Raw genomic sequence first — 124918 nt, 5'->3', positions numbered from 1 at the left:
CTCCATAGACACTGTCAGCCCCAATACCAATTCAGAAGTAGAGCCAATGTCTACTGCATTATTTGATTCACAAAGCAATGAACAGATCAGTTCCCAAAATAACTCCAGACCAGAAACAGAAGCTCATGACAACACCCATACACACTTACCTAGAAAATCAACCAGAATAAGAAGAGCTCCTACTCATTTGCAGGATTTCATATGTCAGCAGTCAACCTTCCTTCTTTCATCTCAGGACTTGGACAAGCAGAAAGACCAGATCTTATCAGGTAAGCCTTCTCCTTTAAGTGCCACCATATCTTATGATAATTTGTCTACACCTCACAAGACTTTCATGACCTCCATAACCTCACACACTGAACCTACAACTTACCTAGAAGCAAGTACATCACCCAAGTGGGTTGAGGCCATGAAGGCTGAAATTGCTACCCTTGAACTCAATGACACTTGGGTTATTATGGATTTACCTCCTGACAAAGAACTAATAGGTTGTAAATGGGTTTACAAAATCAAATTTCTTGCTGATGGTAGCATAGAAAGATACAAGGCCAGGCTTGTTGCTAAAGGGTACACACAGCAGAAGGGATTGGACTATCATAAAACCCTTTCTCCCATGGCAAAAATGGTTACTGTGAGAACCTTGTTAGCCATTGCAGTAGTAAAAGGGTGGTTCTTACAGCAATTTGATGTCAATAATGCCTTCTTGCATGGGGATTTAGAGGAGGAGGTGTACATGGAGTTGCCCCCGGGGTATCCTAATGAAAGTGGGAGAAAAGTATGCAAATTAAACAAAAGTTTGTATGGTCTCAAACAAGCCTCACGTCAATGGTACTCAAAACTCTCACATTTCGTCATTCTCCAAGGATATATCTAGTCCAAGGTAGATTACAGCTTGTTCACAAAGGTAACTGAGGGCTCTTTCACAGCTATTCTAGTATATGTGGATGATGTAATAGTTGCTGGAAATAATATGGATGAAATTGATCAATTGAAAAGATCTCTTGATGACCAATTTAAAATCAAAGACCTTGGTAAGCTTAAGTATTTTCTGGGTATTGAAGTGGCAAGGACAGCAAGGGGGATTCATTTATGTCAACGCAAATATGCTTTGGATATTTTAAGGGACTTGGGTACCATTGGCTCCACTCCAACAAAGATTCCCTTGAATCAAAATGTGAGAATGTCCAAAGAAGAAGGAGAATTGCTTCCTGAGTCTGCTCTTTATAGAAGATTGATCGGTAGATTATTGTATCTAACCATAACCAGACCTGAATTAACTTACTCATTCCAAATGCTAAGCCAATTCATGAAGAATCCAAGAGTGCCACACCTGCAAGCAGCCCACAAGGTACTGTGATTCATCAAAAGGTCATTAGGGCAGGGTTTGTTCTATCCAGTGGACTCAGAAATCCATCTTAGAGGCTTTAGTGATTCAGATTAGGGGGCTTGTCCAGACACTAGAAGATCTATGATAGGCTACTGCGTGTTCCTTGGGAAATCCTTGGTGTCTTGGAAATCAAAGAAACAAAGTGTGGTCTCTAGGTCTTCTGCAGAGACAGAGTACCAGGCAATGGCAAATGTGAGCTGGGAATTGACTTAGCTGAGGTATTTACTTAACGATCTACAAATTGCTCATTCACAGGCTGCTTCCTTGTACTGTGACAACAAATCAGTTATACACATTGCCAGCAATCCCATATTCCATGAAAGGACAAAACATATAGAAATAGATTGTCATTTAATTATAGACAAGATTCAAGAGGGTTGCATTTCAACAAAGCATGTGGAAAGCAGGTTGCAAGTGGCAGATATTCTCACAAAGAGCTTAGGCTCACAAGCTTTTTATTCATGTTTATCCAAGATGGGAGTAGAAGACATCTACTCTCCATCTTGTGGGGGGCTGTTGAAGAATGAAGAAAGTTAAACAGGCTGCAGGCAGCCGTTCATAACCATAACTGCTTAGATTTTTTTTTTTGTTTTATTTCCTCCTCCATTCTGTTACAGGGAGATTGTTAGGAATAACCGTATATTATTCCTGTTGTTAGCATCCATTTTTTATTCCATTTTGTACTCTATATATACTGATCCAATACAGAAGAAATACAAGAGAATTCTTTCCATTTTTATTCTTTCCTCTGTTCTACATTCTCTTCTTCTCTCCCCTGTGTTCAATCCATTACAGTCCAGCAGCTCTCACTCACAGCAGCAGAGCCAAAGTCTTATAGGAGGATAGGATAAAGTATATAAGTGAATCAATCTACACAAGAGGCCCGAGAAATTGTTAGGTAGATTGAGTACTTGTATACACCTAAAAGACATAAATTTTGGTCATGTATATTTTTTAAGGACTAAATAGGTAATTTTTTTACACATAATGAAATCACGTTAATTAGATTTGGTATATACATTCCGGGTACTTAATATTTTGTCACATAAGAGAGCATGCAGCATTGACGTTATCGTCGTTGAAGAGATTGCTGACATGGTCGTCACCGCGGTGGGAGGGAGGAAGGGTGCCGTGGCGGTCGGGGAGGTTGTAGCCATGGCGCCAATAGTTGTAGCTTTGTTTGTAGTCTTGGGTGAAGTCCTTAAAGTAATTGGTTGGGGTGGTGAAGTATAGAGGTGGGTCGGGGTAGGGCCAGAACTCCGCCCTCTTCCCGCTTCTCCTCACCGCCTTCAACACCTTATTCCGATCCACGTACCCCACCACTGTCACCTTCTCCATCTCCAGCTCCACCTCCACCGAGTCAACCCCTGTGCAACATGCATCAATTATTAATTACCACTTTAGTATATACATACATACATATATATATATATATATATGTGTGTGTGTGTGTGTAATCAATTAATTAATACCTCTAAGCTTGAAAATGGCGTCTCTCACAACTCTTTCGCAGCCTGTGCAGCACATCCTCACTTTGAGTTCCACCGTCTGCAAATTAATTAAACAAACACGTACGTAAAAACATGACCGAATTAGGTTAGCTTTGCTTTCGCATGTAAATCAAGAGTACTCTAAAAACTAAAATCTGTGATGTAAACTAATTAATTAAACTGAACTCTTTTATTCTTTTTTTTTTTTTTTTTAAAAGGTGGATCATGACTAGCTAGCTAGTACTTAATTTCTGCATATATATATATATATATATATACTTTCACTAACAATTAATAAATAAATAAATTACTTAATTAACTAAAACCATCTTAATTTGTCATGTATAAACGTTACTTTGTGTTTGCTTAACTTGCATGCATCTATGAAAGGCGCGAATATATAAACAAATAAAAACCACATTCAATTAATAAATTTTTCAAAGAAAAAACATATTTAATTAATTAGCAAACGAGGAAAATAACCGGTTTTAATTTCTCTATAATAATTAATTAATTAATTAATTTTTAAGAGGTAAACTGGAATTCAATTATTAATTAATAAAGCAATGACAGATGCATGATAGATTGATCCACGCATCGAGATTACCAAAACTGCAGAGCATAGGATGAATTTAATTAACTAGTTAACTGGTAATTAATTAACATATAGAACAGAAGCAAACCTGCAAGGAGAGCGGTCGAGCTTTAGGCATGTTGATGATCAGGTTAACTTATAATATATGTTGTTGCTTTCGCTATTCTTTTCGATATCGAATTATCGATCTATAAAACAGGCAGCAAGCAGTGGTATGCAATACAATATATTGTCCATTAATTATCCTTCTATTTATATACACATTAGACAAGAAAATTGACAACACAAAAACTTAAAAATTGTTAAATCACGCACGCCCAGCTCCAGAAAATATTCCTAGCTAGCTAGCTAGTTGCCACCAGCTGAAGGAAGCATCCATCGCTTCAATTCCTTCACTTCTAATCCCTCCAATATATATAAACATATATTCCAAAGTTAAGTTTCTGTGCACTCATATATTCTCTATGTGATACTGTTATTATTATTATTCCACTTAATTCATAATTAAACGCTTTCCCGTCCACGAATCTAAATTCATTGGCCAAAGAAAAAAAAAAATTGATTTACCTTTAGGCCGCATAGAAACCAAGGAATATTGGAATATATTTATACGTAGACGACGACTGTAATGCTTGAAACGTGGGTCAAGCTAGCTAGATGGAGAATATCGAGTAAGTCTCGTTCGTGGGATGTGGATAGGCTTAAGGAAGGAAAGATGAGCTTGATGCCAAAGGTAACATATATTCTGAAAATCTCCTTTCCCTTCCCACTGTTTCTGAAAATCACTACACAACGTGCACCATTTGTCTACCATGCCCAACAACTAAAGTAAATGAGTGAATCAATCTACACAAGAGGCCCGCGAAATTGTTCGGCGTCTACGAACGTCGAAATCCGCCAAACAGAGACGAACAGAGCAAAAATTCAATTTTCTCCCAGATTTGAAGTTGCTCAAAATCCGAAATTAAGCCTACCATTGTGAAATTGGAGTTAATACGATTCCAATGATTAAAACCGCGTCTCAAATGGACTCCGGGAGACGCTGCACGCGCTCCTAGCGTAATCAGCGCCTTCCCCACGCGCTGCATGCGCTGACAAAGACTCTGGCAGCCGGCGACAGGCGCCCCACGTGCCCTGCACGCGTCTTCCTCACCCGGTTGGTGAGATCCGACCCTACCATTGATCCGACCCGGCCACCTGATTCGAGACCCGGCTCAGCGACCCGCGCCCAGAAACCCGACTCCGTCCCCGCGAACACGACCCGACCCGCCTTCCGACCCTTCTCCAGCCGCCGACACGCAGCACGCGCAGAAGCCGCCACGTGGCCCTATGGAAAAAGCTAACGCCGTTAAACGGCCATTAAGTTAAACCAGCCAGTTTAAACCACTAAAACTTCTTGTAGCCGGTTCAGTTATTTTTGGACCGGTTCTTTGCAACCCAAAATCGGTTTCTAAGGTTTTCCAACCTTCTGAACACATTGGTAGCATCATATTTTCCAAAATCAACCTCCATCTCTCTGTTTTTATATATTAAATTTAATGGCGAAGAGTGCTACCCAAGCGATCAATCCAAAATTGACCAACAACTAAAGGTAATATTATTCCTTCATCTAGTCCAACGATATAAATTTGATAAGCATTTATCAAATACCTTCGTTGTGGCAGAGTAATTTTTGTTAAAAATTCTTTTGTTCCTCTTCTTCCAAATTTCCCAACAAATGACGTCGGAATAGCTGCTTTCATCCTTGTAAGAAGCTTTTTGAGCTTTGAAAAAATCCCTATTAAAAACATTGATTTCGGCGTATTCAACATGACCATATGGTTACATGTTCTTTGACACACATTAGCCCAAATCTACTTGCTAGAATGACAGTGCAAGAAAATGTGGTCCACACCTTCACTTTCCTTCTTACACAAGACACACTTAGGAGCCATCCTCCAACCTCTTTTCTTCAAATTGTCCAAAGTAAGAATTTTGTTGTTTATTACAAGCCAACAGAAAACACTCACCTTTGATGGAATGAAAGAATTTCGCAACTAATTGTAAGAGATTTTTACATAATTGCAATTGCTCCTGCTAGCAAGGTGATTATAGAGGCTTGAAATCGTGAAGTTCTGAGATGTATTGAGGGTCCAAGAACACAAATCTTTGTTGTCTCATCTAGATTGGGAAGAGTTTTCTTTTACATTTCAAAATTTAGGGGGGTGATTAAGTTCATCCTTTCCTCTCTCTTCTGTATCTCTCTTTTGCTTGGGAGGATAGAAGCTTCTTGCTTGTCGCTCCTTTAATAAATTTACCTCCTTTCAAAAAAAAATATTATTCCTTCATTTTTATTTTTATTTTTACAATTAAGTTGTGACTCCTATAGATGTCTCTTCTAAAAGAGACTTAATGTGACCCACTTGGTGGAAAAATAATAGAAATAAAAAAATATTAATAAAATTGATAATAAATAAAACACAAACACTTATAGGAAGTTGAGGAGTCGAAGGATCATTGTGCTTAAAGCCGATTTTGAGAATATTTGGAAAACCACCACACTTGTAAAGTGGTGAGTATTGTGTATTTATATTAATTTACATATTACATGGAGTAATTACATATCAATTACCTATTAATTAGAGGATAGATAAAAGGAAAGTAAATTTATAATATTCTCCTATAATTAAGGCAAAGAATCCTCAACACCCCCCCCCCCCGGTGGCAAGTTGAGCATCGGATTAGAATGAACATGAAGCTTGGATCGAAAGAATTCAAAGAGAGGTCTAGACACACTTTTGGTGAAGATGTTGGCAACTTGCAAATGAGAAGACACGTATTGGGTGCAAAGCTTGCCAGCGAGAATAAGTTCATGAAGAAAGTGGTAGTCTAGCTCAACATGCTTGGCTGGCTTATGTGAGGAACGGGATTGGAACTCAAGAAGATTGCACTCTTGTCTTCAAAAAGTATAAAAGGTTGCTTCGGAAGAGGGACTTTGAGATCACGAAGGAGGTGCTTGAGCCAAAGGATTTCAACAGCAGTAAAAGCCAAGGCACAATACTTAGATTCACAATTAGAGCAAGAAATAGTAGGTTGTTTCTTTGCACTCCAGGACACCAAATTTTCACCAAGATAAATACAATAATAAGAAGTAGAGCAACGAGTGTTAGGGCATCCTGCCCAGTCTACATCCGAGTAAGCAACTAGAGCACCAGGAGCAGTAAAGGGATGAAAAGTGAGGCCAAAATGCAGTGTGTCCTTAATGTAGCGAAGAATACGTTTGACAGGAAGGAAATGGTCTTCAGTCAGAGAATGTAGAAATTAAATGACATAGTTGACAGCATGAGCAATATCAGGACATGTGATGGTCAGGTATTGGAGACCACCAACAAGAGATCTGTAAAGCTTGGGATCAGAAAACAAAGGACCATCAGCAAATAGGTGCTTGGAAACAACCATTGGGGTGTGGACTGGTTTGTTGTCAAGTAACTAAGCTCACGTGAGAATGTCCCGTGCATATTTCAGCTGACTAATAAGAAGATCATCAATGGTGGATGTAGCTTCATGACCAAGGAAGTAATTGAGAGAACCCAAATCCTTAGTAACGAACTCATAATGGAGCTTGCAATTAAAACTGTCAAGAAGAGACGAATTGTTGCCTGTAATGATGATGTCGTCAACATAGAGAAGCAAATAGATAATGTTAGATATAGAAAAAATAATAGAATTGTACTGTCATGTTGAACACTTTTTAAAATAAGGAGTTTTTAATAGAGAAAAATGCTCATCAATACAGATGTAGAAAAAATAATAGAATTTGGAAAATCCCATTTTAGTGTTTTTCATTTCAAAAACAATTTTAACCTTTTTGAAATAACTTCTAACCTTATAAAAATATTTTCCAAGTACTTTAAAATGTATCTAGGTCCAAGTAATTAACCTAAGAGGTTCATGTATCCATATTGAAATCGAATGAAGTACTTACATAAAGACTTTAACATTCTAAGCACTTGAGTCTTCATGCTTGCTTTGGCTCCATCTTGTCTTCAAGATTGAATATACTTTGAGTTTTCTCTTTAATATTCATGCTCTCATAATCTTTAAGCTTTATTATATCCTTTTGGAATGCATGCATTCAGTTTCATACAATCACTTCTTTGAAATATAAGCTTTCATGAATCCTTCTGAACACTTGACCTTACTTTCTCAAGGTTGTCCTGAAATGTCATCACTTAACCAAACATGTTAAGTTTCACTTGTTTGTTAGCATCAAAACAGGATGTTAAGCCTTGTAAGGCCAACAGGATATATCCTTCTAAGCTGATAACTAATAAACTCCTACCATCCCTGATATTTGAACATCTCAAGCACATTATTGAAATGATTCTGCATGAATTCGATGTCAAGAACCTTACCTAGGATAGGCTCCTTAAGCTTGAATACTTTCTTGTACTTAATCCTCCTTTTAGTTGAAATGAACCATTACTCGAGAGCAATCCCTAATTCAACTTGCCTCTGATCCCTAGATATGACTGGAAGAAGTTTTTGAGGAAAATTAGGCTTGGAGTGAGAGTAGGGGGCGGCAAGTAGAGAGAGAATATGAGGTGCTCTCAAGGAATATGAAACAAATGAGACTGTTCATGTGGCCAAAAATATATATAGATTGCGGTTTGGTCGCTTGAACCAGTGTTCGGTCGCCTGAACCATAATAAATGCCCTAGAAGCTGAGTTCGTTTGGTTGGCTAAATACAGGGTCGGTTGGCTAAATCTTTAGAAACCTTTCACATTTCTAACTTCAGTAGCCCGAATTCAATAAGGTCATTTGGTTTTGGTTGGCTGAATCTCTCTAATGAATCAAAAACCCTAAGATTCAGTCGCCCAAAGATCAGCTCAGTTTGCCGAACCATGTTTGATGACCCGAACCTTTTTTTTAACAGAAATGCTCAGGCGCCCGAATATGGTCAACGATCTAGTCAACTTTCTTGTTCGGTCAACCAAATAGTCTAGGTTGAAAAGGGTTCAGCCTTCCGAACCTAGTCAAACTCTTTTCTTTTGACTTTTTCTCAGTTGACATGACCCCCTATGATTTAGATGCTTGACCTAAGGATTATTGAGTGCACCAATTCTAATCTTTTGACACTTAGATCATTTTAGGGTCAAGGAGAGATGGATTTGTGGTTTTCTTTGACTCTCCACACTTGCTTCATTTTCACCCCTTTCCGTTTGAATGAGCAATCAAACTTTGTGTTCCCCTTATTTTAATATAATGCACAGAAGGTTTGAGTATAAGGACTGGAGGAGATACTAGCATAATGTTTAGACTTTCTCACAAAGTACCCCATGTAAAGATTCTTCCTCTTTCTATTTCTAACTCCATTGAATCCTATACCTTCCTTATCTAAGGTCATCTTTTGTGAACCTAGCAACTTATTAAAGTTGTCCTTACCTCTAGTGAAAATGTAGATGATCTTAGCTTGATCTTCTATTTTCCTTTCCAGATCTTGAATTTTTAAGTTCTTTAGACCTTTGCAAACTTCTTGTAATTTCACAAATTCTTTAGTCATGTTGTTTTCTTTACATTCAAGTTCTAAAATGATATCTTTCTTATTATCACTTGAAGTTTGAGATCTTAATATGTTCAACTCTTTTTCCAAAAATCATTTCCCATTTTAACAAGAACTTTTGACTCACATTCTTTCAAAGATGTCTTATACTTGTTTTTCAATGCAATATATCTTTTGTTAGTTCTGACAAGAGACTTATGAATTCTAACATATTCAATTTGCAATTCCTCATAAGTAGGCATGCTTTCACTACCAGAACTATCACATGATTCAGTATCAGATGCATCATTAGAATTATCACATGAATCATTACCAGGATTATAACATAATATATATCACAATATATTCACGATTTTCCAACAAAACCAGAGATGCAACCCAACGCCCCCTTTTTTCCAAAACTGTAACATGAAAAACTCATAATTTTACCCATAGATTTCCCCAAATGAGTAACCAAAACACACACAGGATCGTGAACCACAGTTCTACGAGTCCAATTTCGAAAATAACCGACATAAACAGAGTCCCCTTACCTTTCTGCCAAACGACCAATCCCAAACTCTACGGCCCCTAAACTACGAACCGAGTTCCAAAACCTATAAACTACAATACAGAACATACTCACAATTCTATTCCCTACACAACTACCGAAACAGAATTGAAAACCGAGCCTTACCTCGATTTCGAGCCAAAACCCGAAAATGCTCGGAACGAAGATCCGTTCCACAAATCTTGAAGAGAATCCTTCCTTGATCCTCGTGGTAACGTCAGATCGACGATTCTAGTAACGTACGACAAAGAAATCTAGAGAGAAAGAGTGATTTTCGAGTTCTTAGAGAGAGAGAGAGAGAGAGAGAGGATATTTTGATTTCTTAGTTGAGAAGTAATAGAAATGATATTTATAGCCCTTTGACTCGACCAACCTCATCGACGAGATGGCATCTTCGTCGATGAGTCACTAAAGATAGTTCGTTGACGAAGTGGTGACCTCGCTGACGAGCCTGATATTTTCAGATTCTCGAAACCTCTTGGCTTCTCCTCGTTGACGAGCTCCTGCATTTAGTCATCGAACAACATAAAGCCTTCGTTGATGAACTCTGGCTTCATCTACGAAACCTACTCAATTTACAATTCTACCCTCTCTTAATTAATTTATTCCATATATCACGATTCGAGTTCTTACAACCTCCCCTCCTTACAAAAATTTCGTCCTCGAAATTTGTAATCTCTCATTCATGAACTCATTCGTACAATCCAACACACACTCGACTCTAGAAAGAAAACCAGTGACCACTATAACGCAACCCTGTCACAATATATGCATACCCTCACTTAAAGCGTAGGAATACCATGGTTACATACATAAACTGTCTCAGGAGTTTACAATAATACACACTTCCAACGACTAACCACTTATTCCAATACAAAGTAGGGTAACACACATACTCAGAAAAACTGTGGATACTTCTAAAGTATCTTTGCTTCCAATTCCCAAGAAGCTTCGTCAACCTTGTGATTCTGCCACAATACGTTCACCAATGGTATGTCCTTGGTACGTAACTTCTAAACTTTACGGTCCAGAATCTGAATAGGTACCTCCTCGTACGCTAAAGTATCCCCAATCTCCAAGTCCTTGTAACATATAACATGCGATGGATCCGACACGTACCTCATCAACATGGATATGTGAAACATATCGTGGATTCTCGCCAGTGCTGGGGGTAGTGTAATCATGTAGGCTACCGGACCCACTCGCTCCAGAATCTCGAATGGTCCGATATATCTTGGGCTCAGCTTGCCCTTCTTCCTAAATCGTATCACCCCTTTCATCGGAGCGATCCTCAGAAATACCTTACCCCCCACTTCGAACTGTAACTCACAGCGGCAAACATCTACGTAACTCTTCTTCCGACTCTTAGCTGCTTTAATCCTATCCCGAATCAAACCCGCCTTCTCAGACACCTGTTACACAAGTTCAAGTCCTAACACCTGATGTTCACCAATCTCATCCCAATATAGAGGAGATCGACACCTCCGACCATACACAGCCTCGAACGGTGCCATCCCGATACTCGCCTAGAAGCTGTTGTTATAGGCAAACTCTACCAGTGGCATAAATTGTATCCAGCTACCACCGAAATCTAACACACAAGCCCGCAACATATCTTCCAAGATCTGTATTGTTCTCTTCGACTGTCCATCAGTCTAGGGTTGAAGCATTGTGCTAAAAGTAAGTTTCGTTCCCAGTGTTTCCTGCAAGCTCGTCCAAAATCAAGAGGTAAACCTCGGGTCTCGATCTGACACAATGTACCCCGGTACTTCGTGCATTCTAACTATCTCATGTACATACAAGTCTATTAGCTTACTCAAAGGGTAGCTAACCTTCATCGGTAAAAAGTGAACAGATTTTGTTAACCTGTCCACGATCACCCAGATAGCATTCTGCTCGTGAAGTGCTGGCAGCAATCCGAAATATGCTCTCATTTCCACTCTAGAATAGCCAAGGGCTATAACGGCCCTGCCGGCCTCTAATGTTCAGCCTTCACTTGCTGACACATCAGACACTGCTCCACGAACTAAGCAATCTGCCTTTTCATACACTCCACCAGAAGGTCTCGCGCAAATCCTAATACATCTTCGTGCAACCCGAATGTATCATATACAAAGAGCGATGCACTTCCTCTAGAATCGTCCTTCTGATCTTGTCATCATTTAGAACACATAACTTGGTTCCAAACCTCCCTCATAGATGTTGAATTCCATAGCCAACCCCTATTGTACCTTCTCCATAACCTCCACCAACTCCGCATGACTAGCTTGCGCTGCTTTAATACGCTCAAACAAAGTCGGCTGGATCACCAAGCTAGCAAGGAAAGCCTAATGATCATCAAACACCAACTCTATACCCAAGCCTTCTAGATCCCGTTTGATGTGTTGCTGAGCTACAACTGCAGATATAACTGTATGTTCCAACTTTGGACTCAACGCATCGGCTATCACGTTAGCTTTTCCCGAGTGATAACTGATGGTGCAATCGTAGTTCTTAATCAACTCAAGCCATCGTCTCTGCCTCATGTTCAACTCCTTCTGCATGAAAAAGTACCTAAGGCATTTGTGATCCGTGAAAATCTCACACTGCACACCATACAGGTAGTGTCGTCAAATCTTTAGTGCATATACAACAGAAGCTAACTCCAAATTATTCGTAGGGTAATTCTTCTTGTATTCCTTGAGTTGCTGAGAAGCATACGCTATTACCTTATCCTGCTGCATAAGCACACACCCCAAACCTTTCGGAGACACGTCACTATAAATCACAAAACTGTCATCCCCAGAAGGAATGGTCAAGACTGGAGCAGTAACCAGTAGGTGCTTCAACTCCTAATAACACTGCTCGCAATCACTAGTCCATTCAAACTTCACCCCCTTCTTAGTCAATCTAGTCATAAGACCATACAACTTAGAGAATCCCTCCACGAACCGACGATAATAACCCACCAATCCTAGAAAACTCCGAACCTCCTGCATATTCTTTGGCCTCACCCAGTCGACCACAGCTTTGATCTTGCCAGGATCAACTGAAATACCATCCCTAGACACCATATGGCCGAATAATGCAACCTGATTCAACCAGAACTCACACTTCTTCAGTTTAGCATACAGCTTCTTCTCTCACAAAATCTATAACACTAACCTTAGATGGTTTTCATGCTCTTCCGAACTCCTCGAGTATACCAGAATATCATCGATAAACACCACTACAAACTGGTCCAAGTACTCATGGAAAACCCCGTTTATAAGATCCATGAACACTACCGGAGCATTCGCCAACCCAAAAGGCATGACCAAGAACTCATAGTGGTCGTATCTGGTTCGGAAAGCAGTCTTCACCACATTCTCAAACCTAACCCTCACCTGATGATACCCTGATAGATCAATCTTCAAAAATACCTACGTCCCTTGTAACTGGTCAAAGAGATCATTAATAAGAGGCAACAGGTAACGGTTCTTCACAGTCACCTTATTAATCTCACGGTAATCAATGCATATACGCATCGACCCGTTCTTCCTCTTCACAAACAAAATTAGAGCTCCCCAGGGTGAAACACTAGATCGAATGAAGCCCTTGTCCAGTAATTCTTGCAACTGTATTTCAACTCCTGAAGTTCTACTGGAGCCATCCAGTACGGAGCTTTAAAGATCGGTACCTTGCCAGGCAGCAACCTTATTACAAACTTCACCTCACATTCAGAAGTAAACCGGGTAAATCATCTGGTAACACATCTGGGAGCTCACTAACCACTCGAATATCCTTGAGCCTCAACTCATCCCGCGGTGGTTCCCCCATGCAAGCTAGGTACCCCTAACATCCGTCTAAGAGTAATCTCCTCGCCTGTAATGCTGATAGAACCTGTGGCGTCGAACGCACACACGATCCTACAAACTCATACTCCTGCTCCCCAGGAGGTCTAAATACTACCACCTTCCTACAAAAATTGATCATAGCATAACTGGTCAATAGCTAGTCCATCCCTAGTATGACATCAAACCCCGACATATCATATACCATGAAATTCGCCGGTAGCAACTTTCCCTGAATTACCACTGGGCAGTCTTCTAACATCTTCCTACAGAATGATACACTCCCAGATAGTGTAGCTACAGACAATCCTTCTTTCATGACTTGGGTCTCCAACCCACACATTTTCAATAAATTAACAGATATAAAGGAGTGGATCGCACCCGAATCAAATAAAACCACAGCTCTATTTAAAAGCAACATCATAGTACATGTCACCACATTCCCAATATGCTCAGCATCCGCTGGAGTAAGCGAGTACACCCTTGCCGAAGCTGTATTCGCCTGATAAGTTCCCTGTGATACATGATTTGTGATGCCTCGATTTTCGTACAATTTTTTTTATAAACAAATGAATTTTCACTCGTCATAAACAACATCCACAAATCGGTCACGTCAACAACCCTATTACCATTCGTACAACCCGACCCGCATTGAGTACTGGGTAAAAAAAATCATTTTATTTATACAACCTAACAGCGGAAGACAGTATATTTATATCAACCAGAATACAATATCCAGAGTATTAACTTGCATATTTACACAATACTATCTCATACCCAAAAACAATACAACCCTAGAGAATCACACCTCCCTAGTCCAAACTCACCCTATATATCAAGGTTCCAGCTCCCTACGATCACGGAGCTCTATCACCTGGTCTATCCCTGTTCCCTGAAAAATTTAGATAATTTGGGTGAGACACATCTCAGTAAGAAGGAATAAATTATTTACAGTGTGTGGTCATATGAGTTCAGTTATAATGCACTTTACTTTTCAAACCATCGTTTCATTTGAGAAAATACACTGATATACACATTCTCATAACCATATAGATATACAACACAAGCTTTTATAAGCTTTAAAATTATTTCTCAAATTTAATGTTTTCCAACACATAATTACCTGTGAAGTTCCTGAGAATATGGAAGATTACCCGCCCATACAGGTAGCTTCCCTCTGCCTTAATACGTTATGCCGTCAGGTATGGCCACATCTAATACCTATCAGGGCACTTACCTTACTCAGTAAGCCCTCAGGCGAAGAGTTTCACTTTGCCTCAATTATTTATTTTATAAAACACACTCTTTCATTTTTCATAATCATTTCCCATTTTAACTCATTACATATCTATGTATACATAAATTCACATTATGTACTTTACATAATACATTAGATCACATAATTCCAATTCTCAACACATTCACAATTTCCATACTGAGCATACCTCCCCAACGGCATCAGTAGGAATTTCACAACACAATTTCCATACTGAGCATACCTCCCTAACGGCATCAATAAGAACTTCACACACACACACACACACACACAGTCTCCATACTGAGCATACCTCCCCAACAGCATCGGTAGGAAATTCACACACACACACACACAGTCTCCATACTGAGCATACCTCCCCAACGGCATCAGTAGGAACTTCACACAAACACACAATCTCCATACTGAGCATACCTCCCCAATGACATTAGTAGGAACTTCACATACACACACAGTCTCCATAATGAACATACCTCCCCAACGACATCAGTAAGGACTTCACACACACACACACATAATCTCCATACTGAGCATACCTCCCCAACAGCATCAGTAGGAACTTCACACACAATTTCCATACTGAGCATATCTCCCCAATGGCATCAGTAAGAACTTCACAACACAATTTTCATACTGAGCATACCTCCCCAACGGCATCAGTAAGAACTTCACAACACAATTTTCATACTGAGCATACCTTCCCAACGACATCAGTAGGAATTTCATACACACAATCTCCCTACTGAGCATACCTCCCCAACGGCATCAGTAGGAAAGGAATACCACCCACTTGCAATTATTGTGCGGTATTGCCATATCATCAATCATATTTCAGTATATTTCAACTCAATTCGTTATAAATATTCTCATCATTTTGTGTGCACTTTCATCATCTCATAATAATATATATCATATTTCACGTATTTCCACATTTCCTAAAATACTCATATCAATAATTTGTACAAACTCATTTTTCATGTAAATAATTTCTACTCACGTATAAATATCACATCAATCATTCTCATTTCAATATTTTCTTAGAAAATACACATCATTATATTTCACATTTTTCAACACATGTCATGTGCCACACAATTTTCATCTAATACTCATAATATGTTAATTTCACACTGCAAAGCATCACAATTTAATATTACTCAAATGCCACACAATTTATCTAATATTTATATCATAATAATTTTCAGGCAAAATACCATATATTCATTTTCGCATATTAATTCACACTGAAATTCTAAAAATACTGTTATAATTTATTCCCCTTACCTGACTTACTGAGAGTCTCGTTAACACCCAGATTCTACGCCCTTGGCACCCGAAACTCAACTCCTGTAATTTGCATTTTCCCTAGATTAAGTAACCTATTCCCCAAAATGATACCCATATAACCTTCCCTAGGCCCCACAAATTAACATTTAAACTAATATTTGACACCTCCATTTAATTTTCTGAATTTTACCTGCGGGTCCCAAAATCACACCCACGATGCTCATCCGGGCCCTAAATTTCAAAAATTCTACTTCAACTCTAGATGCTCAACATTTTAGCATTTTTAAATTAGTCCTAATTAATTAAAAATGAGCCCCTTAATAACCCCCATACCTCAAATTTAAGGTTTTTCCCACGACGACCCCATGAGAATTCTGTCCTACTAGACTTGTAGAGAATCACGCCTAGATTCTCGTGGTGGTGTCTGTTCATCAATCAGGCTTATAATTTGCAAGAAATTAAAGAAAAAGGGAAAATTGGCTTACCCTAGGAGATACGTCTACGCCGCTCCTACCACCAATTCGTTCTGGTAGAAACGATGGCAGCGGAGAATGGAGTCCAGCAGTATCTTACGATTTTCGATCAGATGAAAATTCGTCACGAAATCGAGGAGAGAGGGAGAGAGAATGAGGAGAGAGAACAAGAGAGACTGAGGGGGGAGGCTGGATGTCTACAACTCGCCTGAAGCTTCTTTGAAGCTTCAGATGGGTTATGTTATATAATAATAATAATAATAATAATAATAATAATAATAATAATAATAATAATTATTATTATTATTATTATTATTATTATTATTATTATTATTAATAAAAAAAATTTAATTATTATTTTTTTATATATTTAATTTATTTTTTATTTTTTATTTTTTATTACTTTTTATTTTATTTATTTTTATTATTATTATTATTATTATTATTATTATTATTATTATTATTATTATTATTATTATTATAACTTTTACTTTTATATATATACACACACATATATATACATCCAATGTATATTATATTATTATTATTATTATTTATTTAATAATAATCATTATTTAATTAATAATTTAATTAACTTAATTAATTAGTTAATTATTTATTTATTTATTTATTTAATAATTAATTTAAAAAAATTATTACATTTTTTTTATTTTAAATTATTTTATTTCCAAGTCTATCACTTTCTGGGGCGTTACATGATTACTTCTCCGATTCTGACTCGAAGAAGGCATACCCTTTTTTGGTGCATGACAATCCTGACCAATGGGACCTGATTGGCCACAGTTGTAGCGGTTGCGCCCAAACGGCTGGCATTCACCGCTATGCCATCTATGGCACCTGATACAACAATCACTTGATTAACTCGCTTGAGAACTCTGATGCTCGGTATTCTGATGGTAACCCGAGCCCCTATTCCTCTTCTTCCATGATCCCTGGCGAGATCCAAACTGAGAACCCAAAGGTACTGGCCTCTTCTTCGGCTCCTAATCCACCTCATCCTCTCGGATACCAGTCTCGATCACAGTGGCCTTATCCACCAAAACTAAAAATTTTCAGATCTGAAGCATTCCCTCTAACCTGTGGATGTCTTTCCTCAAACCCTTCTCGAACCTCCGAGTCTTCTCATACTTGTTCTAAATCAAACACAGCACAAAACGGCATAGCTCTATATACCAAGCAGCATACACCTGCACTGTCATACTTCCCTGAGTTAGAGCAGAAAACTCATCCGCCTTAGTGTCGCATGTGGAAGCCAGGAAGTATCTTTCAAAGAACACCTCCTTGAAACGGCTCCATGTCATCTCCATAGGACCGGTTCTCTGCTTCTCCAGCAGACTCACTACAGTCCACCATCGCCCTGCCTCCCCAAACAGCTAGAAAGTAACATAAAGGACTCTCTACCTATTTGTGCAGAGTAGGACCTCCAGGATCCTCTCAATCTTCTCAACCCAATCCTCAGCTATCATCGGGTCATGTCCTCCAGAGAGCGTCAGAGGGTGCATGCGTGTGAACCTCTCAATGGTGTACCCCGCAGCCATAGCAGAATGTTCGCGTCTCCTAACACTCTGCCTGATCTCCCGCATGACCTGCCTCATTAATCCTCGAGGCACGTAAGGAGACTCATCACTCGCAGTCTCCTCGGAGCCACTTCCCAGGTTGTTATCCTTGGGCTCCATTTTGAAAACACAATAGGAATCTATTAATACTCCTACAACACGTACAGTTAACACAATTATCTACCACTAATCATGTTAACTACCACCTGACAGGTCCAGGTCTATCCTATCACACCGAAACGAAAATCATCAATAGTTTGTCATGATTTTACTGAAATTGTCATTCTAGGAAAAACACAGAAAACCTCCGAAGAGTCTCGGTCTAGCAATAAAACAACCCTTGACCTACTCTACCCATTTCCAACATCCTATACTCTGGTATGTACACATAACTATGCCTAACCAAGTCTACAAGACTTAACAACCTAGTTAGCTCTGATACCAAGTTGTCATGCACCGAACCCGATAATGGGACCCAAGGGTGAATAAGTAGTCTAACCTATCCCTATATCATACAAATATCCAATGATACATCACAATGAATGAGGGTCCAACCCGGTGGGGTTCCCGTACACCCTATACACATTCATAAAAAATACAAATATACAATGGAAAATGGTCTTTCTATACATATCTTGTACAATACCAGAGTCTATACAAAAGGAGTCTAGGCTCCATAATAAAAAATACAACCCGAGTGCCAGCCAAACATCCCAAAATGACAACCCGATAAAGTCCTAGTACTTACCCAAGTACTTCCCACAGTACACCGACCACTACGCTCCCAACACAAGGACGCAAGTTCCGGTTACTAGAAGGAACTGAAAAACATGTACGTACGATAGGGATGAGACACCTCTCAGTAAGGTAGATCCAGGTTATATCACTGTGTGGCATATGAGTGTTATCATGACATAAAACATACACAGTTCAATGCAATTCTAGTATTTTCACAAAACAGTTCTGATATAGTGCATTCACACACACACACACACACACAAGATCAAGTAACTCGGTGTCATCACACCCTTTGGCCTGAAGCCGGCCCGCATTACATGGCATCCCCAGCACATGGCGTAGCCCCATGCTCCCATGGCATCGCATCGGTACAACTGGTGGATTCACACCCTTCGATGATCACCCAGTAAGACTCACGCCCTCGGATATAGAGCCAGACACTCTTTCCAAACATGGCAGGTGATATTTCACACCCTCGGATATAGAGCCGGACACTCTTTCACAACCTGGAACAATTCGAAACCCCATTCCTATTGCATTTCAGCAAAACACAACCATGCATGTTCATATAATCAAACAAATCACACCCATTTGGTAATCTAAAATCATGATTTTCCAAAAATATATAGTTTAAACAAGTCAAGACACGGCCATCCCTATAACATAATATATATCACAATATATTCACGGTTTTCCAACAAAACCAGAGATGCAACCCAATGCCCCCTTTTTCCCAAAACTATAACATGAAAAACCAATAATTTTACTCGGAGATTTTCCCAAATGAGTAACCAAAACACACACAGGACCGTGAACCACAATTCTACCGAGTCCGATTTTGAAAATAACAGACATAAACAGAATCCCTTACCTTTCCCCCAAATGACCAATCCCGAACTCTACAGCCCCTAAACCACAAACCGAGTTCCAAAACCTATAGACCACAGTACAGAACATACTCACAATTCTATTTCCCACACAACTACCAAAACAGAATTAAAAACCGAGCCTTACCTTGATTTCGATCCAAAACCCAAAAATGCTTGGAACGAAGATCCGTTCCACAAATCTTAAAGAGAAACCTTCCTTGATCCTCGTGGTAACATCGAATCGATGATTCCAGCAACGTATGGTAAAGAAATCTAGAGAGAGAGAGTGATTTTCGAGTTCTTATAGAGAGAGAGAGAGAGAGAGAGAGAGAGAGAGAGAGAGGATATTTTGATTTCTTAGTTGAGAAGTAATAGAAATGATATTTATAGCCCTTTGACTCGGCCAACCTTGTCGACGAGATGGCGTCTTCGTCGATGAGTCACTGAAGACAGTTCTTCGATGAAGTCGTGACCTCGTTGACGAGCCTAAGATTTCTGGATTCCCGAAACCTCTCGGCTTCTCCTCTTCGACGACCTCCTACATTTCATCACCAAACAACATAAGGCCTTTGTCGATGAACTCTAGCTTCATCGACAAAGCTTGCTCAATTTACAATTCTACCCTTCTCTTAATTAATTTATTACATTTATCACGGTTCAGGTTCTTCAACAGAACGCACACACGACCCTATAAACTTGAATTTCTCCTCCTCAGGAGGTCTAAACATCACTTCTTTCCTGTGGCAGTCGATACTGACATAACTGGAAGATAACCAGTCCATCCCTAGGATGATATCGAAGCCATACATGTCAAATATTATAAGGCCAACTGGTAATACCCTTCCCTGGATCACTACTAGAAAATCATGGACTACTTTGCTACATATAATTGCCGACCCCGATGGCGTAGCCACTACCAATTCATAACCCACCTGTTGCATCTTTAATCCACACAGTTTAAAAAATCCCTGGGAGATAAAGGAATGCATTGCTCCTAAGTCAAACAATATAACATCTTTATTAGAAAGCATGGAAATATTACTTGTGACTACATCACTAGCATTCTTTGTGTCGCCTGGAGTCAAAGAATACACCCTAGCTTGGGTTGTACCCCCTATTGATCACCACGCTGTGCCTATGTATCTCCTATGTATAGCTATTGTGGGGCTCCGCTGTTTCCCTACATGCGATAATCTTTCGTCTGATGTCCCTGCTTACCACACCATATACAAACCCCTATAGTCCTCCAACACTGCCCAGAGTGCCTTTTACCACACGTAGGGAAACTGCAATAGGATGTGGTGCTCTGAGATGTACCACTACTGCTCTTTTTCTAGTTACCCTGCCTTGCCCTAGAAGAAGAACTGGGAGGCGCTGGCCTCTTCTTTGGACCCTGGACCTCTGCGTCCTCCAACAGACTCTCCTCTACTGCAGTGGCTTTGTCTACCAGTGTAGCAAAGTCTTGCAACTACAAGATCATTATCCGCCTCTGGATCTCCTTTTTTAGACCCCTCTAAAACTTCCAGGCCTTCATCGCCTCATTCGGTATCATGAATGGAGCAAATCGGGATAGCTCTTGGAATCTAGCAACGTACTGCTGCACTATCAGCGACTCCTATGTCAGGCTCATAAATTCCTCCATCTTCGTGTTTCTGACTGTGATCGAAAAGTACCGTTCAAAGAATAACTCTTTGAAATAAGCCCATGTCATCGCTACTGGTATAGGTCAGTGCTCCGCCATCTTCTTTACTGACACCCACCATCTCTCTACTCCTTTGACAACTTGAATGTTGCAAAGGTTACCTTCTGCTTCTCTGTGCAGTTTAGAACATCCAGGATCTTCTCGATCTCCTAGATCCAATTCTCAGCTCGAATCGGATCTACACTTCCTATGAAAATCGAAGGCTTCAATCTAGTGAACTGATCAAAAAAGCATCCCATCTCAGTTGTGGGACGGTTTTGCCCCCTATTTGTTCGCACCACCTCAGCCATAAGTTGTTGTGCGAAATCCTGCAATACATTCATGGAATCACTGCCAGCCTCAGAGCCAGCTCCTTCACTCCTACTATAATAACTCGGATAATTATTGGAATTAAACAATAAAAAAAGAAAGAGGAAAAGAATGCTAAAAGGGATATAGTAAGGCCTCATCGACGAATGCGAAGTCTGCTTGGGCTCATCGACGTGGACGCGTGTCTTGCTAACAAGAATATACCGAGAGGCTATTTTTAGCTCTAAATTTCGTCAATGAGGAATAAGTGTTCGTCGATGAACTTCCTTCGTGACCTCGTCGACGAAGTGACGTGGCTCGTCGAGCGTAGGTGTATAAATAGCCTAAACTCAAATTTTCTACAGAATCACGGGAAGAACCCTCTCTCTCTCTCTCTATCTCTCTGTCCTATTCATCCTTTCCCCCTTGTCTCTAAGATTCTGGACCGGATTCTTGCCAATTCGACGATTCGAGGCCACTATGAAACTCTTCGGAAAGTTCTCTTCAAGTTTGCTGGAGTGGATCGTTGGTGGTGCTGACTTGAACTCCATCCCAAATTCAAGGTAAAGCTTTTTAATTAGTATTTGGCTTTTCCACAGTTATAGGAAATGTAGTACTTAAAGAAATACTGAAATTTTGTTCAAGGAGATGTTGTTTTCAAGATGTTGAATGGGGAACCCTGCGGGTGTAGGACTAGAAACTGTAGGGGCTGTTCAGTAGTCAAGTAAGCGAAATATGCTATGCTAGAGATTTTAGAAAGTATATCAGAAGATTATGTATGTATATATATACATATATCATCTTATTATTCAGTTTTTTCATAATAATAATAATAATAATAATAATTGTGTGGCATGAGTTCATTACAATTTAGTATGATATTTATACAATTTTATAGATATCATGTTATACAGTATTTAGCAGAAAATATCAATGTGTTGTATTCAGAAAATATGATTTATAGAATTTTTCAGAATGACATGATTTCCAAAACCATAACACTTAAACATCACAGAAATTTCAGTTAGATATTACAGAAATTTCAGTCAAATATTATAGATATTTCAATCATATATTATGGATATTTCAGTTAGATATTACAGTATTTTAGATCAGATTTATAGTGTTATGGTTATTTTGAAATCATGATAAAACAGCGAGATAAATATATATATTAGTATTACATAGTATCAGATCCCTGAGGAAATTTTCAGTCAGATTCAAATAGTAGAGCACGGTACCATTGCTATTTTAGATCAGAGTGCAACCACATATCTTAGATAGTGTGTGGATTCCGTCTAACCGTGCTAGGAGAGATCGCAGTCTCCCCAGAAAGTTGGGTTGAGGTGGCTGGTTTGACAAGGTAGAGTAGTAGCGTGCCCGGAGAGACTATAGTGGGCCAAATTGTTGATTGATAGAGATTCAGACTGACTTACCTAGTAGGCCAACCAGAGTTAAGTCCCGCCTACGGGCCGCACAACCCTGTTATGAGGGGTTAAATCATGACATTCAGATTCCATGGTATTATCACAAAAGTTTCTATATATATATATATATATATATATATATATATATATATATATATATATACAGATTTACAGTGCAGCAGCTATTTTATTATATTATTAGAATTATGTGAAATTAGAAAACTCAGATATACAGTTGTATTTTAAACTATAATAGATGTAATATGTACAGCATACTAGACTAGCAATTTTATAGTTTCAATATTATACAGTATATTAAATGTGTAACTCAGTTGCCACACACTAGTGATAGCATATTTTCTCTTACTGAGCGTCATCTCATCCCAGTGACTTAATATTTTTCAGGTGATCTAGCTAGGTGAGCAAGTTAGGCTCGCAGGTAGAGAGATTCTTGCACCGCCGTTTTTTGAAGGGTGAGTGTTTCCTAGGTAGTGGTTGTTTGGGAAGATCCCAGGGCTTTAATGATGTCAGCGGGTACTTTGTGATATATATTTTGGGACTTTTTAGATTTCTGGTATTGTATATATTGTTGACGATTTTATGTTTCCACTGCTTAAGAATATGATGTGGATAGAGTTTCCTCAGTGCTCCCTTGGGGCCTGAGATGTTTTCAGCAGTATTACAAAAATATTTGCTATATATTTTATATATATTACGGAAAAAAAATGGCATGAAAAAGCAGGTCGTTACAACTACTACCTCCAACATTGGAAGTATTATCCCTGGATTTCATCCTAAAAAGCAATTATGAACATCCATTAGAAGGGTAATAGCCTAAGTATCAGCTAATACTACAATACTATAAACTCAATTCCCTAAATCCATATTCTTAATATTGACGTACTCCCTTAATTTAACATTCTCATTCTAACTCAAGTTTCGCCCTTCCACTTGGAAACAAAATCGCCAATGGATTGCCATGATTTTCTGAACCTTTCAATTGATCTAGAAAAACATAGAAGTCTTGTAACGATCCGAAAAATAATGATATTTAAATATTAAAGAGAGAGGCAAATGGAAATAGAAACGGAAGGAGGCAGCAGGCTTCATCAACGAATGTGAGGCATTCATCGACGACATTGCATTTTGGATGGAATAACCCAAAAATTTTACACAGGACCTCGTCAACGAACACAGGGAGTTCGTCGAAGAGCTCATAAGTAGGCCTTGTCAGCGAAGCCACGCCTCATCGACGAGAAGATGCTGAGAGGGGTTTTTGTATAGTCTAAAATTCGTCTACGAAGGAGGAAGTTCGTCGACAAAATTATTGAAGGACTCGTCGATGAGGTGATGTGTCTCGTTGATGAATCCGACCCTATAAATAGTGAAAAACTCAAATTTTTATTAGATTTTAGCGCAAAATTAACCCTCTCTCTCTCTCTAAAAACGCTCCCCTCTCCTTCTCTCTTTAATTTCGGTCCTGATTCACGTCGGATTGACGATCTGAAGCCACCACAACGCTCCTGGCGAAGTTCTCTACAAGTCTGCTGGAGCTGATCGTTGGTGGAGTTGGCTTGGATTTCGTCCCAATCTCAAGGTAAGGCATTTTATTCAGCATTTGTCTTTCCCTTAGTTATAAGAAATACAATACATGAAGAAATACTGATTTTTTGTTCTGGGGGAATTAATTTTCAGGGCATTGAGTGGAGAACTTTGCAAGTATAGGGCTAAAATTTAGTAGGGGCTTTTCAGAGTTAAGCTAAGGGAAATATGCTATGCTAGGGTTTTAAGAATATTAACAGAGTTTTCATAGATACATATATACCAGTTATTATGCAGTTTTTATAGAACGAATGTTTTAATGTTGTGTGGCCTGAGTAGATATTTACCTAATGTAAAATTTATACAGTACTTCAGCATATCATGTTATATAGCATGTATATACAGTTATTCACAAATGATTAAAAGACAAATTTATATAGATTTTATTCAGTTCAGTATATCATAGTTTTTACAGAATGCTATGTTTTCTTAAATACCATAACACACAGTTTATAAAGATAGATTATACAGTTATAGCATCAAGATGCTACAGTTACTCAGATTTTATAGTATTTACAGTAAAGAATTATAGTGTTATGGTTATTTTGGAAACATAATGAAAACAGCAAAGGTATATATATATATAGATGTACTTATATAGTATCAGATCCCTGTGGAGATATTACAAACAGATACAGTTTACAGAGCACAGTACCGTTGCTAGATATAGATAGAGTACAATCACATATCTCAGATAGTGTGTGGGTACCGTCAGCCATGCTCGAAAAGTATGCAGCTCCCCAGTTCACTGGGTTGAGGGAGGCCAATTTGACGAGGTAGCAGCTAGTCCCACGCCTAGGAGAGTATGCAGTTTGGTTGGCCTGAGGTAGTGTAGAGTATAGTGACTTACTTGGAGGGTTGACCAGGTTAAGTCTCGCCTACGGGCCTCACAACCCTATCATGAGGGGTCAAATCATGACATACAGAGTCCCAGGGAAAGAACACAGTTATGTATATGTATACATTTTTACAACTTTTATTGTATATAATATGATGTAGCACTACGAATGATAGAAAGTTCAGAAGATACAAATGTTTAAGTTATTATACATATGTTGTACAGAATTGCCAGATTATGCAGTTTTTAAATACTATTATTATAATTTTATGACTCGGTCGCCACACACTAGTAATAGCATATTTCCACTTACTAAGCATTGACTCACCCCATTACTTTAACATTTTTCAGGTGAGCCAGCTAAGCGAGCAGATCAGGCTCGCCGATAGAGATCACTTGGTCACCCTAGTTATAGAGTAAGTTATAGAGATCACTTTAATCCCTTTTACATATATAGCTCGGTATATAATCGGTACCTGTTTTCCACATTTTTCAAATAACAAAATGGAACTCCAATTCCCATAGTTCATATACGTATTTAAATAGATTTCCATATTCCCTTTCATATCATATGTCACACTCATTTGATCAAAAATCCATTATGTAGTATATAACTCTATAAATAGCATTTAAATGAAAAACAAAGGGGTTCAAGCATCTACTCGTTAAGATTAATCCAAATAAAAAAGTTTTGAAAAGTTTGGAGATCATACCCCAAAACCCTTATTTTTACCAAAATCGTAAAATTATAAAACCAGCTTTTTACCTGATGAAACTTTGCAAATAAACAATCAATACGTACATATAAACATAAGCTAACTTTTTAGCTGTTTAGTTTTCTAAAAATGAATGATGTTAACAAATCACCTTACCTATTTCCGAATTTCAAAACACAAACTATATGGCTCCTAAAACAGCGAACCGGGTTCTCAAAACCTATAAACCGAAGAACAATACTTCAATATTATTCAATCTACTACAGATCTACTGAAACAAAAACGAATTCAGATCCTTACCTCGATTTTATCGACAATCCTGAAAATCATTATAACGACGATCTAATCTGCTAACTGTAGAGTTTCCTCCCCTGACCTACACAAAAACTTCCGATCATAGAAACAGACGACAAACGGCGAAGGATCGTAAAGAGAGAGAGAGAGAGAGAGAGAGAGAGAGAGAGAGAGAGAGAGAGAAATTGCTGGTTCTAGATAGAGAGAGAGAGAGAGAGAGAGAGAGAGAAAGAGAGAGAGAGAGCTTTTGGGTTTTCTTACTCCTTAAGCAACCAAAAATGATATTTATAGAGCCTTTGACCAAGCCAAATTCATCGACGAAGCAGCGCCTTTGTCAATGAACTCCATCCGGATATTTTCTTTGGTTCACTCAGTATTTCTTTGTCGACGACGCTCTAAATTTTGGCAACAAAGAACTAAAGGGACTTTGTCGACGAACATACTGGCTTCGTTGATGAACCCTACTAAAATTCCCTTTTTACTCTTTCCTTATTTATTTTCCTTACTTATGGGTTCAGGTCTCTACAAGAATTTACAAAACAACTGGCTTAATCTATTTCCCTAACCTTGTTTCCTGAAGTTACGCCTACAAGGTTCCCAAAATTATGCCTGTGGTGCTCACATGAATCCTGAATTCATAAATCCTAGTTTAATCAACTCAACCCCAAGTAAAATATTATTTAACATTTTATAAGCCCACAAACTCCAAATAAATGATTAAACTCCCAAAAACATCAAATTTGCTTAATCCCCTAAGTCTTACCCTAGCCTTGGAGTGGTGCCTAAAAAGCCTAGTTCAAAAATCTACTCTGCTAGACTTGTAGAGAAATGCTCCTAAATCATCGTGGTGATTTTTGATCGTCAATTTGGCTTACGGATGAAGGAGAAATTTGGAGATAGAGTGGGAGAGTGTAAGGAGAGAGAGAGAGAGAGAGAGAGAGAGAGAGAGAGAGAGAGAGAGAGAGAGAGAGAGAGAGAGAGAGATGAGAGAGGCGTCAGAGACAAAAAGGTGTGCGTTGGAAATGGAGAACCAATTTCCAATTGCAAAGCAATTGGATTTCAAATTTAAATCCAATCCACGTAATGGCCTTTAATGCAATCACATGCATTGTAACGCCCCCAATTTTCTGCTACATTTTTTTTCCCATATACTAATAATACTCTGATACCATAAAACATAGACAAAGTCAACTTGAACCCATAGGTACCGGGGATTTACCTGTTTATACATGCATGCCATCTAAGCAACAGAACTATAACATACTTAACTTATATACAATACCAGAGTTTCACTGATCCTACATATACACATATACACCCCAAAAATCTATCCTGCTTCTAACTCGACTACTTACCCTGCAATTGAGGTAATACCAATGAACTCCTCTATCACAGAGCTCACTCCACTCATCTGTCGGGGTTTCCTGAAATATTTATAATGCTGGGATGAGACACTTCTCAGTAAGGGAAATAGGCTAATATCAGTGTGTGGCAACATGAGTTTTATCGTGTTATAAACATATACTGCAAATAATACAATTGTAATATATATTTTAAGTTGCAACTGATAACATATGAAAATCTATACTTTTAAACATAATTTTACTATATCATAATGAATTTTCATATCATTTAAATCATATGTTAAATCTGTATATAACTGAAATCATACCCTGGATGTATAACTGAATATCATGAATTAACCCCGCATGATCTGGGTTATACAGCCCATAGGCTGGACTTAACATTGGCTGGCCTACCAAGTTAAGTCAAATATGACATAACTACGCACGATTGCCCACCCAACCTAGCCTACCCAACCTACTCTCCATCACCCTTCTCAGGTTAGTACGCAGTGGGTATCCTACCCTCCGCCTACACTTCGCGGCTAATCGGCCTTCGACCCACACTTCTTGAATAGTGTGGTTGCACTATCGGCTATACACCAACCTGGTCCGCGCATCCTACTCTCTGTCAACCTCTGGCGAGTTAGCGCACAGTGGATATCCTACTCTCTGATTTGGCTAGCTAGCTATAGTATTGTGCTCTTAACATACATAACCATCCGGTTTCTGTTACTATACAATACATTTCACATAATATATTTCTGTAAATAAATATCATTTTCTGATTTCTGAATAAAATCTAATATAAATGTATTTCTGTATAGAAACTTGTCATTTCATAATTTCTGAATATATATCACCATATTAAAACTGATCACGCAATCTGCGTCGACTGAACTATCACAACATCTGCGTTGGCTGTATTATCATGGCATCTACGCCAACTGAACTACCACGACATCTGCGCCAGTTGTATTATCATAATATACTGAAAAATATTTTAATTTTTATACTGATTATCATCTTTCTAAAACTATTGCCATATCATGCTTGTTATGTGAAAATATAAAATATCCTAACATGTTACAAGTTTGCAGTAAAATCATTTATACTCACGCCACACAAGTGAGTACAACTATATAATATTATCTGACCTAGAAAACATATTTTACTGACAAAATAATATTAAATCTGAATCAAAGTTTCCTCAGTTCAACATCAGCATTCCCAAAACTAATTTTTTCATACATATAATTTCTGAAACAAATATTGTATAATATACGTAAAATTTTTCTGAAAATACCTTACTTAATCTATTCCCTTACCTGATTTCTAAGAAGCCTGTTAAAGTCCTAAACCATGCTTACAACGTCTAGGACTCCAAACCCTAAAATTGCATTAACGTCAGTTCAATCAACTCAAACCCCAGTATATTACCATCTAACACCTTTCCTGGATTCACATATTCCAAATAACCGCATAAACCCTAAAATAACTTACTTACCCTGATTTTAGAATGGTGACCAAGAACCCCAAATCAGCAATCCGCTCTAACTAAGTTGCAGAGAATCTCCCCGGGATCATCGTGACAACTTCGGATCGTCAAAATGGAGAAAAACAAAGCCAGATTTGTAGAGAGAAGGAGGAGAAACCGAAGCTTAAAGAGATAAAAATGAAAATAAATTGAAACCCTCGCTGAAAATCTGATTTTTGTGTATATGTAGACTACTAGCCACGTGGCTTCGTCAACGAGACACGTGTACTTGTTGACAAGATCTAGAAGGATGTTCGTCAACGAGGACCGTAAGTTCATTGATGAATTCCTGCTAATGCCCCTTTATATAATTCCTTTTTTTCTTTTCCTTTATTCTCCCTTTTTCCTTTATTATTTTATTGCTACTATTTTTTCAGATCTCAACATCCTCCCCTCCTTATAAAAATTTCATCCTCGAAATTTGCTACTTATCTCTTGCACCAATCCTTAAAGATAAACGTTAAAATTTTATTAATAACCCTCACTTATGGCGGAGGAATACCATGGTTACATTTACGGTTCTGATGATTACATTGACAAAAAAAAACTCTCCCAAAACCAACCCAAAATGGAAAATTTATTACATACTACTAATTAACTTGCAACTAAAACAAAATCTCTTTACTTACATAATTTCTTACCTGAACTATTACCTTTCCTTTTTGACTATTGCTGAACCCCACTAAACAGATGTGGGTACTTTTGTCGTATCTTTTCCTCTAACTCCCACAAAACTTCCTCCACTGCATGATTCCTCCATAATAACTTCACTAGTGGAATTTTCTTGGTGCGCAACTCATGTTCCTTCTTATCCAGAATCTACACTGGTATTTCTTCATATGTAGTATCCCTAAGCTCCAACTCATCATAGCTGATCATGTGGGAGGGATCTGAGATGTATTTCCTTAGCATAGATACATGGAATACGTCATGAATCCTGGATAGTGCTGGAAGTAAAGCTAATTTGTAGGCAACTAGATCCACTCTCTAAAGTATTTCAAATGGGTCGATGTACCTTGGGTTCAACTTACCCTTCCTCCCAAACCTCATAACTCCTCTCATCGGTACTACTTTCAAAAGCACATGGTCTCCTACATCAAACTCCAATTTTTAGCATCGAGTATCTTTGTAGCTTTTCTGTTGACTCTAAACTACACTAATTTTGTCTCTAATAAATCGGACTTTATCATATGTCTGCTGCACTAACTCTAGCCCAAAAACTCGCCTTTCACCCACTTCATCTCAGTATAACGGAGAACGGCATCTCCTACCATATAATGTCCCGTAAGGTGTCATTCCAATGCTGGCCTGGTAACTGTTATTATACACGAACTCAACCAGCGACATAAACTAGGTCCAACTACCCCTAAAGTCTAGCACACATGCTTAGAGCATATCTTCTAGTATTTAGATCGTCCTCTCCGTTTGCCCATCAGTTTGAGGATGAAATGATGTATTGAATGATAGCTGAGACCGCAAAGCCTCCTGCAAACTTCCCCAAAATCGTGACATGAATTGTGGGTCTCGATCTAAGACTATAGATACCAGCACACCATGGGATCAAACTATCTGCTGAATATATAATTTCGCCAGCCTGCTCATGGAGTAGTTGACTTTAATAGAAAGAAAATGAGCGGTCTTCGTCAGTCGGTCCACAATCACCCATATGGCGTTCTACCCATGTAACACCGGTGGTAACCCTGTAACAAAATCAATAGAAATATGATCCCACTTCCACTCAGGGATATGGAGTGGCTGCAACTTTCTTGCTAGTCTCTGATACTAAGCTTTTACCTGCTTGCACGTCAAACACTGCTCCACAAACTTGACTATTTCCCTCTTTATACTGCTCTACCAGAATGATTCGCGAAGGTCCCGATACATCTTAGTGCTTCCAGGATGTACTGTGTAAAGGGATCTATGCACCTCCTCTATAATAGTCCTTTTAATTTCAGCATCTGCAGGTACACACAGCCTAGTACGGAATCTCAAAGTTCCATCTTTTGAAATATTAAACTTCTCCCCCTGTCCGTCCTATATTTTATCCATCAGTTCTTCTAATTCTATATCATTCCTCTAAACTACTTTAATCCTCTCCTACAGGATAGGCTGTAGTACTAGGTTGGCAATAAATGTCTGGTGCTCACCCTCTACCAACTCCACACCAAGTCTCTTTAAATTCATCTGAATCGGATGTTGAATCATCCTTACTGATAGTGTTGCTCCCACTGATTTCCGGCTCAAAGCATCAACCACCACATTTGCTATCCCCGGGTGGTAACTGATAGTGCAATCATAATCCTTAATAAGCTCCAACCATCTCCTCTATCTCATGTTTAATTCTTTCTGCGTGAAGAAATACTTCAGGCTTTTATGGTTTGTAAAAATTTCACACCTACCCTCGCCCATAGAGATAATGTCTCCAAATTTTCAACATGTAGACCATCGCTGCTAACTCTAGATCATGAGTAGGGTAATTCTTTTCATACTCCTTAAGTTGCCGAGAAGCATAAGCAATAACCCTCTCATGCTGCATCAACACACACCTGAGTCTCTTCTGGGACGCGTCACTGTATATAACAAATACATCCTCTCCTAATGGAATAGATAACACTGGTGCAGTAACAAGCTGCTACTTCAACTCCTAGAAGCTCTGTTCACACTCGTCGGTTCATTCAAACTTCACATTTTTCCTGGTGAGTTGTATCAATAGACCCGATAATCTGGAAAAACCATCCACAAAACACCGGTAGTACCCCGCCAGAGTTCTCTATGTACAGACCCAATTATTATTATTATTAAGGCCTGGTTGGCTCTACTATAGATAGGGCTGCAAGCAACCGAATCATTCATGACCTTGACCCCATAAGGCTCATTCATACTCAATTATTACCTAAATGAGCGAATCTCAAGCTTCATTTTCAAGCACATTGTGTAGACAAGCACACATAAGCACAGTCGGGCTAAGCTCATTTTTGACTCACGAACGGTTCAATAATTGACTTGAGTGAACTCATTTATTAGATTGATCAATAAGCTCCATAATGGATTCATTAATAGGGTCATTAAATTGACCCAATCTCAATAGTCCAATACTAATCTAATCACCTAAGGAGAAAGACAAATTCTAACCTAAATGAAATAGGTTGATAAAACTATTATTATTAAGTCATTTACAAAATTCCATTTTGAGTCCAAGCCCGAACCTGAACTTGCAAATGAGTCAAGCTCAAGTCCAAGCCAATGTTTTTAATCTCAAGCCGGCCTCAAGCCCCACTTTCTAAGCTCGAACCTAGCCAAGCCCAAGCCCAAGTGCAAGCGCAAGCACAAGCCCACTTTGCCTAGTCAAGCCCAAGCATGCTAAAACTCAACTTGTTTGCAGCCCTAATTATTGATTGGATTATATTTTATTTATATATATGCCAACTTCCCTTGAGTTGACGCTTGTGTGTACATTTTTTTCCCTTGGACAAGTTTGATGGTTAATAATAATAATAATAATACTATACATACTTACCTGAAAGTTACTAATTCGAAATTATCTTCATCGTCATCAAATATCGAGGAGATATTGGTTTTCTTCTCCAACCTCCCCACCCCAAACCTCTCTGCAATAAGCAGGCGCGCATTTATACGTTTCCATGAACCTAACCTGATTGATCATTGATGCTCTTCATAATATTCGTTCAGAATATTTTTCAAGGTATTGACATTGTATTGCTGGCGGCTCTTTCCCAACAAGTCTAAGCCAAAAAAAACAAAAAACACAACAAAACAAAACGAAAAGAAAAAACCAAAAAACAAAAAACAAAAATACAAAAACAATGCCTCCACACTACACATCCCGTTGTCTTTAGGATTACAAATAACCACCGCCACACTAAGCTATTTAAAAAAATACACACATTCACTAGAATAGTAGTACTGGCCTTGAACAAATAAACAAAATATGAACCCACCCTGCGCGCACACATGCATACTAATACACAGAATTACAACATATAGACCTCTATCAAGTAGCTTTACTGTGATGCAACATCAGAATCAAAGGCATCTCCATGCCCCAATAGCAATTGCGAGCATGGTTACAACCAAAGAAACACCAACTACACAAACTGATGAGAGAGCAAAACCGCGATCAGTAGGAAGCGCCTTTGTAGGAACTGACAAGTCCACCGAGCCACCATCTGATTCACTATCAAAGTGATGCATCCTCAACCTCGGTTTTCTAGTGTGCTCCCTGGCAATTTTCCCTTCCTTGTCAATGTCAAGGAGGTGCCTCTCCTTTTCTGCCTCATTGGTGGTTAGAATATCCTGCTCAAGCCAATATTCGAGTCATAATTTCGTACCTCAATAGAAATCTCAAATTTTCCACATTAGCTTCACCTGATAAACCTTACCTCAGTAACAGTTGACTCTGATTCCTGCTCCTCTTCACAGTGATTTCCATCTCCCACCCTGCCAACTGAGCTAGGCAATTTTTTCTCTGAAAAATGGATTATTCTAGAGGCAACACAATCTTGAGCAGTTGTACCTCCCTGATCAAAATCAAGGAGATACGTCTCTTTTTCTGCATCTTCAGCAACCAGAATTTGTTCCACACCTTCTCCAGCCTGTTTAAGACAATACTTCAGTCAATGTTCATAAATAGAAATTTCAACATAAGCTTCACCAAATAAGTAATTAACATTACCTCAGTAACACTCGACTGTGATTCATGATCCTCTTCCGGGCTATTTGTGTCTCCCAATTTACCAACTGAGCTAGGCAAAAGATCCATCTGCAAACGGATTCTTCTTGGAGCAATGCCCTGTGTAATTAAGTTGTCAGAACTTAGTTGGTGTTGTGGTTGTCGCGTCCTAATCTTGATTCTAGTTTCCCCAACATTATCGCAACTGATGTTTGTCTGAGTTGGAGATCTATCCATATTATTGAACAAACCATGGAGCGCATGAGAATCAGAAAGTGAAGCATCTATTCCAACAAAATCATCACAACAGGCATCCATCTTCCCCCTTTCGATATCTTCTTCAGGCTGCATATGAGCTTGGTAAGATCTAGAAAATATTTGCTCCTGCAACGCATCCTTGTTGTCCACACACTCTCCAAACCAGCTGGAAGCTCCCATCTCAGGATTGTACTGGAAAATAAAGAAAAAAAAAACAAAATAGGAAAACAAAACAAAATAGGTTAATCTTCTAATGAACATATTTTATGTTGGAATACAACTAAGAATGGTCAAATATATCAAAAGCCCTTGGAAGCAGAACAGAAAAACCAAAAGCCCCCATTTTAGAATACATGAGACCCCCAAGGTAATTGTCAGACAGCTCAAATTGGAATTTGGTAAGGTACCAACACAGAGGTTCACAGGCCATGGAAACATTATCCTCTTACCTGGTCTTGGGCCATTTCAGTGTCCATTTCATTGTGTGACCCACTATCCCTAACAGAAGAATTTTCCAATAGTTTGTCAGGCGACCGGCAAACATCACCAAACACTTGGGCCTCACTTCCAACAGCTGAGTTTTTCTGGCTGGACCCTTCTTCACCTGAGCATTCATCATGGTTATTGAAAACCTCATCTAACAATTCTGTAAGCAAAACATCCTGTTCACTGCTGCCATCTTGAAAAAGGAATCCATTATGATTGTTACCAAAGTCACTGGCAAAAGGTGAATCCAAGTATGGTCCTATTTCTGTCTCAATCTGAAACTGCAATGGAGAAAAAACCTTGCAATCTGTTCGACCATAAGTACGCTCATATATGTTGAACTCTTGTCCCAGAAGGGGAGATGCCTATTGTAAAGGACAAAACAAAAGGGCCTAGTCAATGGAAAGGATAGTGAGCAAAACAGAACTGAAATATAAAATCCTATGTGCACCTCTAAAGTTGTTTCTTCTAGTACATAATCTTCCTCATCAGAAGCCATAGAATTATTGCAGCATCCTTCAGCATGTGCTGGAGTAATAGAGGTCATGTTATCAGACTCATCAGCCAGCCACCTTTCAATAAATTCTGATTGCTTTCCAACTGGCATATCAGACGATACAGTTTCCTGAACAAAATCAGATGGTGTGTCATCAGGTGATGACTTGGTTGTGGTTGGAGACAAGCCAGTTGGTTCCACTTCATCATACTTTAAAACATTAGCCTTCACAACATTCTCGTCAGGCTTTCGAAACAAGCGACAGAGAACAAAATCACCCTGTACCTCCATGCAAAGGAACCATCCAAAAGAATTATCATATGGGGATAACATACAGAACTTTAGTACTGAAAATTTTTATTGAATAAAGATGCAAATCTCATGTTAATAGTGAATATAAGGATCCACCCTGCCAATATGGGTGTTTGTGTGATATATACACAGCAAAACCTATGTGTCATGAAAGAGGCAAGCATGGCTTGGGAAGGGGTTTTGCAAATAGTGATTATAAGAATCCACCCTGCCATCATGTGAGTTTGTGTGATATATAACAACAACAACAACAAAACCAAGCCTTAGTCACACTAAGGCTATGTCCAATGAAAGAGGCAAGCATGGCTTGGGGAGGGGTTTTGTTAATAGTGAGTATAAGAATCCACCCTGTCATCATGTGTGCTTGTGTGATATATATACAGAGGAAAAGCTATGTGCAATGAAAGGTTCCACCCTGCCATCATGTGTGTGAGAGAGAGACTGGCATGATGTTTGGTTGGCAGATCTTCATTCCAGACACATACGGACACAAACAATCCTTCACCAGGCATCCATGATGTTTGAATTAAAAATGAAAAATTCTTGGCTCTGAGAAGGGTCAAACACAATGTGGACACACAACCGACACATTTTGACACGGATTGGAATGACTTTGCAAATTTTTCAAATGACCAGATCCTTTTTGCAAAAAAAAAAAAAAAATGTTACAAATAAATGAATAATAAGAGGGGTTAAAGTATTTAAATATTAGAGGGAATTCTCCAGTAAAATGCAACATAGAACTTCCCCACTCTCCAACAACGCATGAAGCTGACACCTCCCATTTGGAAAGGCTGGCACTTGCACTTCTATACTCTTAAGCTTTGAATGTTGATTTTAATGTTATCATTACACTAACTTATTTGCACACTTGCTTGATGCGTTATTGATGAACATCAAGAGGTCATGTATAAGCAAGATCAAAGCATTTGGCATCAACTTATTTTGTAATTCTTCTTCCTACTTTTGCTTTATTTTTCCAAGTAGTATTTCAGCTTTATCAGTTTCCTTTTTTTTCATTTGCTTGACAAGCATATTAGGCTTATAAATATATGATCATGATGCTGCAGAATTTAGAGTAGACAAATAAGAACAAAAGAGATTTACCTCCTTTGTCTCTTCAGACCTGCAAAACTACCAAGCGGAAAGCAACTTCAGCAATGGCCCTCAAATGCCTAAATTACTTATGACACTAATAAATTTTTGTGGAGAGGAGCTTAAAATAGATTGCATATCCCTTTCTTTCGATTCTCCCTTATCTATTTGAAACTTCCTAGCTTTTTTCGGCAACACTCTTGCATTGTGGGAATGCTACGAGTTAATATTCCCATAACTGGGACAATTATCTTTTGATATTTATGTCGATTGTTACTTGGACACACGGTTATTCCAAAATAGCATTTCCCTAATTATCGAGGAGACAGTCCAGGCTTACTTTGTTGACGTATATGTCAAGCCAGGCATCTCTTTGCTGATGGTGGGCTAACCTGGCAGGTTAGATGGCTTTCTGCTGATTCCAGGCTAACCTAGCTAATGTGTTTTGTCGGACAGCTCTTTGTTGATGCCGGACTAACCTAGCCAACGTGTGCTAGACTGAATGGCTCTCTCTCAAAGTCAAGTTGACCTAGATGACGTGCCATTGATCGTTTCATGAAATGGGTATATTCCAAAGGTTATTTAGGTCCTGCCTTGGAAGACTCTCCCCTTTTCAATTGCCAACAACAAAACCAAGAATTAAGTCCTACTGGGTGGGGTCAATTATATGAATCCTTTTTTCCAACTTACACAATTGTGGGCAATTTCCTCCGAAAATTTAATGGCTATCAAATCCTATCTCATTCCAAGTTATTTTAAGTCCACCCCTACCATTCTACTAGGAACAATAACTCAGTTACTCCTTCTGTCACCTATGCCGCAGATGTCCCAACCATCTGAGCTGCCCCTTGCCGTATCTTATCTTCTATAGGTGCTATTCCTAACTTACCACAAACACATTCATTCCTAATTTATCTTTTAACGTCCACCACCCACCTTAGCATTCTCATTTCAACAATTTTTACTTTTCAAAATTTTTCATGTTTCTAAATTTTTTTCATGTTTTATACCAAGTTCTTTTTGTATTTACAGCTTTTTAGGCATCTTGATCCCACCTTCAACCTTCTTTGCTAACCAAAAATTTGTTTCTAGATCCATCTTAAATCTCTTTTGCTATCTTTTTAATAGAGCCAGTTATCCTGCTCCAAAAAGCGTGCGCATCTACACTATCCCCTATTGTCCAATCACCCTCACTAATAATTTTATCTTCGAACTTATTATATTTTTCAACCTTTAGGCTCCACCACCTAGTTCTCTGCCATAGATTTATGTTGTCCTCTCGCTTTCATTTTTTAACACATATCTAACACTAGAACTCTATGTTTTTTGTTCTTTCTCAGTAAAATAACTTTATTTATAGGGCATCATGGGGATGCCAACCTAGAATACAGTCAAACACCCTGCAAGATGTCATACATCATGATCACTCACAACTTGCACACTGTGCCAATTGGAAACAGTTCCAATCAACTGTTTTTTTTTTACTAATCTAAAGCAGCATAATTGAACCTTTGAAGGCTCTCTTGTTCCTTTCGTACTAAGCACAGAAAAAGATGGCAAAGGAGGTGAGAGTCAAAGCATTCCTCTTCTCCTTGCTGGCTCAAGCCTCAAATAACTTTCCAAGCCCAAAAATCCCCTCCCATTAACTTGGTGGTCGGGCTGTGCAATCTGTTGGTACGGTAAATTCAGTGAATTAACCAAATTCACCAAAAAATTTCAATTAACCATATCCCTTAACTGAACCGAACCAAAAGGATACACCCAAACCCTTACCCAACCAAATTTGACACTAATTAATTCAGTTAACCGAAATTATGATGCCCTTCAAATTTCCATATATATTTATATATATAATATGAATAAATATATTATAGTTAAATATAATATAAATAAATATATTATATTTATATATAATATAAATATATAAATATATATTTATAATATATATTTACTTATATACATATATGTTTATAATTTATGTATTAATATATATATATATATTATATATATAATGGGTCAATTAAGAAAAAAATTCTCTTAGACCGAACCAATCACCAAACACTGAAATTTTTCAAAAAACGAACCGAACCGACGAAAATTCAAATCTTAACCAAACCGATTTGACCGAACAACTTCGGCTCAGTCAGTGAATTTGGTTTTCACCGAATACTGCTCAGCCCATGCTGGCAGTGGCCCTCTGCTGTCCAATCAAGGACAGGGCTATGCTCCAAAGGTTTCTAGTCCAGGGGCAATGGAGAAGGATGTAGTCAACTCATTCCGCATCATCCATGCAAAGAAAACACCTATTGGCAAGGGCCAGTCCCCTTTTCTGCAAGCTGTCCAAGAAAACACCTATTGGCAAGGGCCAGTCCCCTTTCTAGTATGCTGCTGTCGCTGTTCCTCTGTTCCATGGGCTGTTATCAGTTGTACTCAGGTTGTGGTTTGCTGATAATGCTATTTTGATGTCGTGTGCTTGTGATTGATTGATTGCTTGCAATCTTGTATCAATTGCTGTTTGGTTTCAATTGGTGCTCAAAGACTCATTTTCTATTCTTGCTTGCATTCATTTCCAATTGCTGCCAACCATAATGCCTGTAGCTGCTGCCAGGTTGGTTGTTTATCAAATGCCTGGAATATTTTGCTGGGGTCTGCCCTGTTCTTTGTGGTTAAGCAATTCCTCCTAGTGTATTGGAAGCTCAGTTCTATAGTCATAGCTGCCTCTTGAAGTTCTGGATTTTGGAAGGTCTAAAGTGCTGTACATTCTGGTCTTTTTTTAGGTCCTGAAAGGGCTGTTTTGTGCTAGGGTGTGCTGTCTGATTTCCTCTCAAGCTCCTTACTGCGATAATCCAGCCATGGGTATTGCTTTTAACTGTAGTAGGGGAAGTTTTGGAGGAAAAGGGCGAGGTTTGGACTGGTCATGGCAGTGATTGTGTTTTAGGACAAGGAACTCGTCATGGCAATTCTCACATTTGCACACATTTGGCAAAGAAAATCATACCGTTGATTGCTATTGGGGTCTCCTTGGGAAACCAACTTGGGCCTTCTACTCAAGCTCCTTCCAACAATAATCCAGCCATCGATATTGCCTTCAGCTGTAGTAGGGGAAGTTTTGGAGGACAAGGGTGAGGTTTGGACTGTGATTGTGGCAATGATATTGTGTTAGAACAAGGAACTCTGTCATGGCAATTCTCGCATTTGCACAAATCGTGGCAAGGAAAATCATATTATTGATTGCTATCAGGATCTCCTTGGAAGACCAACTTGGGCCTACAAGTGTCTTGCGAAAGGAAAATATACTGCTAACGCTTCAAATGCACCTAGCCACTCTACTATGGAGTTGAATACATCATTTACTATGTCCCACGTGGAATTTAATAATCTTTTTAACATGATTCAAAAGCTCAAAACTCGGTCTTAGGGATTTAACAATATTTTTTAACATGATTCAAAAGCTCAAAACTAGGTATTACATCTAGTGCTACTGTCGCCCATTCAGGTACAACCGAGCTTTTTGCCCCTTCATCCTCCTCACTTTCAATTATGTTATAGATTCTAGCGCCACCTCCCCATATGACGAGCAGTCCTAATTTGTTTGAATCTTTGAACCCCACTAATTTACACTCTAAGGTTACTCTTGCTAATGGTTCGATTACACTGGTTTCTAGTACTGGCAATATTCTTTCAACTTCTTCTATTCCTCTTTTGTTTGTGTTATATGTACCTAAATCTCCCTTAAATCTGCTTTCAATTAGCCACTTAATTATCATAATTGTTTTGTGATCTTCTTTCCTTCTCATTGTATTATTAAAAATCTCCAGACGAGAAGAAGATTGGTGGAGAGCTTGAAAAGGATGGTCTGTACTATTTTGATGGTGGTCATAACAAACAACAACAGCAACAACAAGTCTTAACTCTTTAAGTCTACTAGGCGGGGTCAGCTATATAAATCCTCTTTTCACCAATTCACACGATCGAAGTCATTTTTCTTAGCTAGCTTAAGAGCTATTACATCCTTTCTCACTACCTCATTACAAGTTATTTTAGGTTTACCTCTAGCCCTTCTACTACCATTAACAATAACTAAATCACTCCTCTTCATTGAAGCATTACTTGGCCTATGTTTCAGATGTCCAAACCATCTAAATTGCCCCTCTTATCTTACCTTCTACTAGTGCTATGCCTACCTTATTGTGAATATGTTTGTTCACTAATTTATCCTTTAAAGTTGTATCACTTTCCAACCTTAGCATTCGCATTTTGACAACTTTTACTTTTTTGACATGTTTATTAGATGTCCAACATTTTGATCTATATAGCGCGACTAGTCTTATAGTCATCCTATAGAATTTTATTTTTAATTTTAAGTGTATTCTACGATCACAAAGCATGCCTAAAACACTCCTCCATTTTTTATCCAACCTGCTTTAACTCTATGTATTACATCCTCATTGATCACTCTTTCCGCTTGCATGAAAGCTCCAAGGTATCAAAATCTACTAATGCTATTAATTTCTTGATTATCAATTTTATTTCTTCTTTAACCAGGACACTATCGTTCATCCTTTAATCTTTGCCCTTTCTCTACCTCTATCCTCTAGCAAGTTTATATACGTCCCTTTCTCCTTCTTTTGTGTCTAGCCTAATATATAAATTATCATGAGCTCTATGTTCAGCTTCACTGATAGTCTTTTTTGTATCTTTTCTTGCCTCTTTATACTTTTCAAGATTTTCTATGTTCCTACGATTTTATCATGTTTTGTACCAAATTATTTGTCTCTATGACATTTTGGACATATTGATCCTACCACCAACTTTCTCTACTGCTTGAGAATCTTCCTCTAAATTCATTTAAAATCTCTTTTGCTATTTTTTGTATGAGTTAGCCATCCTATTCCACAAACTATTCGAATCTTTCTTATCCCTTATTATCCAATTCCCCTCTTTGATCATTTTATCTTTAAATTTTATTATATTCTCTCCCGTCAAGCTCCGCTGCACAGTCCTCTTATGAAGATTCATTTTGTTCTTTCTCTTCCATTTCCTAGTACATATATCTAACACTAGAACTCTATGTCGTATAGTCAAACTTTCACCTAGTTAATTCTTGTCACACGGCTTCCTCAATTTCTACTCATGGAGTTTCTCTGGATTAGTGACATGCTCGTTTTGGTCATCCATCCCTAAAACTACAAGTTTTTCCCATGTTCAAGTTGTTTATCATTTTGAGTGTTCCACGTGCCAATCGGGAAAGCATATAAGACATACTTTATGTCTAGAGTCAAACCTCGTAGTAAATCATTGTTTTCTCTTATTCATTCAGATATTTGGGGTCTGTGTAGAGTCAAGAATTTGACTGGTTATCAATATTTTACGTTCTTTGTTGATGATTTTTCTCATATAACCAGGATCAATTTCTTAAAAGATAGGTCTGAATTTTTTAATGTATTTACTTAATTCCACCAAGGAATAAAAACTCAATTTGGCATCGGTATTCAAATTGTTCGATCTGATAATACACCTGAATTCACTCAAAATGAGCTCGTCTTTTTGCTTGGCCAAAAGGATTATTAATCAAACATCTTGTATGCATACCCCTCAACAAAATGAAGTAGCTAAATGAAAAAATACACTCTTAATAGATATACCATGGTTTCTACTCCTTTATATGCATGTTTCAAAAACCTTTTGGACAAATGCTCTTCTTACAACCTATTTTCTACTCAACAAAGATTCCCTCAAATGTTCTAGATGAACAAATTCCCTTCTCCATTGTGTAACAGAAGCATCCATGTTCTCTATTGTGTCTTATGTCTCTAAATATACATGTTTTGTTCATGTTCCACATACTAGTCAAGACAAGTTCTCTCCTCATGCAACTAAATGTGTCTATGTTAGGTACTCAAGAACTCGGAAAGGATATAAATGTTATGATCCCCACACTTGTAGGAAACATGTTAGTGTCGATGTCACCTTTCTTAAGGGGGCAACTTATTTCTCTAGTGTTGGGTCCTCTTTGAATGAATCTATATTGATTCTGTCAACGACTTATGGGCTCCCTTCTTGTGTTGACACTTTGTCCCACTTGAGAAATCTTCTACCCCTCTTCCAAATCAATCAATTACTAATCCAAAGAAATAATTGAGAATTTATGAACGACAAAAAGCAAGCTCAAATATCACTGCCACAATGCAAGCACCTCTCTGCATGTCATTGTTTTGACTTTTGGTTCATGGGATCCATCCCAGCGTGACTTGCCCATTGCTTACCAGTAAGGCAGTCACCACAAAGGTACTAGAACATGTGATCAACAATCCTTAGTTGCTTATATACTATGGCTCATTATGTCCCAATCCTCACCTTCCTAGTCCTACACATTCTTTTTCCTTGTCTGTTTTCTCAATTTCTATCCCTTCCTCACATGTTGAAGCACTTGCTCTAGGTGGAAGCATGCAACAAATGTAGAAATGGATGGCTTGACCACTTGAGGGACATGGAACTTGTTAGATCTCGCTCCTAGTAAGGAGTTGGTTAGGTATTGTTGGGTCTACACCATAAAATATCTTCTTCATGGCTCTACGGAAAAACTTAAGGCTCAGTCGACTGCCAAGGGGTACACCCAAACATACAACATTGATTATTTTGAGACATTCTCTCCTATTGCTTGACTAAATTACGCTCATGTATGGATCTCACTTGCTATTAATTTTGATCAGCCCTCATACCAATTGGATGTAATGAATGCCTTTTTGTATGGGGATTTGCAGGAAGAGGTATACATGGAGCACCCTCATAGGAATGTTGCCCAGGGGAGGATGGTAAAGTATGTAGTTTGCATAAGACCGTTTATGGTCTTAAGCAATCTCCTCAAGCTTGGTTTGATAAATTTAGTGCTACTTTGATCATTCAATTTTTTTTTCCCCAAAAAGGAGATAGGTGTGGTACTTCTAGTAGTTTATGTTGATGATACCATCATTATTGGCAGTGACTAAAGTGGGATTGCAGATGCTAAGCAATGGCTTCAAGCAAAATTTCAAATCAAAGACTTGGGTATGTTGTGTTTCTTTCTTGGTATTGAGATTGTACGGTGTAAGAAAGGGTTGAATCTATCTTAGTAAAAATATACGTTGTACTTGCTAAGTGAGATTGGCTTGTTGGGCACTAAACCAATCGATACTCCTAAAGATCCCAAGGCAAAGTTGTCCAAGGATGTTGGACCGGACTTTGATGACAAACGCCAATATAAGCAATTGGTTGCTAAGTCAATCTACTTGCATCATCACTAGCAAAGACTAAAGCGGAATTGCAGATGCTAAGCAATGGCTTCAAGCAAAATTTCAAATCAACAACTTGGGTATGTTGTGTTACTTTCCTGGTATTGAGATTGTACGGTGTAAAAAAAGGGTTGAATCTATCTTAGAAAAAATATATGTTGTACTTGCTAACTGAGACTAGTTTGTTGGGCACTAAAACAATTGATACTCCCAAAGATCCCAAGGCAAAGTTGTCAAGAGATGTTGGACCGGACTTTGATGACAAACGCCAATATAAGCAATTGGTTGCTAAGCCAATCTACTTGATTGTCACTAGGCCTCACATATCATTTATAGTGGGGCTGGTGATTCAATTCATAGAAAATCCCAAGTCACTACATTGGGATGTTGTTTGTAGGATTTCGCATTATCTCAAAGGACCTCTTGGCAAAAGTTTGATATGTAAATCTAATAAAAAATATGAGATCATGGGGTGTTCTAATGCAGATTAAGTTGAATCTATTGATGATCGAAGGTCTACTACTATATGTTGTACATTTATGGGAAGTAATCTTGCTACGCATAGTAAGAAACAAACTACCATAGCAAAATTTAGTGCTGAAGCAAAATACCGAGCTATGGCTCATACTTTGAGTGAGCTTATGTGGTTCAATTCTCTAAAGTCAAAGATGGGATTCTTGATAACGAAGCCAATAGATATGTTTCGTGATAATCAAGTTGTCATTTATATAGCAAGCAAATCCAATGTTCCACAAGAGGACAAAACATATAAAAGTTGAATGTCATTTTGTCAGGGATGTTGTGTCAAAAAAGATTGTGAGGACTCCCTTTGTGAAATTTACAGATCAATTAGGTGATGTTTTTAAGAAGGCTTTGTTTAAGCCCGCCTTGTCTAATGGTTGTTACAAGTTGGGGTAGGTGACATTTATACACCTCTAGGCTCCAACCTAAAGGGGAGTGTTGGAAGAAAACATGTTATTTTAGTAATTAGGGTGTGTTAATGGGGTATTTTTGTACTTAAGACTTTATTATTAATTATATATAAGAGGGCAGACCTAGAGATGTACATAGACTCCAAGAAACCGCAGCCCATTTTTTTCTCTTTTTTCTCTTCTTCTCCTCTTCTCTTCTTTTCTTCTCCATCTCTAACTTTGCAACATGCTTTATTGGAAGTGTGGTGGAAGATTTCAACCGCAATTCTCCAAAACAAATAGATTGTTTAACCAAACAGGGCAGTATTTAAATTCCTCCCCACAAGCTCTCCAAAATGAATCTCCTTTGATTTCCTTCAAGAATCTTGGCAACTAAACAAGTGAAGGAAAGAGGGAATAAATAGATAGGAAGATTTGTCAAGGTGCTCCTAAGAGTGAGTCTGACACCTTTTGACAAAGAAGTTCCTTTTCCAACCTACGAATCTTTTCAAAGTTCTCAAAAATGGGATCCCAAACTCCTTTATCTATGAACTTGGCACCAAGGGAGAGACCGAGGTAACTAATGGGTAAGGTCCCCATCTAACACCCATAAGACCTATAAGGAAAGCCTAACGCCCACCCCCCAAAATGGGTGCTATCTCCAGTAAGAATGCATCAAAGGTTTGAGGATATGGAAGGGATCACCTTCACAAAAATTGGTGGCATCACCTAGGAATAGAAGATGTGAATCTTCAATAAACCTCCCATTTTTGCCCACTCTAAGACCTTTAAAAAACCCTTCTTTGATAGCTTTCTTTATCATAAGGCTTAACACTTCCATCACCAAGATAAACAAAGGGGAACAGGTAATCCCCTTGTCTCAATCCTATAGAGGAGTGAAAGAAGTCAGATGGTCAGCCATTTATGAAAACAAAGAAGCTTGGAGTGTTGATGCATTGTGCAAACCAACTGCGCCAAAGCTCCCCAAAGCCCATTCTCCTTAAGTACAGAAGGAAGCTCCAGTTGATGTGATCAAAAGTTTTCTCCATGTCAAGCTTGCACACTCCCCCCCCCCCCCTCTTCTTTTTTCCCTTTCTTTCGATAGGCATCCATAAATTTGTTTGCAATAAGGGCAGCAAATATAAGACTATCTGCCAGCCATAAAAGCATGCCAGTACTGCCCAATGACTTCTGAAATGGCACTTTTGATCCTTGCCGCTGGGATTTTGGCAAGGATCTTGTAGATGATTTCCACCAAGCTAACTTGGGAAAAAATACTTTACATTGACAGCCCCTACTTTCTTTGTAATTGATGGCTTGAAGGACTTCAAAGGGTCTCTCTAGCCACTTTAGCTAATAGAAAATAGATCTGAAGTTGACTCCATCCACAACTAGTCTCCAGACTTCAAATTCAGAATAGAGGTCTTCGTAAAAATACGAATGTCCTTTATAATTTCCTCTTCCTCAGTCAAGGTCCCCCCCACCCAAAAAAATAGGTCAATGTTGGACAAAGTTTTTAATCTATTGTGTATGTTCACTGTCCAATGAAAGAATCTTTTACTCCAACTGCCCTCCTTAAGCCATAAAGCTCTAGATTTCTGCCTCCATATAATCTCCTCCACATTGATAACCATGATCAATTCCATCTTTAGTAACACTCTTCTGGCCCTCCTTTTGGCAATTAAGATCTTAACATAGCTCTTGCTCATTAAGTTCTTTCACATGAACATTTCCAAAGGTGCTTCTATTAAACATTTTCAGTTTTTTTTTCTTTTTTTTAATAAACAAAGAAATTTTATTAGACTGCAAAATGTACAAGAAGAAAAAAACAAAAAGTAAAAGAGGGAGAATAAAATCCTCCCTTTACATCAAAAGAAAATAATAACAAATTTCCGAATCTAGGACAAAAAAAACAAAGATCAATGCAAGAGAGCCAACTAGTCCCACTGCATGTCTTCCAAAGATGTGGCCAAAAAAAAAACATTTTCAGCTTTTCATTCGACCTGTTCAATTTTGAGGCAAGCACAAAGCTAGCTTTCTCCTTGATATGAATTGAAGACCACTAAAGTTTTAGCTAGGTCCCCGAAACCATCATGCTTGAGCCACATGTTTTCAAAATGAAAAGGAGTTGGCCCCCATTTAATTCCTCTCATGCCAGTGAGAATGGGAAAGTAGATTGAGATGGGCCTAGGAAGGAGGCTTTGAGAAACTTTGTGGCAGTGAATTTCTCAATCCACAGAAATTAAGAACCAGTCAATCCTTGAGAAAGAAGGCGACTCCCTAGATTTGGACCATGTTAAAGTGCCACCCACGAGAGGAAGATTAATGAGGCCATTCACATTGATGAAGTCCAAAAATTCTCTCATGCAATTATTCTTTGAGCTAACCCCACTTCTTTCATAAGGATAAACCACCATATTGAAATCCACTCCAATGATCCAAGCAACATCCCACCGGCTTCTAAACTCTAGGGGATTGTTCCAAACAAAGGATTTCTATAGGGTCCTTCACCTAGGTTTGGCCAAGATGAGGTCTCCTCCACCACCCTTCCTTTTTCTCTCCCTCCACCCCCTCTTCCAATCAAGCACACTGCCAACCCTGGGGAGGGGAGGGTGGAGGTAGGTCTTTCCCTTTTAACTATGTCTGCTCTCTCGAGCAAGAAGATCGTATAAGATCCCTAAGGGATTCAAGCGCTATCTCCACTCCCCTTCAAAGCATACTCATGATATTAAAAGCCAAACATCATTTGCTTGTGTAACAAGGCTTTGGTGGATGGTATCCACTTAACCTTCACTCCTTTCCCAACTCACACCCATTAGCTAGCATATCCTTCGAGGCTTTTATTGCTTTTGTATAGAGGCCTATAATTTTTCAAAAGTACTATTGCACAAGTTTTTGAATTTTAGTCTAGGTTGGATTCATATGCCAAAATTGCATGCTTTAAATTTTTAAGTGCATTGTAATGTTTGTGTGATTTCTACTAGTTTTAAGGTGTGCTTTAGAAATTTGTGAATTGGACATAGGGTAGGTTTTTAACAGACTTTTTAATGTAATTTAGTTTTGATTTATGTTTAGATTGCTCAAGGGTAGGGTGTGGATTTTCAGTTTATGCTTTATTATCTATATGAAATAAGTTTGCATCTAAAAAAGAACTCCAACTTGTTGGATTCATACGCCAAAATTGCATGCTTTAAATTGTTAACTGCATTCTAATGTTTGTGTGATTTCTACTAGTTTTAGGGTGTGCTCTAGAAATTTGTGAATTGGACATAGGGTAGGTTTTTAATATACTTTTTAATGTAATTTAGTTTTGATTTATGTTTAGATTGCTCAAGGGTAGGTTGTGTGGGTTTTTAGCTTATGCTTTATTATCTATGTGAAATAAGTTTGCATCTAAAAAAAGAACTCAAACTTGCACTTCGCCTGTGTAACACAAATTTGAACACATGGTAGGTCCCAAGCCCGGATAAAGGAGCAAGGTTGTGTTACGTAGTTAACAGCCAACGTAAAACTTGTCAAATACTCTTATATCATGAATCCTTATCAAATCCACCCGAGTTAAGGGAATAGACAGGGTCAATACAAAAGGGAGAGGGCTAAGAAGTTAGCAAAAGAAACTAAGATTAGATTAGCAACTTGGAATATAGAGACCCTTACAAGCAAAAGCATGGAAATAGTGGAAACAATGTTTAGAAGGAAAATTAACTTAATTTGTCTTCAAGACACGAAATGGGTAGGGGAAAAGTTAGAGAAATTGAAAAATCAGGATTTAAACTATGATTAAACTGTAAATAGAAGCATAAAAACAGGGTGGGAATCATTGCAGACAAAGACTTAAAAGATAATGTAGTAGATGTTAAAAGAATAGGTATATGATCATTAAAATCAAGATAGCTTTAAGCCTAGAGATAGTAAATGTCATTAGTGTGTATGCCCCCAAAATAGGCTTAGGAGAAAATCTTAAAAGACAATTTTGGAAAGATTTGGATAGTGATTTGCAAGGGATACTAACGTCTGAGAAGACATTCATAGGAGTTGATTTGAATGGAAACATTGGAAAGGATAATATAGGTTATAAAAGGATATAGAATAGATTAAATTGTTGCAAGGATTTTGACACGTGTAGATATAGAATTAAATCGAATTCATTGATCATTACATAGAATTCAATTAAGATTTGTGAAAGTATAATTTCTTAATATTCTTTTCTACTTTGAGAATAAAATGTTTGTTTTTTTATGCTTAATACCTTTAGTTTGATCTATATTTGTTTCTATTTTCATTCTGTGCTTTATTCGAGTAGTTTTTTCTTCGCCAAATTACCTGAAGCCTACTCTTTTTTTAAGCCAATCGTAGATGTTATGCTAGTCATACCTGTGCTCTTTTTTCTCTTAGCATTTGTTTGGCAAACTGCTGCAAGTTTTTGATGAAATCTTTAATTTAATACTATCTTAGAAAAATTCATGATTCATTCGAGAAAAAAATTCTAGTGGAGTAATGTATTAAATGTATTATATGAATAATATCCTTTCAATTAAACAGATATCTCAATGATTCCCATGTTCGTATTTCGAAAGTAAAAGGGATAGAAAATTTATTCCAACTGAATTCTTCCTAAATTTTCTATTTCGCTGAACCAGCTCTTATCAGAATTATATCGGGACAATGAAGAACAACGGATCCCTTTATTTTTATTTGTATTTGTTTTTTTGTTTCCCCCTTCTCAAAGAGAAAGTGGTTCTATTATTAAGTGTATACACACTTTCCATAGGAAACAACATAGAGAGAGCGATTGTCCAACAAGATGCTACATATAATAAGACCTTGCCTTGAGCGAGTCACATATTATGCACTTACCGCCTGTTTTATTATATTATTTTAGAAATTGGATTTATGCTTCATTGACTTATTTCATATCACACAATTTGAGCGTTAACAATGAGGTTTATATGGAAGACATGGATATGGAGATAAAAATGAGGCTAGTGATAAACTTTTAGATTTTGCCATACCTTACGATTTAGTTATATTGAACATTTGCTTTATAAAAAGAGAAGAACACTTAATTACTTTCAAGAAAGTGCATAATAAAAGCCAAATAGATTTTTTCTTAACTAGGAAGGAGAATCGTTTATCTTGTAAGGACTATAAAGTTATTCCAGGTGAAAGTTTGGCTTCACAATAGAGTCCTAGTATTAGATATACGTACTAAAAAATGAAAGAGGGAGAGAGTGACATAAATGAACACAAGAGAACTAGGTGGTGGAGCTTGATGGGTGAAGATAAAGTGACCAAAGAGTGTGATTGAACAATAGGGGGTAAGGTAGAAGCGAGTACTGTTTGGAAGGAGATGGCTAACTCATCCAAAAAGATAGAAAAATATATTTCAATGAGTCTAAATGAAGACATTCGTGTAGTAAAGTAAGTTGGTGGTGGGATCAAGAAGTCCAAAAAGCCATTAATACAAAAAGAAGCTGGTATAAAATTTGGAAAAGTTGTAGAAATATAGAAAATCTTAAGAAGTATAAAGAGGTACAAAAAAAAGAGACTATTAGTGAAGCTATGCATAGAGGTTATGATACTTTATATAACAAACTAGATACAAAAGAAGAATAAAAAGACATTTATAAACTTGCCAAAGCTAAAGAAAGAAAATGCAAGATTTAGGTAATCTAAAATGTATAAAGGGTAAGAATGAAGATGTCTTAACTAAAGAAGAAGACATAAAAGAGAACCAGTGGAGATACTTTGACAAGTTGTTTAATGAAAACCAAAATGAAAGATTGAACTAGTAAATGATAAATGAGGAGAAGATTAAAAATAGGAGATTTATTTGCAAAAATTAGAGTCCTTGAAGTTAGGATGACTTTAAAAAAGATGAAAAGCGGTGCATCTATAGGATCAGATAACATACCAATTGAAGTTTGGAAATATTTAGGGGATAAAGGAAGTATATGGTCAACTAATCTATTCAACATTATTCTAAAAACCAAGAAAATGTTAAGAGGAATGGAGGAAAAGCACATTAATACACTTATACAAAAACAGAAAAGGTGATATTTAAAATTGCAATAACTATCGTGGAATTAAATTATGAGTCATACGATGAAACAACCGAAAAGGGTAATTGAACAAAGAATAAGACTAGAAACAAGTGTTTTAGAGAATCAACTTGACTGTGACATTGCCAATAGAAGCTATTTATCTTTTAAGAAGGATAATGGAAAAGTTTAGGGAAAGAATAGGGACTTGAATATGATTTTTATTGATCTAGAGAAAGCACATGATAGTGTATTTAGGAAAGTTCTTTGGTGAGTCTTAGAAAAGAAAGGGGGGTATGCAATAGATATATTAAGGTCATTAAGGATTTGTATGATAGAGTAATGACTAGCATTAAGACTATAGTACGGGAATCTAGAGATTTTCCAAGTACAATAGGTGCACATCAAGGTTCCATTTTGAGTCCTTATCTTTTTACTTTGGTGATTAATGAACTCACTAGGAATATCCAAAACAAGATCCCTTAGTGTATGTTGTTTGCAATATTATCTTAATTAATGAAAGTAGAAGTGGAGTGGACTCTAAGTTAAAACTTTAGAAAACCACTTTAGAGTCTAAACGTTTTAGGATAAGTAGTAAAAAGATAGAATATATGAAATGTAATTTCAATAACGTAAGGAGTAGTAGAGAGAAGATTAAACTTGATAATCAAGAATTAATAGCATTTATAGATTTTGATATCTTTGATCTATTATGCAAATGGAAGGAGAAATTGAAGAGGATGTAACATATAGAATTAAAGCAAGTTAAGTAAAAGGGAGGAGTGCGTCAAGCATTTTATGTGGCTATAGAATACACTTAAAATTAAAAGGAAAGTTTTATAAGAGGACTATAAGGCTAACTATGCTTTATGGTTCAAAATGTTGGGCAACTAACAAAAAACATGTACAAAATGTTAAAGTTGCCGAAATGCAAATGTAGAGGGAGGATGGGTGGTATAACACTAAAAGATAAATTAAAGAACGAGCATATACGCAATAAACTAGGCATAGCACCGATTGAAGACAAGATAAAGGAGGGGCGATTTAGATGATTTGGGCATTTGAAACACAGGTCTAATAGCGCACTGGTGAGGATGAGTGAGTTTGTTGTTGTTTCTAGCATTAGAATGGGTAGGAGTAGGCCTAAACTAACATGGAATGAGGCAGTAAGGAAGGATTTGATAGCTCTTAATATAATAGATAAAAATGCTCTTGATTGGGTGACTTGGTGAAAAAAAATTCTTGTAGTCGACCCTAGCTAGTGGGACTTAAGACTTCTTCTTGTGGTTGGTGTCTATAAAGGTCTATAAGGATCTCAAGAGAACCATCTTTCATAACTTCTTTACCCTGGATAGCCAACCAGGGGGGTGTGGCTCATCCCATTTTCTACGTAGATGAACTTGGGCAGTGCCCCGATCACATAAATATATAAATACGTATAAAAAACTCATTTTGGCCTATGGGTGTCATGTTTATCCCCATGACTAGGTTGTGCGGTCCGAAAATTGGACTTAACTTGGTTAGCCGACCAAACTAAATCAAATTGTAATATGTCTGTAAGTGCGATTTTCCTATCACATCCTGATCTGGAAGAAGGTGTGCATTCATACTCATACTCAGGACAAATCCACTATCATCCACCAACACTTACACAACAATGTGATTGCACTCATACTCATCTGTAGCTACGGTACCGAGCATCTACAACCTTTGAGCCATCAGGGTTCTTAAAACATACAATTATAATTTTTGCAATAAAAACAATATCCTAATAATCCCATCATTATAAGTAATAATTATAACATCTTAAAAATTCATCCTTGCTCATTTATGCAAAAAAATAAGCTCATGCCACACGATTTGCATGCTAATCATTATTATAATTAAATTCACATACTTAATTTAACTCAGGTATATTTATGAAAATCTAACATAATCAAGCCCACTTACCTTAATCTATTTCTCTAATACGGTTGAAAATGAATTCTTAAAGTGACTTCGGAAAGAATGGAAGGGTGAGAATTTTAAGTATAAAAATTCTCCATCCCCCACTAAATCTTTTTCCTCACTTTTTCTTCAATTCCTTCTTTGAAATTTTCTATGAAAAATGAGAATCTCCTATTTATAGGGAATTGAGGAAAGGGTATTTTTGTAATTTCAAGGATTTCTTAAGGATTAAGAAATGAAATATATAAATAAATAATTAAATAATAAAAGAAGAGAGAGAGGGAGAGAGATAAGGATGGAAGAGAAAGGGAGGGGCAGTTGCAAGTTGTGCATCTCAATCTGATTTTGAGATCAGATTGAGATTGAATCTCAATCTTATAATAATAATAATAATAATAATAATATTATTATTATTATTATATATATATGTTATATTACATTCTTATTAGTAGATATATATACATATATTATTATATTATATTATATTATATTATATAATTAATTAATTAATCAATTTATAATTTAATTTATTTATTTTTTTTAGAATTATTACATTAATCATGTATATATATTTTTGGGGTCTTTACATACACCCCCTTGCTTATTGGTGGTGAGGCCAAGATATTTGATGTCCTCAAGAGGCATTAAGCTCTCTTTCTTCACCACCACGATAACCTTCACTTACATTCTCTCCCTCCTCTCCCTGCACACGATTAGGCTTTTGTGACTAGGGCAGAGACTAGCAAGTAGAAGTGGGATAAGCCTAATTTCCACATCTACACCCCCTTGCTTAGTGGTGGTGAGACCGAGATACTTGATGTCCTCAAAGGCATTAGGCCCTCTTTCTTCAACACCATGATAACCTTCACCAACATCCTCTCCCTGCACACAATGGATGGTGCATAGATTGACTCCCCTTTTCTAGTATTGTTCCTATTAAAAATTTCCAAATTACTGTTGTTTTGATCTATCTATTACGTTTGTCATTTTGCAGCCATGTTTGACCTAACAACTATTTGGAGGACTCTAACCCTCCAAAAGAAGGCCAAGGAGGATGCCAAGGGGATAGAATCCCCACCTATGCTAAGCTTCGACAAAGGGGACAAGGGGAAAACCCCATAAACCAACATGGGGAAGGGGTTTAAGACCCAAAAGAGGGAAAGGAATGTCACCCCTGAACCCGCAACCAAGCTAGCCTCAGAGATGTGAATCATAGAGCCACAAAAGTCCCTCTTGACTTCTGCTCATACCCTCCTTCTCCACACTCCCAGTGTCCAACCATCCATCAACCAAGATCACCTTCTTCCCTGAAATGGGGTTTGAAGACTGAGAGATTTATCATCCTTAACAAGTCTAATAATAAGGAGACCCTAAAAGGGGTGATCCTCCCTAAGCAATGTCGAGTTGCAGGATCAATGCAATATCTACATGTTCTACAACCAAACCATCCACCATCTAATGTTTTTTGACTTCTAATTTCTATCTTCAATCTTTTACATTTCTACATACTTCACACTTGTTCAAATCTTTGCATAACCTGGTTTTGATTTTCACCCTTGGATGTTCTTTATGTCTATCAAATATGGATGTTTGTTATGTGCAAGACATTGTGACATGTACCCCTACTTTCAGGGGCATGACTCTAAGTAAGACCTCTAAAAATCTACCACATTATTTGTATGTATTAAGCTTGAGGAGATGGATTCTTCTATCTCCCCTAGAAGGGGTCTTATCAATTCCTTAGCTAGGTTGTTTTTAGGATAAAAATAGGTGCTTACCACCCTCAACAAAGATAATATGGTTGTATTCCTTGGACATAAAGGACAATGACATGTGAGCATTAGGCTTGAGAATGGCTCTTCTTCAGATTCCAATTTGTATAAGTCAAGTGGTTGCTTAGGCTAAGGATGGTTCTTCACTACTCTTGCATAGGCAGCTAGCATAGGTCCTTTTCGAGAAGATCTTGGCCATTCTCCCTAAGGAAACAGCTTGGTGTCCAGCCATCATTTGATACATCCATTGTCCCTTAACAACGACCCAATTTTAGAGACAATGCACCTCAGCAACAAACAACCAAAGGCCCATCAACTAAACAAAGTTTTTTCTAACAGTCTTCTCCTAAAATTGATGAAATAAGTTTTTTTTTTAAACAGTGTTATTTCTTCCTATCTTATTTGGGATTATGGAATAAGTTCTTTAAATTGCTTAGGGTTTGTTTGGAATCACTATTAAAAAAAACTGATACAAGAGTTAAAGAAATAAAGAACTGAAAACAAGCGACTGGTTTATGTTTCCAAACCTAATTGAACTTTGTTCATTTTTTCCCTTGAATCAAATAACAATTAAAAAATATATGATTAAAACAATAAAAATGAAAGAGAATACAAATTAGAAAAATGTTAAAAATAAAAATTAGAAAATAATTGTAATTATCACTTTATTATTATTTTTTAAAATTTAATTTTTCGTGCTATAAGAACAATCCTTTTTTTATGGAAGCAGAAATTCATTAAGAGAAGAGAGAAGAATTTTCATGGGGCAAAGGATAAAAAATCCTCCTAAAAATTCAAATAAAATTACAATAAAGCCCCCATCCAATCCCTCTGAAAATCTGACTATAACATTCTCTTAAAATAAAAATAAAATAAAATAAAAACTAAAAGTTGACCCTGAAAGAGAGCAAAAATAGTGCATATCCATAAGACCACTCCTTTCTTGGGCCACCCAAAACCACTGTAGCAGACCATCAAGAGAGTAATCAGAATATCAACCATCAACGGTCTAAGAAACCACCAGAGACTCACCGGAAACTAAAAATAGGAGGACCCAAAGTCGCTCAACCACCTGAGAACGGAGAAACAAGTGATCAATGGTTTCATTCAACTCAGAACACATGAGCAGATATTCGGAATAATAGCCTTAAAAGGTCTCCTTAACTGTAACAAATCATCAGTGTATAGCCTATAAAGGACCACGATCCACATGAAAAAGCTCTAATTTTGAAAGGAAACCACAATTTACATCAAAGCTTTCAGGAGATGTCTTACTCTCTTTTTTGTACATTCTTAATCTATCAACGAATTTTTTTGGTTTTTTGCTATCAAAAAAAAATTTTGAATTCGCTTTCGAGATTTTTTTTATCAGTGAAGAGAAACTTGTATTAGTTGGCCATCAAGGGGATGCCACCTCATGGTACAAAAAGTCATCCACTCTATAGTGTTACAAATATAGTGTCACAAACATCAAGGATTACATTCATTCACAATTTTCCCACTATGTTAGTTGCAATAGCAGCAACCCACTACTCTTTGCAAATCTAAAACAGGGTAACTAAATCTTTGAAGGCTCTCTTATTTCTTTCCTTCTAAACACACCAAACAATGGTGAGAGGGATGGGATTCAAACCCTTTCTCTACGAGGGTCAACCTTCTTTTTCAGATGAAATTATTAAAGACAAAAAAGCAAGGACTTAAGGATTTCGTAAGCTATGAGAGGAAAGATTTTGCAGATAATCTTCTATCCAAATCCTCAAATCATCTCTGGCAGGAGAAAAAAGATCCAACACTCAAGAAAACGATCAGATCATCTCATTGAGATTTTTGAAGAAATGGAAAAAGAGAGAAATCCACCCACCCAACCCCCCCCCCCCTCTGGAAGAGTAGAAAGCTTTAATAAGAGAATTGCATAAGCTAGACAATTTAAAAATGCGAAGACTCATCGAAACCTCTCCCACCCAAATATCTTCCCAAAAACACAGTAACAATGACAATCAGACAAGTAAAAAAATAGAATAAATAGGCTACCTAAAAATATGAATTTCTAAGGGCTAGCATGAGAAGCATTGTTGCTTCCTATGGTATCCTACCCATTGCAATACAAATCATACTTGCTTCAAATTACTATGTGCCAAAGGGAGTCAACCTCCAAGGGGAACCATTAAAGTCATTTTCCAACTAAACATATGTTTTTAGACACCACATTCCCAAGGCCCAAGCCACCTTCAAATTTAGGTCTTTCAACCCTATCCCAAGTTCCCAACTAACAAGATGGTCTTTCTCACAGTCTTTTACCCTACCCAGCTTCTGATCACAGAAAGTTCTTCATAATTCTCTCCAAAGTCTTTGTCACCCCAACTAGAATTTTAAAAAGGGAAAGATAATAGATGGGAATGTTAGAAAGAGTAGCATAGAGAAGCGTAATGCATCCTCCTAAAGTTAAGTAAGCCATCTTCCAATCCTCGAGCCTATTGACCACTCTCTTCACCATTGGGTCCAGAAAGTATAGGAATTAGTGTTGCCACCAAGCGGGAGGCCCAAGTATGTCAACGAAGTTACAGATACAAGAACAGTCCTATTGTGCATCTGTGCACAACCATTGAAAAATGATCAAAATGATTTTTTGAATGACTAGTCCTCTTTTAAAAAATTTTAAAAATTATATGGGTATTTTAATTTTAATTATGTCTTAAATTTTACACGGTCATTTTTTTTAGTTTTAATTAAAAAGTTTGTATAGATTGAATGAGATATCCAAGAAGTCAATTATGGATACTAAAATATAATAGCAACATATTGCCACACGAACTAAAAATCATAAAATCTAATTTTTAATTTTTGACAAAAAACAAGAAAAAAAAAAAAAAAAAAAAAAAGACTAGCAACCTTGGTTTTAAAACCCGTTAACAGTTGGTGTAATGTTAATGATCATAGTGAAAAGGTAAGGGCCATCACGAACATTATCTAACAATAACATACATTGAAACTGAGAATTCAATTTTTGCATTTGCAAACTTGTTGAAAAGATATAAATTCAAAAGTTTTGATCCCATAATCCTACATAATGCTGTAAATGAATTTTAGTAAATTTTAATCAATTAAATATGATGCATACAACAAGTATTAGATGCCATCTTGGTTGCTTTAGTGGCTATTAGCGAGAAGGAGCATGCATTTGCCACTTTTCACTACTATATTGAGTACAAGTGAAATTTAAACTAAGAAATCATAAATACAAAGAATTACAAAACATAGAATTCCATCTTTTTTACTTCTTTAGTCTTTAATGGAATTTTGTTATCTAAAAAATAAAGCATAGAATGTTCACATATAAACAAGAACAAAAATACATAGCAATAGAACGTACTTTTGTGTCTAAATTAGTTGCAAGAAAAACACCGAAAAAAATTTGATGGAACTTAGAATATGAAAATATGTAATTTTAATTAAAGAGAAACGCTAGGTTTATTTGAATTTTTTATTTAAAAAAAAACTACTAAGTAAACTGTCAAGGAAAATAAACCTTGAAATGGCAAAAAAAAAAAAAACTACTAACAAAATAAACCAACTTAAAATTGAGTTTCTAGACCTCCATAATAAAGGAAAAAGGGGAGAAAAAATGCAAAAAAAAAAAAAAAGAACCTAGAAACCCATTTTAGGCATTCATGGCAAATTTGATAGTGTAACAACTTATAATGGCCCATAACAGTTGTTACGGTAGTTGTACCAGCTGGTATGGGACCATAACGATCATTATTGTTGTGAATCGGAAGACCTCCAAGACATCACCCCACAACAATCATGAAAGCCACTAACACCGTAATGTAATAGTCGTAGCAGCCATAATGCACCGATTTTTAAAACTACGCTACCGACATAACAAACACATTGTAATATCATGTTTCTTCACTTTATAGAAACGAAAAACAAAGTGATGCAGGGGCAGCATTGGTTCTGCAGCCATGGAGAAATTAGAAGAGGAGGAGAAAGTGGAAGGGAGGAGAGGAGATACCAAGGAGGGAATTAACATTCACTTCAATTCACATTCATCAACAACTGCCTACAACATGGCTTTCATACACTATTTAGAAGAAAGCTTCTTTACATGAAATTACACATAAACCCCTAAAACTATATTACATTACAAATGTACCCCTACTTTACACAAATTTCACAAACAACCCCCAAATACACATAATCCAAAGAAGGAGGAAGGGGAAGGGAGGAGAGAAGAGAGAGGGGATAGAAGGGGGGAACTCACGTTCACTTCAATTCACATTCATCAACAACTGCCTACAAAATAGCTTTCATACACTATTTATAAGAAAGCTTCTTTACATGAAATTATACATAAACCCCTAAAACTACATTACATTATAAATGTACCCCTACTTTACACTAATATTACAAACAACCCCCAAATACACATAATCCTAGACTAATTAATACTAAACACACATATTAAACTACTAACTTAACCCCACAATTCCTTAACCCAACTCTTCTTAATTATTTTCCAGCAAGCATCTTCCTTAAGTCTTACTTCTTGTCCTACATCAACTCTCCCCCAGTTAGAAAAAATTCGGCCTCGAATTTTGAGGAGTTGAAGGATCAAAAGGGAGAGCAGACTTGGATTCTTTGAAGCCAGCACTTGAGTAATATAAGAAACCACGATCCTTTAGCAGCATCATAGACTTGAATTGAGAATTGGCATCAATAAGCACATCGGGAATGACAAACTCAACAATTGGAATGTCTAAAGAACCTTGGATGCCTTCAAACACATAATTTCCTTTCTTGTATCGTCTTCAAGCTGAGTAATTATGATTGATTCTTTGTCTTGGTTCATGGGTAAAGCGGACTTCAAAATGATTTTCTTCCCATTATAATGAAATACATGTGTTCTCATGTCCTTGAGTCACAGCTAAATCATCCAACCAAGGAGTACATGGCCAATCTTCATAGGTAGGATATCACACCAAACATTATCATAGTAAGCACCCATTTGGATAGGAACCAAACATTTTTCATAAACATGTAAGGTAGTGTTATCAATCCAAGATATGTCATAAGGCTTTGGATGGGATTCCGCATAAAGTTCCATATGAAGGACTCCATTTATGGGAGCCACATTCATTGGACATCTTCCATCAATGATGATTTTGCAAACCTTTTCTCTGCATTTGAGAAAGGTGTTGAAAAGCTTGAAAGTGCGCCCAAAGTTTAGCAAATGACATTCCTTTTTCCTATAATTTGTCACCATGTTGTTGGATTTATGCATATATATGCTGCAGCAATATATCACAACAACTTTAACACAATTTCCCACAAACCTTACTCCCAATTTCTCGGAAAAAAAAAAAAAACTATCTTTAATTCACCTTGATATTGGTTGTCCTGCTGAAATGAAACAAATTCACGAAGAAAACTCACAAATTACAGCAACAAAACCTGATTTTCGAAGCTGGCAGTGGCAATTTCAAGGTTTCGTGCAAAAATTGTTGTGCTTGCTTACAATATATTGTGTCCACAACCAAAATATCAAGCTGCAGATCAAATAATCATGGATAAACTCAAAATATCGGGGCTGCACGCAATTTCTCACGAGACAGGAAATTGCAGAAGACTCTGGGAGACTTTCTCACGTGCTTCTCTGGCGCATGAGGCGCGAGAGTCACCAGCAAAGAGATTCCGGTGATGAAATTTCAGGCGACTGCAGATCAGTGGGTGGGGAGCACAGTGGTGATGATGATGTGATGAGAAAAACACAAGACACTAGGGATTCTTGAAGACTGACGACTGGAGTATGTTTGGCCAGTGCGTGTGGGTCCTCCAGTGGTCAGACAGCGATGAAATTTTGAGGGGAAGGGTTTCAGGGGGTTCTGTTTTTTGGTGGTGTGGGTGGTGTTGCAGGATGGTCGCTCGAAAGTGGTCGAGATTTAGGGACACAACTGGTATTTCTCAAAAGTTCAGAAACTGCAGAACTGCTTTTCAGTTTTTTTTTTAACCGAAATTCAGAAATATATATATATATATATATATATATAGAGAGAGAGAGAGAGAGAGAGAGAGAGAGAGGATTAAAAAACTGCAGGAGAGAAAAGATGAAGATGGGAGGTTGGAGGAGTTGCTGGATAGAAACTGCCAAGAGACAGCCACAGAATTCAGAAATGAGAGAGTTGAGAGAGTTATGGAGGAGAAAAGAAGAAGATAGGAGGGTGGAGGAGTTTCTGGACAGAAACTGCCACAGATTTCAGAAATGAGAAAAAGAGTTGAGAGAGTTATGGGAGAGAAAAGAAGAAGATGGGAGGTTGGAGGAGTTGCTGGACAGAAACTGCCAAGAGACAGCCACAGAATTCAGAAATGAGAAAGAAAGTTAAGAGAGTTATGGGAGAGAATTAAAGAGAAGAAGAAGAAGAAAAAGAGAAGGAAAAGAGAAACAGAGAAGAAGCAAGAGGGCAGAAAGGCTGCTGGGCAACAAAGGATTAGGGACAGAGAAGGACATCAGAACAGAAAACCAGAGAACAAGAAGAGAAGAAAGAAGAAACAGCAGCAGAGAGGGAGCAGAAGTTACAGAACAAAGGAGAGAAGGAAAGAAGAAGAAGAGGAGAAGAAGCAACAGCAGGGAGGAAGGGAGAAGTTACAGAACAGAGGAGGAGAAAGAAAGAAGTTGTAGCAGAGAGAGATAGAAGTTGCAGAACAGTGGGGGAAAGGAAGAAGAGAAGAAGAGGGGGGAAGAAGAAGATTGAAAAGAAAAAATGTGGGAATTGAAATGGAAGAAAGAGATCGTGGTTGGGCTCAAATACCAAATGATGCAGGGGCAGCATCAAGGTTCTGCAGCCATGGAGAAATTAGAAGAGAAGGAGAAGGGCTGAGAGAGGAGATACCAGGAGGGGAACTCACGTTCACTTCACATTCATCAACAACTAACTTACAACATGGCTTTCTCTCACTATTTATAAGAAAGCCTAAACACATAAAATTACACACATACCCCTAAAAATACATTAAGCATAAACAAACTCATTTTTTTGATAAGTAATAAGTTTATTGATACCAAAATGAACACCAAATACACAAGGAGTGTACATGGGGTAAACAAATCAAAAACACATAAACAAACTCATACTTTACACAAATATTACAAACCCCCAAATACACATAATCCAATTCTAATTAATACTAAACACGTACAACACAACAACAACAACACCAAGCCTTAAGTCCCACTAGGTGGAGTCAGCTACATGTATCCTTTTCAGCCAATTCATCCAAGCAAGAGTGTTTTCCTTTATTAGATTAAGGGCTATTAAATCCTTTCTTAATACCTCATTTCAAGTTATTTTAGATCTACCCCTACCTCTTATCATGCTAGAAACATCACTTTTCCTCACAAGTGCTCTACTAGGCTTGCGTTTCAAATGCCCAAACCATCTAAGCTGCCCCTCCCTTATCTTGCTTTCAACAGTATTATACCTAAATTATTGTGTATATGTTCATTTCTCACTTTATATTTTAATGTTAAACCACTCGTCCACTTTAACATTTGCATTTCAGCAACTTTAACTTTTTGTACATGTTTCTTAGTTGTCCAACATTCTGAACCATAAAACACAACTAGCCTTATAGTTGTCTTATAAAACTTTACTTTTAATTTAAGGGTATTCTACGATCACACAACACACCAAAAGCACTCATCCATTTCACCCAACCTATTTTTAATTCTTTGTACCACACCTTCTTCAATTTCCCCTTCAGTTTGCATAATAGATCCAAGATATCTAAATCTATTAGTACTATTAATCTCTTGATTATCAAGTTTAATCTTCTCCCTGTTGCTACTCCTTATATTACTAAAATTACATTTCATGTATTCTGTCTTATTTTTACTTATCATAAACCCTTTAGACTCTAATGTGACTCTCCAAAGTTCTAACTTAGATTCCACTCTTCTCCTATTATCATCAATCAACACTATCATTTGCAAACAACATACAACAAGGGATCTCATTTTGGATATTCCTAGTAAGTACATCAATTACTAGCAAAAAGATAATGACTCAAAGTAGAACTTTGAAGTAAACCTACTGTGATTGGAAAATCTTTAGATTCCTCTCCTACAATCCTAACTCTAGTCACTACTCTATCATACATATCCTTAATGACCTTAGTATATCTACTGCAAACCCCCTTGTTTTCTAAGCCCCACCAAAGGACTTCCCTAGGTACTCTATCATATGTTTTCTCTAGGTCAATTAAAACCATGTGCAAATCCCTATTCTTTTCCTAAACTTTTCCATTAAACTTCTTAAAAGATAAATAGCTTCCGGTGTTGTTCTCCCAGGCATAAAACCAAATTGATTTTCAGAAATCTTCATTTCTAGCCTTATTATATGTTTAATTACCCTTTCCTATAATCTCATCGTATGACTCATAATCTTAATTCCACAATAATTATTACAGTTTTAAATGTCGCCTTTGTTTTTATACAAATGTACTAACGTACTTTTCCTCCATTCTTCTGACATTTTCTTGGTTTTTATAATAGTGTTGAATAGATTGGTTAACCAAATAATTCCTTTATTCTATGTTCAATAATCCTTTCCCCTAATAGCATCATATGACTCATAATATTAATTCCATGATAGTTATTACAATTTTGAATGTCGCCCTTGTTTTTATACAAAGGTAATAACAGACTTTACCCTCCATTCTTCTGGCATTTTCATGGTTTTTATAATAATGTTGAATAGATTGGTTAACCAAATAAGTCCTTTATCCCCTAAACATTTCCAAACTTCAATTGGTATTTATCTGGTCCTATAGATTTCCCACTATTCATGTTTTTTAATGTCATTTTAACTTCAATAACTCTAATTTTGCAAATAAATCTCCTATTTTTAGTCTTCTCCGTTCATTTGTCACTTCCAAGTTCAAGCTTTCATTTCGGTTTTCATTAAACAAATTATTAAAGTATCTTCACCACCTTTCTTCTATGTCTTCTTCTCTAATTAAGATATCATCATTCTCGTCCTTTATATAGTTTACATCACCTAAATCTTTTCATTTTCTTTCTCTAACTGTAGCAAGTTTATAAATGCTTTTTTATCCTTCTTTTGTTTCTGTTTAGTATATAACTTATCATACCTTTTACGTTTAGCTTCATTAATAGTATTTTTTGCATTTTTTCTCACTTCTTTATATCTTTTAAGATTTTCTATATTTCTACAACTTTACCATATTTTATACCAAAATCTTTTTGTCTTAATGACTTTTTTGACTTCTTGATCCCACCAACAACTTTATTTACTACCCAAGTATCTTCCTTTAAACTCACCTAAAACCTCTTTTGCTATCCTTACGATAGAATTAGCCATTTTATTTCAAACAGTATTTGCACCTACCTTATCTCCATTCAAGTTGCACTATCTAGTACTCTTGTGTTGATTTATGTTACTTCTCTTCCATTTAAAAATATGTATATCTAATACTAAGACTCTATGTTGTGTGGCCAAACTTTCACCAAGGATAACTTTACAATCTTTAAAAGATAGACGATCTCCATTCCTACTTAAAAAGAAATCTATTTGACTTTTATTATACCCACTATTTAAAGTTATCAAGTGTTCTTCTCTTTTTATAAAGCAAGTATTCAATAATTACCAAATCGTAAGACATAGCAAAATCTAAGATTGTATCACTGGCCTCATTTTTATCTCCATATCCATGGCCTCCATATATCCTCTCATATCCTATATTATCCTTTCCAATATGACCATTCAAATCAACTCCTAAGAATATCTTTTCAAACGTTGGTATCCCTTGTATGATATTATTCATATCTTCCCAAAATTGTCTTTTAAGATTTTCTACTAAGCCAATTTGGAGAGCTATGCACTAATGACGTTCACTATCTCTAAGCCTAAAGCTATCCTGATTTTAATTATCATATCTCCTATTCTTTTAACATCTACTACATTATCTTTTAGGTCTTTATCTACAATTCCTACCCCATTTTTATGTTTCTTTTTACCAGTATACCAAAGTTTAAATCCTAATTTTTCAATTTCTCTAACTTTCTCTCCTACCCATTTCATTTCATTAAGTTAACTTTCCTTCTAAACATATTTTCCACTATTTTCACACTTTTACCCATAAGAGTCTCTATATTCCAAGTTGCTAATCTAATCTTAATTTCTTATGCTAGCTTACTAACCCTCTTTTTATACTGACCCAGTCTATTCCCTTGTCTTAAGTGAATTTGGTAAGAATTTATGATAATAAGATCTGACAAAGTTTTGCACTGGTTGTCAGCTACTTAAAGCAACCCTGCTCCTTAATCTAGGCTTAGGACCGGCTGTGCGTACAAAGAAATTGTATTACACAGGCAGAGTACACGTTTGAGTTTTTTTTTTACATATACAATTTTCTAAATCACACCTTACTAGTAGAAACCACACACACAATACAATGCATTAAAAAATAATAAATTTAAAGCATACAATTTTGGGTGTGAATCCAAGCTAGCCTACAATTCAAAAACCATGCAATATTACTTTTGAAAAATTCTGTACATTCCAAAACTTGCAAATGAAAAAACACAAAAACACAATAATGCATATACTAAGCCTAAAAATCATAAACACAAGATCTCCACTACTAACCAAACTATTGGAAAAATTATTATTAATAATAATAAGAAAGAAATAACAAGAGAGGAGAAGGTCTCACTAGTGACTAAAACTAAAAAGATAAGGCCAATCACTTGAAAAATACTACAGCAAGTATCCTTTGACGTAGGAAATTTGACGCTGCTAATGAATATCAATCAAAGAATATTTAAGCAAAGAGGGATTGCAAGAATTCTTCAATCTAAATTTAAGATTCAAATCCAAGAATATTGAAGAAACAAGATTCCTCGATCCGAAAATCTTCTTGTTAGAATAGCAAATTATGACGAAGAGCTAAGGGTTGCAAGAAAGGAAATTAAGGTTTTAGAAAAAGAGATTTTTAGGTTGAAGATTGAGCTTCAAAAATATAGGTCCTTAGAATTAGTAAACTATTATATAAACCCAACAATTATCAATCTAATTCTTCTTAAATAGTCTCAAACATGGATCTTCTCAAGGTCTTGCTTCTTGTCCTACATCACAAGGACAGCCCCTTAGCGAGTGTATGATGCACCTTAGTTCTTTGGACACTTTCTTGTTGAACGCTTTAGAGGCTTTCGGGGAGCAAAGAAACAAGGATATTAAGGAATGTGCAGTTTTTGAAGTTTTAGAGACAGTGTGTTGAGAGAAATGTTTGCATTTTTATGCTCATTCTTTGCCTACAGATTTGATTTGGGAAGGGATTATATTTTTTGCATCACAATAGATTTTCTGTTATGATTTCCTTAGTGATTTTGATTTTTCTTACCTTCAACATAATTGATTGGCTATATTTGATTTTTTTTTTGTTGTATATACTTTTTTTTCTATTTTTCTTGTGTTCATTGTTCAGTGTAGGAGGATTGCTCATCCTTCTTACATATTCTTCTTTTTTTCTAATCAAGGGTGAATCTGGTATAAGATGGCATTATAGTAACACTGGTGCAGTCAGAATCAAATAAAAGAAAAGGTCATTGTAACGCACACACTGACTTGATGCAATCACAAAAAAATAATTGAGTCAACTAGGTGCACACAGGTGCAGGCATGTACATACACACACACACGGGTACCTGGCCTGGGCCAGTGCCATCAAGATCCTTGGTAGTAGCGCGATACTCATGCATGATCCAGTTAGTGCGCTGACCCTTGGGAGCACGGCCTCTGTGGAAAACAAGGGTCTTCTTCATCCCAATCAAATCTGTATTGGGGCCAGACCGTGACTTGATGGTGCGATCCTTACCTGTGGCCTTCCAGTATCCAGCATCAGTGGCCCTGTTAGAACGGTGCCCGTTTGGATATTTCCTGTCACGGGGACAGAAGAAGAACCACTCGGGATCGTCCGTCTTTATTACAGAAAGCCCTAAACAATCCGAATACCCACACCCATTTATTCATTGGATTTAACCATCAAAATAAGGAATTTCCATTTCCATTAAATTAAAAGAAAAAGATAGTGATTCGTGGAAATAAATAAATGAGATGACACAACCTTGAGTGATTCTTACCCTTCCTTTGCGGCCTGTTTGGAACTTGAAAACATTAGGAAAAGGAAAGAAAAATAGGAAGGATTTTACTTTAATTAATGAAGAAAGTGAGAAAGAAAATAAAAAATATACTAAATCAATGAATAAAATTTTAATTTTGTACATCATTAACATTTGATTTTTCTTAAATTTTAATTATATTAGAACATTTTTTTATTTATAATGGTATTTGATATGGAGAAAATATATATATATATATATATATATATATATAGTAGTATTTTCCTTTCCTTTTCTTTTTTCAAGCAAAATCCTTGATGCAAACTGACCCTTTAGAAACTCAGATTTTCTAACAGTGTCCGAGAATAAAATTTTGGATTTTGAATTTGAAATTCTGTGACATTAGATACGAGGGTTTTATTTATTTTAAATTCACAATCTCAAGTTCGTGTACTCAAATGCAATAATTGTGGCGTAAATGGTCGAAATACCACGGCAAAATGGGTTAGATGGTGCGAATAAAGGGAATTGAGGTTAAACAAGGGAATCAACAAAGACGGAATCACTAAGAATAAACCCTAGAAAGAATAGGAAAGTACAAAGAAATAATAAATACCAGGTAAATCCCAAGGCTCCCTTTTACAAACGTCGACCTCGGGAATAACCCGGACCTGGGAATGGCGGCCGTTGATCTTGAGACGGAGGTAGTGGTTGATGAGCTCCTCGTCGGTGGGTCGGAATCTAAATCCCAGCGGCAGTGATTCCAGTGAGAAGATCTCCATCATCTACAGATAAAACATGGGACACCAAAACCCTATTTCTCAAAACCGAACTGGTAAGCGCTTGCTCCCTATCACTCACTCACTCACTCTCTCTCTCTCTCTCTCTCTGAAGCGTTCGAGCTTTCTTGCTTGCCTGAGCTTTTCTGGCTGCGCATGGAGTAGCTACATTTTAAATTTTAAAAAATGGAGAGGCATTAATAACCTTCCGTTTCAGGGACATTTTTTGAGATTTAAGAATACCAAAAACCTACCTTAAGATTGGTAAAAAAATACAAATATCTTTTTATGTCTCGTAAAAAAAGATAATTGTGATAAATGAAATTTGTGATATTTTAAAAACCTTAGACGGTATTTATGTTTTTTTAAAAATCACATGAGGTATGTATCTTTTCATCAAATCTCAAAAAAGATATGTGTTTTTTTTCCTTAATTTTATTTAAATTCATATGATCATTTTATTTTTATTTTAATTAATAAAGTGTGTGTAAAATAAACTATTTAATCTAAAAAATATTTTTAAATATTTAAAATTTTCTGACAATAAGTTATCAAAATACTTGAAACCCATAAATTTTGATTTTCAATTTTTTTCGCAAATAATTGAAATCAACAATAGAAATAGAAATCTAACAACATAATAAACTTATTTTTATAATCTGTTTCTTCAATAGTAGAAATGAAAAAAAAAAAAAAGTACTAATATTAGATTTTTACAAAAAAATAAAACTACCAAAGAACAAAAACTTTATGATGTGTTTTTTAGCAACAAAATAATTCTACAAATAAAATTTGTGTTGACAAAAATACAACTAAAGAAATATATTTAACAATAACAAGTTTTATGTCCCATTAAATAAGGTCAAATATATAAATCCTTTTGAGTCAATTCACTCCATCATGGACATTTGTTCAACTAACTCAACAAATGTTAAATATTTTTTACAACCTCATTCTAGATTATTTTAAATCTAACTTTTCCTCTTCAATATTCCAAGTTTAATATTATCTTCAATTCCTCCTTAAATTGATAAAATCACATGTCATATAATTTTGTCTTGTTTATACTTATCCTCAAATCTTTAAACTCTAACACCGTTATTCAAAAGCTATAACTTAGATTCTACTTAATTCCTACTTTTATGAGTCAAAATAATATAATTTGCAAATAGTATACATCATATGATCTCGTTTTAAATATTTTGTCTTGTAAAAAACAGTAGATATATGTCTTGTAAAAATACATCATATGATCTCGTTTTCCTGTATACTAACTTTTAATTTCTTGTATACTAACATTTAATTTCCTGTATACTAACATTTAATTTCTTGTACTCTAACTTGCATTCTAAAATATGTTAACTTGCATACTAACATTTACTTACTTGTATATTATTTCATTTACACACATTTATGCACACACTTTGCACTTGTCATTCACACACATTTATGCATATGCATTCTGCACATGTTATTTACACACATTTATGCGCACACATTTTGCACATGTTGTTTACACACGTTTGTGCACACACATGTTACGCATGTTGTATATGCGTATTCATGCACACACTTACACACACCATGCATGCATGGTCCTTCTTGTCCATACACGTACACTCATGCGGTACATCATCACCTGTGACCTCATCCATACATGCATGTTCACATGCATTCACATACTCACATGCATGCATGCACACACATACAAATGCATTCACACACACATGCATATATATGCATGCAATTTCACACATGTATACATGCATTCATATACACTCACATACACATGCACACATGCATTCATATACACTTACATGCACATGCATGCATTCATATGCATTCACACACACATGCATACACATGCATGCATGCATTCACATGCACCCACGTCCACATGCATTCATATACACTTACATGCACATGCATACACATACATATGCATTCACATACACATGCATTACATCATATCATTACGTATGCATGCAGTCACACTTACACACACATTCACATTCATATACATACATGCATGCACTCACACTCAAATGCACACATTCACGTGCTCATGCATGTACATGCATGCCATTTCACACATACACACGCATGCGTGCTCATTTCCATCCATGTAACCCACCTCACGCATCCCGATATCACCCATGACATCATCATGTAGGTCATTGTCCATCCATGCATGCATGACATGAGTGTTCTAGTCCAGGCCTTACATCATGTCATTATTCATGTATGCATGCATGCATACGCATGCCCATGCATGCGCATGCCCATGCATGCGCTCATCCATCACATATCATGCATATGCATATTCATGCGTCAGTGTTATTGTTCATTCATGCATGTAGGCATGTGTATATGTTCTTTCACACACACATGCTCATTCATGCATGCACACACATTCATGCGCGTACCCAATCATGCATGCGCATTTCCATGCATGTACACACATTCATGCATATGCGTATCCATGCATGCATACACATTCATACACATGCACATCCATGCATGCACACACATCATTCATACATGCACCTGAACACACACAACTCATGCGTCAGGCAACGCGTGTTGACTAATGGTCTCAACCAAGACCTTAAACTGGTTTTCCTCCCGAACCAATCAACGTTTGACCGGTTCATCCTCTCCTGAACTGATTCACGCCAGTTTTCTCCATTTCACTTGTATATTATTATCTAGATATCCAAAAAATTCACAAGAAATCACAAAATTCTTAGAAAATCTCAAAAAATATATTTTCATACTTTGATTTCCATGGTTTTTATTTGTACTATTTTGAAATTCGAGAAAATATTGAAAAATCACAAAAAAATCATAAAAAATATTTTCACACTTGAAAAAAATCACAAAAATATTTTTTAGGCATAGAAAATCATTTCCATCCCGAACAAATTTCAAAAACCTCTTGGAATAATATTTTCCTATTTAGAAAAACCTACAAATTTCAAAATCCCCGAGAGCGTATTTCGTACTTTATTTTCTTGATTTTTATTTCGGATGATTGCAATAAAGGGCATGAACTCTCCTGAGTATTGAATTGCCCCGGTTCTGAGGTAATACCTATATAGTATCTGTTTTGCGTTTTTTTTTTTTTTTTTTTGGAAGAGAGTAATTTCGAAAGGCTTATTATATTTATTTTGAGATAATTTTTTATCAATATCGTACCATTCGTAAGAACGAGCGCGTAGGAGGTACTAATACCTTTCCCTTGCATAACTGTACTCCTGAGCCCGACTCTGGTGACGCAGGCCTATTCTACCCCTAATGGGGTAGCAATCAAGTGTTCTAACCGCACTTCAAAAGGTTAGTGATGACTCCATCACACGTTATTTTTTCACAAAAAATCACATTTTCAAAATCACACATCCATTCTTCCCAGTTTGCAGCCGCACCCATTTTTTTTGCCAGAGTGGTTCTCTGGGCAGGGTCCGGGACGTCGCGACATTATTATTTCATGACAATATATATATAGTAACTCGGATAATTATGGGAATTAAATAATAAAGAAATGAGAGGAAGAAGAAAATTTTAAGGGGGGCGCAGCAAGGCCTCTCGGAAAACAGAAGATACCATTGGGTTCCTAACTTCGCCACCAACATTTCTACTGGAGCGGATTTATCGTGGGAGCAGTGTAGGTATCACTCCTGAAGAAAGGTATATTTCCTCTAAATCCTTACTTTCTTCTTAAATCTATCGTTAAATCGACAATCAGACACCACCATGGGGTCCTAGTCGTGATCATTGTCATTTTGGCGTGAGTAAATTTTTAACTGGGGTCTTCTAGACCCCACTCCAAAGGGAGAGTGAGATTTGGGAAATTAGGTAAATTGGTTATATTTGAGGGTATAATTATTTATTTAGAATTTATGTGTATAAGAAATGTTAAAATAGTATTTTATTTAGGATTGATTTAATCAAATTAGGATTTTTGATTTAGGGTTCGGGTGAGTGCTGTAGGTATTTTTCGGGATCCCTATTGGCGTAATTCAAGAAACTAGATAATTGGAAAAATATATATTAAGCCAAATATTTTATGAATTTAATGGAAAATGAATTGTGTTATATATACGTGTATATGTTTCGGTATGTGTTTAAAATTCGAACCATTTAAATTATATTTTTTCGAGATTATGGCTATTTATTATATATGTATATATGAAAATGAACTGATGAAAGTGGAAAATATTTTCAGGATAATTATGTAAGAAATGAAAGGTATTTTCAGTATATAAATGTTAAATGTTGGTTGACTTATTTTACAAGCAATGTATGAATTTTACTATTAAATTGTGTAGTATGAGTAAATGTAAGTTTTGTGCTAATATATGTTAAATGTATGAGATACAGGTTAAGTAAGTAAAGCATTAAGAATGAAATCTGATATGAACCATGCTTCTTGTGTATGTTAATGCAACCATGTAAATGTTTGACGGTTGAAAGTTGTGTTAGCATATTCTAGCGCATTTCTATGTGGACTAACTGATGACTGCTAAAAGGAGCTGTGTTAGCAGATTTTAGAGCATTTTTATGTGGACTAACTGATGACGGCTAAAGAGTGGCTATAGTACGAATGAATGAAATGAAAATGGAATGAAAAGGCAATGAAATGACAATGGAATGAAATGTGAAATGTGAACGATGTAAATGGGAAAGAGTTACTTAAAGTGAAATGCAATGCAATGTTTAAGTTATGAACATGAACATATGTGAATGGTTGAATAATGACAGAAATAATAATATATTATGATATTAGAAGTATCTATGCTCGTAGAACATGTTACAATTGGGCGGGGCGTACTCTTCACCTAAGGGCTTGTTGAGAAAGGTGAGTGCACTAGTAACTTCAGATGTGGTTGTAGCTGCATAATGTACTAGGGCAGAGGGAACCTACTTGTATGAGCTGGTAGATTTCTTCATCCTTGGGGCCTTCGCTGGTAAACCTTTATTTGAACTCAGTATGTACGAGATCAATCTAACACTAGAGGGCTTACTGAGTAAGGTGAGTGCCCTGATATGCTTCAGTTGTAGCAACCTCAATTTTATTAACGTAAAATGTAACATAATAAATATAATGGTCAACCCGTACCCGTGGGTAACGGGGACACCTGTCAATCACAGCGGAAACCTAAGCAGCAGTAAAATAAAATCTCAATCATCTATCCAAAAAGCATAATACCAGAGTTATTTACATTCCCAAAATACTGTATTTATTTACAATCTTCCAAAAATCAAAATAACTCTAGGATCATACAATAAAAATCTCTTGATCCTAGTTAAACGCTTACCCTTCTAGTAAGGAAGCTAAACCCACTCAACGGCGGCCCTGACCCGCTGGTCCCTCTGGGTTTCCTGAAAATTATTTAATATTCAGGGGTGAGCCACTTCTTAGTAAGGAAAAATAAACTAAATACAGTTGTGTGGTAACATGAATATTTAAGGCACGTAAACATATACAGTACATTTCAAAACTCTAATGCACATTCATCATATCATACTGGATAAACATATACTTTCATACTTGTTAATAATTCATAACATACATAAAACATCTATTATAACTGTAATACTGAAAATATACTCAGAATGAATAGTTAGCTGGTGTCATGTATTACCCCCCACGACGGGTTGTACAGCCCAAAGGCGAGACCCAACAATGGCTGGCCTACCATTGCCCAATCAAATATGTCTGTAAGTATGATGGGTCCGCCACACCCTAGTCCGGACTGTCAGGTGGACATCCACACTCTACTGAAAGCCACATCGAATATCCATCTCCCACCCCCTCATGGGGTGGTTAGCACTAATCTGATCATAAACATATGATCTATAAGTTACGGTATTGTGCCCCTGAACTAAACTAAACTAACATCCGGGTTCTGATAACATATAATAAATGATATAATAGCAGCCTCGTGCCGTTCATTTTTATAAATACGGCCTTGGGCCGATAACATAAATACGGCCTCGCGTCGATATTGTTTCAGGTATATACATTCTGAAAATAAATCATTTATCATATATTCGTCAAAATCATCACAACATAACTCATCTTTTCATAATACCTGAAAACATGCTTTGCTCGTAAAATCTTTCATATCATAGTACATTTCATGTAAAATAATATTCATGTCACACATGTGCTGTTAAAAGTCATACTTCATATTCTAAAATCGTGGTTTTCTGGCATCTCATACATACATATACATTTTAATCATCATAGCAGTATTTTCCCAATCGTACATTTCATTCGTAATAAACAAATATAACATATGCTTTTCTGAAAATATATTTACTCATAATTAATAATAATTTGCATGAAAAAAATAACTGCTTTAGTTTATTCCCTTACCTGGCTACTGAGAAAGTCCCTAAAATATCATAGCCTAACCCCCGTAGGATTTCCTAATCAATACCCTGAAACTGAAAATTCTCAGTATTAAACCTCAGTATTTTCATGCGTACATCATTTTCTATAACTATCGCAAGACCAAATTCGGCTTAAAAAGTCTTACCTCAACTCAAGGATGATTTCCAACTTCTTTTTCCCAATAATCCGCTTTGGCAAACTCATAGAGAACTTCGCCAAGAGCGTCGTGGTGATTTCGGATTGTTGATCCGACGTATATCTGGCCCAAAAATGATGAGAGAGAGAGAGGGCCGAAGGGGAGAAAGAGAGAGGGTGAAGATTGCTTAAGAATGAAGATAAAAATCGGATTTTTGATATATATATATAGGGCCAGATTCGTCGATGAGACACGTCACCTCGTCGACGAGTCCTTCATTAAATTCGTCGACGAGACCCTGTATTCGTCGACGAATCCAGGCAATCTCTTGTTTTTATCCCCCAAATGCAATGTCGTCAACGAAGTCTACGGCCTCCTTCTGTTTCTGTTTCTATTTCTCTCCCTCTTAATTATTCAAATTCCATTTTTATTCGGGTTGTCACATCAGTAGTGACCTTCTGGTTGCCAAATGTATCAGAGCAGAGGGATGCTACTTGTATGGGCAGGTAATCATCCTTATCCTTGGGTAATCTAGTGGGTTAAATCTTTTGCATATGTTTGGTTAGGCTCAGAGAATGATTTCAGTGTTTATGATAACGTTTTGCAAATGTTATTAAAATGATATTTATAAACCTCATATTAGCCACACGCTGTTTTAATATATTGTTTCTTCCCTTACTGAGATGTGTCTCACCCGAATATAAATTCATTTTTTCTGGACCTCCTCGAGATCAAGCTTAAAGGGCTCGAGGTTTTATAATATTTCTGGGAAATAGAAAGAGGAAATGGTATATTTTTATGCTAATTTTGAGATGTATAAATTTATGTTATATGTTCTATGTTTTAAGTTTTCTAATATATGGATGGTTGAGAATATTGGTATTTGGGGATTATGTTTTGGAGACATGTATAGATGTGATTACAGGTGGTGAATAGTTAATTTGGATTATGGATAAGAATAGTAAACTCTAGTATTATATTTGTGGAGATTATATTTATATTTATATTTTCCACTGTGTACATGATATTAGTATGTGGATTATCAGTTAAATAAATGGATTAGTAGTACTTCAGGCCCACGTAGAGGGTCAAGGCGTACATTAGTTGTGTGGCATGAGCTTGTAACAGATCAGTACAAAATTTATACAGCTTTCAGATATCATGTTTTACATTATATTAGCAGAAAATAATATTATACAATTTTCATACTATCATGATTTACAGTATTCACAGATTACCATGATTTCCAGAACTTTAAAGACATAACACAATGATATTACAATTTGTACAGTTCAAATATGACAGATCAATTATTATAAATATTTCAGTTCAGTTATTACAGTATTTTCATATTAGTTTACGGTGTTATGGTTATTTTGAAATCATGATGAAACAACAAGATAATACATATATATAGTATTAGACTCTGACGAATTAGATTAATTATCAGTAGAGCACAGTACCGTTGCTTTTTCAGATCAATTTACTAGCTACCGTGCCACGGGATTTGTGTTAGGATCAAGTTGAGGATTGGTGGAGTGCAGTTTACCAGGTACCATGCCACGGAGTTTGTGTTTGGGCTGGGCTGAGGATTGGTGGAGTATAGTTTGACTTATCCTGGTAGGGCAACCAGTGTTAAGTCCCACCTACGGGTCACATAACTTTATCATGAGGGATTAAATCATGATGTACAGTTTTCCAGGGTATTATCACAGTTATTTTTGTATATAAATTTACAAAATTGAGCATATTTATGAGAAATGGAAATTTTTGGAAATAAACTTATATGTATAACGAGTGATGGAAATGAGAGCCCGATTGTTTAATGATATGAGAGTACGATATCGTTACTAGTGATTGAGTTAGTGCAACCACACAGCTCGGGGGAGTGTGTTGATAATGGAAGTAGATTGAACCTTCGAAGAGATGTTGATTGCCCCTGGGTCTGGACTAGCTTGCGGTGGGTTAATCGTACTATAGACGAGGTATTTTGACTTAACTTGGTAGGCCAACTAGGGTTAAGTCCAGCCTTCGAGCCTTACGACCTAGTCATGTGAGGTTATTACATGACGATGATATGAATGACTTTTCTCATTACAAACGCGATACACTCATATGATTGTACTTTGATGTTTATGTTACTTTGTACACAAAAATATTTGTTGAACATGATTATATTTTGAGAATAATATATGGTTACAGATGTGTGTGTGTGTGTGTATACAAATTTCCATGATTTCTCAGTTAAGTTAATATTTTTATGAAAATGATGTGATACACTAAAACTTATTATCACACACTGATAATAATTTATTTCTGCTTACTGAGAAGTGTCTCACCTCGTAGATCTTAACATTTTAGGAAATCCAGGGCGTCAGGCGGACCGAGCTCCAAAATAGCGGAGGAGTAGATTTATGTTGATTAGGGTATCTTTCCATTTTGGGACTGGGTGTATGTTTGTATAGACTTTGAGGATTTGATGATTTTTGAGTGGTTGGTATGGATATTTTTAGGAGACAATAGGACTCTAGTATTGTACTTAAAGTTTAATTGGGTTATGTTTTCCACTGTATAGATAAAATATGGATATGGATAGGTGTATCCCCGGTACCCCACCTTGGGTCCCGATGGACTTTATTATTATTATTGTTATGGTATATGAGGTATTTGACCATTTTAAAAATAAATAAATAAACATGGCGTTACATTCAAACTATGTGAGATTGGATCTTGGGCATACTAATTTTATCCCCAACATTTTGCTCATGCTCATTCTACAAAATTTATTAACAATAATATTTCTTAAAATTATAAGGGTAATTTTATCTTAAAAATATTAACAAATCATGTAACTATGTATCACAACATATGTTAGATTTAATCATTTTTTATTACTAACTTTTTTTTTTTACAATTATAAAAATAATTTAGAGGGTATGAGTGTTTATGATTTAGAAAGTTAAGAGTTGCGTTTAGCAGCATAAATTTCAGATCTTAAATTTAGATTTGAATGAATTTGGATAAATTTCAATATCTATGAACATATATAATACAAAACGATGGAAGCGTGAGAAAGTTCCAAAATGCTAATCCTAAATTCTTAAAATTTTTAGAATTTTAAAACTTTCTAAATAATTATTCATTGGTTGCAGATTTATCTTTTTTAATTTTATATGTTGATTATAATTAAGTTATGTATTTAAAAATTAAATATAATTTAAAAACATTATTTCCTTATTACATATTCCACCCAAAATTCTCTCATAGATTTCCTCTCTTAAATTCTTATATTTTTAAAATTTTAAAAATTCTAAACTAATTATTCAACAAACTTGAATGCGCCGTGATTAGAAATGAAAAAATAAAATAAAACTAGATGTTAATTGGCAGTGATTCAACAATTATTTGTCAATTATTATTAAATTATATATAAACATATAATAAAGAGTTAACTTTCTTAAATTCCAGTGTTACCTTATTTTTCTTAAAATCTCTTCCCTACTCCCAAATCCTTTCTCAATTCCTTGTTCAGAAGCCCCACTTCCAATCAATTGAATATATTTCCTCACACAATATATCTCTCCTCTCAAATTTCCCTCTTCCCAAAATAGGTTTCTCAGTGTTTAATGTTTCGCTATCTATTCCCAATTCAATCACTCGCTTCCTCTTTCTCTCTCGTTCGAAAAGTCTAATCCCAAACCATACACCTTCAAACTAGCCTTACAAACCTAAAATAAATTCACCCATTCCCCTCCCCGTCATCCTCATCCTCGCCCATTCTCATTCGTGCAAACCCAAATGTTGGAGTCTTTAATCAAAGGAGTATAATATTTCTTTTATGTTGTGGTTGTGCTTTTGAAATTCTCAATTTTCACTAGCCTACATTTTTGGTTTTGTTTCTTGAGCTTTATTTTTTTTTTGTTTGATTATTCTTACTAATAATATGAGTTATTTGGGTTGATGTTTTAAGTTGCTAATAAGGTGTTTGTTAAAATCTCTACATGCACTTAATTTTAATTTGTCTATATTTTTTGTTTTGATTTGTCTATCTTATATGTTTTGTCATTAATTTTGTTTTAAGTTGCTAATAAGGTGTTTGTTAAAATGTCTATGTGAATTTAATTTGGATATCCGTGTGTGTATCTATATATATATATATATAGACACACACATACACATTGTTTTGATTTTCTTATATTGTTTATTTTGTTTGTAGTTTATACTTTTTTCCTGAAGTGTTTTGTTTAATTTCTAATATGTGTATATAAATGAACAATATAGTTGAGTGTTTTCTTACTGCTCTAAGGTGGTTCAATGAGAGTGTTTGAAGTCATTGGAACCTCAAACTCAGTGAAGGACATCCAAGTAGTACAAAAATCACAACTTTCAGCTTTATGGGCAACGACTTTTAGCTTTATTGGCAACACATTCGCTATTTTAAGTTGTGAAAACTATATATATAAAATGGTCATGCTAATTAATAAAACTACTTTGTGCTGATTTTGTAGGTTCCACCAATTTGATCTATATAGGCTGGGACTACTAGGGGTGAGCATAATTCGGAGAAACTCAAATTAATCGAATTAACCGACCGAAATTGGTCAGTTGGTTGGGTTAAGAACACAGGATCGATCGGTTCGGTTATGATTTTACAAAGTTCGGTTAATCGGTTAATCGATTCGGTTAATTCGATTAACCGAAATAACTAATTTAATAATTAATTAAAATTAAATATAAATTAGTATATGTTAATTTGTTAATATGTTAATTATTATATGCTAATTTGTTAATATGTTAATTAGTATATGTTAATTTGTTAATATGTTAATTAACATTTGGTAAAAAAGAGGTTTCATGGTATATGTTGTTTGCAGATGATATTGTATTAATTGACGAAATTAGGGACGGAGTAGAAGTTGAGTTAGAATTATGGAAAGAAGCTTTGGAATCTAGAGGCTTTAGGATAAGTAGAAATAAAACAGAATATATGAAATGTAATTTTAGTAATGATAGGAGGAATATTTAAGACAAACTTAAACTTGATGATGAAGAAATAAATAGCATTTGTAGATTTTGATACCTTGGATCTATTATGCAAGCTGAAGGAGAAATTGAAGATGATGTAATGCATAGAGTTAAAGCATGTTGAGTAAAATGGAGAAATACTTTAAGTGTGCTATGTGATTGTAGAATACCCTTAAAATTGAAAGGGAAGTTTTATAGGACAGTTATAAGACCAGCTATGTTATATGAATCGGAATGTTGGGTAACGAAGAAACATTATCCAAAAAGTAAAGTTGCCGAGATGAGAATGCTTACATGGATAAATGGTATAACATTAAAAGATAAATTAAGGAATGAACATATTCATGATAAATTAGGTATAACTTTTATAGAAAATAAGATAAGGGATGGACGACTCAGATGATATGGACACTTGCAACATAAGCCACATAGTGCACCTGTGAGGAAGAGTGACTTAGCTACTGTGGGAGGCAGTAGAAAAGGTAGGGGTAGACCTAAAATAACTTGGGAGAAGATAATATGTAATGATTAAAAATTCTTGAATCTATCAAAAGAAATGGTCCATAATCGCATAAATTGGCAGAAAAGGATTCATATAGTCGACCCCACTTAGTGGGACTAAGGCTTCATTTTGTTGTTGTAGTATTTGGTAAAAAAATCTATAATTATATTATGTTTTTATTAATTAATTTCAAATTAATTCGGTTAAATTCAGTTAAATGAATTACCTGAAAAGGTAATTCGATTCGGTGAGGCCCCTCTATTCAGTCGGTTCGGTTAACAGTTCTCATTAACTGAAAAATTCGATTAATTTGGCTCATTAACCAAATTTGGCTGGACTGACCGTTTGCTCACCCCTAGGACTACCCCCAACTCCATTTTGGCTCAAGAAGTTAATTAGTTGCCAACATTTTCAGAAGGTGAGAGTGCTCTTCTCAAATAAATCATTATACTACATTTTATGTTTGAAGTTCAATTCTTGTAATCTCGTCTGTTTACTTCATGATGCTTTTACAAACCAGTGGTTATTGCTTCCATAAGCTTTGAGCAATCTTTCGAACAATATAGTTATAAAATAAGGAATTTTATGATCTACAACAACAAACATATAAGGAATAATTATTTTTAAATTTTACTATATGAATGATTACTTATTTTATATTCCATGTTGGATGGAACAAAATAAGCTTTTGTATAAGTGGATTTTTTTCTAAATTATGACATGTATATTCAATTTTTGTTGTATTTTTATTGTAATCTATCCGGTCCTTAGGAATAGTCATTATCTGAACCAAATGTAAGCCTATGTTGTGTACAAGCAAAGAAAAAAAATGAAACAAATACAATAGTGTATGTGGTGTCATGACATCACGAGAGCAAGGGTGTCCCAAGGAGGTGAATGAAAAATATAGTTTTATTTTTTCAAGAAAAACGAAATTGGAATCGTCATTAACATTTTTAAGTGTGGTTAGAACATATGATTACTACCTAATTAAGGGTAGAATAGGTCTGAGTATACCAAAGTAGAGATCGAGAGTTCGGTTATATGAGGGGAAGGTACTGGCACCCCCTACCATTTTACGAACGGTAGCTAATTAATTGACAATTATCCCAACTTAAATTTAATAATTTTTTATTTTACTCCCTTTGAAAAAATTACAAAATACTAAGGTACATGCAAATAAATAAGTCACACAAATATTCACATAGTATATTTAATATAAAATAATCTCTTATAACTAAGGTACGGTACCCGTTTTTTGGAATCATAGGGACACCGCCCATACAAAAATACTTAACAAAACAATACAAAAATATTGGAAATAATAAATATCCCAATACAGAATATAAACATAGAATAAAGCTGAAAATATCATAAATATGAGATAATAATACTAATACGTCATAATAACAATACATTACATGTAATAATGATACTTCTATGCAGAGGGCTGGTATGTGAGAAATCTGCTGGTGCGTGAGAGGATGAAGGCTTCGGCTTGCTGGAGTGTTGGCTTTCGCGGTGGCTGCAGGAGACGACGCCGCTGTCTTGCTGCGGGAATGGAGAGATGATGGCCGGAGATGGGCAAGGCCGTGTGTGCGTGAGGTGAGGTGAAGCTGGGAGATTGAGGGAGATGGGAGAAAGTGCGCGTGAGAACGACGCTCCCCCCAGCGGCGTGCCCTGTTGTGAAGACTGCCCCTCCTTTTTATAAGCCCCTAAAGACCTAAATGAAACCCTAGACCCTAGTATTTATTTGCATGGGCCATGCACTCTTCCAATTTTATTTCTTTAAAAAAGTTAAAAGAAGGGCCCCGAAAAAAAAACGATGGACTTGATTCCCGGAAACAAAGAGAACTCGGACCCAAAATGAAATGGACTCAATAAAAATAAAATAAAAGGGACTCAATTTTTTTTTAAATAAACTCAATTAAAAAAAGACCTCAATTTTAAACTTTAAAGAACTCAATCTTAAAATAAAAAGACTCAATTTGAAAAATAAAAGGAATCAAATTTGAAAATATCCGGAACTCAGTTTAAGAATATCGGGACTCAAATTTAAAATAAACGGGACTCAAAACATCCAGGGCTCGATTAAAAAATAACTGAGACTCAATTTAAAAACAAATAGGACTCAATTTAAAATAAATGAGACTTGATTTAAAATAATCGGCACTTCACTTCAAGGACTTAATTTTGAAAAAGGGCTCCATTTTGAAATAATCGGGGCTCGTTCCTCAAGACTCAGGACTTGATTAGATTTTTCAAAAAGCATCCTCCCATTCGAGAGATACAAAATCAACTTCTTATTACGCAGAGTCTCCTCAAAAAGGTCCGATTAAAATTGGGGTTTCTACATGTGATTCAGAAGTGTGTGTTTTCTTATAGTTATACTTTATGTCAATTGTCTTATTGTGAAATTTCCTAATCATTGAGATAATCAGCTGAAACTTTGATTTATGAATATTTTATATACGATTTTTGTTTGAGCTAACTAAAGGTTTTATTTCTATTCTTTATTTTTCCCAACATTGGAATAAGGCCAAAAAAAAAAGGAGAAAGGGTATTTAATTTAAAGCACTTGAAGAAGTTATTTACTATTCTGTTAATTGCTGGTTTGGGAATGTTTTCATGGACTTTCTGTACGTGTTACTTAAGAAGATATATCTTATTAATTAACATATGTGCATGGGTTGAGGGATAATTTGGTTTTCTTTTTCTTGGTCGTATCATTTTGTTGCATGTCATGTATTTGATTAAATATTTTACCAAAATTTTTTATGCAGTGTGGAATTGAGGAGTGAGATTGAATCTGAAATTATGTATTGACAATGCTTATCATCTCGATGTTATTATTGATGTTATTATTGTGAATAGTTGTGATTCGTATCTTGTTTGGTGACCCACTTTTGCAAAAAATGAACTTTACTGGTGGATGAGTGTTGTAAATATTCTATACTAGTATAAATATCTTTTTTCTTAAGTTCAATTTTTTATTATTAATAATTCACAGCCTGTTTAGTAAAGCACATCGAACCTACATAGTTTGAAATTATTTTATGATTATAAATTCAAGTATATAAATAAATGATTACAAGTAAAAATTGTGTTATGTTCATAACATAGAAGAGATAATGCCAAAATTTTGATAGCTCTTGCATAATATTGTGATTTTAAGTTTATTATTTGATTTATTATAGTTAAATTTTGTATTTCAAAAATTTCAGAGACCTCCCCTGAGGTTTGTTAAAAAGACACAAGCCTCACATTATATTTTCCAAAAAGACAAGTTTTTTCAGGGTAGAATTGTGTTTTTTTGGTAAACCTGAGAGACGTCTGAGCCATTTTTGAAACTTTAGGGAAAGTCTTTGTCGTTTTGCTAAATCTAAGGAGGAGATGAGTGTCTTTTTGCCCTAAAATCAAAACAAAAAATATCAATAAATTTCAAAAAGAAAAATAATAAAAGCTAAAAGCCTATAACAAAATATGTGTACTATTTTTTAATTGTCATGTGAAATAAAGTTGTTATTGTAAAACGAATTTTGAAAACAAACAATTAAGCAAAATAGTTATAACAAATTTTATTTTATTACTGTATTTTCAGTTTGTATTATTTTTCACTTTATTATGTGAATCATATTTTCTAAAATATTATTTGATTTAAAGACAATGAACATTTTTTTTAGTTAAAATTTAAATTTTATCTTTATTTTACAAATATTAACCACATATGTTAGTTTTTGGCTTCTAGTTTCGATTTCTGATTTTTAGTTTTTTCGTTTTTATAATTTTTGACAAAAATACCAAATGACCACTCGATCTAAATTTTGATTACTTCATATCCTAATATTAAAATTTATAAAGAGGAAAATCAATGCTCTTTTAAAATATCATGGAAGCCCAGCATTCTTCAGCAAATTCTGCGGAAGGGGGTATATGTTGTACATATATTTTTTCTGCCTTTTGGATTAAGAGAATCCACGCTTTTGTTATTAACACGTGTGCTTGTAGAAGTTGTGCAAAAGTACATAGAACTGCCACGTGCATCACCAAAATTTCTAGGTTTCGAATGGACAGAAACCATCTGGTTTTCATTCGTCCACAACTGTTGCAATAATTTTGCTGATGTGAAAATACATTTAACACCGTCTTTAAGAGCATAAACTTGGAACTTCAATTTTAAAGCTTCGAACTTTAAAAAAATTTAATATAATTTGTATTATATTTCATCTAATTTACAAGAGCATAAGTTTAGTGTTTGAGTTCCAAGTGGGTCAAAATAGAATTTGCCTCACTGTAAATAATAAGAAGAAAAATGGTAAAGGAAGAAGAGATGAGAGAAGAAACGTTGAGCTCACTTTTCTTTCAGCCAAAAAGAGAAAAGTGAAAGGGAAAATAGATCCCTCTTCCTTGAAAGATCAAATTTGATTGGGGAATATCCACCACCAAGGTTATAATAAAAGAAAATTTCACTAGGGGCTCAATGTAATATGTCCTCAAAACTGTTCAAGCGGGTAGGATGCTTCCCAGTTCATAATATTGTATCTATTGTACAGTACAAGTATTTAAGGTCAAGATTGTGAACGGTATAAATGAAATTAAGGAATCACTGAAAAGTTGTAAATTTTTATTTACTGATGTATTCACAGTGCAGGATGATACCCAAGATTCACATTCACGTTTGTTTCCACCCTTTGCACTACTCTTCTCAAACTCCACTCATGACAGAATTCCAGAGCAAGCCGAAGTGCAGTTCCAAGCCCAAGAACAACAATAACCCCTGTATAATGCCACTTGCAAGTGTTTCCAAGATGAAGAAGCACACATTTAAATATTTCAAAAGCACCAAAATTATACAAATATAATGCAGAAATACGTACCAATTATAATATTGACGGGCAGAGCAGAGACACCGAGGGTAATGGATATCAGCACATCCAAGAGAAGACCACCAATAAGGATTGAAAATGCTACCCAAAGTGGACTAAAACAACCCTGTAACAAACAAAATCAATGAACGCAAAATCCAATATGTTTGTGTCCTTTTCAAATGAGACATGAACATGACCACAGCAGGTCAGCCAGAGTTACCCACCCTTCCATGCTCTTGTGCAATAGATGACCCTCTGAAGGCAGGATCGACCCTCCAAGCCCAGTAATTAGTCTGCAATGTGGCACATGTAACAGAATAGTCAAACATTTTCATAAATTGCTGCAAACAATACCAAGATCATAAACCCACGTCATCACTTTGTGGTCTATCTAATACCTACATATACTGCTGTATTGCTGTGCATCTATATTTTGAGTTTCCTCACACATCAGAACTTCTTGATAGATTTTCCCCGCAAACACTGTTTACAACAAACCATTGGTGCAATGATATGACCTATATACAGTACTCTTTAACTTGGTTTTGCTGACCAACCTTCCAAACTTGACCTCACCAGCATTATTTCAGGCCTTTGGAAACACCTTCAAACATTTGACATAGAATTCATGGCAAATAAAAGCAAAATCTTTTTGACTTGAAAAGAGTTCTCTACAATTTAAAACCCAAAATAACACCTCAAATTTTCTATAAAAAAACTGAAGTACTTTTTATCCTAATTTTTTAAAAAGAAAATGTAAGTTATCTTCTCTAAAAAACTCTCACATTGTCTGGAGAGATATTAATGATTCCTACACAATTGTAACAAGGACAGTTGAGTTGGACAGAAAATGATTCAGTTTGTGAACTGGTTCCTAGTTTGATGCATAATTTGGCTTCAAAGATGCCATTAAAGGGCTAAACACATGAATATAAAATATACATTTTGACAAGACTGGTCAAACGCTATCCTTAATGCAGTTCTTCAACTAAAGATACAAAATACCATTTTTAGTTCTTCAATTTAAAGATACAAAATACCTACACTTGGCTGCGATTCTGGAGGGGACACATTTGCAGCTACCTGTCTGCACAAATAGGCTAAGGAGCATCATTGTAAAATTCAAAGGTAGCTATCTTAAAGTCATGAACCAGTAAAAGTGGATAACTTACAGGCATATCTCACACTTGTTAGATCCCCTTGTATGAAACCAAGTGTCTATGCATGACCGGTGTGCTTTTGCAAGCCCACCTCGACATTGGCATCCAAGTTCTATCAAATCTTCCTCCTTTTCCTGCTGACAAACTCTGCAAAATAACAGATGAATACAAAAAAAATAGTCATTGCCTGCATTTACAATATTCAATGTTTCCAGTTTTCATCCAAGAAAAAAAAAGAGGATAGTTTGTAGAGGGGGTTACAGATGATGATCCAACAAACATTGAAGAATCGGCATTTATCCATCTAGCAATGTTTACGACATCAACAAAAAGCAAATAACATACTTTAGACATCTTAAACGTGCAGTTGAATAGTTCACATCCATATGCCAAAATTTAAGGATGTTATTCATTTAATCTACAAATACATTGATAGCAAATTGTGTTTAAAAAAAAAAAACAGTTACAAAATGCCCCTATGAATTACTGAAAATACTTCTTGTATCAACTTTTCAAGAATCAAGGGATAGATGAGTCACTTTAAGTAATCAGAGCACTGTTTCTCCATTAGTCTGTAATCAGCCCAATTCACATAATTGAAGGTTAGGCTCTTTTGTCTATTTCATTCCTCTACATACAATTCAAGTCACAGAAATTGAATTTTTGCCCCCATCAATCTATCATTAGTTTCTACATAAATTTCTAAAGATTATTTTAGGATTTTATTTATTGTTAAGGGGAAAATGGCAAATTATTTCAATAAGCTATTTAATCAAAATCAAGTACAAGGCTTAAGCTTAAAATTGTAAAATAAGGAAAAGCCCAAAATTTTGAGATATATATGCAAAATAAGAGTTCATTAAGTTGAGTATGCATTCAAAAAGATGAAATATACAAAAGTTATAGAACTAGATGGCATCACTATTGAAGTTTGGAAATGCTTAGGAGAGAGAATAAAGTGACATGACTTTATTTAACAAGGTTATAAGAATTAAGAAACTCTAGATGAATGGAGGAAACTCAAAATCTTAATATTGTGAATAACACATGGATCACAAAATGCTCAGGAGATAATAACAAGACTATAAGAACCAAGAAAACACCAGATGAATGAAGGAAAAGCACTTCGATGCCTATATATTAAATTGAAGGAGATAGTCAAAAGTCAAAACTGTAACGTCGTGGAATAAACTCATGAATCATATACCAAGACCTTGGAAAAATAAATTAAACAAGAGTTTAAGATAATATTGAATTTGCTCCAATGGCCAATCACAAAGCAATATACTCATTGAGAAGATTGATGGAAAAGTTTAGAAAGAGGGATTTACACAAGTTTGTATTGACCATGAGAAAACATATGATAGGAAAGTCATAAGTTGGGGTCAAGAAAAAGGGGGAATAGGAACTAGGAATATAGAGCTAGAGGTCATTAAGGATGTGTATGAGATTAACAGGGGAGAAATTAACTGATTTCCTACGAAAAAAAGATGTAGATCAAGCTTTTGCTTTGGGTCCTTGTTTTTTAACCTTTAGTCACAATCCAAAATGAGATTTCATGGTGTATGTTGTTTGTGGATGATGATGTCTCTTTTTTTCAATAATAAAAGAAAGTATATTAGATAGAAAGAATAGACAGTACAAAGTGGGAACAAGGAGTTCACCAAACAAATATGAAGAAAAAAGAAAATAAAAACACTACAACCCGAAAAAAAACTAAACAAAACTAACCAAGAAACCCCATTTTCAAACCCTTTCCATCATAATTTCTTGAACTTCTCAAATTCGCTAATTCCCTTTGACCCTTCACCTTTTGACTTTTGCCACCATCCAAACATACTTTCATTTCCTCCAATATCGCTCGGCTTTAAATCCATTTTATCCAAAAGAGTTTGAGCTTCTAAATCCTCCTTCAGAACATCCTCCGCTGGTGTGAGCAAAATTCCATCCCTATGCTGAAACTGATTCACCAACCCATCGTCATCAAAAATAGAAACACCCACCAGATCTTCCAACGGGGGCAGGTGAACATAAGATAAATCTCCTAACTCATCGAGGGAGTCAGACACATACCCATATTGTTTCCAAATCTCATCCAACAAAAAACCCCCAGCACAGTCAAAATCGCTATTATCATCAATATCTGAATCCAAAAAATTCCTCCAATTCTTCACCTCCTTACCTTTTCTAATCTCATTAGAACTTCCAACATTCTTCTCAACTTGAGGAACTTCCACAATACTGAACCCACCCTTAGAGTCTCTCCTTAGTACCTTTGTAGTTGACCCACCAGAATTTGCTCTCTTATCTTCAAATATCTTCTTCACTTTCAGCAACTAAACAAGCTGCCTTTTGAAAAGCATAAACCTTTTTACCTTCAAATTTATTAATATAAAAACAACAACCAACATATTTCTCCCCCAACCCCACTTCTTTTTCACTCGTTTCCATATCACATTCTAAAACATCTACCAGCCTAAATGCAGTTCTATTGCCACCTTCTTGAAATGAATCTGGTCTTCTAACATTCTGAAATTCCTTCGACTTTTGGACAATTCAATTCCCATCCTTAGTAATGCGAGGCTGAATAGTATTTTTATTAATTAGGCTCAAATTTCCGTTACTAGAATCTAAGTTATAATTATAAAGAAAAGCTTAGTAATAAAGAGGTTTCAAGATGTATAGAAGTAACAAAGTACATGAACACAATTTTAAAATATGAAATTCCTAGTAGTAATAGATTCTCTTACTTGGATGGTTGGATCAAAGAAATTTAGAAAGATACAATACATATAGTTGTGCAAAATGGGCAAGTGCATTTATTATGTTATATTGTACATACCTCATGCACTGGTGTTCTCATGCAAGGCAACACAATGAATGAAAGGAAGGCTTTAGACCTGGTTCTTGATGCTGAGCAAGGCAATCTCCACGGATTACTGAATACTAAAGGGGAAGGAAAATCTCTAGTTTCCTGGAGGTGGAAGAAATTGTGTGGTTCCTTGCTGCCTGGGAGTGCTTCTGGATTTGCAGAAAGGAGAGGCTAGTGCCTTCTTTGTGTCTTCGACTCTTCGTCGTACAAGGAACAAGAAGGAAACCCTGATGCTCCAACTCAACGCAAATTGTTTTGGTAAACGTCTTGCCCTAATGGAGATCAACACCACAAGGTGGAGGTACATAACCTTTCCAGAGGGTTTCAAATTGATCGGATGGAGCAAAATCTACTCTATAGCAAAATCTTAAATTTCTGCAAATTTGTCGAAATTTTCATTTTTCAGTACCCTCAAAATCAAAATGGCAGTCAATTTTCGTTTACAAAATTTGCATCAAAATCTCCACAAATCATTCAAAATTTACAGAAATCTTGAAATTTGTTGAAATTTTAATCTTGAAATCTAAATTTAAAATTCAAAACCCAAATTGAAAATTCTCCCTTGATTTATCTTCTTCTTTTTTCTTTTTTTTTTTAATTAAGTGAAGCTAAAGATTATTACAGAATTGTAGCTTTCAAACTTTTGAGATTATATGAAAAATTAAAAGGTTAGCAACAACATTTTATTTAACCATTTATAAATAAAACTACGTATATTTGTATACCAAATATTTAGCCATCTTACAAATTTCATTTATGTTAATTGAATATGTTTACTTGATTATTATATTATAGTTACTGCACCTTATACTATACACTGCATGATTGTCCTTGATGTATTTTTCTTTATAATATTTTAGTTCTAAAATAATGCATTATTATTCTATTTAATAGTTTCTAAAATTTCTTAAAAGAATTCCATGCTTTATTAATAGTTTCCATTTTTCCATGGAAATTTCTGTACTTTTGAAGCTTTGAAATTTAGTCAAAATCAAAATTTAAGACCTTGCTCTATGGTGGCAGAAATGGGAAGCCAAGCGGTTCCCAACCCAAAAAATACTCCCGGATTTCTACGCTGAAGCAGTTGATTTTTTTTTCAGGGTATCCCCTCTCTCAAAGTAGACTCAACCTCAAATCCTTCCGGGATTGAATGTTCCTGTCCCCATTGCAATAACATCATCAAGCTCACTCTCAATGCTGCATAGAAGACTTGGAAGGATTGCAGAAGGCAAGTGAGGGTATGCAACCTTCACGCATCTCGTTAGGCTGAAATGCAAGGAACACTTGGCCCCCAAAGATCTTTTATATTCATTTATTTATTTAATAGTTTTCATTATTTCTTAAAATTGCAATCAATATCAAAATTTCCATGGAAATTTCTGTACTTTTGAAGCTTTGAAATTTAGTCAAAATCGAAATTTAAGACCTTGCTCTATGGTGGCAGAAATGGGAAGCCAAGTGGCTCCCAACCCAAAAAATACTCCCGGATTTCTACGCTGAAGCAGTTGATTTTTTTTCAGGGCATCCCCTCTCTCAAAGTAGACTCAACCTCAAATCCTTCAGGGATTGAATGTTCCTGTCCCCATTGCAATAACATCATCAAGCTCACTCTCAATACTGCATAGAAGACTTGGAAGGATTGGAGAAGGCAAGTGAGGGTATGCAACCTTCACACATCTCATTAGGCTGAAAAGCATGGAACACTTGGCCCCAAAAGATCTTTAATATTCATTTATTTATTTATTTTGAAAATTTTGGGGGAGGCCCTCTTAGGCCCAAATTTTTTTTCTAGCTTCCTGGGCCCATGGTCTTAAATTTCCACGAAATTGTCGAAATTTCCGATTTCCATCACCTTCAAAATCGAAATGGCAGTCGATTTCCGTCTTGCATAATTTCCATCGAAATCTCAACGAATCATCCGAAATTTATCGAAACCTCGAAATTTTAGCGAAATTGGTCGAAATCTCGAGAGTGAAGTGAAATTTCTCTTTTAATTTATTTTATATATTTTATTGAAACAAAAGGTTATCACTAGTGCTTTTGAACTTATATGAAAAAATAAACTTATAGTAATATTTTATTTAACCATTCATGTCTAAATTATCAATATTTGTATAATAAATAATATTTAAATGATTAATAAATTTCATTTGAATTAACTGAATATGTTTAATGTACATTATCTTACAAACATGTTTGATACACATACTATCTTACAACTTTTCCACCTCATACAAAACATAGATGTATTTAATTTGTAATATATTAGTCTTAAAACTTATATTTTTATGTTTGTTAACCATTTCTAAAGTTTCACAAAGAATTTCATGCTTTACTACTAGTTTCCGTTATTTTTTCAAATCGAAATCAAAATCGACATCGAAATCGAAATTTCCGTACTTTTGGAGCTTTGAAATTTGAGTTGAAATCGAAATTTAAGACCTTGCCTGGGCCCCATTACTTGGGTCTTTCAAACTTTAGCTCCGTTGAGCTGCCATTTGGCATCCCCCCGCCCCCCCTCCCCTTCAAGCCACCCTCTGGGGTCCCCCATCAGCCAATCTCTCTCATCCCCTTCTCAGCTTACAAAGGACCCAAAGGTGCCAACAATATCCAGGTCTACTTATGGTTAAATCCTACTAAAGAAACCTCAGTCTTCTGACAGCAATCAACAGTAAATTCCCCTTGAAACCCATTTGGAGAACTGCAGCCCCCACAAAAGGGCTGCTTTCTTCGCATGGGAGGCAACTCTAGGAAAGATTCTCACGATTGACAACCTGCAGAATGGGGTCTGCCTCTCGTTAAACAGGTGCTACTTATGTATGGAAAGTGCTGAATCAGTTGAACACATCCACTTTCCTTGCTCCTGGACCAGAAACTTTGGGAACCTGAATACTACTCTAATCAGGCAGCAGATGGTTACTGCTAGGACACTGGAAGATGAGTTATGGGCTTGGAAAAGTATGCACTCAGGCAAGTAAAGGAGGAAAGCTTTAACCCTCCTTCCCCTTGCCATCTTTTGGTCTGTATGTGGAAATGAAATGGGAGAGCATCTGGTTACCCCCTTACATGTTGTCGAAGAACAACGGAGTACTACTGTTTCTAATTGGCATAGTGGATTGTTTTTTAATGACACTCATGCAGTTCTTGACGTTTTCAACACCCTGCAGTGCGGGTGACTTCCTTTTTATTGTATATACTTCGTGGCATCCCCTTGATGACCTTTAATGAATTATTTCTTTGCTGATTAGAAAAAGTAACTCTAGAATACCACCAAAACTAAGCAAAAAACTTTATAAGATAACTATAAGCCCATATATCCAGCTATAATATGTTGATCAAAATGCTGGTCAATTCACAAACAACACGAAAATCAGAATGTTGACATCATTACAGGAGCAAATGTAAAAGTTCTAGGACTAAAGTAGTAAGAAAGGATTTTACAATACTCAAAAGACTTTCTGAGGTGATGATCCCACGTCATATGAAATAGCATAAAAATATTCATAAAGCTGACCAATGAAACTAAAGGCTAGGTTGTCGTTGACTTCTTGTTATTGTTGTTGTTTTTCATTTATTTATTTATTTTTGATTGAAAAAAAATAAGGGGAAAAAAAAAAAACAGCACAAGGAGCATAAGAAATCCTCCTTAAGAAAAACAAGAAAGAAAAAAAATATAATAAATCACAACAGCACAGCGAGCCAATTATGCTGTAAATCAGAAAAAGAAAACCCTTCAAAACATCGAGCTGCAAAGACCCACAAGAAGGCCCCAATGTTTTAAAAAGCTCAATTGAGGCTCACCTCAAGCCAAGGCATGCCTAAAAAGCCTTGAGGCTTAATATAAAATACCAAATCCCAAAAAGGCTAATGCATTACATGCTGAGGCTTACACAGAAGTCATGCTTTTTGTGCCTATTTAGTTCAGGCTTATGCATTTTGGGTGTGTAATTCTCAAGTTAGATTTGGCTAGAAAATTTTAATTCCTCGTATATATGAAAGGAATGTCTTAATATGTGCTGATTTCTAAAACTCTTGAACATCAACCTCTCCAAAATAATTTAGAGTTGCATCTTATATCTTCATGGTTTAAGTAATGAACGCAAGTTCTCAATTTTTGAATGGTCAATCAATACTTTGCAAATTATATTTGATTTTTTTTAAAATTATATTTGTGTACTTAATTTTTCTTTATTTTCAAAATATATGTAATTGATTTACATATTTTCTTTAAAAATAAAATTCTCAAAAGGCTTACGTGCCCCCAAATCCGTAAGGCTTATGCCTCACCTCTTAAGGGCTAAAACGCCTTGCTTTACGCCTTTGCCTTTTAAAACATTGGGAGGCCCAATACTGAATCCTATCCCAGAGAAAAACTGAAGACATCCTCTTCCCTAAAAACATATGAGAATTTCATTCCAACCAAATCCCCCACAAAATTGCAAAAGTTGCACACCTCCACAATGCCAAAGCATCTTTACCCCTTCCAAAACCTAAAAATGAGATAGCCAACAAATCCTCCACCGACTCCAGGCACACCCAACTCTCCCCAAATTAAGCCAAAAATATTATTCCACAACCCCCCCACCCCCCCTAGAAAATGAGCAATGAAGGAACAAGTGAGAAGTAGACTCTAATTTTTGCAAAGAGAACCTACATCTGGAGAAAAAGCCTTGAAAGGCCTCCTACTTTGCAATAGAATGTTAGTATTAACTCTATTAAAAGCAACCAACCAAATAAAAGCCTTAATCTTAGAGGATCCAACATTCCAAAAATGGATCTATGAAGTAGGAAAGACAAGTTTCTTTTTTTGGTCAAATACTCAAAATAAGATTTACAAGAATATTCTCAAAAGAATCACTAATCTAGGAATGATCGTCTCTCCTTTGGAAAGGAGCCTGCCATCCAACAAACTTAATAAGGACCAACAAACTTAATAAGGAGACAGTCTTAAATTTCTGCAAAATTGTTGAAATTTATGCTTTCCACTACCCTTGAATGTGATACCCCGTGAAAGAATGACTTTAAAAAGATTTGATATTACTACCCATATCAACAAGGTGTACCCTTCTTTTCGGGAGCTTTCCCATAAGAACTCCACAGTTAAGCGTGTTTGGCTTGGAGTAATCTTGGGATGGGTGACCTGAGAAGTTTTCTCAAGAAGTGTGTGAGTAAGGACAAGACATACTGAAAATGACACGTGTTGATCTGTGGGGCCACTCATTAGTCCGATAAGGACCGCCCCTTGTTGTCTGGTCCAAGTGGAGGAGGAGGGACGTAGTGCTCTCTGGCAGACCCCAATTGGGGTGTTACAAAATGATATCAGAGCAATTACCCAACTGAAAGTGTGATAAGATTCACATCGTCTGGGTTTGAAAATGTGGGTTCGCAACGAGGACGTTGCGTTCTGTAAGTGGGAGAGAATGTGATACCCCGTGTAAGAAAGACTTAAAAAAGATTTGATGTTCCTATCCATATCAACAAGGTGCACCTTTCTTTTCGAGAGCTTTCCCATAAGAACTTCACGGTTAAGCATGCTTGACTTGAAGTAATCTTGGGATGGGTGACCTTCTAAAAAGTTTTTCCAGGAAGTGTGTGAGGACAAAACACACTGAAAAGGACACGTGTTGGTCTGTGAGACCAGTCATTAGTCCGATAAAGTCCGTCCCCTGTTGTCTAGTCCAGGTGGAGGAGGAGAGATACAGTGCTCCCTAGCAGACCTAAGTTGGAGCATTACATTGAAATCAAAATCGCTAGCAATTTCCATTTACAAAATTTCCATCGAACTCTCCGCAAATCATTCAAAATTTATCGAAATCACGAAATGTCAACAAAATTTGTCGAAATTTTAATCTTGAAATTCAAATTTAAGATTAAAACCCAAATTGAAATTTCGCCCTTAATTTATCTTGTTTTTTATAGTGAAACTAAAGATTATTACAAGAAGGATATGGATTGTGGCTTAAAATTTTTCAAATTATATGAAAATTAAACTCAAATATTAGCTACAACATTTTATTTGACCATTTATGTCTAAAACTATGTGTATTTCTAAATATTTAGCCAATTTATGAATTCCATTTATGGTCTTTTTTTTTTTTTTTTAACAGCTAAAGAAGAGATTTCATTGATAAGAGGAGAATTTCCAAAAAGGAGAAAAATACTTCTCCCATCAAAATTCAAGTAAAATATAGAAAAAATAAACTAAAAAGACAAAAATTAGAAGAAAAAAAAAAGCATAATAATCAGAGAAAAAGATTCCTCCATTTTCACTTAACCTCTGAAAAACTAACACCCTTAAAGCGACCGAAACCAACATACCATAAAAAGATCAGGTGATGAACCTGATCTCCCAAACCAGTTGCCAATTCAATTTTCTCCCTGAAAAAATCAGTGCATTGCACTCCAACCATAATCCCCACAACATTGCAAAAATACCGCATTTCCACAGTGCAAAACTCTCCTTTCTTCTACCAAAACCCTCAAAAGAAATAAACAACAATTCCTCCACCGATGCTCAGCAAACCCGATGCAATCAACAGTCTTTATTTAATTTTCTGCTTAAATCGAGTGATGCTATTTACGGATGCTAAGGGTATTTTTGTAATTTCCAAAATTTGGGGTTCATTTTGGTCAAATTAGCTTTGGGGATCTCTTTTTTAATATTCAGGTGGTAATTTTGTAAAGGGATTATTTTTGGTGGGGTTGTAGAACATAAGTGGCTTTTAGAGAGGGTTATGTGCAAAATAGGAGTTGGCTTCTCTTGGAAGATCCAACCCTAGTATAAATAGGAGTTTTCGCACACTTTTACAGGAGCTTTTTTGGCATTTTATCTTTGAGAATATTTTTCTCCAAAGCTTAGCTCAAGACCAGCTAGAGTTTGAAGATTTGGAGGCTAGGGTTTTGAGGAGTCAACCCCACAGTGCCTAACAATCCCTCCATCGCAACTAAAGCGCAAGAGGCTAGTAGAAATCTGCTGTTACCATTCTGAAATAGTGGCAAAACAAATACTCATTTGAAAATTAAGTTGCTATGGTTCCCAGAATTGTCTTATTCGCTAATCTAAAATTCACAATAGTAAATTTTTTCATTATTTTACAGATTTATTAGTCGCTTGAATCAAAGAAGGTGGCTGAAATATGATTCTGAACTCTCAGTCATTATTTCTGAATTTCTTGTTCTATTTCACACCCATTTGCATCAAATTGGAATCAGAGCACATTCAATCTTGTGGGTACATGGCTGCAAGGGGTGGATGAAGAAATAGGGACCATAGAGGTAGATACATGACTGTCAAGATGTTTGAAGAGTTGGGAGACAAGTTAGACAACTTACTCAGCTTGTTACACAATATATGGGTAATCAAGGTTGTCCAAATGAAGGTGATAAAGAATACGATTATGTTAGAGGAGCAAGAAATGAAATAAGCGAGCAATCTGAGGCTGAAATGAACAGCTCTAGTGATGATAAAGAGTTCTGAGAGTGAAAGCCCCTGACCTGCACAACAAAATGAAAGGCCTTCAAGATGGAAAGTTGCATACTTGCATTATACTTGCTTGACAAAATTCCAAAGAGAATGGTCCACAAGTAAATCTTTCAGAATTTGGTGGTGATATGGAAGCTGAAGAATTCTTGGACTGGGTAGATAGCATTGAGAATTATTTTGAATGGAAAGATAAGCCGAAAGAGAGGAAAGTGAAGCTTGTGGTAGCAAAGCTCAAGGGACCTGCTTCTACTTGGTGGAAACATTATCAAAAGGATCATGAGAACAAGGGGGAAAGGAAAATCAGAAGATGGAATAAGAAGAAGGAGAAGCTAAAGGCTCAATTCCAACCCCGGGATTATGAGCAAACCTTGTACAACGGATTCAAAACTTGAGGCAGCATGAGAAGTCAGTCAAAGAATGCACTCAAGAGTTTCATAGGCTTTCATTGAGATGGAGCCTTGCTGAAACTGATGCTCAAAGAGTTGGTTGCTGTGTGAACAGTCTAAAAATGATCATACGAGACCAAGTAAGCTTGCAGCATCCTTATAAGGTTAGTAATGCCTATCATGCACTTTTAGTTGTCACAACTTACCTGCAACATGCCTACGAAGCTTGGGACAGAACGCAGCAATGGTGCATCAACTAGTAAGTTGGGTGGCAGCACTAGAAGTGTTCAGACAGCAGTCCCTGCATGTGCTAACCAACCAATCAGCAACAATAGTGGGAGGTAGCCCAAGTAAACCAGGGGAAAACAGTGGTGAAATGCTACAGATGCTTTGACTTTGGGCACAAGTACAACGAGTGTCCAAAGAGGGCTGAAAGTACAGTTAATCTTTCCAAGAATTCAGAGGCTGATGGAGAGCAATTTTGCAATTCTTGAGGACCAAGAGCACCAACTAGAAGCTGAAAAGCATGTGGCCAAAGAAGGGGTTGGGGGTAATGCCCTTGGTGATGCTTTAGTCATTCAAAGGTCATTACTTTCCCCTCCAGCTAGCAGCAACAATTCTCTATGTAAGAATATCTTCAGAACTAAATGTACAGCTGGTGGAAAGCTTTGCAACTTGGTAATTGATAGTGGGAGCAGTGAGAATCAGGTTTCTCAAGAGATGGTAGGCAAGCTGGGATTTAAAACTGAAAGACATCCACAGCCATACCAGATTCTATGGTTCAATAATGGAAATGAGGTGTCATATTCTTCTTGAGCAGCTGTGGCAATATGATGGTGAAAAAAAGAGGAAGCTTGTGCTGAAACCGATGAAGGATGATTGGCTGCAGAAGACTAGTTTTTGAATAACATGCACAACAGGAAGAAAGCTTTGTAAGTTAGTAATTGACAATGACAGCCGCAAAAATATGCTAGCTGAAGTACTGCAGGAAAAATTGAAAGCTTGAAGTGGTGGAACACCTACAGCCATATCACATTCTTCGGTCTAATAAAAGGTATTTTGCTCAAGAAAGTAAGGAAAGTGGGCTGACTTACGTCCTCTTTCAAAAAGAAGGGAAGCTACAATTGAAGTTCCCAAATGATATCAAAGTGAGTCTTAATGAATTCAAAGATGTGATCCCAGATGAGTTACCTGATGGACTCCCTCCAGCGAGGGATACACAACATCAAATTGATCTTTTACTAGGTTCTACTTCACGTCTTCACCTAATTTGTCGCACTATCAAATGAGCCCAAAGGAGCATGAAGAGCTTCAAAAGCAGGTCAGGGAACTCCTTAGAAAGGGATTTATTCAAGATTGCACCATACCAACTTGACTCACTCCTAAGAAGGATGGAACTTGAAGAATGTGTGGACAGGATGGCTATCAACAAAATCACCATTAAATGCAGGTTTCCTATTCCAAGATTTTGGATGATATGCTGGACATGCTAGCTGGATCTCAGCTTTATTCCAAGATTTTCTTGAAGAGTGGTTATCACCAAATTAGAACAAGCATGTGGATGAATTTCAAACAAAGAAAAATTCAAAAATGGTTACCTAAAAGGAAGAAGATGCAGTGAAAAGGCCAATCGACGTGCAGGAAATTAAGAGAAGAAATGATAATCATTTCAGACTTCTAGTCATGTGGAAAGGAAAGCCTGACCATCAAAAGTCCTTGATAAGCAAATGGGAGCATATGCTGACTAATGCCTTGTGTGAACCAACTCTACAAGGAAGCTGTTAATCAACACAGGCAGTTCATGAAGTATCGTGTTGGTGACTGGGTGATGTTTTTCCTTCAAAAGAGAGATTTTTGTGCTTACCAAAAGTTGAAAGGCTGAAAAATTGGTGCACTAATTTGGTGAAAATGCCTATGAAGTTGAACTCCCTCATGGCTTGGATATATCACCAATCTCTACTGTGGCAGATTTGTACCCATTCCCTGGTGATATACAAAGCATTGAGTGCAAGAACTCCACCAAAGTCATTTCTAGCAAGGTAGAAAAAATCGAGGCTGTCATACATGTGCGAGGGGTGAAGACTAGGGCCAGAATTTTTTTCAGATTCTTGGTAAAATGGGCTGGCAGACCTGATTATGAGAATTCATGGATCAACGAGGAGGAATTCATGAAGATTGACCCTAACATGCGTCGGGCAGCCAAGATGACAACTCGCACAGAAGAGAGTCCTTTCTAAGAAAAGGGGAATGATGCAATCAGCAGTTTATTTAATTTTCTGCTTACATCAAGTGATGTTATTTATGGATGCTAGGGGTATTTTTGTAGTTTCTGAAATTTGGGTTTGATTTTGGTCAAATTAGCTTTGGGAGTCTCTTTTGTAATACTCGAGGGGTAATTTTGTGAAGGGATTTATTTTTGGTGGGGCTGTAGAGCATAAGTGGCTTTCAAAGAGGGTTATGTGCAAAATAGGAGTTGGCTTCTCTCGGATGCTTCAACCCTAGCATAATTAGGAGTCTTCACCTACTTCCCCAAGAGGTTTTTTTGCATTTTATCTATAAGAAAATTTCTCTCCAGAGCTCTGCCTATGACCAGCCAGGGTTTGAAGATTTGGAGGCTAGGGTTGTGAGGAGTCAATCCCACAGTGCCTACAAGCCCCTCCATTGCAGCTAAAGGCATGAGAGGCTAGCCAAAATCCGCACTTACCATTCTAAAACAGTGTTAAAACAAGTAATTATTTGAGAATTAAGTTGTTGTGGTTCCAGGAATTTGTCTTACTTAATTGAAATTCACAGCAGTAGTATTTTCATTATTTTATGGATTTATTAGTTGCTTGAATCAAAGAAGGTGGCTGAAATACTATTCTGAACTCTCAGTCTTTATTTCTGAATTTCTTGTTCTATATCTACACTTATTTACATCACAATCACACCAAATAAATCATTCCAGATTCTCCACAAACTCTGTAAAAATATATGAGGTGCTGTTTCAGAGTTCATGTAGCATAGCATGCACACAACTGGAGATAAGGCCTTCAAAGGTCTCCTGATCTGCAAAAGGTTATTAGTGTTGATTTTATTAAGCACAATCAGCCATATGAAAACCTTAATTTATGGGGAGCTTTTTCCTTCCAAATAGATTAATACAGGGAAAAACAAAAATTGGAATGAATCAAAAACTCAAAAAAAAAAGATTTACAAGAACCAAGTATCCCTATGTAAAGAAAGATGGCAGTTGTTGAAGAACGACAGCAGGGATGAAAGTTCCAACAGTTCTTTATCGTTAAGAGATCAAATATGACAGTTGTTGGAGAATGACAGCAAGGATGAAAGTTCCAACAGTTCTTCAAGAGACCTTCTAAAATGAAAGTTCCATGAAACCAGAGGGCTACTCGAGTCAACCACAAAGAAAGAAATCATATTATCTTGCCCTGAGCTCAGACAAAAGAGACGAGGAAAAGATGTGGCTAGAATATCATTCCCCAACCATGGATCTTTCCAAAATCGAATCCCAGAACCCATCTCCACCATAAAGTTAATGTGAGGCATAAAAAAAGGAAAAATTTGAGAAATATATCTCCATGGGATCTCCAGCGAACATCATAAACTAACATTGGTACCCCACTCATACTCACCCATCCCATACTTGCTTCTAATCACACTATGCCAAAGGGAGTGATCTTCTAGGTGAAAACACCATAACCACTTAGCTAAAAGGGCGATGTTTTAGACAACAAATTTCCAAGACGCACCCCCCCATTTGGACCTACAAACCTCGTCCCACCATACAAAATGATCCCCAAAACCCCCCAATTCCAAATCACAAGAAATCCCTCATGATTTTCTCAATCTTCTTAGCAATCTCCACTGGAATCCTAAAAACAAACAAATAAAATAACTTGATACTTGATAAGCAGGCTTGTATGAGGGTGATTCTACCCCCCAAGGAAAAAAGAGCCCCTTTCAACCAGTAAGCCTCTTAGCCACTCTCTCCACTAAGAAATTCCAAAAATCCGCAAGTATAGGATTCCCCCCCCCCCCCTCCAAAATAAAGGGACCCCTAGATAAGTCAAAGGCCACTCCAATATACAACACCCCACAACAGAAGACTGCTTCAACAAGCACATTAATATTTGCAAAACTGCTTTTATTTATTTTAAGCCCCAAAATTCTCTCAAAGACTTTGAGGATACCCAGAACAGAACTGAAAGAATGGTTGTAATCTTCTAAAAAGAAAGTGGTATCATTTGCAAACTAAAGATGAGATACCACCACTCCCTCTCTCCCCGATTTCAACTCTCTCACCATCCCTCTATCCTCAGCCCTATCCACCATTCTACTCAACACATTGACTACTAAGACGAACAAAAAAGGGGAAAGTGGAGCACCCTGTGTAATACCTCTCGAAGCCCTATATCAGGGCTTAGGTTCCCCATTCACTACTACCAAAAATCACACATTAGACAAACAACCCCCTAACCACCTGTGCCAACACTCACCAAAACCCTTCCTCGCAAAAATTTTATCCAAAACAAATTGTGGATGCTATTTTGGTAGCTAATGAGGTGGTGGAGGATATTCATAGGACAAAGAAGAGAGGTTTCAATAGCAAAAGCTTTAAGCAAGTCATCGCTAATAATATCCCTGCAGAGTCCTAAAAAGAAAGAAAGAAAGAAAAAAGTCCAAATTGAAACCTTCCGGACCTGGAGCCTTATCCCTATCCATCTCAATACTACCCCACTCACGTCCTCATCAAAAGGTCTCTCAAGCCAAAGGATCAAATCCTGTCCAATTTAAGAGAACATACGTCTACAGATAAAGCCTTAAAAGGCCTCCAACTCTGCATTAGATTGTTAGTATTAATTAAGAACAATTGACCAAATAAAAGCCTTAATGTTAAAGGACTTTAGCCTTCCAAACAGACCTATGAAGCAAGAAAGACAAGTTTTTTTTTGGTTAAATAATCAAAATAAGATTTACAAGCCCAGAAGAATGATTAATCAAGGAATGATAGTCCCTCCTTTGGAAAGGAGCCTACCATCCAACAAACTTAATAAGGAGGCATGGTCTTAAATTTCTGCAAAATTGTTGAACTTTCCGCTTCCGCTACCCTTAAAATCAAAATGGCTGTTAATTTCAGTTTACAAAATTTCCATCGAAATCTCAACAAATTATTTGAAATTCATCGAAATCTTGAAATTTCAACAAAATCTATCGAAATTTTAATCTTGAAATTCAAATTTAAGATTCAAAACCCACAATGAAATCTCTTCTATTATGTATATTCCAAGTTTCCTTTTAATCTTTTGTTAGTTAGTAAAATTGCAAAATCCACGAAATGATCCGTAACCTTCTTCCCTCACTTCGTCATTTAGGATTTGAATATGAGAAAGATGATTGATGGAGGACAAGAAGTTGGTGAACTTTTTACTACTTTGAGTTGGTCTTTCCTTATACTGCTTGCACTCTTGCTGCTGCACTAGCTCAAGTCCATTACTGCCTTGGTCATTCTTTGTTGGAGATGTTAAAATGGTTGGTTTCTAATTTGAGATTTGCATCTAGTCTTGAGTGTTAGTCTTGTCAATTTTGAAAGCATCATTGCAATTTGCCACCCAAGTAAATAAATAGATAGCACACCCTTTCATGTTAGTCCATTTTGATGTAGGGGTCCTAGTCTGGTTGTGTAAAAGTTGGGATTCCTGTATTTTGTCACTATTGTAGATGACTACTCAAGGATGACTTGGATTTATTCAATAAATGATTTATTACACCTTGTAGTGACAATGCTAAGGAAAACTTCACTGCCCAATTCACTACGTATATTACTAAATTAGATATGATTCATTAGTCATCTTGTGCTCACACTCCACAAGTTGCAGAAAGCAAAAACAAACACATCCTTGAAGTTACTCCTACCATGCTATCTCAGATGTACATTCCTAAAGTGCTTAGAAGTGGTGCTGTGCTTATAGAAAATGCAGAACACTTTCATTGATGTGAAGATGTCCTATATATAGGACTTGTACAAAGTATAGTTGTTACAAATTCAAATGTTGGCCTAGCAAGGCTTACGAATCTTATTTTGATGATAACAAATCAAGGGAATTTAACATGTGTTGGTTAAAGTGATAATTGTTTCAGGAAACAAACATACAAGTTCAAGATTGAGTGTTTACAATGCTCACAATGCTTATCAAAGGAGAAGGCTTATACTCCGAAGATGTTCAAATGAAAGCTTACCGGATATTGAAGCTTGGATTTAAAGAGCTCAATGAATATTGAAGCATAGACAACACTAATGAAGCTTGAAGCATATTGAGACATGAAGTCAAGATGGACTCAAAGAAATGGAAAAACATGAAGACTTAGTGCTTAAAGCATTTAAGTTTAAGAAGTCTCATCTAAGTACTTCATTTAATATCAATATAAATATATGAAGCTCTTTAGAAGACATTATAGACTTAGAGACCAATTTTTGAAAACCTTGGAAAATGATTTTTAAAGTCACATTTGAGTTTTCCAAATATTAAAGGTTCAAAGTATTGAAGAATTGAAAATTGTGAAAATTTGACAGCTCAGCCGACTGACCCAACAAGCCCAGCCGACTGCCATTTTTAATTCTAATTTTCTGCTCAGACAGAATAGACTCGGTTGACTGACCTAGCCTACTGACCCCAAACAGAATAGGCCTAGTCGACCGACCAACGGAAATTTCAAATTCTAAACAGCAACAGGAAATTTCCAAAAATAAGTTTTTGAATTCTAAACGTTGTAAAAACTTGGGAAACACTCCAAGAGACGTGAGAAACAAGGAATTACTTTCTAAAACTCTATAAATACTTCCTAAACCCAAGGATTTTTACACACCAAGCAATACAATCAGCATTCAAGCATTCATATTGAAAACTCTTCTAAAGCTCTCTCTTGTTCAAACTCTTGTTGAAGAATACTACTGATATTCTGCTGATCAAAAGCGTACGGTTCTTGATTTTCTACTGCGTTTCAAAATTCTAAGAAAGAACCTCCGGCGATAATCTTTCTTGAGCTTCATATCTTCTCTAACTTGTACTAATCAGCTCTATTATGAGAGTGTCTTTTGTACACCAAGAATTTGTTTTTGTTCTTGTAGTTTTTGACAGTTCAAGGTTGGTTGGATCGTTGTACAGAGTGTGGGGTATCGCTTGGTGAGGGAGCTTCACCCTAAAGGAGGGATTGTAAATGGTTTGTTCCGCTCGGAAAGGAACGGTATAGTGGAATCCTTAGGTGATCTTGCCTAAGGCGATGATGTAGGCTGGGTACAAGGTGAACCTCATAAAAATCTCGATCTCACTCTCAACCTTTTCTCTTTAAATTTCTGTATATATAAATTGTGTGGTGTGTATTTGAGAGCAGGAAGCTAAAAGCTGAGATTGAGAAGACTTTTAATTTAGGGGAGTATGTTGATTAATCTTTTGCGGAAACCTTAAAGGGAGTACGTTGATTAATTGTTTACGGAAACGTTAGTTAAAAGGAAGCAAACAAAATTTTAAACATGGCTTTCATTCAAACTCTACTTTGAGCTTTTGCAAACGCTGAATATTGCAAAGTGCAGTAGCTTATACATTGGTATTTTGATTGGTTGATTAATTGATTGTTTGATTGGTTGATTGTCATTGAATTGTGTTGATATTGAATTTTGGGTTGATCAAATTAAGAATTAAAATTAAACAACTCTTGTGTGTTTGCTGAATTTACTAAAGGTTGTGAATTTGTAAAAAAGACTCAAAAGAAACTTTTAAAAACCCAATTCACCCCCCTCTTGGGACTACACCTTAGTTTTCAAAAAGTATTTAAATACCAAATCAAAAGATCCTAGACTATCAGATACAAACAAATATTCAAGTAATACAATTGAACAATCCCAAGCTATCGCGGACTATCGGATATCAATCAATCTTCAGTTGCACAAGTTCTCGACAATTCAGCAACCAACAAAACCATTGATGGGTTTTCTCCTAGAAAACTTTCTGTCTGAAACCGTCGAAGGGTATATAGAAACCGTCGACAGTTAGTTGAAAAACTACACAATTTCCTTTATATGTCCCCTCAAGACAGGCGTGCCATCAGTTAAGCCGATCTTAGAGCACAAGGAGTGAAATTTCTAATGTGATAAAGCCTTAGTAAAGAGGTATGCAAGCTGATCATGGGTGCTAACATGAGATACTTGCAGCATACCTTTGGTGACCAAATCACGTACAAAATGAAGATCAATAGCAATATGCTCCATCCGTGAATGCATAACAGGATTAAGACTCAACTAAGTAGCACCAATATTATCACAAAATAAACGTGATGGCTTAGTAATCGGAAAACGAGTTCATGAAACAATGAGCGAATCCAAACAAGCTCGGAGGTGGCTGAAGCAAGAGCTCAATATTCTGCCTCAATGGAGGAACGAGCCATAGCACGCTGCTTGCGCGTGCTCCAGGAAAATGGGACAATCACTTAGAAAAATACGATAGGCAGAGGTGGAGGGTCTGGTATCCCTATCACCGGCCCAATCTGCATCAAAGAACCCTTGAAGAGTGAGATTTTCAGTGCACTTAAGGAGGATGCCACGATGAAGAGTGCCCTTCAAGTATCGCAAAACGCGTTTGGCAACGGTCCAATAAAGCTGAGATGGTTTATGCATGAGCTAAGCCAACTTATTGACCGAGAAGGCAATGTCGGGCCAAGTAAGAGAGAGATAATGAAGAGCTCCTACAACTCGGCAATACTCAGTCGGATCAGCAGGAGAAAAGCCATCTTGAAGCTAAAGAAGATCCTTTGTGGCAAGTCAAGTTTGCCTTAGCATCGTCCTTCTTGGTGCAAGAAAGAAGATCCTAAATATACTTTTGTTAGGAGAGGAACAACCCACGGGTAACTGAAATCACCTCAACACCAAGAAAAAAATGTAAGGGACTAATGACCAAACTACTGAACAATCTTAGAGATAGCAGCTGAATTACTTCCAGTGAGTAAGAGATCATCCACATATACCAGAAAATAGAGAGTAACATCATCACAATTGTAGATAAACAGAGAGGAATTGGATTTAGACTGCTGAAAACCGAGTTGAAGAAAACAAGCACTCAGTTCTTGATATCAAGCATGAGGTGCTTGTTTTAGGTCATACAAAGACCTCTTTAACCTGCAAACATGAGAAGGCAGATTAGGATCGACAAAACCCGAAGGTTGAACCATGAATACATCCTCCTGAATTCGACTATGCAGAAACACATTGTTAACTTTCAATTGTCAAAGTGGCTAATTTTTCTGAGTAGAAATGGAGAGGACAGCTCGAATAGTCACTGGCTTCACAATAGGACTGTAACATTTCATTATAATCAAAACCAGGCCATTGATGAAAACCTTTGGCCACCAACCGTGCTTTATAGCAAGAAATAATACCATTAGGATTTCGTTTGATACAAAAAACCCATTTGCAGCCAATGGGTTTGATGGTGGAGTGCAGCGGAACAAGCTCCCATATGCCATGTTTAACCAAAGCAGTGAACTCCTCGGACATAGCATGCCGCCACTTGGGATCCTTCAAGGCCTAAGACATACATGTGGGCTCTATAGGTTGAGAAAGAGGGTGTTTAGTAGCAAGGTAAAGATGTTAACGGGTAGTCATATCATGAGTATGGGTGGACTGGGCTGGAGATGTAGGTGTGGTGGGTGAAGGGGTTACTGCTGGCTGAGATTGTGCAGGTGAGGATGATGAGGACTGGGAAGGTGAAGTCAATGCTGCAAGAGTGTTGTTCGTCACTGTAGTAGGAGAGGGGGGAATCCATCTAATGGAAGGCACCGCTTGTAGAGCAAGATCCTGTGTTAGCGCCTGAAACTGACAAAGAATGCACAATGACATGGGCAGAGGAAGAAAAAGGAAAAACACACTCATCAAAGACCACATGCCTAGACACATAAATGCAAGATGTAACAAGGTCCATACACTTATACGCACTCTGGGAGCTCGAGTAACCGAAAAAGAGACAAGGCGTGGATTTTGGTTGAAGTTTACATGCGGTATAAGGTTTGAGCCATGGGTAACACTGACAACCAAAAGTGCACAATTTCTTGTAATCAGGGAGACAACCAAATAAACATTCGAATGGACTTTTATTTTTCAAAATAGGAGTGGGCATACAATTTATCAAATAAACTGTGGCCTAAAACGCGTAGGACCAATACGATGGAGGAAGACTCGCTTGACACAATAGAGTGAGACAAGTTTCGACAATGTGCCAATGCCGACATTAAAGTGACGAAGAGCATGATATTCACCCCCATTATCAGAGTACAAGTGTTTGATTTGAAAACCAAATTGTTTTTCAAGTAGGCCTTTCAACTGACAGAAAATGGAGCAAAAACCGCTTTTTTGACGACTGGGAAACAACCAACAATACTTGGTAAAGTGATCAACAAACAAGACATAAAACCGAAACCATCAAGTGAAGTGGAAGTCGTAGGCCCCCAAACATCAGTATAAATATATTCAAGAGGATGAGTGCTAACAAGAGAAGTGGAAGAAAAAAGCAACTTGTGACTTTTATTGCATTGACAAGCATTACAAATAGATGATGAAGAGACACGAGACACTACAACTAGAAGGGAAAAAGTACGAATAACAAAATCAACAATTTTATTTGACGGATGCCCAAATCATCTATGCCAAGTGTCAAATGTTGTTCATTCTCCAACAAATGTTAAAACAGAAGACTTGGTAGCGGAAGAAGCCATCAGCATTGGATAGACACTATCCTAACATTTACCACAAAGAAGAGTCGCCCATGTGCTCCGATCCTTCACAAGAAAATAAAATGGGTGAAACTCAAGATAGACACTCTTGGAACGAGTGAAATTATGAACAGAGATTAAGTTTTTGTGAATATTAGGAACACAAAGAGTATTAGTTAATGTAAAAGGCTTCGAGGAAGAGGGAAGATTCATAGAGCCAACATGTGTGACTCCCAAACCTAAGCCATCGCCAATGACAACCTCATCCGTGCCATCATACTCCAAGTGAACAGAGAGATTGGCAAGATCGGAGGTGATATTGTGAGAAGCAGTGGAATCCACAAGCCACTTTTTGTCGGTGGACACGTTGGTAGCAGCATAATTTACAGACTTCACTCCTGAAGCCGAGTGACAAGTCTTCGCTGAGTGTCCCACTTTGTCACATAGCTGACAAATGACCTGGGGCTAACCAGACCGCTCTCTGCAAGTATAGTGACTAGAGTTAGAGCAACGCTGACCATAGGAACTAGTGCTGGAACGTTGGTGTGGTTGAATGTGGAAACGTTAGAGCGGCGCTGAGTGGTGTTTGCAGTGGCAACCAGGGCAGAATTGGAAACGTCAACACGTCTCAAGTAGCTTTCGTGGCCAACCAACATGTCATAAACCTCCTCAAACGCAAGAGAAGTCTCACGTGCCCAAATAGGCGCTACAATCTCACGAAATTTAGGACGAAGATCGTTAAGGACATACAATGTCATCCGCTGAGACAGGAGAGTCAATCACAACAAGTTTATCAACTAAAACCTTGATGGCATGGAGATACTCATAGACTGAGTAGGACTCTTGCTGAATGAGAGGCAACGCCTCCTTAAGTTGCATAATACGAGTGCGTGAACGATTGACATACAATCGTTGTAACTTGGGTCAAGCATCATGAACAGTGGTTGAAGTAGCAATGAGCGGCATAACCGATTCAGAGACAGATGCAAGAATGGCGTGAAGGATCAGCTTATCTTGCCTGAGCCAACGCCAAGAAGCCGGATTGGGGACACCTGCAAAAGATGAACCGGCAAAGAAGGTGCTAGTAGAAAGGGTTCGTGATGGACATATAGTGGGACCGTCAAGATAGCCCTGGAGGTTATAGCTAATGAGCAATGACATTAGTTGGGCGCGCCAAGAAGGGGAGTTGGAAGGAGTCAGCTTCAGAGGAAGCTGGGAGCCAGCATTGATGGCAACAAGAGGAGTGTTGCCACTGCCAGGAAACTCGAAAGTGTTGACAATAACGGACTCAGAGGAAACGACCACGAGGGGAAAAAAAAGAGCTCGTTAGAGAAAGAGCACTGATATCATATAGAAAATGCAGAACACTTTCATCAATGTGAAGATGTCCTATAAATGGGACTTGTATAAAGTATAGTAGTTACAAATTCAAAAGTATTTAATACTAAATCAAAAGATCCTAGACTATTAGATACAGACAAATATTCAAGTAATATAACTAAAGAATCTCAAGTCATCGCGGACTATCAGATATCAATCAATCTTCAACTACACAAGTTCTCGGCAATTCAACAACCGAAAGAACGGTCAATAATTCGCTGAAACCGTCAACGGTTTTCTCCTGAAAAACTTTTTGTCTGAAGTCGTAGAAGTAACTGTCGAAGGATATATAGAAACCGTCGATGGTCGGCTGGAAACATGTGTGCCTGCAACTTAATGGCTTATTGCCTCGTTGGAAAATAAAACCATAGCAAAATCCTCCAAACTCCTTGGTGGCCCCAGCATTGAAATTAACTCAAATGAAGACAGAGAACCAGTTGAGGCAAATGTACATGGAAAGGGGCTTCGTACAGCAGCAAAAAGTAGAAGAGAAGAAAGAGAATGCAGTTTATAGCTGAGTCGAAGTATGTTGAGCTGTGTAGAGGGATGTAGGCGATTATTAATAAGAAAAGAACGAGGCACACGCACCTGCACTCTTCGCGAGAACTTTCAGTCCTTGACAAGTGACCTTTTCTAGGAGAAGAAGCGACATTTGGCAGCCAAGTGTCGTTGTTGGGATCCAGAGTCTTTGAAAGAATAGGTGATGGCTCTGGGGTCACACTGACATGAACGCGATTACAGGAGTGCTCATTGGAAACCAGAACGGTGAGCACTGCTGCTTGATCTGCGGAAGCCCCCAAGGAGCCATCGTCCGCGCTTCCCTGTTTCTCCAGGTCAGGTATCGCAGCTGCAGAACCCTTTCCAATTTCTTTTGAATCATCATTCTGCATTTGTGTTGTCTTACTCCGTGATTCCCTCGAAATCGCCGACTGTAGATCTCCGAGGGAGACTGATTGTTCTTAATATAAACCTCTCGTAGATCCAAACCCTAATAGAAGAAAATTTTCCCCTGCATACAAGCACATAATAATAATAATAATAATAATAATAATAATAATAATAATAATAATAATAGCTCAAGACCAAAAATTTTTTTTTTTTTGTTTTCTTGGCCGACTGAAATTCAACCTGAACCGAACTGAAAGTTCAGATCTTCATTACCATGTATATAATCGCAAAAGCACTTTGCAAATTTGGGATATCCTGAAACCATGAAATTCACATCGGGGAACGAGACAGAAACATTAGAAACTGATTGTTAGAGAGCAGTGGCCAGAGAACAATAAGAACCAGATCGAACTAGTACCTGAAGATGACGTAATATTTTTTCTTTGCCAAACAGGCTCTCTTTTTTCTTTTTCCTTTTTTATCCTTTTCCTTTTTTTAAAAAAAATATTTTTTATTTTTCGTAATCTAAGCTGGTGATGACGAAAAAGAAGATATGGATGGAATTCCACGCCGATCGCTACTATGTCATCTGACTCATCTTTGGTTGCTACCATGGACTCGTTTTTATTGTATCTTGTAAGCGCCTACTAGTCTAAGAAAAAAACAAAGTAATGTCTTTTTTCTATTTATTGTTCTCCTAATTAACAAAAAATAATTAAATTAATTGATTCTTTCTAATGGGACAAACATATATTTTCCAATGATAACTAAAAATTATTAAAAAAAAATGATGAGTAAAAACTAAAAATTAAAATTAAAAAAATCAAATATCAATAACTTGTTTACAGGCTAAAATATTTTAGCAATAAATTGTTAAAATAATAAAAAATTATAAAAATTAATTTTTAATTTTTTCATAAACAACTGAAATAGATAATAAAAATAAAAAGCTAACATGTAAGTAAAAGTAGTTTTATAATATATATTTCTTTATTTTGCAAACATATAAATAACAAAAAAATAAAATAAAAAACAATACAATACCAAACATACCCTAAAATGTTACCAAAGTGTGACAATATACATCCATGTAGGACATTTGACTTGTCTCATTTTATAGTATTTTTAATAGCTCTTTAAGACAGTTCAAGACAAGTTGTATTCGTGATAGCCTACCTATAATTTATACTTTAAAAAAGAAATGAGAAAATAAACAAAAATAGTTCCAAAGAAAAATGTATGTAAATATTGTAAAATTGAAAGAGAAAGATATATAAATCAATGCACAAGAATTAGGTGGTTGAGTTTGAATAAAGAAAATATAGTAAAATTTAAAGATATGATGATTAAAGAGATTAATTGAATAATAGAAGATAAGGTTGATGTTGTGGACACCCAACAAATTTCGCTTAAATTTTTCTAATATCACCTGTAATAACCTAAATATTTCATACAGCAAAAAACCTCCATAATAATTATCAGAGTATTAAATTATCCTAATACAATAACAATATCATTTCTAATATCACAATTTACATATCCCTAAAAAAATAGTCTGAATACATAAAAAGCATAATTTAATTAAATATCTATTATAAATAAAACATTTTATCCCACACACGCTTCCACTGCGCTACTCTGATTATTGTTATGTTCCTCATGGCATCTGAAAAATATTCGATAATAATGGGGTGAGACATCTCTCAGTAAGACGGAATAAATTATTATCAATATGTGGCAACATGAGTTTTTAAAATATTATAAACATACCCTTTATACAATTAACTTTTTACTAATAAATCAAGTAAAGTTGAACTTACACTGTTGAATTTTTGAGTCTTACCTCATTTTGATTATAAGAAATATAAAGTATCTTACCTGTGCATTCAGAATGTGAGTAGGATTATCACTTTGCATGCACGGATGGTAAGGATAACATAAAAGTCATGAGGAGCTGAAATTCAACATCACCTGGCACACGGCATGGCTATATGAAGCACAAAAGGAATGAAGACAAATCTTTCAAATTGTAACTGCATTTAGTTTATTTGGGTCTGTAATATTAATATGGTCTGAACGATGCATCTACATGCATGATAGGGTTCTAATGCTCAATGGACCATAAATTGACTCATAGGAATCAATACCATTAAGATAAAATGTCACAGCTTACTCACACAGGGTTGAAAAAGCTTAAGGGACAAAATGGATTTAACAAAGACTTCGGTTGATCGACACTATATTTTTAGGCTTAAATTAAAAGTCCAGTCGACCGAACAAACCATAAGCCACAGAGTCAACGTTTGACTAAGTCTCGGTCGACCGACCGATCCGTGTTATAAACACTTCAGTTGACCAAACAGGTAGAAGTCAAATATTTGACTTGGCTCGGTTAACCGCCCCATTTTTTAACTGAGCTTCCTCGATCGACCAAACATCAAATGTACCTCTTTTCCACCTTCCTCGGCCGACCGAACTTGTAGTTCAAAATGAGCTCGGTCGATCGAAATTCAAAGTTCGGCAAACCAAACCTTTGTCTTGGTCGATCGAACTCACGAAGGGTTCAAAATCGCCCTGAGACTATAATGACCCAAAAAATAATAAACATGGAAATGAAAAAAAAAAAAAGTTAAAAAAATTAAAATTAAAATTAAAAAATTTAAAGTAATTAATTTTTAATTTAAAATAATTATTATTAATTAAATAATATAATATGATAATAATATAAAATTATAATAATATATATTATATATATAACAAAAAGGTAGAAGGAAGCTGAAACTTCATGAGATTTCAATTGAAATCTCAGTTCAGCAAACAGAGCCACCCCGAATCTTGTCTTTCCCACTTCTCGTCTCCTCTTCTACTCTCCTCAATTTCTTTTCCAATATTTGGCTGATCGGAAATCCGAAGATATCGTTGGGTTCCTACCTCTGCCACTGACATTACTACTAGAGCAGATTTGTTGTGGGAACGACATAGGCATATCTCCTGGGGTAAGGCTAATTTTCACACTTACCTCAATTTTTCTTAAATCTTAAGTCCAATTAACGAACGAAAATTGTCAGGAGGTTCGTGGGGAGATTCTCTACAATCTAACTAAAGTGAGTTTTTGAGTTGGAGCTCCGGTGTAAGAACCTGAACCGTGATGTATGGACTTATTATATAAAAGGGGGGTAAAAATGAAATTGTACAGATTTCGTCGACGAGGCCACAATTCATCGGCGAAGGTTGAAGGCTTCTTGTCGATGAAATTCAGAAGCTCATCAACGAGTGAATGCCTAGAGGTCCAGGAAAATGTGAAATATCTGGCTTGTCGATGAAGCTAGTGAAGAATTCGTCGACGAGGACCACAATTCGTCGACAAATCCCCTCGGGTCAAAGGCCTATAAAAGGTATTTTTGGGTTGCTTTGGGGCTAAGTTTTCCCCAAACTCTCTCTCTCTCTCTCTCTAGAACTCCCCTTACACTCTCTCTCTAGTTTTCTTTTGCCAATCATTGCCCGGTTTGTAAATCCAAAGTTACTGCAAGGATCGGTGAAGGATTCTCTACGTTTCTAGCGGATTGGAATCTTGTTTCGAGCGATTTCAGGTTTCGAGCTAAAATCAAGGTAAGACTCGATTTTTGTTTCTAATTCGGTATATGTGTAGTGGTACGGATTGTAAGCATGTACTGTACTGTGGTTTGTAGGTTTTGGCGTCTCGGTTCGTAGTTTTGGGGACTGTAGAGTTCGTAGTTGGAATTCGGGTAAAGGTAAGGGGATTTTGTTTATATCAGTTCATTTTAGAAATTAGGATCGGTAAGTTTGTATGTTTTGGCTACTTATTTGGGGAAATCTATTGGGTAAAAATATGGGATTTTTGGATTACAGTTTTCGAAAAAAATTGGGGATTTCGGGTATCATTTCTACTTGGTTTGGAAAACTGCTAGTTTCGTTAAAACTGTATTATTGAGGTGACCATAATTCATATTTGGATAAATTGTATACTTGAATTTGTAAACGATATGATTTACCGTAAACCAAATAAGTGTGGTATGTATGGTTGTATGTATTTGTTCTAGGTATTTGTAAAACAACTATGTGGTGGTTAATTACCATACACTGAAATGTATAGGAACGTGAGTTCCAAAATGATTCCAGGGATTTGTAAAACAGCCATGTATCGGTTAACTACCGTGGGTGAGAGTGGCTGGCTCTATATCTGGGGTGTGAAAATATCACCAGTATGTTTCGGCTGGTCACCAAAGGGTGTGTTCTACACCGTATGTAGCAATGTAATCACTATTGGGCTTGAGTCGTCGCATTATAGTTGCGTATGTAGCAATGTAATCCATGTGAGACAAGGTGACCTTGTGTAGTTGATTATGGAGCAATGTAATCACTATTGAGCCTAAGTCGTCACATTGTAGTTGCGTATGAAGCAATGTAATCGCTATGAGATGAGATGACTTTGTGTAGTTGCAAACTAGTGTGACGACACTAACCGTATGTTTTGGGTATCGTATGTACTAGAATGAGCTTTTGTGAAAATATTGGAACTGTATGTAAATGTTTCAAACTGTATCGTATTTTATAGTGTCATGAAGTATGTAAAATAATACTGGTATACCACACACTGATATGACCTGCTTTCTTCTTTACTGAGAGGTGTCTCACCCCGAATGTACGTACAATGTTTTTCAGGTCCTTCAGGTAGTCGTAATTAGCATCCTAGCATTTGGGAGTAGGGGTGTCATTAGCTATTGCTAGTACCTACTAGGTACGGGTTTTTGGTACCCAGGTTATCGGGATGGTTTTTGTTAACACCTGGGGTATGTTTTGTATTACGGGAATATATATCCTAGCTTGTATAGACTTTGGTATGATACTATTATTGTATAAAAGACCGTATTTCGCTGCGTACTTTAGACGAGTATGGATGGTTGTATGTATGTATGTGGGCATCCGTTCACCCCATGGGGTCCGACCCTCTTTTGCATCGTATCATGTATGTTTTAAATTGATAGAAAGACAGGTTAGGTTACTTTATTTACACCTGGGACCTAATTGCGGGTTCAGGGCGTGACAGTTTGGTATTAAAGCTAACCAAGTTACTAGATCTTGTAGACTTGATTATGCTTATTTATGAGTACATACCAGAGTATAGGATGTAGGAAATGGGTAGTGTTGGTGGAGGGTTGTTCTGTTACTAGATCGGGATGCGTTGGCGGTATTTCGTGTTTTTCCTAGAATGACGATTCCAGTAAAGGTAGGGCAAACCATTGATGGATTCGTGTCGGTGTGACGGAACAGGTTTAGACCTGGGAGAGTAATAGTTGACATGATTAGGTCTATGATTGTGTTAACTGTGTACGATATAGGAGTTCTAACCGATTCCTAGTCTATTTTCAGAATGGAGCCTAAGGATAATAACTTGGAGAGTGGCTCCGAGGAGACGGCGAGCGGTGAGTCTCCTTTTGTGTCACGTGGTTTAGCCAGACAAGTGATCCGAGAGATTGGGCGGAGTGTTAGGAGACGCGAGAGCTCTCCTACCAATGCGGGGTGCACCATTGAGAGGTTCGCACGCATGCACCCTTCGACATTTATGGGAGGACCTGATTCGATAGTGTCGGAGGACTGGATTGAGAAAACCAAGAGGATTTTGGGAGTCCTCCATTGCACTGAGAAGCAAAAGGTCTTGTACGCTACCTTCCAGTTGACTAGGGAGGCAGGGCGATGGTGGACAACAGTGAGCCTACTGGAGAGGCAGAGAGCTGGTTCATCTGGTATGATATGGGGTCGTTTCAAGGAGGTATTTTTCGAGAGATGCTTTTCGGTCTCCACTCGAGATGCGAAGGCCGATGAGTTTTCGGGCCTAATACAGGGTACTTTGATGGTGTAGAAGTATGCTGCCAGATTTATCGAGTTATCTCGATTTGCACCGTACTTGGTTCTGAATGAGCACGAGAAGGCTCGGAGGTTTAAGAGGGGTCTGAGGAAAGACATCCGCCGTCTTGTGGGGATGCTGCAGATCCGTGAGTTCTCTGTCCTAGTGGATAAAGCCACCATAGTTGAGACCGACCTTTGGGGAGATGAGGTAGTGTAGGTTCAGGGAAGAGGCCAGTATCTTCTGGTCCTCAGAGTGGGCATTGGCAGAGTTAGTGGAAGAAGAAGAAGAATTACAGCTCTGGTTATCGACAGAACACCGAGCGACCGAGTTCTTAGGGGGATCCATCCTTCGCACCATGCGCCAAATTTCGTAAATGGCATGATGGCGAATGTCAGCCATTCTGGGGTGTTTGCTACAACTGTGGCAAGTCAGGCCACATGGCAAAGAGTTGTCAGGAACAGAGGAGGATTATGCCTGCACAGAGCCAGAACCGTGGGAGTAATCAGATGCCTCGAGGGAACCACTTGGCAACCACGGCTCCGGCGAGAGTGTATTCATTTACTCCAGCAGATGCGGAACACGCTGGGAATGTGGTGACAGACACCATGTTATTGCTTTCGAATAGAGCTGTTGTTTTATTTGATTCGGGGGCAACTCATTCGTTCATATCTGCTAGTTTTGTGAAATTGTGTGGGGCGAAATCTGTTGTGATGAATGAAATATTGTCTGTGACTACGCCTACTGGGAGTGTAACGCCTTCTAGTAAGATATTAAGAAAATGCCCAGTTGTGATTCAGGAGAGACTACTACCGACAAATCTTGTGGTATACGACATGTTAGGTTTCGACGTCATACTTGGAATGGATTGGTTGTTCTCTAGCTATGTAGTGATTGATTGTCATAGGAAGATAGTAGTATTCAGACCTCTTGGGGAGCAAGAGTATGAATTTGAGGGATCATGTGTGCATTCAACGCCATAGATTTTATCAGCATTACAGGCGAGGAGGTTACTCTTGGATGGTTGTCAAAGGTACCTACCTTGCGTGAAGGAACTGCTGCGAGATGAGTTGAGGCTTGAGGACATTCGGGTGGTTAACGAGTTTCCGAATGTGTTTCCAGACGACTTACCCTGTTTACCTCTGGATCGTGAGGTGGAGTTTGTGATAGAGTTTCTGCCTGATAAGACACCGATCTCTAAAGCTCCGTATCAGATGGCTCCAGTGGAACTTCGAGAGTTGAAGGAGTAGTTGTAGGAATTATTAGACAGGGGATTCATTCGACCGAGTGTTTCGCCCTGGGGAGCTCCAGTATTATTTGTGAAGAAGAAGGATGGGTCGATGCGTACGAGCATTGACTACCGTGAGATCAACAAAATGATGGTGAAGAATCGTTACCCTTTGCCTCATATAGATGATCTCTTTGACCAATTGGAGGGAACACATGTCTTTTCAAAGATTAATTTGCGGTCAGGATATCATCAGGTGAGGGTTAAAGCGGAGGATGTAGCCAAAACTGCTTTTCAAACCAGATATGGCCATTACGAGTTCTTAGTCATGCCTTTTGGGTTGAAAAATGCTCCGGTGGTATTCATGGATCTGATGAACAAGGTTTTTCATGAGTACCTAGATCAATTCGTAGTGGTATTCATCAACGACATTCTGGTATACTCGAGGAGTACGGAAGAGCATGTAGAACATTTGAGGTTAGTGTTACAGATTCTACGGGAGAAAAAGTTGAATGCTAAGTTGAAGAAGTGTGAGTTCTGGTTGAATCAAGTTGCGTTCTTAGGCCATGTGGTGTCTGAGGGCGGTATCTCTATTGATCCTAGCAAGATCGAAGCTGTGGTCGACTGGGCTAGACCGAAGAATGTGTAGGAGGTTCGGAGTTTTCTGGGACTAGCGGGTTACTATCGTCGGTTCGTGGAGGGATTCTCTAAATTGTTTCGACCTCTGACACGATTGACTAAGATGGGAGTGAAGTTTGACTGGGCTAGTGATTGCAAGCAGTGTTTTCTCAAGTTGAAGCACCGGCTGCTTACTGCTCCAGTATTGACCATTCCTTCGGGGAATGGGGGTTTTGTGATTTATAGCGACGCGTCCCTAAAAGGTTTGGGATGTGTGCTTATGCAATAGGGTAAGGTGGTAGCTTATGCTTCTTGGCAACTTAAGGAGTATGAGAAGAATTACCCTACGCATGATTTGGAATTGGCTGCTGTAGTTTATGCCCTAAAGATCTAGAGACATTACCTGTACGGTGTTTAGTGTGAGATTTTCACTGACCACAAAAGCGTCAGGTACTTTTTCACGCAGAAGGAGCTGAATATGAGGCAGAGGCGGTGGCTAGAGTTGATTAAGGATTATAATTGCACGATCAGTTATCACCCGGGAAAGGCTAATGTGGTGGCAGATGCGTTGAGTCGAAAGTCCGAGCATGCAACAGTAACTGCAGTTGTAGCTCAGCATCATGTCAGAAAAGCTAGAAAGCCTTGGTGTAGAGTTGGTGTCTGGTGATCATCAGGCTTTCATTGCAAGCTTGGTGATCCAACTAACCTTGTTTGAGCGCATTAAAACTGCGCAGGCTACTGATGCAGAGTTAGCTGAGATTGTGGAGAAAGTGTAGCAGGGTTTGGCTGTGGATTTTAACATCTCTAACAGAGGTGTGTTGAGATTTGGGACCAGGCTGTGTGTTCCAAACGACGATGGGATTAGGAGGATGATTCTAGAGGAAGCGCATCGTTCTCTATATACGGTACATCCGGGCAGTACAAAGATGTATCGGGATTTGCGTGAGTCCTTTTGGTGGAGTGGTATGAAGAGGGATATTGCCCGATTTTTGGAGCAGTGTCTGACATGTTAGTAGGTGAAAGCTGAACATCAGAGGCCGGCAGGGCCGTTGTAGCCTTTGCCTATTTCGGTGTGGAAGTGGGAGCACATTTCCATGGACTTTATTACCGGATTACCGCCAGCGCTTCACGAGCAGAATGCTATTTGGGTAATTGTTGACAGGTTGACGAAATCTGCTCACTTTGTACTAAGGAAGGTAAGCTACCCTTTGAGTAGGCTAACTGATATGTACGTGCATGAGATTGTGAGATTGCATGGGGTACCGGTGTCCATTGTTTCAGATCGGGATTCGAGGTTTACTTCTCAATTTTGGAAGAGCTTGTAGGAAGCATTGGGGACGAAGCTTACTTTCAGTACAGCGTTCCACCCCCAAACTGATGGACTGTCGAAGAGGACAATACAAACCTTGGAGAATATGTTACGGGCTTGTGTATTGGACTTCGGTGGTGGTTGGATTCAGTTTCTGCCACTAGTGGAGTTTGCCTATAACAATAGCTTCCAGGGCAGTATAGGGATGACACCGTTTGAGGTTTTGTATGGTCGGAGGTGTCGATCTCCTTTGTATTGGGATGAGGTCGGTGAACGTCAGGTTTTAGGACTTGAACTCGTGCAGCAGACATCTGAGAAGGTAGGTTTGATTCAGGAAAGGATTATATCGGCTCAGAGTCGGCAGAAGAGTTACGCGGATGTTCGCCGCCATGAGTTGGAATTCGAGGTAGGGGGTAAAGTATTCCTTAGAATCGCTCCGATAAAGGGAGTGATGAGATTCGGAAGGAAGGGCAAGTTGAGCCCGAGGTATATCGGACCATTCGAGGTCATTGAGCGAGTGGGTCCGGTTGCCTATAGAGTTGCACTACCCCCAGTACTCTCGAAGGTCCACGATGTGTTTCACGTATCCATGCTAAGAAGGTACGTGTTGGATCTATCTCACGTTATCAGTTATGATGAGTTGGAAATTGAGGATACTTAAGCGTATGAGGAAATACCTGTTCAGGTTCTGGACCGTAAAGTTCAGAAGTTTCGTACCAAAAAAATACCATTGGTGAAGGTATTGTAGCGAAACCACGAGGTTGAAGAAGCTTCTTGGGAACTGGAAGCGGAAATACGTTGGAAGTATCCACAGTTGTTCTGAGTAGTACTTGGATAGTAGGGTGGTATGAGTATGTATGTATGTATGTAAACCTCTGTTATCATATTGTAGTTAGTGGTTAGTCTTTAGGAGATGTCATGTTAAATTGTAAGCTCCCGAGACCGTGTATGTATGTAACCACGGTATTCCTCCACCATAAGTGAGGAAGAGTATATATGTATGTATTGTAACAGGGCTGTGTATAAATGGCCACCGTATTCTCTAGAGGATGTATGTAGTTAGTAGTATGAATGTGTTTGTATCGAGAGATTACAAATTTCGAGGACGAAATTTTTGTAAGGAGGGGAGGTTGTAAGAGCCCGAACCGTGATGTATGGACTTATTATGTAAAAAGGGGGTAAAAATGGAATTGTACATATTTCATCGACGAGGCCACAATTCTTTGACGAAGGTTGAAGGCTTCTCGTCGACGAAATTCAGAAGCTTGTCTAGGAAAATGTGAAATATCTAACTCGTCGATGAGGCTAATGAAGAATTCGTCGACGAGGACCCCAATTCGTCGACGAATCCCCTCGGGTCAAAGGCCTATAAAAGGTATTTTTGGGTTGCTTTGGGGCTAAGTTTTCCCCAAACTCTCTCTCTCTCTCTCTAGAACTCTCCTTACACACTCTCTCTCTCTCTAGTTTTCTTTTGCCAATCGTTGCTCGGTTTGTAAATCCAAAGTTACTGGGAGGATCAGTGAAGGATTTTCTACATTTCTAGTGGATCAGAATCTCATTTTGAGCAATTTTGGGTTTCGGGCTAAAATCAAGATAAGACTCGATTTTCGTTTCTGATTCAGTATATGTGTAGTGGTACGGATTGTAAGCATGTATTGTACTGTGGTTTCTAGGTTTTGGAGTCTCGGTTCGTAGTTTTGGGGACCGTAGAGTTCATAGTTGGAATTCGGGTTAAGGTAAGGGGATTTTGTTTATATCAGTTCATTTTCAAAATCAGGATCGGTAAGCTGTATACTTAAATTTGTAAACGAAATGATTTTCCGTAAACCAAATAAGTGCGGTATGTATGGTTGTATGTATTTGAACCAGGTATTTGTAAAATAGTTATGTGACGGCTAATTAAAAATACACTAAAATGTTTAGGAACGTGAGTTCCAAAATGATTCCAGGGATTTGTAAAACAGCCATGTATCAGTTCACTACCATGGGCGAGAGTGGTCAGCTCTATATTCGGGGTGTGAAATATCACCAGGATGTTCTGACTGGTCACCGAGAGGTGTGTTCTACATCGTATGTAGCAATGTAATCACTATTGGATCTGAGTCATCGCATTGTAGTTGCGTATGTAGCAATGTAATCAATGTGAGACTAGGTGACCTTGTGTAGTTGCGTATGGCACAATGTAATCACTATTGGGCCTGAGTCGTCACATTGTAGTTGCGTATGTAGCAATGTAATCGCTGTGAGACAAGGTGACCTTGTGTAGTTGCGAACTAGTGTGACGACATTGACCGTATGTTTTGGGTATCGTATGTACTAGAATGGGTTTTTGTGAAAATACTAGAACTATATGGAACTATATGAAACTGTATGTAAATATTTCAAACTGTATCGTATTTTGTAGTGTTATGAAATATGTAAAATAATACTAGTATGCCACACACTAATATAACCTGTTTTCTTCCTTACTGATAGATGTCTCACCTCGAATGTACGTACAATGTTTTTCAGGTCCTTTAGGTAGCCGTAATTAGCATCCTAGCATCTGGGAGTAAGGGTGTCATTAGCTACTGCTAGTACCTACTAGGTACGGGTTTTTGGTACCTAGGTTATCGGGATGGTTTTTGTTGACACCTGGGGTATGTTTTGTATTACGGGAATATATATCCTAGCTTGTATAGACTCTGGTATGATACTGTTATTGTATAAAAGACCGTATTTCGCTGCGTACTTTGGATGAATATGGATGGTTGTATGTATGTATGTGGGCATCTGTTCACCCCACGGGGTCGGACCCTCTTTTGCATCGTATCATGCATGTTTTAAATTGATACAGAGACGGGTTAGGTTACTTTATTTACACCTGGGACCCACTTGAGGGTTCGGGGCATGACATTCGGGGCACCAATCCAAAATCGGGGGTAAGTTTAACAATTTAGGCTTTTAATAGACTATTTAGGGTATTCAGAATCTAGGGGGATTTTAGGAGAATTTACTCAAGGATTGTGATGAATAATATGGTAAAGTTTGAATTTCAGGGTTTTAGGGGTTTTGAACGCCATGGGGCGTAGGTTGAGGTTTTATCGGGCTTTTCAAGAATTAGGTAAAGGGATTAAGTTAAGTTGGAATTTTATTAAATATGAACGGATTAAATTTTTATTTATTTATTTATTTAAAATTTTAAAGGTTATTATGAAAATCAACCATTTGAAATGGATTTTACAAACTTAGGATATATGGTATGATATTTTTGTATAAAATGAACGGTGGAAAGCTTGTTTGTTAATATGGTTATGTTAAAATGTGGGAATTGTGCGGCAGATAATTTAGTTGATATGAATTATTGTATATCTGGATTTGGGATTTTGAAATATTGAATTGTTTGTGAAATTCTGAATTGTTTGAGAAATACTGAAAATGTTTGCGAAAATACTAGAACTATTTATGAAATCTAGGAATTTGAAATAACGGCTAGTGGCCGGGGTTTTGTGTAAACGGCTTTGAGGCGGGTTGTATTTTGTGGCCAGGGGTTAGGTTTTTGGAATAATAGGAAATATATGTGAATTGATGTTTTAAATGGTGATTTCTATTATCTAAATTGCATGATATGCTTTAGGAATCCTGGGGACTAGTGTATTGTGAGCACGATACTATTGTTAGTGATTTGTTATGTGGCCATGTGCGCCCACACATGTGCTGAAAGGTGTAGGGTGATCTTATCAGGAGAATATACCCCTCTAGGTAAGGGCAATCAGACTAGTAGCTGAGTTGCATATGCTTGCGGTGTAATAACCCGGGAAGAAAATTATTATTAAAAAAAATAAATAATTAATTAAAAGTATCAATCAATTAATTAATTAAACATTATTAAATTAATGTATTAGATAAACAAGTAAAAAGAAATGCTATGAAATAAAATGAAATTAGATTAATTATTAATTAATTAATTATTATTTAATTGAATTAATTACGTAAATAATATAATGGGTATATATGTATAAGGTTAAGGTATATATATATATATATAAAACATAAAATGATCAAATGGTTGAATTAAATGAATTGGATTTCAATTTGAAATTTAATTCAATTGAAATCTCTACGCCATCCCTAATCACGCTCACAAATCTCTTAGTCTCTCACAGTTTCTCTCACTCCTATGTCCTCCTTCTCTCTCTCCTTGATTTCATCGACTTAACAAGTGCCGATCGGGAAACGGAAGGTGCCGTTGGATTCCTAACTTCGCCACTGACATTTCTACTGAAGCAGATTTGCCGTGGGAGTGGCGTAGGCACCATCCTGGGTAAGATAATTTTTCCATAATTTCTCAATTTTTTCTTAGATCTTCAGTCAAATCGACGATTAGACACCACCACGGGGTCCTAGTCATGATCGTCGTCATTTTGACATAAGTAAATTTTCAATTGGGGTTTTCTAAGCTCCACTCCAATGCAAGACTGGGATTTGGAAAATTTGACGAATTGGTTATATTTGAGGGTATAACTGTTTATTTGATATTTAAGGGTTTAGGAAATATTAAAATAGTATTTTATTTAAGATTAATTTAATGGAATTAGGATTTTTTATTCAGGGTCCGGGTGAGTGCCGCAGTTATTTTTCGGGGTCCCTATTGGCGTAGTTCAAGAAATCAGGTAAGGAAAAATTATATATTAAATCATATTTTATGAAATTAAAGGTAACAAATTATGTTACATTATATGTATGTTTTGGTGTGAATTATAAAATGTCAACCATGTAAAATTATGTTTTCTGAGCCTAGAACTACTTATATAGCTATGTATATGTGAAAGTAAACGAATGAAAGTGAAAAGTAATTTCTAAGGAATTATGTAAGAAATGAAATGTATTTTCAACATATAAATGTTAAATGTGAGTTGGTCTATTTTACAGGAATATATATGAATTTTACCGTTAAATTGTGTAACATGAGTAAATGTAAATTCTATGCAAATATATGTTAAATGTATAAGATGCAGACTGAGTAAGTAAAGCATTGAGAATAAAATATGATATGGACTATATTGCTTGTGTATGTTAAATGCAACCATGTAAATGTAAAACAACTGAAAGACAGCTATGTTAGCAGATTCTAACACACTTTTGTATAGACTAAATGATGACAGCTAAAAGGAGTTGTAGACTAACAGGTGATGGCTAAAGACCAGCTGTAGTACGAAGGAAAGAAAGGAAAATGCAATGTAATGACAATGAAATGATAAAGGAATGAAATGTGAAACGTGAACGATATGAATGGAAAGAGTCACTTAAAGTGAAATGTAATGCTATGTGTAAGTTATGAACAAGAATGGATGTGAATGATTGAATAATGGCAAAAAGAATAATGTAATATGTTATTAGAAGTATTTATGCTATTAGAACATGTTATGATTGAGCAAGGCGTACTCTTCGCCTAAGGGTTTGTTGAGTACGGCGAGTGCACTAGTAACTTCAGATGTGGCAGTAGCTGCATAACGTACTAGGGTAGAGGGAACCTACTTGTATGGGCGGGTAGATTTCCCTATCCTTGGGGCCTTTGCTGGTAAACTTTTGTTTGAACTGTGTGAGTACGAAGTTAATCTAATACTTGAGGGCTTACTAAGTAAGGTGAGTGCCTTGGTATGCTTCAGTTGTCACGACCTGCTCATTTTTCCCCATATATATATATATATATATATATATATAATAATAATAATAATATCATCATAAAATTAATACTACACATCTCACATTCCAACTCAGTAGGTCACAATCCTCCTGGACCCGTGGGTACCAGGGATACATTAGAACATACAGCAGAAGCCTACGCAGCAGAAAATGTACAATCATATTTATATCATATCATACATCACAACATACCAGAGTTCCTACAATCACTGTACTTCCATATATACATCCCAAAAATGGAATCAAGGGACAAATCCCACAAAACCTAACTATCCTTACCAAAAACTTACCTTTCGCAGAGGGCAGATAAACAACACTAATTTTGAGGGGCTTTTCTCGCTCTCCTATCCGGGGCTCCTGAAAAGTTAATAAGATTTAGTGGTGAGACACCTCTCAGTAAGGGAAATAAACTAATACCAGTGTGTGGCAACATGAGTATTTTGTGTTCTACATATGTCATATATATAACATAATTAGTACTATTTATCAAATCTGGGAAAACATATGTATATCAAAACATGGCAGAACATACTACATTTTCATAAACATTTCTCATCTCATATCATAATAATAATAACATAAAAACAATCCTGGTAGGTTAGCTGGCTGTTGTCATGTATTACCCTCACATGACTAGGTTGTGTGGCCCGAAGGCGGGACCTAACAATGGTTAGCCGACCACTGTCAAGTCAAATAGTAGTCTGTAGGTCCGATGGGTCTACCCAGACTGGTCTGTACACCAGGGGCGATAACAGCACACTTCTTGAAAATAACCACATCTATCATCCAATCTCACACCACTTCGTACAGCAGCGT

At 36.8% G+C, this 124918-nt stretch overlaps 3 protein-coding genes across 6 annotated transcripts; all 3 read right to left on the bottom strand.

Annotated features, from left to right (window-relative positions):
• Window positions 1-2101: 2101 nt before the first annotated feature.
• On the bottom strand, window positions 2102-3863 carry LOC131158800 (heavy metal-associated isoprenylated plant protein 30). The gene is made up of 3 exons (XM_058113677.1): window positions 3561-3863; window positions 2860-2935; window positions 2102-2754 (listed from the first exon to the last, which is right to left on the bottom strand). Exons 1-3 carry the CDS (start codon window positions 3588-3590, stop codon window positions 2429-2431), a joined length of 432 nt encoding a protein of 143 aa, XP_057969660.1. The 5' UTR covers window positions 3591-3863; the 3' UTR covers window positions 2102-2428.
• A 29299-nt stretch (window positions 3864-33162) lies between these two features.
• On the bottom strand, window positions 33163-67756 carry LOC131158799 (protein NTM1-like 9). Of its 3 annotated transcripts, XM_058113675.1 has the most exons (8): window positions 67379-67748; window positions 66349-66638; window positions 35230-35553; window positions 35002-35143; window positions 34742-34896; window positions 34038-34484; window positions 33745-33957; window positions 33163-33658 (listed from the first exon to the last, which is right to left on the bottom strand). In XM_058113675.1, exons 1-8 carry the CDS (start codon window positions 67545-67547, stop codon window positions 33389-33391), a joined length of 2010 nt encoding a protein of 669 aa, XP_057969658.1. In that variant the 5' UTR covers window positions 67548-67748; the 3' UTR covers window positions 33163-33388. The 3 variants fall into 3 exon arrangements, with proteins under 3 accessions (XP_057969658.1, XP_057969657.1, XP_057969659.1); XM_058113674.1 differs by having other exon boundaries at window positions 34742-35143; window positions 67379-67756; XM_058113676.1 differs by having other exon boundaries at window positions 34742-35143; window positions 35230-35403; window positions 67379-67749.
• A 16296-nt stretch (window positions 67757-84052) lies between these two features.
• Window positions 84053-109987, bottom strand: LOC131158798 (uncharacterized). Of its 2 annotated transcripts, XM_058113672.1 has the most exons (8): window positions 109815-109987; window positions 109670-109711; window positions 109097-109517; window positions 85645-85779; window positions 85517-85559; window positions 84697-84765; window positions 84482-84596; window positions 84053-84381 (listed from the first exon to the last, which is right to left on the bottom strand). In XM_058113672.1, the coding sequence occupies exons 3-8, from the start codon at window positions 109396-109398 to the stop codon at window positions 84245-84247; spliced, it is 801 nt and encodes a 266-aa protein (XP_057969655.1). In that variant the 5' UTR covers window positions 109399-109517; window positions 109670-109711; window positions 109815-109987; the 3' UTR covers window positions 84053-84244. The 2 variants fall into 2 exon arrangements, with proteins under 2 accessions (XP_057969655.1, XP_057969654.1); XM_058113671.1 differs by lacking the exon at window positions 109815-109987 and having other exon boundaries at window positions 109670-109809.
• Window positions 109988-124918: the final 14931 nt, after the last annotated feature.

The sequence above is a fragment of the Malania oleifera genome, chromosome 6 (assembly GCF_029873635.1).
Source record: "Malania oleifera isolate guangnan ecotype guangnan chromosome 6, ASM2987363v1, whole genome shotgun sequence".
Classification (NCBI taxonomy): domain Eukaryota; kingdom Viridiplantae; phylum Streptophyta; class Magnoliopsida; order Santalales; family Ximeniaceae; genus Malania; species Malania oleifera.
The sequence above is the reverse complement of the archived record's forward strand: the minus strand, read 5'-3'. Positions and strand labels throughout refer to the sequence as shown.

Coding starts and splice junctions, on each gene's coding strand:
- LOC131158800 (XM_058113677.1), bottom strand. CDS start 3,590: ATGCCTAAAGCTCGACCGCTCTCCTTGCAG. Junction 2,936..3,560: donor CTCGACCGCTCTCCTTGCAG/GTTTGCTTCTGT, acceptor ATTAATTTGCAG/ACGGTGGAACTCAAAGTGAG. Junction 2,755..2,859: donor CGCCATTTTCAAGCTTAGAG/GTATTAATTAAT, acceptor CATGTTGCACAG/GGGTTGACTCGGTGGAGGTG.
- LOC131158799 (XM_058113674.1), bottom strand. CDS start 67,547: ATGATGGAGATCTTCTCACTGGAATCACTGCCGCTGGGATTTAGATTC. Junction 35,144..35,229: donor TAGAAGAAACAACTTTAGAG/GTGCACATAGGA, acceptor CCTTTACAATAG/GCATCTCCCCTTCTGGGACA. Junction 33,659..33,744: donor CAGAGTCAACTGTTACTGAG/GTAAGGTTTATC, acceptor TGGCTTGAGCAG/GATATTCTAACCACCAATGA.
- LOC131158798 (XM_058113672.1), bottom strand. CDS start 109,398: ATGCAGAATGATGATTCAAAAGAAATTGGAAAGGGTTCTGCAGCTGCG. Junction 85,780..109,096: donor AGTTCTCGCGAAGAGTGCAG/GTGCGTGTGCCT, acceptor GTTATTTTGCAG/AGTTTGTCAGCAGGAAAAGG. Junction 84,766..85,516: donor CTCCAGAATCGCAGCCAAGT/GTAGGTATTTTG, acceptor GCCACATTGCAG/ACTAATTACTGGGCTTGGAG.